At 43.0% G+C, this 144,179-nt stretch overlaps 3 protein-coding genes and 1 pseudogene across 3 annotated transcripts; 3 read left to right on the forward strand and 1 right to left on the reverse strand.

Annotated features, from left to right (window-relative positions):
• The first annotated feature begins 10,546 nt into the window (after window positions 1-10,546).
• LOC147885127 (uncharacterized) lies at window positions 10,547-111,351 on the forward strand. The gene is made up of 8 exons (XM_087397307.1): window positions 10,547-10,697; window positions 12,414-12,601; window positions 28,113-28,397; window positions 85,560-85,768; window positions 88,576-88,624; window positions 88,717-88,806; window positions 89,060-89,122; window positions 108,995-111,351. Exons 2-8 carry the CDS (start codon window positions 12,434-12,436, stop codon window positions 110,696-110,698), a joined length of 2,568 nt encoding a protein of 855 aa, XP_087253433.1. The 5' UTR covers window positions 10,547-10,697; window positions 12,414-12,433; the 3' UTR covers window positions 110,699-111,351.
• Window positions 69,590-71,206, reverse strand: LOC147885128 (uncharacterized). Its single transcript, XM_087397972.1, has 4 exons — window positions 70,932-71,206; window positions 70,644-70,823; window positions 70,232-70,462; window positions 69,590-70,061 (listed from the first exon to the last, which is right to left on the reverse strand). The coding sequence occupies exons 1-4, from the start codon at window positions 71,204-71,206 to the stop codon at window positions 69,590-69,592; spliced, it is 1,158 nt and encodes a 385-aa protein (XP_087254098.1).
• LOC147885129 (uncharacterized) lies at window positions 104,227-105,983 on the forward strand. Its single transcript, XM_087397309.1, has 4 exons — window positions 104,227-104,501; window positions 104,610-104,789; window positions 104,971-105,201; window positions 105,372-105,983. Exons 1-4 carry the CDS (start codon window positions 104,227-104,229, stop codon window positions 105,904-105,906), a joined length of 1,221 nt encoding a protein of 406 aa, XP_087253435.1. The 3' UTR covers window positions 105,907-105,983.
• Window positions 111,352-137,755: 26,404 nt separating the features above from the next.
• Window positions 137,756-139,568, forward strand: LOC147885130 (putative sarcosine oxidase pseudogene; annotated as a pseudogene).
• Window positions 139,569-144,179: the final 4,611 nt, after the last annotated feature.

Consider the following 144,179-nt stretch of genomic DNA (forward strand, 5'->3'; position numbering starts at 1 on the left):
CTTTCCATGTGGCAAAGAAACCAAGTCCCAACTCTTATTCTTCATAAGTGAACTCATCTCTGATTGCATAGCATACTCCCACTTGCATTGATCCTCGTGCATCATAGCCTCTTTGTAGCAAGAAGGCTCCCCGCAATCAGTAAGCATCACATAGTCTACCCCTGGAACAAACTTATCAGGCGGTCTAGACACTCTAGAAGATCTTCTCAAGGGCATTTCAGCTTGCTGTCCCACCTGCATATCAGCCACATTTGGCTCATCATTTCCACCAATAGATGATCCATCATCTACCCTTGATTGTATACCTGTGGGAGTACTTGGTGGTACCATTTCTTGCACATTTGGTGCATGGACAACTTGTTGTCTATCAACATATGCAGGTGGATTCACATCCTGGAAAGTGATTCTCCTCATTTTCACATCCCTCATGGGTGCCTTATGCATCTTCTTCTCATTGAAGACCACATCATGGCTACGTATGATCTTCTTTGCTTCTAGATCCCAAAGACGATAGCCCATCTCTCCACTTTCACCATAACCCAAAAAGATGCATTTCCTAGACTTAGGATCTAGCTTCTTTCGAAGCTCTTTTGGCACATGTGAATATGCCTCACACCCAAAATACGCAAATGAGAGTAAGGGGGCTTCTTGCCACTCCATGCCTCTTTAGGAATACCACCATCCAAACTCTTACTAGGTGATTTATTGATCACATGCACTGCAGTCTTCATTGCCTCAGCCCAAAAACCACCAGAATGACTTGCATTGGAAAGCATGCATTGCAACCTTTCTTGAATGGTACGGTTCATCTTTTCTGCAATTGGATTTTGCTCTGGAGTACGAGGGGATGTGAGCTCCCTCTTAATCCCACGTGTATCACAGAAATGCTGAAAGTCATGAGAGAGATATTCTCCACCATTGTCAGTCCGTAGGCATTTAAGCGTTCTACCTGACTGATTCTCAACCAAGGCCAGCCATTTCTGAAATACCTAGAACACATCACTCTTTCGAGCTATAGCATAAGCCCACACTTTCCTAGTTGCATCATCAATGAATGTCACATAGTATTCAGCCTCGCCTAATGACCGTGTAGGCATGGGACCACATACGTTTGAATGCACCAAATCAAGCATTTCAAACTCTTTCTTTCCCCTTCTTTTATGGGCTGATTTAGTCTGCTTCCCATAGAGACAATGCTCACAAAATTCAAAATCAGAGAAACTCAAATGCGGTACATAACCCAAACGGCATAAGAGTTTCATTCCATTCTGGCTCATGTGCCCCAACCTGCAATGCCAGAAAGAAGTGCTTGGCTGCTCGGTTATTGCAACAACATGATCAAATACCCCTGATACATGTAAGGGATACAAAGTCCCACACTTGGCACCCCTGGCCAAAAGCATAGAGCCCTTCTGAATTTTCCAACTTTGAAAGCCAAAAGTGGTGTGAAAACCAGCATCATCTAGCTGACCCATTGAAATAAGACTCTTGGTCAGCTTAGGCACATGTTTCACATGTTTCAAAACAAATGTAGACCCATTTGCAAAAGAAAACTTTATGTCACCTGCTCCCACTATGTCACATGCATAGTCATTTCCAAGATGCACACAACCTGTCTTTCCACTGTCATAAGTGGAGAACCATTCCCTATGGGGAGTAACATGGAATGAAGCACCAGAATCCAAAATCCAATCCTGGGAATATGCATCATCTGAAGTGGTAAGAAACTCTGCAGATAAACTAGACATGAAGAGAACGTCATTGTCACTATCATGTGTGACTGCATTGATCTCCTCGATCTTCACTTTTCCTTTGTCCTCCCTTGGACTCTCTTCCTTTTGATTTGCACCCCAATTTGCATTCTTTTTCTTATCCTTTTGCTCTCTTTTTAGCTTGTAGCAATCCTTTTTCATATGGCCCTTCTTGCCACAGTGGTAACACTCAATGTTCTGTGCCCTGGATTTGCTACGTGACTTCCCTCTTTCTTGGGACTTCCCCCTGAACTGTGATCTGCCCCTTTGCACATTTAAGGCTGCATCCTGCTTGTTGCCATCCATAGACTTCCGTCTAATCTCTTTGGCCAACAAGCTACCCACAACATCATCAAATTTTAGTACTCCACTAGGTGCAGAGTTATTGACAGCTGTACGGAAGGTATCCCATGAGGATGGCAATGAACATAAGAGAAATATTGCCTTAGTCTCCACATCAAAATTCATCTTCTGAGCCTGAAGCTGGCTGAAAATAATATTGAATTCATTCAAGTGAGAAGCAATGGAGACCCCTTTCTTCATCTGCAGCTCAAACAACCTCTTCATGAGGTAAACTTTATTAGAGGCAGTTTCCTTCTCATAAGTGGCACACAGTTTCTTCCACAAATCTTCCGTAGTTTGCTCATTTACTACTGTGAAATAAATTGACTCTGCAAGATGAAGTCTAATAGTAGACTTTGCTAATGCATCCAACTCATTCCAATCATCCTCAGACATATTTGTAGGCTTAGCTTCAATCCCTGCCAAGGGTTTAATCTACTTTTGAATAAGCACATCCCTTATTTGTTCTTTCCACAAAGAAAAGTTTGTCCCATCAAACTTTTTAATGCTGAAAAACTCCTTTTTAGACATGGAAGAGGATGCCATGATGCAAATGAAACAAAATCCCAAATGCTAATGCCTGCAAGAGAGAATCACACCAAATACCAGGTGCACCCAAATGTGTATGCCACAATAGAGTGAAATATCACCAAAACTCAAAGCTCAAAGCATTAAAAGATGCGTCTAACTCATGTGCATATACTATGCATCCATATGAGCAAATCTGGCCTAAAAGAAAATGCCAATAAGTGCCAAATGACTCAAGCATAAACACCGTCCACTAGCATATGCATCAATAATATCTCATCCAAGAGAGCATAGCACTATCAGTGCATCACCTGCAATGTGTCAAAGCTGTCCCTCAACATAAAATAGCATCCATGTGCAAAGCGTCCATAAAAAATAGCATCCCATAAGGTAATTTGGGCCTATCAGCGCATCCAATAAGGACCACAATGCATCCAAATGGCCTATAAATCATCCACTGCAACCCAATGCATACCACGAATGAGCGCACACTGCTCAAACTGAAACCAGAGTGATCTGCATAAGGTATGCTCAAGAAATCATAGTCCCACGGTAATGACCGCTACTGAAAATAGAACTTGAGATGCCTAAAAACATGAGCACCATTGCATAATCAGACTTAGCAAGAAAATTTGCAAATATCTCTCTTCTGCCGGAACTCCAAAATCCCAACCGATGAGTGAGAAATGGGAGTCAACAGTTATCCACTGCCATGTGGCATAAATCTAAGGTTTCAAAACCTTGGAATGAAAAATGCATAACAGAGAGACGAAATCGAATACACAGAGATCTATAACTCTAAAAATCCTCCACCGAATCGTGCAAGAACTGACAGATAGGGGTTTTTGGGCATCCGGAATGCAATGGGACAGACGGTTTTGGAAACCGTGGTCTCAATCACTGGGTCCAACACACGGACTGAAAAACGTTTTTGGAAACAGAGCTATTTGTAAACTCCACCGGAGTGCGAATGATGAGCAAAATAGAAGTTTTAGGACCTCCTGAGTCCACCGGAACTGACAGATCTGCAAATGGTTGCTCCAAACTTGAGTTCCAACACTCGAGCAAAAAACGCAAAAACTGACACAGTGAGTCAAAAATCCAATGAAATGATCCCAGATTCAAGAATGAAGGTGTTTCCAAGCTCCTGAAGTGAAGTGGACACCAAAAGCAAGCAATAGTTGCCTCTACAAGTCAATACGGAGTCTCTGTCATCAAACGGAACAGGGAAAAGCTCAAAAAACGACTTTTTCTTTGAAAACTCTTAACAGGCTCTCAAAACCACTTTGCAAAGACAAAGTGACTTTTCCAAAGGTTCCTCCAAGGTCTCTGCACCCTCGGATGCAAGTAAAGTCGCCCACAAAGCTTCCCACAGAGCTTCTCCTTCCTCGCATAGAGCTACTGAGCTTCAAGCATTCATGCACGCTCAGCTAGATCACCTAGGCTCTGATACCAGTTGAGAGTGCTCTCAATGGAAGCAAGAACGGAAGAGGGAGAGAGAATCAGAGAGCCACACAAAGTTTTGGTGGGTGCAGAACCACCCTAATCTTCTTTTTCATTCATTTATATATGTGTTTGAGTATTGTATATTACTGGGGTAAAGGCACAGTGACCTTTAACCCCCACAGGAACTGGTGGAGAGAGATAAATATGATGAAAGGATCAAGGAAAAGAAATGGGTTCATTCCATCTTTGTTGATGATGAATGCTCATCAAGTTAAGCAAGACCTTGAGTCATTCATCAATCTATTCCTCAACTTCAACTTAGCCTTTGATCACTATTACCTTAATGTATATTGGGGTTATCAATCAATGTGAATATCTCTTCAAATTCAACTTAGTATTTGATCACTTTGACCTTAAGGTTGATAGATACATTGGGTCATCAGTCCATGTATTGCTTCAACTTTTCACTAGGACTTTGATCATTTTGATCTTAAGGTAGACAAGCTCTATGCTTTGAACCAACCTATGGGATGGATATTGGATATTCTAGTGCTTCAGTGAGAATATGCTACATTGCTATCACTTAATGCATATATACTTTGAATTACATAAAATTATGATTTCTCTTATTGTGCCTCACTTGATCTTCACCGCTTGGACTATTTATTGCCTCACTTAGTGACTTTGCTTAAATAAAGCTTCTCATCTACATCTCTATCGTAGCATCTTGTATACGTGAATCTATTTTGGTGACTTTGTTGCATGTGGTTTCACTTGGGAGATGTGCTCTCTGCCATTGTATTACCACCTATATCATTTTTCATCATGGGTCTCATCTTTATTATTTCTAGCATCTAGCATGGCATGTGTATAGTGCAGCTATAGCATTAACGGAATTCTATTGTGTGCAATACAAAATACAATTGTATTTCAAGAACCATTCAAGTCATAAAAATCAGTTCAATAAATGACCCTCCTAGTTTTCATCCTATTGTCAATCATATTTGTTAGATGCAATATCTCAAAGCTTGAAGGGATCTCTAGCCATGTAACAATAATGGCTATGCAACACTAAGGAGGCTTAGCCATACTTTGTTGACCTACAAGTTCAAAATTTCATCCATGGAAATGATTATGTCCTTGCATATATCTTTCACATGCAATTAGGATCCATTGTGAGAGAGGATAAACTATGGTAGGAGCTTGTAGTAGATGAAGTAGGCTCCATTACAAGAGAGGCTAAACTATGATGAGATAGTGGATTAGATGAAGTAGATGCAAGGTTCAAGTGGAGGAGGATCCATTAAAAGAGAGCTAAATCAATGTGAGAGGTTGGAGCAAATGAATGTAGGGTAAAATATCAAAGTGGATGAGGGAAATAGAAAGTTGGAGTAGAGGAAAGGAGGAGGATACGAGGTTGGAGGTGGAAGATGGAAATTTGTAGTGGAGATGGGAGATGGAAGGGTGGAGTGGAGTAGGGGAGGAGGTTGCAAGGTTTGACGAGGTGGGTGGAAGAATGGACTGGAGAGATTGAAAGGGATTGAGAAAGAAGGAGATTTTGCATCTTTTTGCCAATTGAGTGAGCAGTTGGAGTGGAGAAGATGAAAGATACTTGGAGCATCACAAAGCTTTGGGTTTGCAAAACCTGGGTAACAACAATGCTTCTAGCTACTTGGAGAGCAACATAGGGACTCAAATACATGTTTAGTAACTCAAGATGTTTTTCTTTTTATACAAATTCATTAGAGTTACGCTATAAAGTAACTCATTAAAGTAAGTAACTCAAATACATGTTTAGTAACTCAAGACGTTTTTCTTTTTATAAAAGTCATTAGAGTTACGCTATAAAGTTTTTGGTTAGGTAGGTGCTATTTGCTATAGCCCCAAGTAAAGTTGTGAGGAGTGGAATTTAGAGGTGTTGAGAGTTGTGCTATGATCATAGAATAGAGGCAAGGTACGAGTAAAGATATGAAGTTTATTATTATTTAAAGGAATGAAGTAGGAGCATGGCAAGGAAGCTTCATTCAACATGTGAGCAACCAATGTAAGGATGGTCTTCACTCCTATAAAAGGAATTCCACTTTCATGCAATAATATGTACAAGGTATTAAGTCTACCTATGAGTGCAAGTCTCAATCTTGTAATGTAAGCGAACAACATATTATTTTAGGCACAACATAGGTCCCATGTCCTTATGTTTTGTATGGTATTAGAGCATTGTAGAGAGATTGTCAGTGTGAATCCTTTGTGGGTGAAACTGAGTGTTCTTTTATTAGCGTTATGTAAGAAAGAGAGAGAGAGAGAGAGAGAGAGAGAGAGAGAGGGAGAGAGAGACAGAGAGAGAAATTAGGAAAGAAGGGAACTCATTTTGGGGCCCTCTAAGAAATTCACTATTTACCTATTTTTGTTGTAGTCAAAATATGGGAAATGCCATAAAATACAGATACTTACTGCAAAAATGTCAGTCTAGTACTCAGGCTTCACATTAAATGCATATATAAGATCCTTGATTTTTTGTGCAGAGTTTGATTATTATAACATTGCCAGTGCATCCGGAGCGGTCCAAAACCCCCAAATCGACCTTGGAGACATCGAAAACTGATGCTCGGAGACTCGAAAAAGGGCAAATGCCTAGAATGTGGGATTTGCACTAAAACGCGACTTGGCCAGTTGGCCCAGTGGCATTGTCGCATTTTAGTGCAAATCTCCCATTCCAAGCATTTAGGCCCTTTTTCGAGCCTCCAAGCGTCGTTTTTCGGTGTCTCCAGGGTCGATTTGGTGGTTTCCTTTCATTTAGCCACCTCTATGAAGCATGCAAGTGAAAGAGCTTCAAAATACAAGCATTTAGAGTAGCAAAGACTTGTAACCAAATTCCATACTAGAAATCAATGCTGTAGCCATAGTTGTACTGATGCTATTCAACACTTTAAAACATTAGAAATGCTAAAGTAGCATCTAATGTAGCATCAAACTCCGAACGTGCTGGCCATGTCAAAATCATCAAATTTTGCACAAAAAATCATCTTTTAAAGAAGATCACGTATGTTGGACATAATAAAAGAAAAAGATTTTGAATATGACTTATTTTATATTTTTACATGGTTTTTGGTACGTTGGCCCTCTTCTGATTGGTGGAGAGTGTATTTTTCTAAACCCTTAAATACCCCAAAATGAGCCCCCTTTTTTTCTAATGGAGAGAGAGAGAGATTTCTTTATAGGTGGCCATATTCTTTGGTCTACATGAAATCTATGAAAAGCAAGTCTAGCAAGTATCAAAGATGTAACGAGGATGTAACTAACCCACAAGCAATAATAACTATAGCACTAAGATCAAATAACACAAACAAAAGCATGATCAAAAGCAAGTAAAGCTCAACAGTGAATTGCCACACAACAACAAATTAAAAAAGGCTTCAATAGGCAAGCAACATGGCAATAAAGGAAGAAAAGAAATAGGGCAAGCATCTTGGAATTACATCTATAGCATGCCATTTGTATATAAAAGGGGGGGACATGATCCCTAGACAATGCGTCTTTTGGCATGACGAGAGAGAAATCATCACGTATGAAGCACATTGAGGTGTGGTCAAATGGTCACTTTTTCATGGTTGTCACAGTAAAAAAAATTATAAGTACCGGACTGCGATGGACTATGATGTACACTAGTGACACCTAACAGACCATCGCTACAAGACCAACAGGCTACTCGGCCTATGAGATGGATGACCACACTACAATGCAAATAATTGACCATCAAAGAAAGCAACATAGTAGAAAGATAGGCAAAAGTTCGAGAAGAATTACAACACAAGCAAGCTACAGATGTGAGGGATGCCTCAAGGCAAGCCTCAATGCAAACTCCTATAGTCACACAATTCTCCATAACAACTTATAGCCTTAGAATTCACATGAGAGGATAAGACATGTCGCCTTATGCCACATGGAAGATAGGGTGTCCAACAAGTGACACGTGACAAATCGGTAAGTCCCACATGATAGCAACCATATCACCAACCACCTACATAGGTAAGTCACATCACTGCCACATGATAGCGACCACATCACTAGCCACCTACATAGTAAGCAGCCTTAGACTTCAGCATTGACACATGGCACTGCCACATCCGAGCTACACATTAGCAATACCAATTCCATGTGGCATGCAAACACATCAGCACACAATTCCACGTAAGTGCAATTTTGCATAGCATGTGCACTTGCTTGCCACATCCTTTTGACCCTTCTTCTTGATCAAAGTTTGGCAAGCCATAACTTTTGGTTCAAGAGGAATTTCCATGTAGTCCAAAAAGGAAAAGTAATCAAATTTTTAGCTCTATGTGCATGGATGTAAGATTGTATGCACTAATCCACTACCAATATTAAAGGAATTCAATTCCCAAGACCTTTGTAAAATGATGGTAAACACCTCATCTGTCAACATTTTCACTGGGGAAGGATTCCACTCTTGGACTACACAAATTAAGTACCTCTTAGTGCACAAAAGTCTATGGGAAGGCTGTTAAGGATGAAATACTAATGCACAAGTTAAAACTAGGAAGAGAAAGATGAACAAGCATTACCACCATCACAAGAAACAGGCTAAGGATTCATGGGATGAATTGAAAATTGTGCTTAGAGCTAAAGAAAAGGATCAAGAACAATGGGCTTCAATGACTCCTTGGCACAATTTGTGAGCAAGATAAAAGTATCATGAACCAATTGGAAGGCATAGAGGCGAAGGTAGAAGAATAAGATGCACTTGCAATTCTCATAAAGAGTATGCCTAAATAAAACAATGCATTCACAACAACCTTGAAGAGTATTCTTGATCCAATTTTTGAGGGAGGTGTATCATCTCTACTAAAAAGAAAGAGAGATGAAGTCGACTACAACAACAACAATGAAGAACAAGAACTCTTCAAAAAAGAAACTAAGAACTGTCACTATTGTTGTGGAAGGATGGGTCACTATCAATGTGAATGCACACTAAAGAACAAGCCACCAAAGTATAACCATGGCAAGAAGCTAGAACACAACAAAGAATATTGCATATTCAAGAACCAAAAGGCAAATACGTGGAGACTCCATCAAGAAAGGAGGAGATCATGAACACAAAAATTGTTGTAAGATCCCCAAAGACAAACTTCACTACCTTGGCCCATGGTTGTAAAAGGTCACCTCATGAGTATCCTCTAGTTTTATTATATCAAACTGCACCACTTAAGAAAAGCATTTCAAGCACCTAAGGGAGCTATTGGCATGTTCTACCACCTCAAGTAGCAACAATGTATGTAGCTTGTCTATGTGGAATCCCTGACTCTGAGCGCTGCTTCTCTCATTTTTGCAGAAGTGCTTTGCCAATTACCCAGAATCGTGTGACTGCTCTCTTATTATGGAAATTGTGGAAGGGCCTTAAAAGAATGCTATCAGAGAAAGGTAACTTGAGAGGGGCTTTAAGGGTTGTCATAATCTAAGGGTGAGGTGTGAAGAGAGGGTTATCACATCTCATGTGAAATTTTCACCTTGTTTTTTTAAAGCACTCCCTAGCTAGGCAGCGCTCTACCTTCACTTTTGTAGAACCATGTTCTGCCAACATTTTTTCCCCACACTACCATGCCCATCCAACCTTTTTTTACCACACCGCCGTGCCCATGCCTCGATTAACTAGTTTCTATTCTCATTCCTTCCATCCCTCCTGCTCACCCGCATCCCTCCACCATCCCTCCTGTTGATCTGCACCCCTCCTGTTGCTCCGCACCCGCTCCTACTACCTTCGCCTCTCCTCCTGCTCACTTGCCACCACTCCTGCTCATCCACCTCCCCTCCTACTGGTTCCACCTCTCCACCTGCTCACCCGCTACCACCTTGCTCACCAGCCAACCCTCCCGCTTACTCGCCTCTCCTGTTGTTGCCTCCACTTCCACCCACCTCTACCTCCAACTCACCCGTCTCCTCCCTACTACTCATCCTCTTCTACCTGACTGTTGTTGCAACCTCCCCATTTCTCCTCCTTTCGGTCTTCCACCAATGATGTTTTGGCAAGCCCCTAGGAGGGGCTACAACTACCCCTAGATATATTGCTTCAAATATCTGCCAAAAAGAATACAAAATTCAGTGCCAAAATTTCAAGGAGGGGCTCCGTTGTGAAAGAGCTTCCTTTCCCAGGTTTCATCCAATCAAATTATAGCTGCAAGTTCTACAAAGCTTTTCAACCACCCTTTCGAGCAATAAGTAACCTTATTACTGAGACTGTTGCAAACCCTCTTCCTCAATTATTTACACGTGAACGTGCATCCTTTTGATAGGTGGTCGAATCAACTGGCTGGCGTGACTGCGCTAGAAGAGAACCCAAAACAAACGGTATGGCTTTGCCCCAAAAAGAAAGTTGCAAGGGTGTGAGAAGCATGGTGGTGTAACGATAAAAAGATGAGGTAATAAATAAGAAAGATGTGTTGACAACCTTCATTGATGCTCCTTTTGTTAATCCCAACGTGCTACTTTTTTCTTCTTCCTTTGGTCTTCTTCTTTCCTGTTCTGCTCTTCACTCCTGGCCATCAACCGCCATCTCTGCTCACCCCCATTCTTCGCTCCCAATCCTTATCCCCCTCCCGACCTTTCTTCCTCGTCCTGGTACGCCTCCTCTCTTTTGTTTTGATTTTGATTTTTTTGCTTTTCTCTCCCTTCCCCCAATCATTCTTGCTTCAATTCGGACTCCTCTCGCCGGAAAATAGTCTTCGCGCTCCTGGGTCTAATCTCCCTGCCGCCATCCGTCTAGCTTCCGTTTTGTTGTGACGAATCTTTTTTGAGATGCCAAGCGAGGTTTTTGGGAGATGCCACGGTATGAGTCTCCTGATTGGGTACCAGGTGCGATCATTTCTGTCCAGATGTCCAATTCTAGCTGATAAGCTCGCATTTTAGATGGACTTGCCATTCTCTCCCCCGTCCCCCGTCGTTCCCCTCCCAACCCACGATTGGATTGTAAAATGCTACACTTCGTGTTGGCAAACAATGTCACGTCGAGACTTTTGGTTAGAAGAATTGTGGCTTTTTCAAATATCGCTTCTTGCATGTGAGGAGATTCTTCTTTTCAAAATCGGGTCTTCCTTTCAAAGTAAGGTATCTTACTTAGATGTGTACATAAAACTGGTTGGGCCTCAGCATCATGTCATCGTTTTATTCAAACTTTAACGTTCTTATCACAGTAATCTGGTTTGGTTCACATAGACTGCATCTTATACGTAACTAGTTCAAGAACCAGGAAAACTAAGTTGAAGTTTAATTGGCATCCAGTGTTTAATGAGAGTATGCTTTAGCTACCTTAGCCGTCCTATGTTTCCCAATGATTGTTCCTTAGAGTGGAGCAGGTTTTTCGATGTCATGTATTCCTTTGAGCCTGCATCCAAATTTTGGTGTTCTGGCAAATGATTTCATCTTTGGGTGACTCCTTGGAAATATTGTGGGAAACCCCATCGAGTTGATACAAAGAGATGATCCCCAAGTGCCCCTTGTGGCATTCTTCTCAAGCCCATACAATCTTGCAGCTGTCATACCTTTCAGTCCTCATTTCAAGCCTTACAAGTGGGGTATCGAACCTCATATCCCAACATTTCTGCGCTGGAGTCATTGACATGTGGCACATTCTATGCTATTAGGTGGTCCAGTTCAAATTTCGTCAACTTTGTACTGTGGATGCATCTTAAGTAGCAAAGCATTTAGGCTGTCAGGTGTTGGTGTATGTGCAGTCTTATTGTGTATAGTGTGGACATTAGTAAAACTATGTCAATTGCTGTGTAGTCATATGTGTAATCCTATAGGGTTCAGGAAACATGCTCACCTTGAGTTGGCCTTTCTGCATTATTCTTCTCCTAATCTATCAGATGTAGGTGGCCGGTCTGGCAGTCAGGACTGGTTGACCAGCCCTTGAAGCTCCTACATGTTGCTGAAAGTCTGCAGTTCCCTCCTGACCTTATCTATCATAAATATTTTGTGAGAATAGACCATACACGAGTAGTAGTCAATCTGAAACTGTTATCAGGTTTGGGTATGGCTTTCATATGCTGTGTCCAGTGTTTTCTTATGTCTTTTCACGTTCTTAGTTTGGTTGAAGAATGCCCTGGTTCTTTTTGAAAACCTCTCTTTTCTTATTATAATTTTGAGAAGGAATACGGTCTATTTGAAGCACAATCAAGGGAAGTGTTTGGGTGACCTTGCAGTCAAAACTTGTATTTTATTGATTTATTTATCACTTCTAACTTAGGTAATGTCAGCACTAGTTTAGGCATACCTTCTGTCCGTCCTTTTGGTGCTTGGTGGGGCCTTGGCCGACGGACTGTATTGATTTTGCAGTGGAGCTTTCACTGGTGAAGATGGAGGAGTGCTGTGCTGTTTGTGCTGAACCCCTTGAATGGGTTGGATATGGGATATGTGGGCATCGAGACGTATGTTCTAAGTGTATAGCAAGACTGCGATTCGTCCTTAATGACCAACGATGCTGTATCTGCAAACAAGAGTGCGCTTCTGTGTTTGTGACAAAGGTAATTGCTTGTTATGGGCACATTTTTGTTGAATCTCATTCTGGATGATATTCATTTTTCAGGTCAACACAACAAATGTTTTTCAAAATTGAAATATAGAAAGTAATCTGCTTAATAATGCGATGCTAATTTTCCATGCAGCACTATATTTGGTAGACAGTGTTATGCCACAGGTATGGTGTGTGAACAGCAGCATGTTGCATGAATATTGTCACTGGTAGTGGTGAGTGAACAGTAGGACTTGCCGGGGCACTTTTCCCTCTGTGGGAGGTTCTTTTTCCCCCGTGCGTAGGAACACACACTCTCTCCTTTTGTGTGTGTGTATCCCTTATTTTCTTGTATTGGCATTATGGCCACACTTCCTGCAATACAGTCCTTAGCCTTCTTGTCTGCATCTCGTCTTGCTGCCACACCTCGATCCAACATTTGGTATCAGCAAAACCCGCTAGATGGTCTTTTACCCGTGTGACAGACCCCGTTTTGCTTATGCCGCAATAGTTGCATCTCCACTTCTTGGAGCCACCGCCTCCTTTATAACTATCTAGAAGGGAGACATGGACCCAATAAGCATCTCTCGGCATTGAGGAGGATGGAGAGGTGAGGAGGAGGATGGAGAGGTCACAAGTGAGAAAGGATGGAGAGGTAGAAGGAGGATGGAGAGCTCAGAGGTAAAAGAGGATGGAGAGGTGGAAGGAGTCTGGAGGATCAGAGGTAGAAGTGAAGGAGGATGGAGAGGTTACAGGTAAGAGAGGATGGAGAGAAGAAGGATGGAGGGATGGAGAGCAGGCTGCCAAGCTGCAGCTTGCAGGATGGAGAAGATGGAGAGAAGGATGAAGAGGATGGAGAGAGAAGGCCGTTTCTGCCTACTATGCCTACAGTACATCCCCCTCTTGACTCCAGGGACTAACTAGAAACATGGAGTCACACACCATAAAAGAAATACATTATTTCAGGAGGACAATCCAAGGCAGAGGACTTTATTAACTCAATGAAAATAAAAAACTCAATACATATCATTTTAGGGGGACTACCCAGGGCAGAGGATTTCAAAATAACATCAAGCATGTAGTAATATAAAGTAGATCTCTTATGATAAGAGATGTTCTCCAAGTAGCCACTGCTCATGTGTGCACATCCCTGCGAGACGATGACGATGTCGATGAAGCGCTAGGTAGGAATGCCCCAAAAGATGCGTCGGTAAAGTCCATGGGATAGCTAAATGGAGCACTCACATAGTGACTCTCAAACTGGCTAAGGGAGAGTCACCGATGTCAAAGTAGAGGCCGGAGGTGTCACGAGCACTCGGAGAGTCGGTCAAAAGTGGAGCTTGGGCACCAAGGACAATCGGGGCGGTAATCGGAGAAGTCGGGAAGTGTTTGGAGCTCACATCAAGCTCGGAGCAGCTTCACTTGTTGACGGGATGTGGAGCAAGTGACGGGCAGAGAAGAGGGTGTGTTGCAGGACAGAGAAGAGCTGGAGATGACGAGGTGTGAAAAGAGTATTCCCCGCTGAAACCGGCCTCTAATCACTCAGATGGCAGTGGAACTAAACCTTTAATCACTTCAGCACTTATTTACAGCTCATAAAGCATATATCACAACCATTAACCATTGCATGATCACCATCTGACATTTACCCATTTGTTCACAAACAAAACCACTGAAAAAGGATGGAGGCTAGAATGCCCTTGCTCATTTTTAGAGAACACAGTGACGTCATCGAAGAAAGTGCCCACAAACTTTCTGTGTGCTCTAAAAATTCTGTCCATCATTCTATTGAAAGTGGCAGGTGCATTAGTCAAACCAAAAGGCATCACAAGGAACTCATATATGTCAAATGAATTGCGGAAGGCAGTCTTATAGACATCTTCAGGCCGTATCCTTATCTGATGGTATCCACTTTTAAGGTCAATACGACTGAACATTGAGGAACCTTCCAACCGATCCAATATATCATCAATGCGTGGAATTGGAAAACGGTTCTTAATTGTGACTTTATTCAAAGCCCTATAATCAATACACATTCTCCAACTGCCATCCTTCTTTTGCACAAGCAACACAGGGGAACAGTAAGGAGAATTACTTGACTGTACTAATCCCTTTTCCAAGAGTTCCTTCACTTGTGACATTATCTCTTCCTGTTGTGTCTTACTGACACGATAAGGAGGTATATTAGACGGTGAGCTTGCTGGAATTATATAGGGGGTGTTTTATAGTCTAGTGAGTCCTATGGATGCCACGTGTCATATTGGGAGTTATCCCATATGCATAGGTGTTCATGTGTGTGTGTGTGTGCTCTTATATAAGAGCTGTACTTGTCTAGTGTCAAATCAATCAAGTATCAAGCTACAAGCTCTTTGGTCTACATGTGAGTACTTTCATTTTTGTTCATTGCTCTCGTCATTTCATTTCCATTTCATTATGTCTCCTTTTGAGTATCACTTCCTCTCTCCCTAGCCTATCCTCTCTCTCTCTCCCTCTCTCCACCATGTTCCTTCATTTGGTATCAAAGCCTCCCTTCCTACCTTCCCCTTCTTCTTGCTCTATCTAGAGGATGAGAGAAGCCCGCAAATGGAAGCTCCCCTCTCCTCTAAGGTAGAGCCTCCCTCCCCTTAGCCTCGCCATGGTTCCTCGCCATCAAGTACTCCGGTGTCCTAGTGATTGCTCCTGGTCCTCGTTTGTGAGTTCGGCTCACTCCCGCATCAGTTCGTGGTTCTCCCTCAGCATTGGCGGACATTCCTCATCAGTTGGTTGCCAAAAACTTATTTTGGAGCAGTCCAGCGGCTGTTTTTTGACCTTTTCAAGTCCGATTTTGACGTTTTTTGGACATTTTCGCACTGCCCAAACATAAACGACCCTGTCCCGCACCATTGAGAGAAAAAAAATCAATTTTTTGTCCGTACGGACCTCTGCAGGCGGATGCGCAACAGTGCTAGGAGTCTGTACAACTTGTCAGAAGGCGATTCCGAGCAGTTTTAGGCTACTTTTTGGCATTTTTTGCTCAGATTTGGACTCCCGTGACCTCCACCAGTGATTTGAGCTTCCCGAGCTTACCCACAAGTCATTTCGATTGTACCGACACTCCGGCACATTGACTTGAGGCTTCCGACAGCTTTGATGTACATGATTTTTGCCTCTATGAGTTAAAGAAATCTTCTTGTTTCTCATCTGCACATCAGTTCCCACACTGTAGTTTCAACTTCTTGTATTTCCAATGTAATAAAGCGTCATATCTCAGCGTACTTGATTTTTGTCAAAGAGAATAGCCAATCAGTTCATGAAGGCTCTACTCTTTCTGCTTTAGATAGAGAAAGGGCTGCTTTTATTTCAGATTTTCAGGATTGTTTCTCAGATGCACTTCCTCAAGAATTACCTCCCAAGAGGCCCGAGGATCATCAAAGACACCTAGTACACTCATTTTTGACTCACTTTGGCTTCATATTCCAACAACTTCAGCCCTTACGGTTTGTAGGCCATTGTATGGGCTATCCATAGGTGCCACTCATTCCTTGGTATGTGCCTTGTAGTCCTAGTTAGGGGCAGTTAGGACAATTGATACAGTTAGCACATGTACCAATTACTACAATGAGGACCACCAGAACACCCTATGCTAGGGTTTCATCATATAGGGTGTATGTTGTACTTATTTCTCTATCGCAACAATTTCTTATATCAGCTCATTTTTGTCTTCATTGCTTCATTTCTTGAGCTTCCATTGCTTGCCCTAGTCTACTACACCAAATGGCATGCATGAAATTTGGCCTCCACCCTATGCCTAGGGGTAAGTTTGGTCCATATTGCACCTTTGAGTCAGCAAGTGAATGGGTTTAGAAAGTCACAAAGACAGTCCGCAAATGGAGGAGAGGTGATATGACGAAACCAAGCCAAAGTTGTCTCAATTTGAATTACTGGCTTGTGTTGCTGCTAGTGATGATTGTCCTCTTGCTATTGATATTGCATTGACATGTGCCAATGCTTGGAATGTCTAAAAAAAGGCAAATATTTTTATTAAAAAAACCAAATAACATGCGTGAAATGTAGGCTCCACCCCATGCCTAGGGATGATGAAGATATGGATAATGGGATGGCGATGGCTTGAATTTTGTTTGAAACAAAAAACAAATCATGAAAATTTAGGTGCAAGTTATTGGCTGCTTGTTGTAATATTTTAGTTTTCAGGTTGCTTTTTTGGGCTAATTTAACTTTGTAGTTTTCTTTGACTAATAACCCATTCTTGGTTTGAAGCATAAACCAAATTGTGGTGTGAATCCCTTGCAAGGTTAGCTACAAGCCACAATGTTGTGCGGCGGACTGGTTAAGGGGCAGCGATATTCTCTAGACTAGTGGCAATTGGAAATGGTGAGGGTGGTGGATGTGCTTCCCTTGTCGCTCTTGGCTCCCTTTGTTAAAAACGATGGACTCTTGTCGTCCTTAGCTGCTGCAACATGTGTAACAACATTTACTAGCAATTAATAGATGAATGGGTGAGGAGAAAGAGGTCGCCTTGCCTCATCATGGTTGCTTGCATTGATGGCGGCTGTGGCTCTCAAAGCTAGCCACCAACTGGGATGTAGCCCCCTGAATACTGGACTCAACTTGAGAGTACACTCCCCATGGAGGGAACTAGAGGTTTCTATCACATCTCCAAGAAAACTATTGATGAAGTAAGATGAGGAACGACATGAAGGAAAAAGAAACTCCATGTCCTAGAGAATCTCCTATCTTGTCTTGTCTTGTCACGTGTCACTCATAAGCAGTTGGAGCTGCTTTTGGGCCTGACTGGGATCCCATTAGGACTCGTGGTGTTGTGTCCGAGATATATTGTTGGCTGTCAGATGTGTACCAAGTGTTTGAAAGAACTTGCTCAGTGTTATACCCTTGTGTAGTGATGGGAATGATGTTAGCTTCACAACGATAAGTGTACTATAAAGGAACCATTCATGAGAGTCATGGGCTCAGGTAGCAGATATGAAGGCCCTTTTTACATTGATTGCAATGTGTTGAAGAAAGAATATGCATTGCTCACTTTGGAACAGCTCACTACAAAATCTTTGGGGTAGAAGCATGGCTCACATATGCCCAAAAAGTGTTTACACATTGGAAACGCCTTGGATCGGGTAGATCCACATATCTCCTTTTATGATAGGTGAGTTTATGGAAAGGTAAACGTGAGAAAAAAGGGCACATGCACCCCTTGATCTTGTGCTCTGAGACTTGGTTGGGCCTATGAAGATTGAATCATTTAGTTTGAAGAATATATGTTTAATAGATGATTTTTAAAAAAAATGTTTAATTGTATTTCTTAAGCAAGAAATTAGAGATAAAAAGAAGTGTCAAGGAAATTAGATTATAAGAGGTGATAGATCATAGAGGTGGTGACTATAAAGTGATCAGCTCAAAATATTTTTGCAGCAAGCAAGGCATTTAGTAACTAGTCCCTGCTATGCGTGATGGAGTTTATGGTTTTCAATCTTATGAGTGACTATTGTGAGATTGAAACTGCACTATGTCGTGTTTTTAGAGGATGAGTTTGGGAATGTTCCTGGATTCATCTAGGTATGAAGGCATTTAGTAACCATTCACTATTGAGGACACTAAATGGAATCAATTGGCAGAGAGGAAGAACAAGCATCTTGCTGAGGCATCCAAGTCTACGTTCAAAGACATGGGAATGCCAAATGTATTTGGGGTAGAATCATTGCAACAGCCCAAAGGTGCCGATAAAATTTTGAGAAAATTATATGGATGGTACTTGAAGCCCATTGACGATGTAAAGTCATAGGATGTTCTTGAGGGCAAGAAAAGGACGGTAACTAGCCAAATGCTAGTAGCTAATGAGAATGCAAATACCTCTTGATAAGTAGTGCTGGTGACTAACGGTCAGAGTTCGACTCAGGCATGTGCATTGAAAGAATGCCATAAACATGAAGTGGATGCCATTGTAAAAAATGTCATGTTGGGATTTGTTGACAGTTGACCTGTCATTTTTGAAAGAATGTTGCAAGATGCAAGTGGATACATAGAAAGAAAGTTAAAGAAAATGGTTTTCCTTTACGTATATGTGCTGGTGGAAAGGGTAAGGTGTGGCAACAAAGGAATAGAGGATCTACCAACTTGTTGTACGAGGCAAGATTGGTTGCCCAAAGGGGCTATATTTTATAGACTTTTGCACCAGTACACTAACAACACCATGTATGGCAGCACAATAATTTTTCCTATTAAGCATGGTGACTTATTTCCACAGGGGAATTAATGATGTAGGATGCAATATCTAAGAATCAAGCTAGATTACTACAGCCATTTTGCATTTTGGGGGATTGTTGGGGCTTGTGTAACCATTTCCAGCTCCATAAATACGATTCACATAAAAAATTAAGCAAATGACTTTCAAAGACAATTTCGTATCATGGCTGGGAACTTCAAACAGCAAAAGAAAACTCACAGATAGTGCTGAACTGAAATCGCCGTAGAGAGTGTGAAAGAGGGAGAAAGCGCATCACTAGGGGCTAGAAAGAAGGGGCTGGCCCCCCCGAAGGTCTTTATTGCAATAGAAAAAAACTTTGTACAACTTGCTCATAAAAGAGAATGAGGCTGAGTATAATACACTCTGTGTTCTTGAGGGCACAAGGCCTCTCTCTTTATAGACTAGTCGTGAGGGCACAAGGCCTCTCTCTTTATAGACTAGGCTACAAGCCCGAAAGCATGGGCTTTCCAAAAAGCTGGGGCTTGCTTTTCTTTAAAAAGTTGGCTTTGGGGACTTTATTTCCCCAATTTTGGTGCTGAATTTCGTTTTTGGCTCTAATGGGTCCTTTTTAAAGTTGGGCACCACTTTCTTGGTGCTTTTTGCTCTTGTGGATCTGCTTTTTGGCACTTGCCCCTTAAAATTTGGGCCTTTTTTGCACTCTTTTAGGCCATACACATTTAATAAACAAGTGAGTACAAGTACTCGCGAGCATTGCCTTCAATTGGTTCTGTCAAAGGAAAACAATTATCAAGATGAATGAATGGTTAATTTGCAACACCTGTGATGGAAGCCCGTGTATAGGAAAGTTCGAATGATTTGCAAACTCCGAGAGAGAGAGAGAGAGAGAGAGAGAGAGAGAGAGAGAGTGAAAGAGAAAGAACCAAAGTAGTAGGGGGTCACGTGGTGAAAAGTGGTGTGGGACACTTTTTAAAGAAAAGTGTAACGATCGCGTTGCCTGGAAGGCAGTGCTAACAAAATCCAACACTTTAACCCATTAGAGGTTACGCAAATGCATGCATTTTGATCCTTGGACTATTCCTAGTCCCTTGTGGGCATCCCCACAGGTCTCTTCAGCAATGCAAAGCAAAGAACAAAAAAACTCTTTCTAGTTAACCAAAGTTAACTTTCTTTGACCAAAGTCAATCTACTTAAGATTTCTCTTAATTTCTTTCTATGAACGAAGTCAATCTAATAAAGATTTCTCTTTATTTCTTGGGATAAATATGATTTCATGACATCCCATTAGCTTCTAATTAGTTGTCTTTGGCTGAAAAGATTTTTGGTACAACTGTAAAACTTGAGGATATTCTGATAAGAATTCCTCATCTACCCACTTGGCATCAAGTGCCGAATAGTTTTTGAACTTGACAAGGTACCTGCGGTAATTCTACCTCTTGGTCCTTTCTTTTCTGTATGATACACAATTTGTTCTGGTATAAGACTGGTTGCTACTTCTAAGGGCTTTGTACTACCCTCGGCTTCTTTGGCTGCAACTCCATCTTAAAATTGAAAAGAAATGTTAGAAACACTCACTTGTACCAATACTTAAGCATATTAAGCTCCATGGACTTCTCATTTATGAGTGGTTAGATCTTCAAATAAATGTAAGGCAAACTTTATCAACATAATGAGATACTCGGCCTTAGACATTTGTAAAAACTACTTCTGGGAGCCTTTCTTTGTCTTCGTTCCTTGAGAGACTCTTCAAGTCTTCTCAAAGGGAGTGATTTACAAATGCATACTGATACTTTTCCAAGTAGTATGAACCTCTTCTTGGAATTGTTTTGAAAAGAACTTTCTTTGAAGAATTTCTCAAATTTCCATTCATAAGTCGCCAAACACTTACCATGCCTGTTAGGTGTCGACTTACTGCTCCCGAAACTTGTCCGTCCAAAAGAGTATATTACTAATGGATAACTTTAAAGCTGTGTGACTTTGGCCAGATTAACACATGAGAGACCATAAAGATTTCTGTTTATTCTATAAACAGGTTCCAATAAAGGAAAAATGTAGGATGATAAAATTTTGACTTGGCCAACGATGACCATAATAAAATTCCATCATGTAAAGAGCCGGTTCTTGAGCATATCATGCTCCATGATAAGAAACAATGAAACTGAATATCATAACAGAAATCCTTTGAAATGAGATAATTGGAAACATATTACTGTGTCATAACGGAGTAAAACCATATTCATGACTGTTGATTCGGCTAACTTAGAACATGCTACCCTCAAGTGGGATCTGTCCTTAGATCTCAAGGGTACTTGTTTCCCTTGTATAATAACTCCTCAAGCTATTCTTGAATCATATAAATTGATTGCTTTGGAATTAACTGAGAGACCAAGCTTTGCACTTAATAGATTCATAGATCACATACGGTCCAACTGTGTATTTCTTTTTATACGCGAAAGATATCCATTCTCCTTTGCAATGACAAGATTGTAAGTCCATAGTCTTGACTAAATAGAAGAAACTAGTTTCTTAACAAAAACAATACAACTGGAGTCCTCCGGAGCCGAAATAATATAACTTGGAATAAATAGCTGTGTGAAAATTGATTTTCAACCTTGGGGAACACACCCTTTAATTGAGGTGGCCTTCCCTTGAACTATACTCTGTTCTCAAACAATCAGGAAAACAAGACACTTCTCTCCTCGTATTAGCATACAAGGGTTAGAAAATAAAAGAAGAGAGTAATAAGTATACATATACTTGGCCTTTTGATGTACTTTCCCAAAACTTTGTTGAGGCAGAATTCTCGTCATGGAGATCCCCATGAATCGAGCCATGCTATAACTTTGTGATATGTAAGATAATTCTGACATAAAAGGAATTCATGGCCACTGTCATAAGAAAACTCTATGTCCATACCAGAAATTCGACTTGCTTGCTCTCCAGTTTGCAAAGTTACTGGTGGAGGATTGGGTCCCAACCACCCATTTGGATTTTCTAGAGGAGACCCATACATGCTGGCCACAATTCCATAAGCGATGCCTTGAATTTCAAAATTTTTATAATTAAGAGATTGGAAACAAACACTGATTCTTGTCTACTTCAAATCAAGTGCAAAGAGCTCGCAATTTCCAAATTGCAAGTATGTAGCTGAAATCACAAACTAGGCAGGACTGTTTCGAAACATGAATTGATACAAAAAGCACAAGATCATTGAGAAAAAGTAACCAATTCTGAATCACAATTTGGGACAGCAACAGCAATTGGAACTGAAACCAATACTTTTTAACTGCAAATCGTCCAAGATTTTGTTGTTTTGGACAGCATGCAAAACTGAATCAAATAATCAAGATTTGAGACACTGGACTTGAAATTTGCTGTTTTGAAACAAAAGACAGAGGAGTATTCTCCATGCCAAATTGCGCCAATCTCTAAGATAGCTGGCTGATCAAAATACTTTGTTTTCAGTGCTGAGAACCTGTCATCTACAAATTGCCATTGACTTGTGCTGCTCTTGGATTTGAATCGCTGACTATCTGAAGTTTGTTCGTCTTGCTTTATTTATGGCGAATCTTCTCTCCCACTCTGAATCGTAGCAAATTCTGCAAGCTTTGAGGGCTTGGATCGTAGTCACCAAAGACTGTGCTTGGATACCATTGTACTTAAATTCACAGCTCCATAAGTAAGATTCGCATCAAACATTGAGCGAATAACTTCCAATGACAACTTCGAATCATGGCTGGTTCGAGCAGCAAAAGAAAACTTATACAACTTTGAATCATGGCTGGTTCCAGCAGCAAAAGAAAAATTATAGATAGAAAGAAAAGAAAGAAAGAAAGTTTATTAAAGTCTTCGAAAGACCGATGGGTCTATGAGACTGTGAAAATCCTGATACAACGAGCTGTGGTAGTGGAGCTACTAAACGAGCATCCATACCAATGCAAAATGCAAAATGCAAAAAATGCAAAAATGCAGAACGGTAGTACTAAGTCCTAAGTACAACATAGTCATGTCGATGGTCGACTATATATCAATCTCAGCATCATCATCAATATCATCATCATCCCCAGCAACAGCAAGATATCAGGATGGATGAGGCAGTGGAGGCATGAACTCAGCAATATAGTGCTGTCGGCCACTCAGAGCTGCGGTCGTGGCACGTCTCTTGGTCGTAGCTCTGCGTCTAACCAGGGCTACTGTGACCCCTGTCGGTCGGGCTCCGACTCTAAACAAGGAGGGGATGTCTCCAAGTGTGATCTGTGTGTCGACCCTCTGTCTGAGCTGTTGGGTCACGGGCTCCGGGTCACGGTCATGTCGAGGCCTCGTCTCGTTGGGATCCATGTGATCTAGCTGAAAGAACTTCGTGATAGAGCTCTGAGAGGGATCAACCGAGGAAGAAGTCTGCTCTTGTCTCCGTGCTCGGAGTATCCTGTCGCGGTGTATAAGTGCCTCATGAATGAAACCTGCCAAATATCGCTGGTCTGGGTAGGAGAGGAAACGGGCTAAAATCCCATAACTATCCCTGAAGAGGTAGTGGAAACATCCTCGGATCTCATAGTACACAGGACACCTGAAGATGAAATGCTCCTTTGTCTCAACCTCCTGTATGTCACACAGTGTGCATATGCGCCGCTCCCTGGGTAGTCGCTCTGCTCTGCCGCTCTCGATGCGAAGTTTGTGTGAAGAGACCCGGAACTGCCCAAGAGAGATCCTCAGCGAGTGGGGTAGGTGAATCTGTGTGTATCCTGGTGGGTCAATGAAACCCTCCGGTGTGATATGTAAGAAGTGATCTCTGTAGAAGCTAAGCTTGATTGGGAGTTCACTCGGTTCCAACCAGGTCCAAAAAGTGTGTAGCTGTAGTAGATCCTCACAGATAACCTGGTTGACCTCGTGTGATAAGAGGGGAGAGAGCGGAGCATCCATGCTATACTAGAAGGGAGGTAGTCTATCCATGTGGAGCCCCATTCGCTCAAACCATCTCTCTGTACGTGCATACCAGCATCTCTGATCTCCTGCTGCTGCAAGTGCCATAGAAGAGGATAGAGCTTTCCATGGTAGCCTGCTACGCCTCGAGGTATAATCCCCATATTCCCTAACTCGGTACAGATATGTGATGACTTGAAATGCAACATCTAGCTGTAAAGGAGGTGACCCAAACTCAGCCTGAATGATCCGGTGAGGAACGGATGACTCACCACGAATCATCCGTGATAACATGAGAACCTGTAGCCGCTCCACACGGGCCCACTCTGTATCCGACAAGTCTGGCCCCCAACAAGGGCTGCCGTACATCCCCACTGGGCGAGCCAAGGAGTCAAAAAGCAACCCCTTGGTGCGAGCGGAAGCACTGCCTCTCTAGCCTGGCCAATGAGGCATACCCTCTACTTAAGCGTGCCTGCATTGCGGGTCTCATAGTGAAGCTCGGTGCGGAGAAGATAACCCCAAGATAAGTGTATGATGAAACTATCTCAACAGATGACCCCGCAAATGTGAACTGCTCCTGACGCATGATGGCTCGAGATGTATTGAAGATCATGACCTTGGTTTTACCCAGGTTGACCTTTAAATCATGAGACTCACAAAAGGACTGTAGTGCGTCTAGGTGTCTTTGAAGGCCCTCTGCTGAGGAAGACAAGAGAGCCACGTCATCTGCATAGAGCAAAATCTAGATCAGTGTGCCCGCAAGAGAGCAACCTACACCCCCTTGTGTCTGCATCATCGTCTCAAGCTCGTCAATGTAGAGGCCAAACAAGGTAGGCGACAAAGGACACACTCGTTTGACCTCGATGGTGATAGATAACAAGGAAAATTAGGTCTTGCAATCGACAGTTTTCTTAGCTATAATAGAAATGGGTCGATTGAAAAACGAAGGAGAATTCACAATGCAAGATGTAAAAATTTATCTTTCCACGGCCCCCGTGTTGGCTACGATATGGTTTGGGCTGCTAGCCGGTTTACTAATAGAACTCATGTTTTCATTTGTCCACCCGGATCCTAGCCGAACTCTGTCAGAAACTCTCGTAAAGTGCCATGACAGCCCAAATGATCTCCTGGCCATAATCCAAATCCTGTAGGCGTCGTATGAGGCGGGCTCTCGGGACCGTGTCAAATGCCTTGCAGAAATTCACAAAGCAACAATAAACCCTCTGCTTTCGTGACCTCGCCTCCTCGATGATACATCTGAGCGTGAGAATGTGGTCCATGGTTCCATGATCACGCCGGAATCCGGCCTGTCCTGTTGCTCTGAGTCCTCGACACTCTGCAAGTTTGCTAACCTTGGAGTCAAGTACTGATGCATAAATCTTGGACATGACATGTCCAATCATAATGGTCCTGTAGTTCTCCGGGCTCATGGGATCCCTTGCCTTGTGGATGGGTGAGATAGTGTTAATGGTCCAAGTGTGGAAATCCCAAACGAACCGCTTCATTAAAAAGCTTTGCTAAGATTGGGGCTAGGAGGTTAATCCCATATGCAATGAACTCAGTGCATAGCCCCTCATGATCCTTCACTCGACCATTATGAAGTTTCATTACGGCATCCTTTACCCCTCCTCTAGTGAAAAGGGTGCAGGATGTGGGACGAGGCATGTGTGAGAGGTTAGGGACTGGCTGATTTGGGATGTCATAAAGTGTGCGTGCATAATCAAACGAGATCTGGGTGTCAGTGAGTGGCGGAGGGGACCGTCCTTCTAGAAATCTCCGCCAGAAGTCCTTAGAGTTGTTACTAAACAAAATGAGTGCCCCGAGATGTTCGCTCTAGGTTTTGGACGCGGTTGTAGTCTAGCTTGCGATCGAGGAAGATTTCTTACTTCTTCTAGCTGGCAGCCCACGGAGGCTTGCCCATTGGCCCATGGTTGGAGCAGATGCGAGTGGAGGGGCAGTGCCATTGTTGCTCAGATGGTGTCTTGGAGACTACCCACACTGCCTATGGAGCTGTCGTAGCGCAGCGAGGATCTGGATGAGAGCCCTCAGGATCATGACACGCATGCAGAGCCTTCACAGACTACACCTGGGGGATGGTGGCTTGGTTGACAGAGGGAGGACACGCGTTCTAGATTGATGAGATCTCCCCAGCCTACCGGATATAGGGTCAGAGCATTCAGAGGATTGCACTCCATGAGGCAGCCCCCCTTGATGCCCTAGCTCCTCCTTCCCCTAGGGAAGATAGTGTTTGGGAGGTGGTAGCCAGCATCACGGCTTGGAACATTTGGGTGGCTCGCTATAGTCTCGTGATGGGAGAGCACTCAGTTCCACCCTCGGCTACCTTGGTTGCCATCTGGGAGGATATCATTTACACTCTACGGTTCACTTGGGAGCGTGGGACTCGAGGCTCCAGGGCGACTATTGAGAGGCGTGCTCGTTTCTGGAAGGCTTGGCTTGCAGGTGTTTTCTACATTTTCACCCCGCACCCACTTGGCTGTTAGCCCCAGTTCTCGAGATCCCCTAGGCAGTGAGCTGGGCTTCTCTGGGACAGGCCGGTTTTTTTCAGCCTTTTCTGGTTTTTCATACTTAGCACCTTCGGGGCTATTGTCTTGTATGAAATCTTTCAAGCATTAATAGAATGTTCTTTCTTTGAAAAAAAATAAAAGAGCATGATGTTGAGTAGAATACACTCTGTGTTCGTGAGGGCATGAGGCCTCTCTCTTTATAGACTAGGCTACCAGCCTGAAAGCATGGGCTGTCCAAAAACTTGGGGTGTGCTTTTCTTTAAGAAGTTGGCTTTGGGGGCTTTATTTGCCCAAATTGGGCGCTGAATTTCGTTTTTGACTCTAGTAGACCCTGTTTAAAGTGGGGCGCCACTTCGTTGGTGCTTTGCTCTTGTGGGACATGCTTTTTGGCACTTGCCCTTTAAAATTTGGGCCTTTTTGCACTCTTCTAGGTCCTACACTTTCAATAAACAATATCCAATACTTTAACCCATTAAGGTTCGTGGACTATTTCTAATCCCTTGTGGGCACTGGGTGTCCCCGCGGTTCTCTTAACCAATGCAAAGCAAAGACAAAAAAACCTCTTTCTAGTTAAGCGAAGTCAGTTCTTTTGTTAATAGAACATTGCAAGAATGGCTAGCAAGGGAAAGAGAAAGGTTCGAGAGGTGTCAGTTTATGATGGAGTTAGTTCTGGAAGAGGATGGTTTTTGGATATATACAATAACGAACTCCAAAAACTCCATAAAGTGCATTGTTTTGTGAACATCCAATGAACAACTTTTGAAGATGTTGGACAAGTTAAAGAGATGGAGGATACCGAGAAAGATAACGTTCCTTGTCTTAAAATTCATACATTGGGAGGCAGTGTGTATCAATTGGATCCTGCTTGTTTTGATCATGCAAGGATGAATGCTACTAGGGAGGACACGATGATATCTAGGGGTTGGATTAATGAGCCAAAAAATTATACCAACAACCAGATATTAGAAAGCTTTGATTTGGTAACAAAAGGGCTTGTCTACCTATTGATTGAGTTATGACAAGTGCAACCAATGCGAAGGGTCCTAAATTATTTGTATAGTTCAGATCGAGGACCTCATGAAGGAGTCGAGTGTCCTTCATAGGTTGGTGCAATAATTTTTTGCATAGTACATGTATTTCACAGTCTGTGCGCTTTGTTGAGCTTTTTCCACTTTTAAGATATATGATGTGATATCTCCATTGTTTTCCGAACAATGTCTATGGGTCTTGTGTCATGTTTTCCAATTCTATCCATAGCTAGCAACTTTCTATTTTGATGTGCCTAAGAGAATCTTAGGCACATCAAAATCAATACTGGTATATAAGCTTTGTCTAGGACCTGCCCTTGGTATTTCAAAAGTAGGAGCCCTTTGTATGGCTTGATGTTCCAATGAGGCTATGTCGGGTGACTAGCGTTTGCATGCGACACATTTCCCTGGTGGGTTGGTATGTAGCAACAACTTGCTTTTCTTACTCTATGGTATCTCCTTAGCACATCTTACACCTGTCTTTCTTGCAATGTCTTTCCATCTGGATTTTTCCGCCTCAAGGTCATGTCAGCTAGTCCTTGCCTTGCACTTTAGGTCTCTCTAGAAGCGTTCTCATTGTGTGAGAGAGAGAGAGAGAGAGAGAGAGAGAGAGAGAGAGAGAGGAGGGAAGGGGGGGGGGGGGGGGCACTTGCACCCCAACTTCTATGTTCCCTCTCCTTTCGCTGAAATCAGGAGCCATTTATTTCTTTTTGAAAGCATATGTACTTGTAATCTTGTGTGTAAAATTTTAAAGGCTGGTCAGCTATAGATTTGTTGTGCAACATTTAGATTTTATTCTTGTGTCTGATGGGTTATCTTTTTGTTTGCTAAACACAGGCATTGGGAGATTTCACAAAAATCATTGGTGACTTTGAGTCTTTGGCTGAACGAGGGGATCTATGGTATGAAAGCGACACACAGGCATACTTTGATGATGAGGAACATTACAAAATGATAAAAGCTATGTGCAGGCTGTCTTGTAGCATGTGCGAGCAAGCAGAAGGTCCTGGCAAAGAATATGTCAAGAAGGGATATGTATTCAGAAATCTTGATTTGCTACGCCGGCACCTTTTCCATGCTCACAAGGTTCAGATGTGTGGCCTTTGCCTGGAAGGGCGGAAGGTGAGTTGATACCTTGGCTTGTTGATGTTGATCTTGGTGTAACTTCAAATTGCTTAGTGCTTAATTGTTACATCCATTTGCATGCATGTGATGAGTGGAGTTTACTATATTGAGGACATGCTAATTGGACAACATTGCCTTGGCTTGTTGATGTTGATCTTAATGTAACTTCAAGTTGATCTTGGTGTAACTTCAAATTGCTTAGTGCTTAATTGTTACATCCATTTGCATGCATGTGATGAGTGGAGTTTACTATGTTGAGTTGTCATAGTAGCTAGTCCCTGCTATGCATGATGGAGTTTATGGTTTTCAACCTTGTGAGTGACTATCATGAGATTGAAACTGCACTATGTTGTGTTTTAAGAGGATGAGTTTGGGAATGTTCCTGGATTCATCTAGGTATATGCTTCTGCCGTATTAGCGGACATGCAAATTTCACCTTGTGAAGTTTTCGTCCAAGTTGCGGCCTGCTGGTATTGTGATAATTCTTTCTATCTTACATGGTGCGTTGCCCTATCAGCTAGATTTAGATTTAGATGCTCCTTGGGGAGAGACTAAAATGAAAATGTTTAGACTTCACAAGCAGTTGTAGCTTGAATGAAGAGATTTTGGACTACCTTTTGATTAGCCTTCTCCTTTAGTGCTAGCCTTCATCATGGCTGAGTCTGCCCTTCACCTCCGGAGTGCCGACAGAAACTCAGTACGAAGACTTTGTATAAATGGATGCTCAAGTATGTGTTGGTGTGTGGATTTGTATGTGTGAGAGCATATTTTTATACTATGGTCTACACCCACTGTTGGGCGCTGATGACGTCGGTTGGGATGTCATAGTAGCTAGTCCCTGCTATGCATGATGGAGTTTGTGGTTTTCAACCTTGTCAGTGACTATCATGAGATTGAAACTGCACTATGTTGTGTTTTTAGAGGATGAGTTTGGGAATGTTCCTGGATTCATCTAGGTATATATTTACTATATTGAGAACATGCTAATTGGACAACATTGCTTATCCCTGAGGAAGTCTTTGTGCCACAGTCATGTGTCCATCATTATTTTGTACAATGAGAGGTAAGATGGCTGCAAGTTTTGGGCTTGGAGCTTATGGTATACTAGTACAGCTGTATACGGCAATTTGTGAGAGACCAGATGACAGTGAGTTGACAATCATTATTCAGCAGGCTTAGGATAATACAACTGCTACTGAGGACTCTGACGAGAGATTTCTGAAGTCAATTAGTAAGAGCATATGCAGCCTCTCAGGAGGGTAGTTCATATTCATGTCAGATTTAAGGGCACAATGGGTTTTCATTGGTTTAGACATTGACACAATTCGCAGAAATTATCCTTTGATTGGGGCACTGGCCTTCTATTGCCCTGTTTGCTGTAATTTCTGTCATAGAAACATCTGAATTAGTAAGTTGCTCATATATGAGCTGTGGACTTAATTGCAATATATTTTGGGAAAGCGAGCTACAATTGGTTCATGCTTGAGGCAGCAGAAAATTTTTGTATCATAGAAAAGCAGTGTTTAGACTTGGAAGCTCTCAGAAGTGTGGGAAGTGGGTGAGAGTTTTACTTTTTGATCATATAGAAATTACAAAATCTCTACTGCCATCTTAAATTGTGGTCTGAAGAGAGGATAGTTTTATTCTGATAAGTGATTATTTAGCTTTTGGAAGCTGCACATGTTCGAGTTAGAGCAGCCAATCAAGAGCAATGTATGATCAAGGGGGAAGATAAATTGTGGCCATGCTCTACATCTTGCTGGACTTGAGGCAGTTGTTTGATTGTGACCTGAAAGCTTACTATCTTTTAACCAACCATTCTATTGGTCTATCTCTTGTGGCCTTGCCACGTGTCACACAGACATTCACTCACCATCTCACTCAGAGGGCAGCCAACTAGATGCAAGTATTGCATCTAGTGCATGTGTTTGGTGCATTATGATTGGGTACATTGTGTTAGTGTGCCACATAGGATGGGGTTGACGCTCTGGCTTTTGTGAGAAGCCACCAGGAAGCTTCTCCATCCTCACTCATCAGTTGGTTTGCTATATTTTGGGGCTCATTGTGTGTTTGCAGTACAATTCTGCATTTTCATTTGTATGCTTTTCATTCTAGCCAGTGTTGACATTTCAGTTTGCAGCAATGTATGTATGCGCATCGATTCCTACCTTTGTGTGGAGGGCGTTGCAGTCTAGCAGCCCCCTTTTTCTTGTTTTCTTTCATTGTATCAAAGTCTTACGTCCATGACTGGACTAACTAGGGTATAGGCTTATCAAAGCCTATGCATGACTAGCTTGGGATCGAGGAATAGATCTAAGGTTAGAACATGGTCTAACCTAGGGTTGAGACCAGAGCTAGCAAAGGGGAGGTCTAGATCTTGTGGATAGAGCTAGCCCGCTAAAGGCACTATACTTGGCAAAGGGTGGCTGCAAAGTAAAGTAAAGTTACTTTACACATGCATGCTAAAGTGTTGGCTCACAACTAAAGATAGCCGGGGCCTAGTCTATAAGTATAGGCCAAAGGGCTCATTATCAGGAGTCCGAGGAGTGTGCTCCTTTGGTCGTTGACTTGCTGGCCTGGGAGCAATAGCTAGAGGAAAGGACATGTGGTATGGGATGCATGTCTGGACTTCAAGGCTGGCTCGCTCTCTGCGGTGGTTTAGACCTCTAGCTCCAACGTGGCTATACGTATTGAGCCTACGGTTGGGAGGTGAGCTGCTAGCTCCAACCCTTATAGGCTGTATGCGGGTGCGTCCCTTGGTTTGATAGGACTGTGGCTTGAAGTTGTGCTTTACCAAGGTCTGGGGCTTACTAGACTTGGATAGGGGTTGTTGCATTTGGTATCAGAGCCAGCTTCGAGCTCTGTAGAGTCCTGATGCTATGAGGGTGTAAACTACTCAGTGCTTTCTATCAATTCAGACAACGGATTTTGCAGAGGCATTTGAATGAGATGATTGCGAGTTGCCAAACACATATACTTGAACTTAAGAGTTTGCAATTAAGCTGGAATTAAGACTTTACAGCTTAAACACAAAGTGACATCATTGGAAAATGCAATATGATTGAGGGGCCAAGACGGCCCCCCCCCCCTTATCCAGGCTCACTTTATTCTTGAAAATGGAGATACAAGACCAAGGTGCAATGCACCTTCCAAACTGATGAACTCAGTGAAAACCTAGGACCTAGATACAAGACTCAAGAGCATATGTACAAGGTAGACAACAAAAAGGAGGACTCCAAGCTCAGGTTTCAACTCTTGGCTTGCCCAATCCACAAGGAAGAAGCGTGCAACAATCACCACTTACATCCAACATTAGAGACAAGCACTAGTTTCTAGAAAGATAGTAGAAACAACATGAAATAGTGCTGTAAATGAGATAAACTTGACAATACAGGCTCCCTTCGTGACTTGACCCTTTTGTAGATGAAGTCCTTGATGCCTCTGAAGCTACCTTGGGTGAGGAGAGTGTGGAAAATGGGGCTGGAATGAGAACATCTTAGAAAAACAGCCTGTAGGCTAGAGAGAGAAAGATTTTATGGAGTGATAGCTGTAGAGAGAGAGTGCCAATGCTGATCCCAAGGGAGGAGATGTAAGAGAGGAGCTGCTGCTGTTCCAGAGGTGCACAGAAAGGCAGATTTCTGCGAAGGAAATGGGCTGGAGCAGTAGAGAGAGAAATTCTGCAGTAGAGAGAGAAAGACTGCAGCAGGAGAGAGAAAGGGGCTGTGGCTGCTCCAGGCTAGGTGAAGGGGAGAGGATGCTGCTGCTGTTCCAGAAGAGCTGAGAGGGGGCAGATTTCTGGAGAGGAGGGGCTGGAACTGTAGAGAGAGAATGTGCTGTTGTAGAGAGAGAAAGTGCTGCTGAGGTGACAGAATGGCCTGGGGAGAAGCTGGCTGCACCCAAGGAGCTGGAGAGGTTCTGCTGCATCATCCAAAAGGAGGGAGAAGAAAAGTGACGAAATTTTCATGTGAGGAATGAAGGGGAGAGGCCTTCTTTTATAGGCTCAGCCCCCCCCCTAGGCCTAGAGTGGAAGGTGGACACTTGTCCCAGATTTTTGGTGGGCTGCAGTCCCAAAGAGGACAGCCCACAACCTGCCCCAAATCTACCAGATTTGGGGCCAAACACTTGGCCTGCATGCCCTGCCACTTGCCATGCATGCTGCCACATGTGTGGGACAGGTGGACTGACCTGCCAGCTCAGATTCCATGTGGCAGTCTGGCACGTGTCAGCTGCCATGTCACTCCCAAAAACCCTAAAATTTCAAAGTTGTCAGAATTTAATTCTGATCGCACCCACGGGTTCCTAATAGCTTAGACTATCTATTGACGTACTCTAAGGTCATAATTGAGCCATACTGAGCTCATTTGTTTGTCGTCTTATCTTGTATCTCCATTACTCTTGGCATGCTGCCAGGCCCACACCCAAAGCTCAGGGAACATTCTCTTGAATGGTTCCTAGGTCGGTATGCAATCTGTGCATTTGATTGGTCCCATGTTTGGGTACTCAGGTGGGGTGTGGTTTCTAGCTGTTCCTCTCAAAGAGAGGCCATCACTCTTGTGGGTCACTAATGCCCATAACCCCAAGCAAGGGGGTTCACCCTCAAATGCTAGACCTAGTCCCCATTGTCCGTAACTGAACAGAAGAAAAACATTTCATTTCTTAATAAGCATACTATTGAAAAACAAAAAGAAATAGTACCAAGCAAGTGGATACATGTTGAAGCAGGATGACAGAGGGAAAGCATAAATTCCCTTGGGAGTGCTTATCCTGTAGGCCATTCTATGGGCTATCCATAGATGCCACTCATTACTTGGTATGTGCCTTGTAGGCCTAGTTACAATCAGTTAGGTTAGTTGGTACAATTAGGACATGTACCACTTAGGACACTTAGTCCAGTTAGGCCACTTTGCCCTAGGGTTTTCTTATATTAGATCTCTCTTGTACTCATTATAACAGCTCGTTTTTGTCTTCTCTCCCTCATTTCTTGAGCTTCCATTGCTTGCCCTAGCCTACAGTGGTATCAGAGCAGGTTGGGGATCCCTCCCCTCAGCCATTGACAACTTTCCCAAGCTGTTTGGCAGCCTTTTGAGAGCACTTGTGGCCTCCTCAAGCATTTCCATCGGGAGAACTTTGTTCTTGGCATGGGAAATTGGCATTTTGGAGTGTTCTTTGCCGGTTTCGCCAGCATTTAGTGCATTTCTGACATTGTACGGGCTGTACGGACGATTGTACGCTGCAATTAATGCCTGTCGGAGGCTGTACAGGACCTGCTGTGCAGCATTTAATGCGTGTATGGGGTAGTACGGCCTGTTTTCTGCAGCCATTTTCCACACGTGTGGTTCGTACAACAGTATGGACTGCTGTACGGCCAATTTTGCTGCTGCACGGACTTGTTTGAGGCTCATTTCAGTTCATTCAAGGCTCTTTTCAGCGATTCGAAGCTCTCTGGTACTGTCTTGTGCTGCGTGCCGGTGTTGGAAGACTTTTGGAGCTTGCTGCTGTTATCCGGAGGCCTCTCCTTGAGCCCATTCCTTCTCATTTGGCTTCCCTTTGCCTCGGGCTGCGAGTTTCCCTCCATTGGATCACCCTCCTCTCATTTCGAAGTGCTCCTTCTTGTGGGAGTACTTTCTCTTGCTGTAACTCTCATTTCCAGCCTTCTCTTAGCATCTCTCACTGCCATTTGCTGTCCTTTTCACCTCTCCTATAAGGGTGAATCTCTCTACTCACGTTCGGAGCCTTTTCCTTGAGCCTCTGTTGCATTGGTTCTTTCCAATTTCTGCAAAAAAACCATTTCTTTGCATCATTCGCATTGTGGAAAGGCCTCGTGTTGCCTTTCGGGATTTTTCTTTCGTGTGTAGCAGGTACAATTTGAGACAGCAAAGTCTTTTGTAGTGAAAAGCTTTGAAGCTTGTGAAGAATTTTGCCACTTGATTTTGAGAGGTTTCCCTTCTCTCATTTGCATTGCCACTTAGTGCTTTTGCCTTGAAATTCAGCACACTGACTAGCAGCAAGGATGATTTGTTTGGGATGCTTGTGCTGAGACAAGCTTGATGGCACAAATTACCCCATGTGGGCATACATGATGGGGCATGTTTTGGCTGCCAAGAATTTGTGGAATATTTTTTCAGGCGCTGAGGTCAGGCCTACTCGTAATGCTGCTTGTAGTACTATAGGTACTACCTTGGGTACTATGGGTCTAATGCTACGTTTGGTGTAGCTGCATCTTCCACTACAGGTACTTTGCCTCCTACTTACGAGCGCAGATTCAGTGGGGTGGTCATGATGCAAAGCACATGCCTTGATTGCTCTTTCAGTTAAAAGGGTCATTATCCCTCATATCCGGTCTTGCAAGACAACAAAGCAAGTGTGAGGTTAGCTTGCATCCTTATATTAGGTGCGGAATTGAAGGACTTGAAGCTTGAAGAGGGTGGCATTATGGATGCCTATCTTACCAGCGTGAAGGATTTGAAAGAGCAGTTGGCTAACATTTATGAGGTGGTGCTTGATTCTCAGCCTGTTTCTAATACCCTTGATGGGTTGCCTGACTCCTACCTGGGCTTTGCTATTACATTGAGGTTGGTTGCAGGTGGCTGTGCCAACTATTATTCCTTTGACCAGCTGGTTGCCCTCTTACTACAGGAGGAACAAAGCTGTGCAAACCGAAATGCTTCTATGGTTAGTGATCAAGCCTTTGCTGCCCAGCATAAAAACAAAGGCAAAGGCAAGGTTTCAGCTGGTAATCCCCCTCATTCACATGCTGGTCTGTTTTTTGTAGTCTAGTCACTCTAGACAATGTGCTTTATGTTCCAAGCATCCCAAGAACCTCATCTCTATTTCAGTCATAGCTACTTGTGGCTATCAGGTTCTCTTTGATAGTGTTCGGTGTGCGGTCTATGATGCTACACATGCCTTTACCATGGTGTTGACTGGGACATTGACTAGAGGGCTGTATAGACTTGATGTCTATGACAGATGGTTGGATGATGCTGGACTTGTAGATGCAGATGCCTATGCTGTTGATTGTTCTACTATGGCAGACACCCATTTGTGGCATGAGAGGTTTGGACACCTCAACTTTGGGACTTTGGTGAAGCTACATAAGGATGGTATGGTTATTGATCTTCCCAAAATGCATATGCCTTCAAAGCATGTTTGTGAATCTTGCTTGCTTAGTAAGATGCACCGTTTCGCATTTCCCAAGGATGGGAGAGTTGGTGCCTCACGCAAGCTGTATTTGGTTCATAGTGATGTTTGTGGACCCATGCGGGTTGCAGCTCTTGGAGGATTCTATTATTTTGTCACATTCATTGATGACTTCACCAGGTATACTTGGATTTTTACTTTGAAATCCAAATCTGAAGTTTTTGCATGCTTCAGGCATTTTATTGTCTTGGTTGAGAATGAAAGCGGGCTGGAAATTGCCCACATTAATAAAGACAGGGGGGGTGAATATATGTCAAAGGAATTTGCTGATTTTTTGAGCTCACATGGCATACATCATCAATGCTTTGCGCCTTACGCTCCTCAGTAAAGTCCTGTGGCTGAGAGAAAGAATATTTCAATCATGGAGATGGCCAACTGTATGTTGAAAGGCAAGCACTTGCCTAACAAGTTCTTGTTGGATGCCATTATGTATGCTAATTACATGTTGAACAGATGTCCCACAAAGGCATTGAAGACCATCACACCTTATGAGGCTTGGACATGTCATAATCCCAAGATTTCTCACATGATGACTTTTGGATGCTTGGCATATGCACATGTGCCTTCTCAGACATGAACGGAGTGGATGATAAAGTTGTCAAATGCATTTTTATTGGGTATAGCTTAGAGAGCAAGGGCTATAAGCTCTACCAGCCTCGCAGGGGCAAATGTTTTGTCAGAAGAGATGTTACATTTGATGAATCCTCCTCTATGCCTTTGCGGGACTCTCAAAAACAGCCCATTGTTGTTGCTTTAGGTCTCTTTGACAGCTTGATGCCTTTATTTTCGTCAAACTCCCATGATGATGTCACATCTGAGGTTGCTCCCCCTTCATCTATTGGTAATTTACAGCCACATGTGCAGACTGAAATTAGCCTCATTTACAGCCTGATATGCCTCAGCTTGATAAGGATATTGTGCATAGGGCTCTTGACCAGGAGCGAGCTGAAATACAAGAGCCCAAAAAGGTCCCCCGTTGACTCCTTTGCTATGTCTGATCTTGGTATTTTGAATTACTATCTGGGCATTCAATTTGCTAGCAGGGGGGGGGGGTATTTTGATGTCACAATCCAAGTATATTGGATAGGTTTTGCAGGGTTTTCAATTTGAGGATTGCAAGCCAGTATCCACACCATTAGAGCCTGGCTTTCACTTCTCTTTTGAGGATGGCAGCGGTGCATGTGATGTCACTCTCTATGAGCAGGCAGTTGGTTGTTTGATTTATTTATGCCATACCAGACCTGATCTTCAATATGCTGTCTCACAGTTGAGCAGATATATGCACCATAGTTAGGGGAAAGGGAATCGGGGAAACGGGGAACGGAAACGGAAACGGAAACGGAAACGTTTCGGGATTTCTAGGAGGGCTGAAACGGGAAACGCCACGTCAGCAAGGGAGGTTTAGAAAAGGGAGTTTGGAGATGAGAACACACACATTTAGAATGCTACAGCCTACAGCCTACCTGTAACTTAAAATATAGTGCATAATACTTACCACATGGCACAATGTCACTTAGAAGTTAGAAGTTAGAACTTAGAACTTAGAAGTTAGAACTTAGAACTTAGAACTTAGAAGTTAGAAGTTAGAACAAGTTACAAATTATAACTTAGAACTTGGAGCTTAGAAGTTAACTTAGCAGTGAGCAATACATATTACAAATAGAAATGACAAATCTGAAATCAATGAGAAAAGCTGAAGATTGACAAGTTACAAAATGCCAAAGGCAATATAATATATGATTCATATATTATTATGTCTCATTGTCAAGAGTCAAGACTCAAGAGTCAAAAGTACAAAATTCAGATTCCCAAAAGCCTAGGCTCTAAGCCTTAAGGCCAACCGCTACATCACTGATGATATGATCAAAATCCATAATGTAGATTCTCGAATCTAGATAGCTCAGCTGCTCAGGAGTCCTCCTCCTCCTCCTCCTCCTCCTCCTCCACTGCCATCTCCTCATCGTCGTCGTCGTCGTCGTCGTCGTCGTCGTCTTCCTCATCATCATCATCAGTGAGGGTGTCATCAGGCTTATGAAAACCAATGAACTTGTCATGAGTGTACTCTTGTCTCATCCTGTTAAGCAAACACAAGTTTGCATTAGTGTGCTTTGAGACGGTTCCTCTTCTTTGTATGGATGTGGGCAAAGCTGCTCCACATGCGCTCACAAGAGGAGGAGCTACAACCCTGGCTGAGAATCCGAATGGCAAGCGATTGCAGCTGTGGGGAATCAGCTCCATAATCCTCCCACCATGTAACAGACCCAACTCGAAATCTGAAATTTGAAAGATCATAAAATTCATATATATGGCAAAGTTCATGAAATCTGAAAATTATGAATCATTAAATAGTAAAATTTAAGAATTTAAATGAGTTAGGATTACCTGTCATGCTGGGCATTTGGCCATCCAAATATGCCCTCCTTATTGCAGTAATTGGCGAGCTGGTCCTTCACTGTCCGGTGAGCCTCTGGCATTTGCACCATCTTCTGAAGAGTGAGGTTCCAACCATGGACCACCTCTGCATCACTTTGTTGTGCAGTTGCCTTGTGTTGAAACTCTGGGTCCAACACAAATGCAGCCGCATGAATGGGAGAGTAGTACTGATTCCACCTAGTCACAGCCAAGCTCTTTCAACCTGTGGGGATCTTTCTCTAACACTCTGATATTTTCTATCATACGATCCATCCCCTCATATACCTTGCCAATAAAAGGCATGTCTCCATCAACCTTTTTTAGCAACAAGACAATCGGCTTACACAAGTCATTCAAGTGTGATGCATCAGCCCAAAAGTCATCGCTGCCTATGCACAAATCGTACACCAATATCCCAAGAGCCTGCTTTAAAGTGGGCCATGCATCCCACTGTGGGCTTGCCACAACCTGCTTAAGAGCAGGTCTCATTTCAATGAGTCTGCGAAGCATCACATAATTGTATGCAAACCTTGTCTCTGCATACTTCAAAAGCTCCTTCCTTGCATAGGTGCGATACAAAGAGAGAGAAAAATGATGGCGTGTAATGAACCCAACTATCTCTCTTCCATTTTCAATTACAATTTTTACCCAAGGTAATTTGCCAATGTCTTTCAACAAATTATTCAAACAATGGGCAACACAAGAACTCCATTGAATATGGGGGTACCTTTGTTCCAATAATGCACCTGCAGCCCTATTGGTATTTTCACCATCTGAAACCAACTGCACAACATTAGACGGGCCCACATACTCCACTGCATCTGCCCACATCTGCATCAAAACATTTGCTGTTTTTTGTTGCACTCCGCACTCTATGGATTGTATGTACAAAGAAGATCCTCTGCAATATGCCAAAATACCCTCTAGTGATCGACTACGTACATCACTCCAGCCCTCTGCTACCAAAGTGACCCCATACTTATGCCATTTCTCCTTAACAGGCTGAATGGCCTCATTAACTGCCTTCACCTTATCCTCTAGAAGCTTTTCCCTCAATGCATCAAAAGTGGGAAGGGTGTATGTGGGCCCAAAGGCTGTAATTTCAGTCACCATCTCCTTGAAATAAGCAGACCGTGCCACATTGAAACTAATTCCATTCGAGTAAAGAAACGGGCCACGATTGCATCTACCTGTGCCTTCCTTTGTGGATGCCATGCAGTATAAAGGGTGCTTTGCCTTCGTGTAGGTGGGAGAGGTGAAGGAGATGCAATAGGAGTAGAACCTGTGCACTCCCAGAAGATGAAATTGTAGTAGCAACAGCAGAGGGAAGAGGACTCCTTTTTGCAGTAGCCATATGAGCACCTGAAGTAGCTCCTCCACCAGTGGATGCAATAGTCCTAGCTTTCTTCGCGGAAGGAAATGCCTCGACCTCTCGTGCCAACCTTGCTTTCTCTTCCTCGGATATTTCATTGCATATTGTAATCCCCTCTCCCTTGATGCCAAGAAGATGGGCCTTCACCCTATCAGGAATCCCACCTCTTTTCAATCCACAACGCTTGCACATGAACTTGCGAGTGCCTCCTTTCTTGGAGTCGTAGGCTCCCAGGAGATCGACTTGACTCCACCAAAAATCTGATTGGGTGAATTCTACCTCCGAATGAGACTCAGGGGTAGGGTGTCTTGAAGCCATGGAAGCTTGTTGCTTGAAAGGGGGGCTGAAACTGCAAAGAGAGCCAAGGGTTGAAAGAGAGGGCTGAAACTTGAAAGTGGGGCCTGAAAGAAGGCTGAAAGAGAGGGCTGAAAGAGGGGGCTGAAGGAGGGCTGAAGGAGGGCTGGAGGGGAGTAGATGATGATGGAGGGCTGAAGCAGGCTGCAGGAGAGAAAGAAGAGGAAAGGAGTGAATGGGGCTGAAGGAGGGCTGGAAAACCTTGAGGATGGAGAGAGTATGTATTATGAGGCTGAAGGAGTGGAAGGAGGCCAAAATCGGAAGCAGAAAGGCAAAAAACGGGGCTGGCGGCGCATTTCGCAAGATGTTGGAGACCTGGCAGCCTATCTTGTTTGAAACGTGACGTTTCAGGGCTCTGAAACGCGTTTCAGACTGGCTGAAACGTTTCAGCCACCGTTTCAGGGTCCCGAAACGTTTCAGACTCTGAAACGTGTTTCAGGAAACGGCACATCTCTGAAACGGCGTTTCAGGCCTGGCTGGGCTCTGAAACGCGTTTCAGCGTAACTGTGATATGCACAGCCCCTTTATGCACCATTGGCAGGCTGTGAAGCGTGTGTTCAAGTACCTCAAAGGTACTCAGCATTTGGGCCTTCTTTATGAGGCTGATTCTTTACTTGTTATGCATGGATTCACTGATAGTGATTGGGATGGCTGTTTGGACACCTTGTGTCACATAGTAGCAACTGTTTCATGCTTGGTACTTCATGCCTCTCTTGGTTTAGCAAGAAGCAGACTACAGTTGCTTTTTCTAGCTGTAAAGCTGAGTACAAAGCAGCAGCTTTTATAGCTACAGTGGAGTGTTTGGCTTGGGAAGTTTCTTCCAGATGTTCATGCATGTCAAACTACTCTTATCGTCATCTTCATTGATAGTCATAGTGCTTTGGCTGTTGCACGGAATAGCAGCTTTTATAGCTACAGTGGAGTGTTTGGCTTGGGAAGTTTCTTCCAGATGTTCATGCATGTCAAACTACTCTTATCGTCATCTTCATTGATAGTTAGAGTGCTTTGGATGTTGCACGGAATCGAGTTTTTAATGCTCGCACAAAGCATATTGAGATTTACTATTTCTATGTCAGAGAGAGATTATCAGGATGTGATATTCAGTTGTCTGCTCTTCCTCGACCTAAGTTTGAAGCTTTCTGGCAAATTTTAAACTTAGTACCTTTTGTGACTTGATCTAGGATGAACATGTGCAACCATGACATTAGATATTCAGGTATTCTGAGACGTGTCTAGTCTACTTCAGCCCATACCATGGAGGGGGGTTTTTAGGCCATTCTATGGGCTATCCATGGATGCCACTCATTCCTTAGTATGCGTAGTTAACATTAGTTAGATTAGTTGTACAGTTAGGACATGTACCACTTAGGACACTTATTCCAGTTAGGGCGCTTTGCCCTACGGTTTTGTTATATTGGCTCTCTCTTGTACTTTCACTCATTTGAAGCAATTCATTATAGCAGCTCATTTGTCTTCTCTCCCTCAATTGCTTGCCCTAGCCTACATATCCTTGGTAGAGAAAGGAAAGTAGAATTTTTTGTGGCTGAGATTCGTGTTTGTTGTGTATGCTTTACTGAGATATGGCTGCAAGATAGAATGGGAGCTGTTTGAAATTTCTTTTTTGCTCCCTCAGGCTGTGCATGCAGGTTGTTATGCGTTGCGAGGGTTACAACAGGTTGAGAAACAAGCAGGGAGAGAAATCACAGCAAGAAGAGGGAATTCTTGCTTGAAAACGAATTTCTAAAATGGTGTTTTGCCTGAAAACGAATTCTAGGAAGGCAAGACGAATTGCAAGAAGAAATTGCATGGACAAGGCTCGTTTTTTTTCTGTACAGCAGCCTGGAACAGGTGCACTGCTGTTCCAGGGCTGGCTGGGCTTTACATGACTGGTTGCGACTGATATTGCAGGTCTGGAGCAGCCTGGAACAGACGTAGATCTGTACCATGGCTGCGTGTGGGCTGAAAAAGTTCATGCTCGATTTGTGGCCCAGATGCTTCAAGGCTGCTGTGGTTCTCTCGAGGCTGCATGCGGGTTTACTTTTTGAAAAGTAAAGTTGGAATAGAAAACATGTAGGCTAGTCGTACTGTTTTGAAAAAGTACCGGTGCATGTGTGACATGCACTTACTTTCTAAGCTTGCATGCTGAAAGTAACTTTAGCAGTAGAAACTGCTAGAAGTCTTTACTTTTCAATTTAGTTGTGCGTCATGCAAGCACCGTGTGTGCATGCATCTTCCCACGGTCATAAGTTGGTCTATGCTTGACCAACTTGCTTCATCTTGGTTGCAAGCGATTGCTCTCTCAGCCCACTTTTTTCCTAGCAAATCAGCTACAGCTCTACCTTCTTGCACCTCGCCAATCTCAAGCAAATCATTTACAGCTCTCTTTTCTCCTCCTGTCGTCTGTGGCAAACTTTGCCTAGTGACCCACCATCTCCCGCCTACCTTGGTTGTCATTTGAACCTTGATGGCTGGCCGTGAAGAGAGCAAACAACATGGTTGTCGTTTGAACCTTGATGGCTGGCCCTGAAGAGAGCAAACAACATAAAGAATAGCTATGTAAGGTTTTAGCATTTTGTTGATGTCCTTCAACCTTGAGTCGTCGTCATATAGCAATAGGGTAGTCTCCACTAAGCAATCGTATTGTGGAGCCACATATATCAGAGCTGATTGCATACACGGACTGCTGCAAACCCGGGAGTGTTTGGGACAGCTGAGAATCTATTAAATGTGCACATATTGGCATAGTGTGCATCATCTTGAGGGGACAACGAGTTTTGGATAGCCAGTCCAAACAATGATGTGATTTGAGAATTGCTTGAATAGTTGCTCTCCTAGCTACTACAGGTTTGACTAAGGAAAGTAGGGGAGATGATATTGGGTTCAATATTTCATAAAACGTCCTAGTTCACTACATAACTTTCTTCTGACGAAGAAATTAGTTAACCCAAGTCCAAGATTATTTAATGAGGTCTTATTGTAACAGTACCACCATTTTGTCTTTTTGAGTAGAGTGATAAGTATATAATTATCAACTTGTGCCACTCTAAAAATTATTACTGCTGCCTGTCCTTTATGTTGTATGTTACCATATAATGTTTCTCTTTCTGATGTTTGGAAGTAGTTTATGTTCTATGCCGAAATTAAGGAGTTTTAAACATTGATATTTCATTTTTGGTCAAGTCTTATTTACCCAACTGTTGGTATATCCCTTGGTATTCACATCTTGTCCCATCACCGGTTGGGTGGATTTTCGTGGTATGGGATGCGGAAATTAAGGACAAGTGTGTGAATGATTAGTCATGCTTTGACTAATCGGCCATCATAATGGCCTATCACATCACTTTAGCGAGGGTAACATGAACGGTGCATGGTTGGCTAACCCGCTGTTCATCAAATCCATGGGATATCGTTTAGTTGAGTAGAGGAAGACAAGGGACCTCTACCTGTTGACATGGCTATGTTATTCAAGTTTCACCATTCAACCAGCTAGGCTATCTTGAAGTGCGGACTCACTTGGATGACAGCTGTATTGAACGCTTCTTAAACTCAGCATTTCCAGTGCTTTTGACTAAGCACAGGACGAGAACACTAAGTACTATTTGATTATAAATTCTTGAATCCTTTGCTGATACACAGAAGTCCTGCTATACGAGGATTAAGTAACCCACCTAGTGTGACATTATGGGTATACTTTCCTATTATTGAGGCAGGTTAACAAGTGGATCCCTTAGTTGAGGATCCCTTTAGGAAAGAAAGAGGTAACTCTAGCAAGAGTAAACCTTATGGACATAATCACTCATGTCTGATGGACATGAAACAAGTCTAGTTGTATACTTGACTCAGATTCCACCCATACCTCTCCTGCATAGCCATGATGTTGTGATACTGGTTTGGGATCCTTTATGTTTATCTTTAAGGGAGGGAGAGAAGAGAAAACCTGTATTGATATTCTAGAATCTAGTAATAGATTCAATCCTGAAAAGGATTCTAGTAGACCTTGATTTGAAAATTGGATCCAACAAAGGTCTACACTTGATGATCCAGATAGGTCATCTTGAGGGATGGTTTGTGGGGGTATGGGACACTACAGATAGTATTGTGGATGCGTCAGAATTCCTGTACGGCAGGGAATTCAAAATCTTTACCAATGGGCCCTTAATTTTATATTGGGTGTAAGGCTCAAATGCGGCTGGCACTGGTAAAGCTGGTGAAAGCCAAAAGAAGTTCGAGCTGACTTCAGTTGCTTGATACACCATAGTATCTTGCTTTCTCCTTTGGTGAGTGTGACTGAAGGGAGATACCAAATGGATTGTTATTACCCCGAGGATAGTGGGTAAGGTGACTGGTAAGTTAATAAATGACTTTTTGGTAAGTGAGTCACATTCAACTTTCTGTTATGAAAATTTTATAATGCTGTAGATTGATTCCATCATTTCCCAGGTGCACTCAATTCTTCTAAGGTTCCTGCAGGAATTCAGATGGATTTTAAGGCATTATAGTACAGATACTACTCTACAGATACTATTTTGAATCCAAATCTGAAAGAAGAACTGGTTTATTTGTGCATGATTTCAACAGTACAGATTTAACACCAGATTAAACTTCCATCGGTAACAAATGGGTCTACCGGGTTGAAATGATGAGTGATGGGAGTGTGAAAAAGTATAAAGCCAGGCTCGTTGGAAAGGGTTATGCCCAGAAAGAGCAGTAGCCAAACATGATACTAGATTGATAGTCAGCCCTTGCCACTCATTATGGCTGGCCTCTTTATCAGATGTGCGTTAAAATTGCTTGTCTGAACGGTGATTTGAAAGAGGAAATCTAAGTCCTGTGTGTTTGACATAAAAGGCAAGGAGAAAAAGGTACAAAAAGCTTTGTACTGTTGAAACAAGCCCCTCGTGCTTGGTATTCAAAAATTGATGAACATTGTCATGTAAAACAGTTCATCAAATTATAATATGTATACAAAGCATGATAACCAAGGAAAATATAGTTCTCATTGTCGTATATGTTGATGATGTCACGATCTGTGACGTATTCCTTTCTCTATATCTAGACTTATGGATGGTTTGATGAATGGACACTTGTGGAAGGGTATGCCCTTTCGACGGGACACTTCCTATGAGGCACAACCCTTCACAAGAGACATTCTATTGAAGAGACACTCCTATTGTAATGTACCCTCTCATCAAGGGTCACACCCTTCACAAGGGGTACACACCTCTTCATACACATACACTTTGGAGTACACACCTTTTCATGTGTGACTCTTCACTCTCTATATAAGAGAGGCCCAATTGTATGGATGACACTACAGCTACGTTACAGACACTCAAGTAATACAATTATTCCTTGTTCTCTGCTATTTCAGTCTCCTTTCTGTTCCTTAGCACATTTCTAAATATAGTAAATCTAGGATTTCTTATAGTGGTATCAGAGCAAATTTCGCTCCTGTTTGTAGGAAATGCCCCCCACCTTCTAGCACCTATCTGATACATCTTTTTCCTAGAAGGATCTGTGCACATTGTGCATGGAAGAGATGGAGAGAATGAGCGTAAATTTTTAGCGCCAACCCTGCCTAAAGTCATCAATGGCCTCTCCATCTCCCACACATCACGAGTTGATGTGAATGGACACGACAAAAATCATGTCTTTTCATGTGCTTGGGCTGTCCCAAAACCAAGGGACGCACCTTTTCCACCATCGGACACACCTTTTGATGAAGAGTTTTGACTCCTCACCCAAGGGACACACCCCATCGTGGAAAAAAGGACACACCTCCTCATGTGGGGACACCCCTTTTAAAAACAAGGTCACACCCCTTCATGAAAAGGTACACCTATTCCAAGGGTCACACCCCTTCGAATAGGCACACCTTTTGGCACCAAGCACTTACAAAAAAAGGGTACCTAGAGGGGCTGAAAAAGGAAAAACCCAGACCCATACCTTAGGTCTAACCCTAGACTACCCAAGGGTTAATTAAACCCACACATTAATTTTGGGCAACCACCCAACCTAGGCAGCCACAAACGAAAAAAGGACGATCCATTTGACGCCCGTACGGATTTCTGTCACGCAGGCTCGCCTCCCTTGACCGTACGGATTCTGGTCTCGCAGGATCCGCCGTGTCTCCACGCCATATGCAGGCCCCCCCTCGCCGGTTTGCTGCCCTGGGTTCCTGCCAGTCCCTGCCAGCCTGCCAGCGCTTGATCAGTGCCAGTTTCCATGCCCATGCTGCCACGAATCAGCCCTTGGAAGCCTGCAGCCTGTTTCGCCAGCCCTCTACCGTGATCCAGCCTGCAGCCTTGGAAACCTGCCTTTGCTCAGCAGCGGTTCAGCCCCTCTATCGCGATGCAGACAGCCTGTGAAAAGCGCCCTGTTGCTGCCTTCCAATCCTGACCAGCCAGGCCGAGTTCTGCTCCTCGCACCCCACAGGCACTTGTTCTCTGAAATCAACGCAGGAAATCTGCCTTTTCTGCACCCAGCCTCTGCCAGCGCCGCTATCTGCCTCGAAAGTCTACCCGGCACTTATTTCTGGCTCACACATCCACAAAGCAAACATCACCACCACAGCTGGCGCTATTGCTTACGCAGAGCGCATAACAGATTTCCAAAACACAGGGAAGCAGAGTGCTAATTAAACACAGAACTCTACCATGGCCAAAGGTGCTCGCCCTCAAGATAACCCCAGGTTTAGAAAAAACTCGGGTAATCAAGGTCAGCGACAGTCTCAAGATCCCCACAAGACTCAGAAATCATATGCTGGATTCCAACAGAAGCACCCCTCCAAGGATCGCGCCTCTTCTTCGTCACAAAGTCATCACCGTCATCCCCAACATAAAGGTGCGGCCACGGACAAGAAGAACAACTCCAGCACAAAAGGACTTTGTATCATCTGTACAGGCGACCATAGATGGTTCGATTGTCCCAAGCGATCAAAGCAAAATTCCAATATGGAACCTAGCACTTCCCAAACAAAAGATGCTACCCCAGCACAAGACAAGAAAGGCAAAGTTGTTCGAATGGCAAATACCATCCCCACCTGAGCCTTTCCAGCAACCCCGAACCTTCCCTGGCTGTTCAAGGATCGATTCGTGGAACAATGGTCACTATCCTCATCGACAGTCGCTGCTCTCATAACTTCCTAGCTAGTTCAATGGTCGACAAACTTCGATTGACCACCGGTCCTAGTCTCATGGACTATCAGATTGAACTTGCAAATGGAACTACCTTCTTGTGCAACACCAGGATCAAAAACTTGTCTTTTCGCATCCAACATTATACGGACAAGTTGAACTTCGACATCATGCCTCTTTTTCGGTACGATGTCATACTTGGACAACAGTGGCTCTACGACTATGATCCATCAATCAGTTTTCGTAGCCATACTATCCAGTTTGTCCACCAGGGAAAACTTATTGAGCTAACTGGTTCTAGGGACTCTCCTTCAACCCCAGTTGTCTCTGTCCTACAAGTAAAGAAGTGGGTTCGTAAACGTTAAGTAAAGACTTCACTTCTGTTGGTTACGGCAGTAGAGGAGACACCAACAAAGGATCCTCTTGAATACCTCAACCAACCTTTTTTTCAGCCCTACTTGGATATTTTTCCACAGGAATTGCCAAAGCAGTTACCACCTCGACGACCCGTGGATCACCTAATCGAACTTATTCCCGGCAGTAATCCACCGTCGAAATCTCCTTATCGGGTTTCTTACACTCAAAATGAAGAAATCCAAAGACAGGTGACCGAACTACTCGACAAAGGTCAATTCGGCCCAGTCGCAGTCCTTTTGGATCTCTTGTACTACTTGTGGAAAAAAAGAATAAGTCAATGCACCTCTGCATTGACTATCGAGCCCTCAGCAAGCTTACTATAAAAAACAAGTATCCATTGCCTCGCATCGATGACCTCTTCGATCAACTTCTACGCGCAACACAATTCTCAAAGATTGATCTTCGTTCAGGTTATCATCAAATTCGCATACGAGAAGGCGATGAGTACAAGACAGCTTTTCGAACAAAGTATGGACACTATGAATGTTTGGTCATGCCTTTTGGGTTAAACAATGCCCCGGTCACATTCATGACACTAATGAACGACATCTTCAGGCCTTTCCTCGATAAGTTCGTCCATGGTTGTAAGACACGTTAAGACACGACACATTAGACACGCTTTAGACACGAGTGTCTAAAGTGTCTTAAAGATAAGACACGTAAGACACGCCATTGTGGTTATAATAATAAATATTTAATTAATATATGTATAAGTATACAAATGTACAACTTGCTAGCATAGCTAGCTGCTAGATTCTAGAAGTACAATAAGCTACACTTAAATAATGCAAGAGGAAACAATGCACTTGTACAATGTAGTTAAGAGTCGAGACTCGTCACTCAAGACTTAAAAGTTAAAGTTAAGACTCACGACTGAAGAGCTCGCAAGTTTTGAGTACTAAAAGGTTTAAATTGACAATTGAATCTCGTCACATGTGACATGAATGAAAACTGCATATAATTGAAAGAAAGCTTTCGACTCTCAAGACTCAAATCTCTAAAGATTCATCCTAATCTGAATCTATGAGGTCACTGCCACTACTAGATCCAAAGTCACCATCAATGATAGCATGGCTAAGTCAAACTCAATGTGTGTTGTTACTCCTCACCCACCAAGAAAAAAAAAAAAAAGCACTAGAGTGTCTAAAGGTGTCTTAAGATAAGACACGTGTCTTAAGATAAGACACGTGTCTTAAGTGTCTTATCATAAGACACGAGTGTCTTAACAACCATGAGTTCATCATCGTTTACCTCGATGACATCCTCGTTTTCAGCAGATCCCTACATGAGCACAAACAACATCTTCACCAAGTTTTTGAAGTTCTCCGCGCAAATTCTCTCTACACCAACATTGAGAAGAGTGAGTTCTTCAAGACCCAACTCGAATATTTGGGACATGTTATTTCAGCTCAAGGCATCTCTGTGGATCCTAAGAAGGTTGAGGTAATCCGAAACTGGCCTACTCCTAAGAATGTTCATGATGTTTGCTCTTTTCTCGGATTGGCAAACTTCTACCATACAAAGGTCTATCAGTTTTTTGAAATCGCAGCTCCTATGTCCGAATTATTGAAAAGCACAGCAGTTTTTCAATGGCTTCCCGAAACAGAGTATAGTTTCCAACAACTCAAGCAAGCACTCACTACCACACCAGTCATGGCTATTGCTGATCCAAACCTTCCGTTTGAGGTCATGACCGACGCTTCCGACATCGTTACAGGAACAGTCTTGATGCAAGAAGGCAGAGTTATTGCTTTTGACAGCCATAAACATTCCGACATCCAAACCCGATACCCGGTTTATGATAAGGAGTTTCTTACTGTTGTACATGCTTATCGCTCTTGGAAGCATTATCTCATGGGAGCCGACTCGGTGGTCAAGACAGACCATCACTCTCTAAAGTATATCTTTACTCAGCCAGTCATGAACGCTTGACAAGCACGCTGGGTTGAGTTTCTGGCCAACTTTCACATGACCATTGAGTACATTCCAGGACTACGCAATGTAGTTGCAGATGCTCTCAGCAGGTTAACTCTAGCATCAGCTATGGTAATCTCTACATTATCTGTGGATGTTCCGAATTCATTCAAAGGGAAGTATTTCAATGATAAAGTACAACCGAGCTGTACAACCGAGCTGGAGGGAAATAAACAGCCTATGGCTTCACGTCAACGACGGAATTCAAACTGTCCACAGCTCATACCCTTCTCCAAAGCTCTCTCTCTCTCCCTCTCTCTGAACAAACACTAGGGCCCAGGACAAAATGTCGGGCTGGACCCCCCCGAAGGTCTTTATTACTTTCAGAAAAACTGTTACAAAAGTTCAGCAGGAAGCTGTCTCGTAAGTCTCTCCCCTCATACGTGAAAAGAAATCCTTCTTTACAAGGGCTTCAAACCCCATTCAAATTGGCAACATGCCACTTGTCTACAATCTAGACTAACTCTTATTACAAGCCACTTAGGGCCATTCTGGAGTCTTCAAAGCTCTCGGTCACACGAACCGCTTCCTAGGTGCTTGTCAGGCTCCCATTTCGCTTAGGAAAAATAATCCTTCTAGTACCTGCAACAATTAATTAAAGCGCACCACCATGGTACCCATTAATTGTTAGCGCTTTGCATGCAAATAACACACTGTGGACTAATCCTAGTCACGGTGGGCGTCCCCACTGAACACATGTGCACATCTAAACAAATATATATATAAATAAATATATATATATATTTTCTCTGGTTGACCGAGGTCAACACTCTTGATTATAATTAAAGAGCTTCGACCAAAGGTCAAGGCGCCTTAATTATAGCCAAGTCTCTCCAACCGGAGTTGGCACATCTTGGTTAACCGGGGTTAACCCTCTTGGCGCAGGCCAAGTCTTGTTGACCGAAGTCAACATTCTCTGACCGTAGTCAGGTTTACTTGACTGGAGTCAAGTATCTTTGACCGTAGTCAATCCTTTGACCATTAAAATGACTCTTCGACCGTAATTAACACATATAACATTCTTTAATTAAGATCAAATAAATGGTCAACTGTACTTTGACTTAGGATATTTACATTGTGGTGACATCCCCTCGGCTTCTATTCAGTTGACCTCAACTGAAAAGCTTCCTTGTAAACATCCAAAAGCTGTGGATGATCGGATAACATGTCTTCGTCCATCCACTTGGCATCTAATGCCGTATAATTCTTGAATTTTACAAGATACCTGTAAAATTCCTTACCCTGAGGGCCTTTACGTACAGTATGGTACACAATTTGCTCTGGCTGAAGGACTTCCTCCAGCTCGTCCACTTCTGGTGGATCTTCTGATACTGGTTCTGTAGGCTCTGATCCTTGAAATTTCTTTAGAAGACTCACATGGAATGCATTGTGAATCCTCCAATGCTCTGGTAATGCTAATCTGTATGCAACCTCATTTATTCTTTCTGTAACCCTGAAAGGGCCATAGTATCTGGGAGATAACTTTGCATACACTTTCTGTTTGCCTTTAAACTTGCGGAGCCTAGCTTTTTCAAACTTTAAAAGTACCCAGTCCCCTTCCTTGAGGTCCAACTGTCTCCTATGTTTATCTGCAGCTCTTTTATGTTTCTCTTGAGACCTTTCAATTGCTGTCCGGACTTGACTGTAAGCTGTCTGGAGGTCCCTCACAAACTGATCAGCTGCAAATATTTCATCTTTAGTCCTTAATATAGGTGGCAAAATCACCTTCCCATATATGACTTCAAAAGGGGCTTTCCCTGTAGAGCTATGTACTGTATTATTGTAAGCAAACTCTACTAACGGTAGGTACTTTTCCTAGTCTGAACTCTGGTCACCCACGTAGCATTTCAGCATATCCAAAATGGTAGAATTTGCTACTTCACTTTGACCATCTGTCTGGGGATGGAAAGAAGAAGAAAAATTCAGATTCGTCCCCATGTTATCAAATAAAGCTCTCCAGAATAGACTGGTCATTCTGGGATCTCGATCACTAACAATGGACTTAGGCATACCATGATGTTTAAAGATCTGTGCCATGAACAGCTTAGCCATATGATCTGCCTTTATGGTTTTGCGAACCGGAATGAAATGAGCTTGCTTGCTGAATCTATCAATGATAGTCCAGATCCCATCATTCCCTGACTTTTGATCTCGGCAAATCAAAAATAAAGTCCATTGTAATATTTTCCCATGGTGCCTGAGGCACGGGAAGAGGCATAAGTAGGCCAGGTGCCTTCTGTCTATCATACTTCATTTTCTGACACGTAAGGCATTCAGTAACGAACTGATGTATATCTTTGCGCATTCCTGGCCAAAAGAAATACTTCTCTAGTGCTAGAGTTGTTGCTGTAATTCCTCTGTGTCCAGCATAGGGAGGTGCATGGCATTCCCCCAGAATCTTTTTCCTCATCTCCTGGGTGATGCATAGGCAATCATCTTTCATTAAATACCCATCTTTCAGGGAATAGTGACTGGTAGATTGTCCTTCTTGCATCTGCTGTAAAATTTCACCAAAATCAGAATCATGAGCATATTGTTCCCTCATACCTTCCAGGTCCTGATGATAAGCAATAGTCACATTATTGACCTGGGGTCTTCGGGACAAGGCATCTGCCACTCTGTTCCGAATTCCTGGAGTATGGACAATCTGAAAATGATACATTGACAGCATGTTTGCCCATTTCATATGCTTCTCTGAAAGCTTGGTCTGAGTTAAAAAGTATTTCAGACTTTGGTGATCTGTTTTGACAGTAAAATCTGCACCCAAAAGATAGTGTTTCCATGTATGGATAGCATGAATTACAGCCAATAACTCTTTCTCATAGATTCCTAAATATCTTTCCGCATCCCGAAGTCGTCTGCTTTCATAGGCTACTACATGACCATTCTGATGCAATGCAGCCCCAACACATTCTCCACAAGCATCACAATCCACATCAAAAGACTGATACAGATCCGGAACTACCAGAATAGGCTCTGTAGTCAACTTTTCCTTGAGTGTATTGAATGCTTTCTTCTGTGATAATCCCCATGTGAAAGCTGCATTTTTCTTAGTGAGGTTATGTAATGGAGCTGCGATATCAGCAAAATGTCTGATAAATCTTCTGTAGTAAGAACACAAGTCTAAAAAGCTTCGAACCCAGTAAAATGCCTGTACTTCCGGAAGATGCGATCCATCATTCTATTGAATGTGGCTGGAGCATTTGTCAATCCAAAAGGCATCACTAAGTATTCATACAACCCAAATGTAGTGCGGAATGCTGTCTTATGCACGTCCTGAGGTTGTATCCTCACTTGGTGGTAGCCACTCTTCAAGTCTATCCTGCTGAAAACTGAAGCTCCATTTAACTGATCCAAGACATCATCAATACGCGGAATAGGGAATCTATTCTTGATGGTCATTTTGTTCAGTGCGCGATAATCAACACACATACGGAATGAACCATCTTTCTTCTGTACTAACAGTACAGGGGAACAAAAAGGAGACGAACTGGGCTGAATCAAGCCTTTGGACAGCAAGTCCTGTACTTGAGCCATAATCTCCTCTCTCTGAGTCGCACTGACTCTATAAGGGGGTCTGTTTGGTGGCTCACTACCAGGCATTAACTCTATCTGATGATCTTCTGGTCTCTCTGGGGGTAACTCCCCTGGCAAAACATCAGAAAAGCAATCTTTAAAGTTTACCAAAAACTGAAACTTATCTTTGTCTGCATCATTCATTTCAGCATGCATATCAGTCTCTTTTTCTTTTACAAAAACCATGTACGCAGAAATTGCAGACTTTATTGCTTTACCGCATGAAACATCAGATACAATGGGGATAGTGTCCCCTTTATTCCTGGCAATTACACGCTGATTTTTCCCCCTATGTACAAATTCCAGCACTCTTTCAGGAAGAGTCAACTTCACTGCCTTGCGGTGAAACCAAGGCATCCCCAAAACTACATCATAATGTTTCAGTGGAGAAATGAAGAAGTCTTCCTGATCCACATAACTTTGAACATGTAGACGGAGTTTCCCTATCAAGGGAGTAACTGGCACAGGATTCCCACAAAACATTTGATCGGCATCCAAAGCCCTGCCTAACTCTTCCGTCTTTATTCCCAGCCTCAGGGCTAGATCCTCTGATATGAAATTATCAGTAGCCCCTGGATCAAATAAAATTAGCGCTTGCTGGTCTCTAACTTTGCCCCATGATAGCAGCAATTCTCGTTCTTCTGGGTTCAAAGCATGACCCAGTATATCAGGAATACCCCCCGCCATTGGCTTTTGCGGTCCTCGTGGCTTCTCTGCCTCTTTTCCCTTCGATGATGAAGGCTTTTCTGGGCACTGGGCAGCCACATGCCCCTCTTTACCGCACCTGAAGCATTTCCCATCTCTACGGAATTCCGCTATCTGTTCAGGGGTAAAAATAGATTTGCCTTTATAGGTCTTTGAGAACTGAGTACCCCTCGGCTTCTGAGGCTGAAACCCTTTCTTTTCAGCCTTAGGGGACTCTTTCTTTTCTGATTTTATGAAATCAGATTTCTTTTTATCAGCACGTCCTGCATGCAAGGATGGCACTGTAGATGGATCTTGTAGCGGTACAAGACTCGCTACTGAGGCTGAATGCATAAGATCTTGAATATTCTTTGCCCCCAAAGCATTCACTACTGCCTGAATTCTTGGAGTGAGACCTGCTCTGTACTTCCTCATCTGGGTACCTTTGGAGATCTTTTTGAACGGTGCAACCTGCAAATAAGCATCCCAGAACTTTTGGTTGTACCCATCCACTGTATCTCCTGCATCCATGTGCAAGCTGTCCCAGTCTTGAAGAACATGGTCTCTGAACTGTTTAGGCATGAACTGCTGGTAGAAGGCTTTCTTGAAGCCCTTCCACTTTCTTGGGGCTGACCCATCTGTAGTCAGTGCACTCCACCATGCACTAGCCGTTGCTGTTAAGTGTAAGCTGACCATTCTTAATTTGGAGGATTCTGAAAATTTCTCTGTACCAAATGCAGCATCAAACTGTCTGATAAACTGCAATGCTTTGTCTGTATGACCATACTGTCCATTGTAGGTCATAAACTTGACAGATTTTCCTCCCTCTTTAAATTCCCTGGTCGCTTTGGAAGACTTTCTCTTCCCAGACTTCTCGTGTTTCCTTCTTTTTCTGGATGGTTTATCTGATAAGGAAGAAGAAGACACAGAAGTCGAACTCGAGGTAGACGGTGATGGACTAGGAGATCGGTGACGATGCCTCGATCTCTTTTTACTATGGGACTGTCTCCTATGAGATCTATGAGATCTCTCTCTCTCAGATTGTACACGGGAGTGTGCCTCTGGCATTGGCACGTCATATACTGGATTAGGCATAGCCTCTGCTGGAAACAAATGCTGAGCCCTGGGATCCCTTTTAAAATTTTCCAGCTCTTGTATACGAGTGCGTACCATTTGTTCAAATTCCTGTTGAGTTTGTGGCACATTCCTCTGTCTTGGATGCACATCCCTATCTTGAGAATCCCACTGGATAGGTGATTGATCCATATTCTGAGATCTGCAGATTTTCTCACACAGTGCAAGTAACTAAGGCACACTACCTTTGCTTTTCCAACAGAAAAGGGTACCTCAACAAGAGGTGTTTTGCATTCACAATCTATGCCAGTACTGGCTGTCAGTTCAAGGCATGTACCCACACAGTTGCCAAAGCATCATCAACTATGTTGCCCTTTTCTGGCTGCTGCAGATGGCTTCAAAAGGCATCTGTTTTTCCCTCTTTTTACTGCTCAAAGGCATGCATTCTCCTTTTTCTGCAAATCTCTGTTTTCTCTGCTTTTCTCTGGTTTTCTGCTACTTTTCTGACAGTAAAAACCTGACAGGCAGGTGAAAATTAATAGCCAAAACTGTCTCTGCAACTGTCTTTTTTTTTTTTTTGTTGAAAACAGTAACCAGATGAGTAACTACTGGTTACTCTAACCGACTGTCTGGTTCTGGTCTGGTTAGTCTGCAACTAGACTAACTGGACTGGTTACACCAACCAAACTGTCTGGTTAGGCCAGCTTAACTGAACCAAATTTGAACTAACTGGATACTGGTTCAACTAACCAGAGTTAACTGACTGCGGTTGACTTAACCAGGGTTTCACTAACCACGGGTCTACCAACCAGGGTTTAACTTTACCAGGATTAACTTAACCACTGGTCTGCCAGGCTGGCTGCCACGTGTCAGTGCCATGTCAGCATTTGAGCTGTCTGCCACCTGTACTGCGCCACGTCAGCGCCACGTGTCACTGCCACGTCATCTGGTGCACTGTGTACCTGCTGGCTGCCACGTCAGCATCACGTCAGCGCCACGTGTCAGAACTGCCACGTCAACGCCTGCCCAAACCTTGGTCGTGGGCTGATCGTCGTCGGGCGTCGCGGTTTTTGTGTCTCTGGAGAGGCGATGATCGTCCGTCAGCGAGCGAACCAGCTAACCGATGCGTGAAGATATCGCTGTCCCACCCGAGGCGTCACGCAATTTTTTGGACAAATATCTCTCCAAGGAATGACTGAAGCCCACGCCCCCGACTCCTCGTTTAGCTTACCAACTGAAGGACCGTATGAACCTTCGTACTTTGCCTGGTCACCGTCCTGCGTATAGCCTCCGTCGGTGCATCCAAGGGTAGGTGGTCAGCAATCATTTGAAAACTAAAACTTGAGAGCCAGAATCTCGTTGTCCACTGTTTGGACGGAATTTGCAACAGGCAAAATAGAACATTTAAAGGTCCGATAATCTTCTGATTACCCAACCAAACACCCTTCAGCCTTTCTTGGATCGTCACCACCTGAAAAGATGGCGAATCCCAGGCTCTGATACCAATACAACCGAGCTGGAGGGAAATAAACAGCCTATGGCTTCACGTCAACGACGGAATTCAAACTGTCCACAGCTCATACCCTTCTCCAAAGCTCTCTCTCTCTCCCTCTCTCTGAACAAACACTAGGGCCCAGGACAAAATGTCGGGCTGGACCCCCCCGAAGGTCTTTATTACTTTCAGAAAAACTGTTACAAAAGTTCAGCAGGAAGCTGTCTCGTAAGTCTCTCCCCTCATACGTGAAAAGAAATCCTTCTTTACAAGGGCTTCAAACCCCATTCAAATTGGCAACATGCCACTTGTCTACAATCTAGACTAACTCTTATTACAAGCCACTTAGGGCCATTCTGGAGTCTTCAAAGCTCTCGGTCACACGAACCGCTTCCTAGGTGCTTGTCAGGCTCCCATTTCGCTTAGGAAAAATAATCCTTCTAGTACCTGCAACAATTAATTAAAGCGCACCACCATGGTACCCATTAATTGTTAGCGCTTTGCATGCAAATAACACACTGTGGACTAATCCTAGTCACGGTGGGCGTCCCCACTGAACACATGTGCACATCTAAACAAATATATATATAAATAAATATATATATATATTTTCTCTGGTTGACCGAGGTCAACACTCTTGATTATAATTAAAGAGCTTCGACCAAAGGTCAAGGCGCCTTAATTATAGCCAAGTCTCTCCAACCGGAGTTGGCACATCTTGGTTAACCGGGGTTAACCCTCTTGGCGCAGGCCAAGTCTTGTTGACCGAAGTCAACATTCTCTGACCGTAGTCAGGTTTACTTGACTGGAGTCAAGTATCTTTGACCGTAGTCAATCCTTTGACCATTAAAATGACTCTTCGACCGTAATTAACACATATAACATTCTTTAATTAAGATCAAATAAATGGTCAACTGTACTTTGACTTAGGATATTTACATTGTGGTGACATAAAGACTTCGGCACAGCAGTACAAGTTCTTTCAAAAGATCAACCTTCGACTTCCGAACATAAGATTTTCTCATCCTATTCTTATACGGACGACCTTCTGTATTATCAAGATCGCGTCTGTGTACCACATGACAAGGATGTTCGACGTTTTTTGTTAAAAGAGCATCATGTAGTTGCTTATGCTGCCCATCCAGGCATCAACAAGACTTATAGGTTACTCAGTGTAACATACTACTGGTCTCAGATGAAAAGCGACGTCATCAAAATGGTTACATCTTGCTTATCTTGTCAACAAATGAAAGCAAGCCGACGACTTCCAGCAGGACTTCTTCAGCCTCTTCCAGTTCCAACTGAAAGGTGGGAAAGTATTTCCATGGATTTCATTACAACACTACCACGATCCTCCCGAGGTAACACTCAGGTTATGGTAATTGTTGATCGATTGTCCAAAATGGCACACTTTGTTGCTTGCAAAAGCAGTGCACAGGCTCCGGACATCGCCAAACTCTTCATACAACACATCTTCCGACACCATGGATTGCCCAAGAATATCATATCCGACAGAGATCCTAAGTTTACCAGTCACTTTTGGATTTCATTGTTCGAATCTTTGGGTACAACTCTACTGTTCAGTTCAGCCTACCACCCAGAATCAGATGGCCAGACTGAAAGAGTCAACCAAGTTCTGGAAGAAATGGTTCAACATTATATTTAGTCACGCCTAGCAGCTTGGGAAGAGTATCTACCACTCCTTGAGTTTGCTTATAATAATTCTTTTCATAGTGCCATCAGCATGACTCCATTCCAAGCAGCTTATGGACACACTCCGATTGTACCAACGAATTTTGTACTTCAACATCGAGTGGCCCTAGCTGATCAACTAGTTCAAGAAATGCAAGACATTCTACTCCAAGTCAGGGATCATATGCGAAACGCGCAAGAGCGGTATCAACGGTCTGCCAATAAACATAGACGTCACCTGGAATTTGATACTGGTGACATGGTGCTATTATTTGTAGCCCCACATCGCTATAAGACGGTTAAGTCTGTGTTTCCTAAGTTGCAACCAAGATACTATGGATCTTCCGGGTTGTCAATAAAAATTCACCTTTAAGTTACAAATTGGAATTACCACCATCATGGGGTAAAATCCATCCAACATTTCATATTTCTTGGCTAAAGACGTACATTCCAGGCGATGAAGCAGTTCCTCCTGCAGGTGATTATGTCTTAGAATTCGAAGACGATTATGTTCTCCTTATTTCTGAGCGTATACTGGACCATCGACAGCGAGAGACTCGACATCGACTTATCACGGAATTCCTTGTTCTTTGGCGAGATCTGGACGACTCCGACGCTACTTGGTAATCTGATGAAGACTTACAGCAGTACCCTGAGATTTTACAGGAGTATTTTCAGAATTTACCGTGATATTTTCTACATCAGTTCATTATCTCTACCAGGGTCTTATTTTGAGTGGGAGGGGATGTCACGATCTGTGACGTATTCCTTTCTCTATATCTAGACTTATGGATGGTTTGATGAATGGATACTTTTGGAAGGGTATGCCCTTTCGACGGGACACTTCCTATGAGGCACAACCCTTCACAAGAGACATTCTATTGAAGAGACACTCCTATTGTAATGTACCTTCTCATCAAGGGTCACACCCTTCACAAGGGGTACACACCTCTTCATGCACATACACTTTGGAGTACACACCTTTTCATGTGTGACTCTTCACTCTCTATATAAGAGAGGCCCAATTGTATGGATGACACTACAGCTACGTTACAGACACTTTCTTGTTCTCTGCTATTTCAGTCTCTTTTTTGTTCCTTAGCACATTTCTAAATATAGTAAATCTAGGATTTCTTACATATGACTTTGTCATCATTGGTAATAATGAGGAACCAATGAAAGGGGCCAAATAGGATGTGAACAAAGCCTTGCTATGAAATACTTTGGTTATCTGCATTACTTTTTGGGAATTGAGGTTCAGAGACCAAGATACAACGTTCATATCACAAACCAAGTATGCCTATGAAATCCTCAAGCTGTTTAGAAAGGAGGATTTAAGCTGATCAATGCAAGTCGCGTGCACGCTTTTTCATGAAAACCTGAGTAGTGACTCTTGCAAGGGCATTGATTCTCCTGGCCGCCATCTTCAAGCTACTCTTGCATCTATCTCAAGCGACCATTTTGTTATTGATTTACGACTGCTACATAAATTTTATTTCATTGAGAAATTGTTCGGCACCAGATTTGCTATTTGGAAGACCAAGACGTAGTTACGTGTCATGCGGGAAGGCTTTGTAGGATCGTAGAGAAGAGAGAGAGAGTACAAGTACAAAAGAGTTGAAGTAGAGCAGCTGTCACGTCAAAAAAAATCTTAGATTGTAAAAAACACACAAGTACAAAGTACTTGTACCTAGACCTAGGACTAAGTGTCCTAGGTGTCACATAGGACTAAGTGTCCTATGTGGCCTAAAAGGCACTAACACTATAAGTGCCTACACTTATGTCTACAAGGTACATACCATGGCCTATAGGGCATCACTAGAATCACCAGAAGATGACCTACAAACCCCCCTCCATGGGAGGGGCTGAAGTACTCTAGAATACCTGGTAGTTTCTGGTCATGGTGGCACATGTTCATCCAAAAGGATATAGCCACCTATGAATGTACAAGGAATGTCAGATCATGTAACAAAGGGAACCAAGTGTAAAGCCCGTCGGAAGACTTCGAACTTGGGACAAGGAAGTACCTTTGTAAACATATCTGCGATGTTGTCCTCTGTGGGAAGATAGGACAACTCTATGTCTCGTGCTGACAACCGCTCCTGAACATAATGATAGTGAACTTCAATATGCTTGGTACACGCATGAAACACTGGGTTACGTGCAATGGCCAAAGCACTCTGGCTGTCAGTGTAGACAATAGTGGAGGATGTCTGGCAAATACCAAGATCTGTAAGTAACTGTCGAAGCCAAACACACTCTATTGTAGCAGTGAAAGCTGCCCTGTACTCAGCCTCACAGCTAGACGTGGCAAATGTTGGTTGCTTCTTGTTGAGCCAAGAGATACATGAATTGCCAAGCAAAAAACAATTGCCAGTATGTGACACTCTGGTGTCGGAACATCCTGCCCAGTCACTATCCGTGTAAGCATGCATGGTAAGTGAATCCTGATCACCATAGAAGAGGGCTAAATCCTGAGTGCCTCTGAGATATCTGAAGACTCTCTTCACTGCCTGCCAATGCTGTGAACTGGGCATGTGCATGAATCTGTTGAGCTGAGATACTGCATACTGCAAGTCAGGTCTGGTGTGACATAAATAAATAAGGCATCCAACAGCTTGCTGATAAAGAGTGATATCACATGGTGGGCTCCCATCATGAGCTGAGAATTTGAAGTCAGGGTCCACTGGAGTAGAGATTGGCTTGCAATCCTCAAACTGAAAACGATCAAGGAGCTGTCCAATATACTTGGACTGAGACATCATGATACCCCCCTCAACATGAGCAAACTGAATGCCCAAATAATAATGGAGCCGTCCCATGTCTGACATGTCAAAAATCTGCTGCAAATCAGCCTTGAAAGCTGCAATTTGCTGAGTATCTGGGCCCGTGATGAGCATATCATCCACATATAAAATCAGCACTAAAAAATCAGATCCACTCCCACGGACATAAAGAGTGGGTTCTGTGGGACTATTCTGAAAACCAAGGGATAGTAAGTGTGCATGAATTTTGGCACACCATGCCCTGGGTGCCTGCTTCAAACCATAAAGGGCTTTTCTAAGCCGGCATACCTTATTGTCAGAACTAACAACCTCAAAGCCAGGAGGTTGTGTGACATAGACTTCTTCCTGCAGATCCCCGTTAAGAAAAGCGGTCTTGATGTCAAGTTGGTGCACTTGCCAATGATGATGGGCTGCAATGGCAATGACACATCGAATGGTAGTAATCCTGGATGTGGGAGCAAATGTCTCCTCAAAGTCAATGCCTTGTTGTTGGGCATACCCTTTGCAACAAGACGGGCTTTGTATCGATCTATGCTGCCATCAGATTTCCTTTTTAATTTGTAGACCCACCACGTTCCAATGGCATGCTTGCCAGGTGGGAGATCTACTAATTCCCATGTGTCATTTTTGGCAATAGATTGTAACTCAGCTTTCATTGCATCCATCCACTCTTTGCTGTCAAAAGCATCTTTATGGCACAAAGGCTCTTCATTGCAAGCTGTAGCAAGGAGGGCAAACTCAAGAAAGTGACCATGCTGTCTATTCCCTGATCTTGTCCGGGCAGCAAAAGGCTGATCTTGTTTGCTGTCCCTCAATGTATCAAGAAGCCATCTGGGAACTTGCCTTTGCTGTCTATTTACAGCTCTTTCTTCAATGACTGCATCATGAGTAGTGGGATCATTTTGTGCCGGAAGAGAAACCTGCAAATCAGCACGAGGTTAAGGCTGATTATTGCTTAGTGGAGGGCCTGCAGGAGGCTCATGTTGCTGCTCAAAATCCTCTTCTGATGATGGCAGAGGTAACCAAGATTCAAAGGCATCAAACATTCAACATCTGGCTTTGCTTTGCAGTCCACAAGAGGAGAAGCTGAATGTTCAGCAAAGATCACATCTCTACTGACAATAATCTTCCCAGTATTTGGTTGATATAACCTATACCCTCTGCTCTCCTGGCTATAACCAATGAATATGCATTTGAATGCCTTGTCATCAAGCTTATGTCTCAGCTGAGATGGTACATGAACATATGCAAGAGACCCAAAAACTTTCATGTGTGAAAGTGAAGGCTTCCTGCCTTTCCATGCTTCATAAGGTGTAATAGTCTTCAATGCCCGTGTAGGTGATCTATTCAGCACATAGTTGGCACACATTACTGCATCAAGCCAAAATTTATTGGGCAAAGACTTGGCCTTAAGCATGCATCTGGCCATCTCCATTGTGGACAAGCTTGTTTCCTGATTCATTCTCAACCATATTCAGCCATCTCTGAAAGCATAAGAAAACTTCAGATTTGGCCTTTAAAGGATATACCCAGCAATACCTTGTGAAATCATCAATGAGAGTCATGAAATACTTGTATCCTCGAATGGCATTTGTCCTCATTGGGCCACAGACATCACTATGTACTAGCTACAATTTCCTTTGTGAGAGTTTTGGAAAATTGTTTTGAAAAGGAAATCGATGCATTTTACCCAAAAGACAACCCTCACACACATGTTTGGAAACTGTGTGAGTCTGAGGTACATCATTTGCCATCTGCTGTGAATGTAGCTTTGTAAGAGCTCTATAATTGAGATGGCCCATTCTCTCATGCCAAAGATGAGTTTCAGCAAGTTGTGAATCTGAAATAGCCAATGCTTCAATAGAAAGTGCAGTTGGATGATGATCAAGGTGATAAAGCCCTTTTTGCAAAGTGCCAGTGAGAACTATGGCATTGTCATCACGAAGATCATATACTAGGCATCTGTAGCCATCAAAAATTGCTCTGAAACCTGAAGTAGCAATTGTTGAAATTGAAATCAAGTTGACTTCAATGCCAGGCACAAAAATAACATTTGTCAGAGTGACAGGATGGCTGGAAATGGATGTGAGCTGCACATCTCTAACTCCTTTTACAGCATATGAAGCATTATTAGCACATGTAACAGTCCCCCCTCGAGGTGCATCAGCTAGAGAATGAAACAACTGTCTGCAAGATGTGACATGCTTGGAAGCACCACTATCAAAGTACTAGGACTGAGCATCATTAGCAGTAAAGAGTGCATCAGCTTTGGAGGGATCAACTGAGCAATGGACAGCCCATGCCCAATCATCCTGAAGAGCATGTGCATGTGAAGCATCTGTTGGCTCATGGGATTCAATAGCATGTGAGGCATTAACTATCAATCCTGCTTTCTTTTTCTCCGAAGCAATGCGCTTCCTGCATTCTGAAATGTCATGTCCAGGCTTGCGACAATAGTTGCATCTTTTCTTCTTTGCCTTATCTGCTGTATTTTTAGATGCATGGGAGGAATTGCAGCTGCTATGCGCAGATTTTGGCTTGCCAATGGCTTGGAAGCCTTGCCTCTTCCTGTCTGCTGTGAAGCAAATGCATGATCAGGAATAATGGCTTGTCTGTTAGCTCTACTTTGCTCTTCCTGCAAAAGCAAAGTAACTAGCTGATCAAAAGAATAGTGGTGTGGATTACCCATGGCCACTAATCGAAGGGTTGTAGCAAACCCTTGATATGTATCTGGCAGTCCATTCAATGTGGTACTGACAAGCTGTGAATTTGGCACCACCTCATCAATGTTGGCAAGCTGTTCCATGAGGTCCTTGACCTTTGTCAAGTATGCATCCATTGACTCACCTTCATTCATATTGACTTCCTGTAATTGCCTTCTCAAATATGCAACACGAGCTTCATTGCGAATCTGATAGAGAGAAGCCAATTTATCCCAAGCAGCCTTTGCTGTCCTGCAAGACCGAATGTGTGGAATAATGATTCTCTTGCATGATAAAGCAATGCATGAATGTGCATTTGCATCTCTTGCATCCCATCTTGACTGTTCTTGAGTTGGAAGAGCAGCAGCAGGAGTGCTAGAGGAAGAGGCATCAGGAGGAGTACCCCCTGCAGAAGGACCAGCAGGAGACAACCACTGTAGCATTGGCTGGCCTCAGATCAGCCCCAGAAACAATGTTCCACAAATGCTTTGCAACTAGAATATGTTTCATGAGATAAGACCACATCGGATAGTTGGTGCCATCCAACTTATCATCTTCACGAAGAACTCCAAATAAATCTTGATTGCTCCCAGCCATAGCAAATGTGATACCCTGAAAAAGACCTGAAAACCCAAAAGCCTCAAGGCTATCACTGCAAAAAGCTGGCTGCCCCAAAAATGACAGCAAATATCTGCAAATTTCAGACCCAAATCAAAGGGCAAATGCAGATCTGACCCAAATGTGAATGTGACAGGCAATGTTCACTGCAAAAAACAGCAAATTTGGCAAAAGCCCCAAATTTATTGAGGGCAAATAGGCCAAAAAGAGGGCAAATGCAGAAAAGCCCCAAATTTTGCTGGGATTTTGCAAATGTGACCCAATTTATTGCAATCTGGCTCAATGTCCTGCAAAAGTGACTGAATGTACTGCAATCAAAAAGAAATTGCAGACCAAATCCTGAATCTCTAGTGTTTTTGCAAGAAGTTGCAACTAGAGGAGATGAAAGGTATTGAAAGCCCCAAATTTTGCCAATGTCTTGCAAGAGACTTCACACGTGCAACACCAGTACGGAGATCTCGAGAGAAGTACTAGCTGTACGGACAGCTCAAGTACGGTGTACGGCTGTACGGTCAGCTCAAGTACAGCACAAAACAAAATGGCGACTGATGGCCACGGGTGCTGAAGGAGACCTCGAAAAAACTGCAGCAGCTGGAGATGTGTCGACCAGCAGGGCAGGAGACTCCCAATGAGCAATGGAGGACTCGGGGGCTGAGGAGAGCTGGAAGACAAGAGCAAAACCTGCTCTGATACCATTGTAGGATCGTAGAGAAGAGAGAGAGAGTACAGGTACGAAAGAGTCGAAGTAGAACAGCCGTCACGTCAAAATCTTAGATTGTAAAAAACACACAAGTACAAAGTACTTGTACCTAGACCTAGGACTAAGTGTCCTAGGTGTCACATAGGACTAAGTGTCCTATGTGGCCTAAAAGGCACTAACACTATAAGTGCCTACACTTATGCCTACAAGGCACATACCATGGCCTATAGGGCATAGTAGAACCACCAGAAGATGGCCTATAGGCTTGTGGTGGCAGACGGTCACCACTGAAGAATCAAGGCAAGTATGCAATAACCCAGCCCAACATATGGCTTGGAGAGACAAGAACGAGACTGTGTTGGTGATTATTGGTCTCGGTCTCATCATATGGACCTCACCAAAATTGCCAAAGATGTATGGACTGGCCTTGAAGCACCTTTGGTAGCAATCTAAATAATTCATATTGCAATTGTATAGCATGTCATGCTAAGGATCAAAGAACACTTGGATGTCCTTAGCCTCCTTTTTCAGCAGCTTACCACAGTAAAACGAGATGATGATAAGAGGGATGTACTTCTTAACAGCTTGAACAGTGAAGAAAGATTTAGGAAAAGTGTGGTTAATCTTTTTGGGGCACGCAGGCGGGGGGCGGGGGGGGGGGGGGAATTGGAATGGAAGTTGTGGATCTTGTCCCATGGCCTTTGAGTTGAGTCCCCTGCATACGCCTTTCCGCCATGCTTGCCTTGTTGAGCCTTCGAGCCATGTGTATGTTCCTCTGAATTAAGTATAAGCCTCTAAGCTTATTGGTAGTACACACCATGTTCTCGCTTGTAATTACATTCACTCGATGTCCTTTTCTAAAATATTCTCGGAGGGATTAGACAGTGCCTGAGATAGCGATTCCTGTTTGGATCTTCCAGATAGGTGTGAATTTCGTTTTTTGCACTGCTTGGCTAGAAATTGCTTTGTTTTCGGTAGCAGGTAGGGAAGGAGTGATCTCTATGTGTGGGACGATGCGTCTTGGTTGGTTTGGTGCCAGTTAGGGAGTGAATCGTTAGTTTGTTGGAGAGGAAGGGACTTGGTTGAGGCAGGAGTGGCAATGGATTTCGGGGGTGATGTTTTTTTGGGTTGGGAGTGCATGTGATTGAGTATGCATGTGCTTTCTAAGTTAGGAATGTAGTTTTGCATCTTTGTAGGAAGCGGTACATAAGTGTAAGGGGTCCTCTTAGTTTTCTTTGTTTTAAGAGAGAGAGAGTTTTTATTCCTGTTTTTTGGAAGATTAGTTTCTTGATTTGCTTGTTTATTTTTGCTTAGTCGCCTTCTTCCTTTCTTCTTTATTTTTTGTTTTCTCTCTCTTTTGTTTATTTGATGTATTTTAGTAAGCACTTCTTTAGAACCCAGTATAGCTACTTATGCTTGGGCATTGATGATGACGTAAGTGTTGCTTTGCTTGCTAAGTATGTCTTCAATTTGTTTTTCAAAAAGTTTTTGTTTCCTCTTTTTTCTTCTCTTCTCTTTTTATTTTATGTGTAGATTTTTGGACTTTAGAACAACAAAAAATCTAAATTTATACGATTGGCTATATTCTAGTCTTACAAAGGTATATATTTTATGTGATTTGTGAAGGAGAAGTGACGCAGGGTGGAGCTTTTTGATTGGAAAGCTCAGGGGGACCTTCTATTGTAGGCCCCTACCCTGAGAAAAGGCTAGAAATCCGTCAGGCTGAGTTGTGACGTCAAAAAAGCACCCTTGCTTTTTTGCTGGTAAATTTGGAGGATTTTGCTTTTTTGGAAGTTAGGGCCCCAGTTCAGGATTTAGGGCTTAGCTCCCTATAAAACTGGTGCTCCTGATTGTAAGAGTGGAGCAAGCACAATGTAAGAGAGCAAGCAGGAGCAAAACGTAGAGTGCAATAGATAAGATAAGGAAAACACAAGAGTGGAGGTGGTTTTGTCTAAGTGACAAAACCACACTAACCCACTAACTGTGGTTAGGGAAAAAAACCTCCAGCCAGGGGAAAGTGCCCCTATTGACTTATGGATTACATTGGTCACTGTGAAACCGGCCTCTAATCACTCAGAGGGCAGTGGAACTAAACCTTTAATCACTTTAGCACTTATTTACAGCTCACAAAGCATATATCACAACCATTAACCATTGCATGATCACCATTTGGCATTTACCCATTTGTTCACAAACAAAACCACTGAAAAAGGGATGGAGGCTAGAATGCCCCTGCTCAACAGACATAGACAAGTGCACCCGATTGGCCCCAAACACCGTGGCGTCCCTTTCGGTATTTCTCTATATTTCACAGTGAAATGATTACAAGTAGCATCTGGGAGACCTTCCCTGCAACTGAGCACGCAGCCCCAATTCACTAAGCCTTCGCAAGGCTTTCAAGCATAGAACACCATCACATAAGTGCACTTAACCCATAGGCTCAACCCAAAGGCATTCTCTTTTCCGAGTGCAATTCCATTGGCTGTCGAGATGCAATCACACTGCACCCCAGCTGCACTCTCTTTGAGTGGTTTCCAGATGGCATTCACAAAGCTTTTCAAAGCTCCAAAATAAAATCAGCAAAGTACCCAACCAAAGAATGACTCGTGTAGCACTGCCTGGGCACCTGTGAGCCAAGAAAGAGGCGGCACACGAGGCCAACCAATAGCTTATGGCAAAAAGAAATTGCAGTAGCAAAATCACAACTCACCAAGCCCTGAAAACTCGAACCAAGTCCTCAATCGCCAAGAGGACATAGTAGCCAATGCCCAATTGCATTCTCAGCCAAAGAGGAGTGCAAAGGCATGAAGAAAGAGCATTTACAAGAGCCGACCAGCAAGAATTCCATTGAAAAATGCGAAAAGAAGCACTTCTGTTGCGAAGAAGTGGGAGTTCTTGGGCTCAAAAGAAGCGTGCTTCAGAGAGGAATGCATTGAGAAGGTTTTGGAGAAGTTTCATAGCCGGAAAGTCCTCCAAAACTGAGAAAAACCAGTCAACCAGCGCGTCGGACCACTCGAAATATTCAACAGAAAGCTGTAGCTTTGCAAGAGGAGAGGCCCAGGAGGCGGTAGAAGAAAAAAGGTCCAGAAAAAGCCACTTTTGCAAATTCGACCAGCAAAAGAAGTGCTCAGCTCTGCTCGTTCTTCCAAACACACGGAGGGAAAAGCATATCACTACGAAGGGGAGGCAGAGGAGAAGCCATCGGGCCAAACGGTAGTCGAGGAATCCAAACGGGTGAGGAGTTATGAAGAAAAACGGAATTCAGCTGAAGGACGCTGAAAAACCAGTCCAAAATCTCAACAAAGGGAGAAGATAGAGAGAAAACCACACATGTGAAGTTTAGAAGGCCCAGGAAGGTCCAGGAATGGCAAAGGAGCATGTAGAAGGCACTAGAGCCACCTGGAACTCTAGGGGGGCCACTTAAGGTACATGGCCCTCTAAGGGGCCCATTAAAAATGCCACCATCATCATTTCCCAACAACCACTCTTTTAATTCCTTGGAATGCCTTTGGGCCTAGGGATTAATTACGCTTATGTGCTAGGCACCATGCCGCGTTTAATTACACATTATTAAGCCCACGCTTGGACTTTTAAAACCAAAGTTGTCACGGTCTTGTAGTACATTAAAGTACTTAGAATTTCACGCCCCCGTGACATACCCCTCTCTTGAAACAGCAAACCACAGTTTGCTGCCTCAAAACACAGGAGCGAGCATGAAATATAGCATAAAAGAGTATACAAGAAAGCCACAGCTATAGTATACAGAGACATTGAAAATATGGCTAGGAGAGGCATGCATCCATCCATATATACTGCTCAAAATCTATGTGATCCTTGGCGATCAATAGTCAAGATGCATCAATATCATGAAGTCTCACAGCAGAAATACTGTCAGCTCAGTATCTCGGATGAAACATACAGTGTCATCAAGCGACCTCATGAAATCACAGTGAGCCCGTCTGTACTGAGGGAGTGGAGGTGCTACCCCCCTCTCGAACATCAGGTAATGCTCCAGACGCTCGCTCTGCTGAACTACCTGTAGGAGCCCGGACCGCAGTCGGCTCTAATTGGAAAGCATCAAGGTAAAGCTGCAATATCCCAGGTGAATCTGCCAGTTCACCTTCCTATTCCAGAGCTATGCTTTGCCATGGTCTATCCGGAATTGGCAAAGGGTGTAACAACCCAGGTGCCTTCTGCTTGCCAAACTTTACTTTCTGACAAACCATGCATGTTCTCACATATTCTTCCACATCTTTCCTCAAAGATGGCCAATAAAAGTATTGCTCCACTGTTGTAATTGTCTGGATATGCATCCTCAACTTGCCAATGATAGGAGTGACAGGTGTGTTGAGTTCAGGGTTGGCCATATCACACATGCCGGATGGCCCCATTTCCTCAGGCTCGATGCCAAGCCTTCCTGCCATATCAGGAGTTATGAAATTTGCCTTTGCCCCAGAATCAAAGAAAAACAAACAATTCTGATTTCTGATTTTTCCCCATGCTCTGCACATCTCAGTCTTTTTCATTTTCTCTTCATCATGTGCATGTGGCAAACTCCCAATCACATCTGGAAGAAGTCCTGCAGAAGGTTTAGGCTTTTTGCCCTTCCGATCAGCCTGTTTGTCAGAGGTTGGGCCAGAAAATGTGGTCCAAATTATTACTGACAATGGCTCCAATTGTGCCAAGATGGGAGAATTGGTTGAGAGAGATTATAAAAGCATTGTTTGGACTCCATGTGCTTCTCACTCGATGGACTTGATGATGGAGGACATTGCCAAGTTGGATTGGGTGCAATCTACTCTTAATAAAGCAAGCCAAATCATCAAGTTCATAACAAGAAAGAGCATTGCATTAGCTCTTTTCAGAGCAGTATGCAAGTATGATCTTGTGAAGCCATCTAAGACAAGATTTGGCTATCTCTTTCTTGTTCTTCAAAGGTAAGTCAACATCCTTTTTTAGCTAGCAATTGAGAGTTAATTTCAATTTTCAATTCTTAATACTTATGTATCGGAACTCTCTTCCTCCTCTACCCTTGCTACCATCTCCTCAAAGGAATCACTACTATGACCACTAGTAGCAAGGGTACGACCACGATCTCGTCGGCGTCTATAACAGCGTGGTGAAGATGAAGTGCCAATGCTTGCAATCAAGGGTGGTGCACTAGTAGATGCTTGTGCAATAACCCTTGATTGCGAACGTGTGACACGTCGAAAGCGTGCCTCATCCTCTCGAAGGAAATCATATGCTATATCCTCATCGCTGCGCCTTTGGATGAATGATATATCAATATTCTCCCCTCGAGCCAAGCCTTGCTCAAGCTTTCTTAGAACTTCAGGATCAACCTCTTTCACCTTCCAATGTAACACTTCAGCCCCTTCAGCCCCACTGGTACTTTCTTTGTCTTTGAACCGCTCCAAGAGACGAAGGTTGGCATTTACATAGACCAACCTATCAAGCTGTGATGTGCTCAATCTGTAACATGATACATGATTACATCACATAAAACGTAAATATTTTGAACTAAAACAAGATTGAAAATGCATCTAGAATCTAGATTCTAAGTAGTCATGATTCGTAAAATTGGAGAAGACTCAAGACTCAAGAAATGTATCCGACCATTCATAACTTATAAGTTGGATTACCTATTTCTTTTCTTAGTATGGATGTCCGCACATATGCTCCATATGCGCTCAGCTGATCCACTAGTACAATCCTGTGATAAAACTCGAAGAGCTAATCTTTGCAAAGTGGGAGTAAGTCGCCCATTTATCTCCCACCATGATACAGCAAATTTCCTTTGCTCTAGACTCATAGCCACATCTCGCCTGAATTGGCTACGGTCATGAACATAGAGGACAGACTCTCTTTCAATCCTATAAGTTGAGTCATGGACATTGCTTTGGTGTTAGATAGGAATTAGGATAATGATTCATGAAGTAGACTTTAAAGGCATGCATGCCAGAGTCAAAAGAGGTTGCAAGTAAAAGCTAATTGATCGTACAATATACTAGAGTCTAGAATTAAGAATCAAGATACTTAGAAGTTAGTACTCACATTCCTTGCTCTTCAGAGGGGATAACTGTATCCACATAGGATGTCCATCCATTCATAAGAACAATATCGGACCAATGACTTTCCTGCTTGTACAATGGATGCACCATGTAGGAAACAATATGGATTGGTTTATGAAACCAGTTCCATCTTTTTGTCCATATGGCACGAAGATCATCCGCCCTGTAAATTGCAATATATTAAATTTCAATACTATGTATAAATAAACATTCTCTAAATTCTATGTAGTAGCTCATGAGTCATGATAGAATCACTAAAGAGTTTGCATACCTATGACTTGAGAGAGATCTACAATTGAGCATACTCTCTTTAAGCATTTGCATGTAGTGATAAAGATGACTCATTGTACTTCCCTCATGGTCAAATAATCTTAAAATGAAGTACAAAGGTGCAATGGCAGCCTTTATGGCTGCAGCTTCTTCCCAAAACATACTGTCCAAGATGTATGAAGTGATTGTACATGCCTCTGCTTTGCGGCTTCCTCTCCAAGCTTCCCACTCTTCACTACAAACGAGACGCCTAAGCGCATCTTTCGTTTGTGTCATCCTACAAGTTTAGGACAAGTTAAGAATCAAAATTTGATGTGTCCATAAATCCATTCCCCAGTGATACTCAAGCCAGGGGTGGAGGCATCAACTACACGAAGTAATGTAGTGCCAGCACAAGATGAGACCAAGATATTTATCATGTGGCGCCGCCGCTGGCCACATTGCCAAGTCACAAGAATCAAGATCCATAAGTAAATCATACATTTGTTGTTAATACTAAAATCAGCCACCACAAGTGACAAATCTTACCAAAGAGTCAAGACTCAAGAGTCAAGAGTGAAGGGTTGTACTTATAACTTACAGTGTCACTCCATCCATCTGACACGATGCTACAACCATATCGCTCCCAACAAGCTCTCAAACCCACAAGCTCCTCTTGAATCTGCCTCACTTGGTTTGTCAAGTGTGTAGTTCTCAAGGACTCACAATTTGCTGGTTGTAGACCTGTAGCTCCTACTGCGGCTGCTGCCACAAGTGCACGATGGAACTTTTGGTATGCTGGACATCGAGCTATGTTGAAAGCAAGGTTGCATTGATAGAAGAAACGATGCTCAGCTATTTGAGCCTCTTGCTTCAACTTTGGAGCAAAGCTAGCATCAAGGGTGATTTGGCGCCTTGGCAGGTCTCTTCCCCTCTTTCTTGTTGTTGCAGCCTTGAGATGAATATGGGAGGATGTTGGGATCCTCTCATGACCCACAGCAACACTAACAAAGCTTGATGAATGTGGAGAAGCCACAACATTCGAGGGAGCTTCATCTGCATTGACATTGGGTAAAGACTCACCAATGTTAGAAGACTCCGGGGTGATATGAACTTGGGAAGAAGCCCCAGTATTACTTTGAGAAGACACTTGAACTGAGGTTCTTGTTGAAGTAGAGGCCCCTCTTTTCAGCGCTTCACTTTCCTTGGCTTCTTGCACCTTCCCATCAATTATCTCCGAAGGCAAAGGTAGAAGGAGCAATGACCGGACCTCTTCAAACTTTGATGGCAATCCACCATGGGCCAAAAAAATACCTTCTGGAACATGAGTGCAGCCATGTGTTCCTTGAGCTCTCTCCCAAATGTAATGTGCCTTCACCCGGTTTGATGCTCCTCGAATTGTTTCCCCACAATACTTGCAAACCACACATTTTGTGCCAGAAGTACCATATTTGCTAATGAGAACTGAATCTTGCCAAACATCACGCTGAGTGGGAGACTTGCGAGGAGGCATGATGGAGAAGGCCTTGAAATTTGGGAAGAAACAGAGAATTGGGGCAAATTGGGCTGTTGCTCCTTGATCCAGGTGCTGCTCCTTGAGCAGAACCAAAAAACAGCAGCAACAAAGGGGATGGTGGGCAGGACTGTCGATGGCAGCAGGCTGCAGGCCCTAGGCGTGGACGGTCACCGGTAGGAGTCGAATGATGAATCTCGATTGCAGCTTGTAGATCGTTGATGGCGTCAGAGCGTGGGAGTCGATTGCAGGCCTTGTGATAGTGGTAGCTAGCAGCAGCTAGCTTGAGCCTTGCAAGCAGCCTGCAAGTCAAAGGAGCAGCGGTAGTGCTGGGCTGCAGGTCAACGCCGAATGGAGCAGCGTCACGAGCTACAAGCTCACGTGAGCGCTCACCGTAGGTAGCATAGGGAGCAGAAGCGGGCAGCGGACTAGCAACAAATTCAGGCGGGAGGATCGCAATCGATTCGCGAAAGGCACAAACAAAAAAACGGGCGAAATCGCCATTTTGAGATTTGGGCGAAACACGCGTTTCGTTGGGAGCGTTTCGAATTGTTTCGAAACGTTTCGGCACGAAACGTTTCGTCCTGTTTCGACAGGACGAAACGCGTTTTCATGTGACTATGCATGTACTCAGCTTCACATGAGGAAGTAGCCACAGTAGATTGTTTCTTGCTCAGCCAATAAATGCAAGCTTTGCCCAAAAAGAAACAATTACCACTTGTGGACTGCCTAGTGTCATAGTCTCCAGCTCAATCTGAGTCATTGTAAGCATGCATCTGCAAGTCAAGCCATAAGACTTTGTTTCTTGCAAGTAACGGAAGATGCGCGCATATATCTGCTCACCTGAGATACTGCATACTGAATATCGGGCCGTGTATTGCACAAATAAATTAGGCTCCATGGGAGTGGCTGTAGGCTTACAATCTTGCATGTTGAATCGATCCAAGAGCTTTTGCACATACTTGGATTGAGACATAACAATGCCACGCTTGTCTTGTACGAACTGGATCCCCAAATAGAAATTTAACATGCCCAAATCTGTCATGTCAAATTCAACTTTCAATTCAGCCTTGAAATCTACAATTATTTCCTCATTTGACCCTGTGAGCAGCATGTCATCTACATAAAGAATGATGAACAAAATATCCCCCCCATCCTTTTGCCCGAAAGTTCAAAGCTAGGAGGTTGTTTGACATAAACCTCTTCCTGTAAGTCCCCATTAAGGAAAGCTGTTTTTATGTCCAACTAATGGACTTTCCAAACAAAAGTTGCAGCCATGGCAATAACTGATCTGATAGTTGTCATCCGGGATGTAGAAGCAAAAGTCTCCTCATAATCTATGCCCTTTTTTTGAGCATAGCCTTTGGCAACCAGCCGTGCCTTGTACCTATCAATAGACCCATCTGGCTTCCTTTTCACTTTGAAAACCCATTTGGTACCAATGGCATGTTTTCCTGGTGGTAAATCCACAACATCCCAAGTCTGATTTTTTTCAATGGGCTGCAATTCATTGTGCATGGAATTCATCTAGTGCACATTATCCTTGGCTTCTTCGAAAGTATCAGGTTCTTCTTCATCAAGAAGAGTACCTGCATCAGCTGATTCAACAGAAAGAGCCCCTTCTGCGTGCCTTGCTGCACTATGAGTCCTGCCAGGCAAAGGTGCCTCAAGTCTACTCTCCCTGAGAGTTTGTAGCAACCGGCTCGGAACTGTTTTTGCTGCACGTATCTCTTGAATCTCTTGCTTGACAACATCATCCACTGCCTTGGAGGAACAAAATCAGCATGTGGTTGAATCGGGGCATGCGGAGCAGGAGGAGGCTGCTGTAAATGCGGATTTTCAGCATGCTTCAGCTGGGGAACCAAAAGCAATAGGAAGGAACCCCTCAAAAACATCATCTGAAGAAGCTGGAATAGTGAATTCAGCATGCATATGAGCTGAATTCTCTGAAAACATCACTATGTATGAGCTGTAATTTTCGGACAAGTCGTACTGCACCATCCTTTTTAAAGGGAAATCTATGCATCTTACCGAGGTGCATCCTTCACAAGCATGAGGAGGAGGTGACGCCAAAGGAGGCAATGCATCAACCATAGCATGCTTCTGAAGTGTCATCAAGCTGCCATAGCTCATGTGGATCTGGAATGGTCAACCCCACCATGGGCACAGGCAATATGGTACAGAATATGGGATCCACGATGCCTCCACCATATTTACAGCCCCCAGTTTATGGTAATCTTACCCCCCAAATGTAAGCTGAAAGATTATAAGAAGGGAGGGGCAGCTGTGAAGTTCGAAACCTTCAATGGGATGCAGGACAGATTGAAGACTCTAACATTTGTGCAACAATTGGAGCTGCCTACTCCGGTGGTCATTTCACACAATCTTCCAAAGTTCGAAAGGCAGCCACCTTCTTGAAGGGTAACGCACTCCAATGGTGGACCAATTTGCTTTTGCAAGGTAAAGCCCCTAACACTTGGGTTGAGTTCAAGCAAGTTTTCTCATCTGCTTGGCTCACCACCACTTTTGAAGTGGATATAATGACAACATGGCATAAGCTGGATGCCGCAAACAGTAAGAACCTTCATTCCCTGCATCTATGGCACACTCCAAATGCTACTAGTCGTTCCAGGCATCCGTGTCTGCATACCGGGCTGCATCCCTATGTTTGCATACATCATGCTGGCATTTGCCAGGGCCATTCCTCCCTTCATGTGCTGCTGGAAATTCTGCATCCTTGGCTGAAAAGTACCCATGTATGTACCAGGCATACTGAGCCCTTCTGTGGGCTGTCCCACCATTGCCTGAAAAACAGATCCTCTGCCAAAATATCCTGCATGCTTCATGGGCTGAGGGAGGACTCGCTGTCCTTGATTGATTGAATGCACATTATTGGCATTACCCGCTACAGGGGTGAGTGTGGGTATCTCTGGTGGCTGTCCTCTGAAAGATACATGCCTGTGAGTCTTCTTATGCTTCTTCTGCTTCTTCTCAGCTGTCTTTTTGCTTCCAGGGAGAGCATTACTACCAGGAGAAGCTTGCATAATCTCCATGAAAGTCTGTTGCAGCTATGACAGGGCTCCCACTGCACTTTGGATTCGTAACTGAAAAAGGGCATTGGGATCAAGCTCCTCTGCCTCATCTACCTCATCTTGTGAATCCTTAGTGGCATGCTCAAGAGAAACATGCTGTCCCTCATCATATTGTTCTTCTTCACCCTCACTGGTGTTGTGCTCCTCCTCAAAGGTGTCTGCTTCTTGCTCGGAAATAGTCAATGATCTTTCGCGGTGTGACATGATTGTTGATAATATGGCTGTAACAAAAATGCAATGGGGCTTTCTTCACCCAACACTCCGAGGGATCACCTCTGTAGAAAGATGGTGACGGTGCCGGCAACGGAACCACTGTAACCGGCCTTCAGTTTCCTCAAGGGCAGTAGACTATAACTATGATTGCATATTCATTATTCACAGCCACATTGCACCATTTCCAACTACTTAACTTTAAATAATACCACTTAGAAAACAATTTGAGGAATAACTGGATGGAGGCTAGAGTGCCTCTGCTCAATGAAACCAAGTACAAGACACCACACTGGCCCCAAACACTTGGCGCCCATTCCGGTATTTATTTATTTCTTTAAGAATGAGATTTGTACATACAACAAGGGCTCACCCTTATGCTCTGCCCCACGGGCAATTCCACTGTCCGAGCCAAACCTTGGCTATATTGCATTCCATCCTAGTGTATACACTAGTACCCAAGTGCCAAGGAAAGGCCAAGGCATTCACCATTGTCCATGACCACTGTAAAGGTGTCCAAGCATTCCACAAAGCATCCAACTTACTCAACTAGGACTGGCAATCCCTCAACCCACTGACCAGCCTCTCAAGGTGTGCCAAGAGGGGCTTTCAACAACAAATGGAGTGATAACAAGCTTCCAAAATCCACAAATGCAAACAACGTGAAAGGGATAGTGACGAGATCTCAAACCAGCTTCAAACGACTTCAATCCAAGTCCAGATCAGCTCCAAGGAACTCCAATCCAGTCCAGAAAAAACCTCCACGGGCAACAGATCCAGTGTGGAGGCTAGCAGGAGGAAATGGCAGCTTGGAGAGGGGAAGGAAGAGAGATAACGGCCTGGAATCAGAGAGAGAGAGAGAAAGAGCAGGAGGATCACGGGCAGGAGGAGGAGGAAGAGATCAACACAGCCTGCAAGATCCGCCTAGGGAAGCATGCACCTCGAACAATATGCAGAAAACAGCCGTACAACAGTCCCAAAAGCAGTGCCAAACTACCACGGGAAGCGTGCAATCCTCCGTACAAACAACCTAGGGATGCGTGCCTCTTTCGTACAGCCAGCAATTAATGCAATTCAGCCACCTTGGTTCACGTGCCAATCAAGCGCTCTGTCTGTACATCCCGTCTTGGAAAGTGTGCATGACAATCGTACTATCTCGTATAGCCTTGAAGATGCCTAAAAGTGCGTGCCACTCCAAGCAAAGCAACCATACATCCTCCTCGGGATTAGCACCTGCAGTCCGCACAGTTGTACGGATTGCCTCAAAATGCGTGCAACAGCAAGAAACGTGGGGGGAAGGTGATCTCGAAATGCGTCAAGGAAGCAAGAAGTGAGAAAAACATCACGTACCTTAGCCTTGGATGGAGAGGAAGGGGGTAGGTGTGCATGAGGGACTGCCACGTGGCCCCCTCATTAAAGCTCTAACCCCACAAAACCAATGAAACATTGGTTTGCCCCTCACACTTAAATCCTAACCCTTCTAACAAAAAAAAACATTGGTTTCCTTGGGCCTAACTTTAAGACCCCCCCTAAACCTTGCCTTGCCCCTAGCATGTAGGCCTAGTGTGTACACCTAGAGACTTCTGGGAAGTGTCGCTTCCCCTAGGCTAGTCCCCTAAGCCAAAGTCAGTCATCACGGTTCATAAAATCACGTCCCCGTGACAATCCTCTTCCACAAAGTTGGCTGTAACATCCGCTCCTTCATGTGCACTAGGGACTGATGCATCTGAGACAGCCATACCCGAATCCTTTTTCTTCTCCTTTTCTCTTCTCTTCTTGCATTCATCAATGTAGTGACCCGGCTTCTTGCAGTAGTGACAAATACCCTTCCTCTTTGGCTTCTATGGATCACCTTTAGCCTTGTGAGAGGGCTGTACGGAATCAGCTTTATGCTGATATGTAGGCTGATTTGAATGTTGTTTTTGCTGCTCTTTCCCTTTGGGCTTGAATTTTGAGAGCATGGCATGCTTGCCAGCCTGTGGCCATGTTCTTTCTGGTTTGCTCTTCCTGCAACAAGAGTCCTATCAACTCGTGAAAAGAGAGAGGATTGACACTCCCCCTCAATGACAAATTCAACGAGGTATGAAAATTGAGATACGACTCAGGAAGAGAATTCGAGTGATGGTAATTATCTCTGAATTAGGAATGATCTCATCTATATTCAGCGATTGTTCCCTCAAGTCTTGAAGCTTGGTGAGGTGAGCATTCATGGAATCACCCTCATCCGTTTGTGTGTGAGATAGCTCTCTGTTCAGGAAAGAGACCCGGGCATCATTTCTGGCTGCAAACATACTCTCTAAAATATCCCAAGCTGCCTTCGAGGTCTTGCATGACCGAATGTGAGAAATGATAAACCTTTTGACAGAAAGGGAAATAATCCCAACTTTTCTGTTCTTGTGTGGGAGCCACCAAAGCAGCAGCTGCTGCACCTAACACTTGTCTTGCACCTTGACCTCTACCCTTGCCTCCACCTTGTTGAGGAGGAGTGAAAGGTGGAACCATAGTTTCTAGCCTTGACTCATCTCCTTTGACATAATCCCATAGATGTTTGCCAACTAAGATATTGCGAACCATAAAGCTCCACAAGGAGTAGTTGGTGCCATCCAACTTATCCTCCTGTGTGAGGACACCAAAAACCTCATTGGGGTTGTTCTGAGCCATATTTGCCAGACAACACAAAAAAATGCAGCAAATCTGACAAGTGAAATCCCTTCCTGGTATCAAAGATGCACAACCAAAACTGCAAGAAATCTGCCCAAAATGACAGCTTGCTGTCACAGCCTATCAAAGGCATAAAATGCACCAGAATGCTTTGCAAATGCCCAAAAATTACCCAAATAACACTGCAAAAATTGCCAATGTCTGCAATGTCACTCAAAACGAGTCCAAAACTGCCTATAACAGGCCCAAACTGTTTGTACGTTGCCAAATTGCATCCGAATGTCAAAAGCCCCAATTTCATCAGGGAAATTGCATCCAAAAGAGGGGCAAATTAACTAAAAGCCCCAATTATGCTATAATTTGCAGTGCAAAACCAAAAGCCCCAAATTCTGGGGTGAAATTGAACTAAAATTGGAGCAAATCCACGAAAAGTCCCAAATTTGCTCACAAAGTGGTTGCTAAGCACAAAAAATCTGCCCCGAATCCAATTTGTTAGCTAATGGCTCTGGCCTAGTACAGATGTTGGCACTGTGTACGGCGTTGCGTTGGTACGGAAATCCGTACAATGTACGGACAGTTGGCGTTACACTTGCGGGGTACGGAAATCCGTACTGAGTACGGATTGCTTGCATAGCGTTGTACGGGCGTCTATCGGTAGATATTGTACAGTAATTCTAACACTGATCACACCCTCCAGGCTTGTGGATGCCTAGTGATTGTGCCATAGATTAGCCGCTTTTTTTCTTCCTTGCCTCCTACCATGAGCCACCACTTCAACCAGCTCCAGGCTTGTAGGCGACTCCATCACTCGGATCTGGGCATAGCCCACAGGCTACTGTTCGCCCCTTCTCTGGCTCCTCAAATTGATTCGACAGCTCCACGCCAGCAGTTCGTCAACAAGGGCAGCCTTCAGTCAGTTCTACCTGCTCCCTTGCTGATTGCATGTGCGTTCGGTTGGTGCCCCAGACTCTTCCCTTTCCAATCGTCAGCTCTGATAGGTCTTTGCAGTTGACAGCCTATTTCGTAGGATTTTCCCTTTGTTGTTTTTACGATGGCTGATGCAAGTAATCTCCCTAAGGCGGACCAGAATATAACCAATTCCAACCAGCCTTCCCCCATGTCTAAACGGTAGGTTGAAGGGGACAAGTCTGATGTCTATGAAGATCTGGCTACTAAGGAGGCTTTCAACCAATTCCTCACGGGATTGGTGAAAAGATTGCGCTCCTGAACTTGAACCATGATCAGTGGTTCCAGCAAATCGTTGCTATGCAGACCCAGCTTCAAAATCCGCTAAGGGCAGCAAGGAGTGTTTCCTTTGTTCGCTTCGGCTTCGGAAGGAAGGGCCATGCTTTATTTGTGAGGAGCGGGGGCATACTCGGGCTGATTGCTCGAAGAAGCGTGGAGCCTCACAAGATACTCTACCGAAGCTCAAAGGGCCACCTACGAAGTCAAAGACAGCCGCTCAGACTACTTTGATAGGTTTTTGTGTGAATGTCCTCACACGCCCTCATTCTTGTGATTGTTCTCGTAATAATTCATTGTTTGGCCCCCATGGTCTCTACCGGGCTTATGGAGAGATCAAAGGGACACGGGTTCACATTCTCTTTGACCCAGGTAGTTCTCGCAACTTTGTTAATCACAAACTTGTGCAGAAGCTAAAGCTGAGTACGACACCTAGTGATCACACCTATGAGGTGCAGCTTCCAGCTCGGAAGCAATTTTGGGATTGCAAGGTGGATTGACTTCCTGTTCGGATTGAAGTCTACAATGATATTTTGGAATGCTATGTTATGCACTTGGGTCATGTAGACTTGTTGTTGGGCATTGAATGGTTTAAAACCCATGATGTCCAATTTGATTGGGAAGCACATACCCTTTCTCTTTTGCATTGGGACACCTGTCTTTTGTTATAGTGTGATGATATACATCCCTCCGAGGGACCTCTTGTAAATGCGATTGAAGTTCGGAATTAGTACAAACAACTTCTTATGATGTGTTTCAATGTGTTGTGATTCCATTTTCTTCATTTGTTGTATTTGTGTTTGATACCAATGATTTAAGTGTGGTTGAACATATTGAATTAAAGAAGTTATTAAATGATTTTTAATGATGTATTTGCCGAACAACTGCCGGTAAGCTTGCCTCCAGAACGTGTAGTAGATCATCGCATCGGTTCTCAGTCTATAAGTATACCACCTTATAGGATGAGCTAGCTAGAGGAGGACGAGTTATCTCAACAACTTCAAGTCTACTTGAAGTTGGGGTATATACGCCCGAGCAAATCACCTTGGGGTGCTCCCGTTCTTCTGAGAAAAAAGAAGGATGGTTCATGGAGAATGTGTGTGGAATATAAAAGATTGAATAAAATCACGGGTAAGAATAAGTATCCTCTCCCTCGTGCTGATGACCTAATAGACAGATTGGCTGGAGCGAAGTATTTCACTAAGATTGACTTACAGGCTGGCTACCAATAGATTCGTATTTATGCAAAACTTATGCAAAACATATTGAAAGGACAGTCTTTCAGACCCGTTATGGTCATTACAAAGCTCCTCGTATTACCTTTTGGATTGACCAATGCTCTCGTGACCTTCCAACAGATGATGAATGACTTGTTCCGAGAGTTCTTGGGCTAGTTTGTTGTTGTGTTCTTGGATGATATCTTAGTTTACAGCAAGACTTTAGAGGATCATACTGGTCATCTCAGGATCGTAGGTGTTAGCATTGATGAAGACCGCATTCAAAAGGTTTTGACTTGGCCCATGCCTTAGACAGTGAAACAACTTCGTTCTTTTCTACGATTTACTGTACTTTTGAGAAAATCGGTTCGTGATTATTTCAAAATCACGCTTCCCTTGACCAACGTATTGAAGGGTCGTGGCTGTAGGTCTACACAACCTATTACTTGGAACGAAGATTTGAACAAGGCTTTCGATACTTTGAAAGATTATATCAAGAGTGCGTCTGTTCTAGCGTTGCCCTGATCGTACCCAGCCTTATTATTATTATTAGAGGTCGATGTGAGTGACTATGCTATTGGGGCAACATTATTCCAAGAGGGCCGACCTGTAGCTTTTGAGAGTAAAATGCTCGATGATACTCAATATGCAGTCGTATATGCTCTCAAGGTTTGGAGGCGTTACCTATATGGTTCCAGATTTATCATGTTGACTGATCATCAATCAATCTGATGTGTGTGTGAAGGGGATGATTTGAGGGGCAGGAAGGCCCGGTGGGCAGAGTTAATGCAGGATTTTGATTTTGAGATTCAGTATAGAAAGGGTTCTTTGAATAGTGTTGCCGATGCCCTATGTCGGATTAAGATGGTGAATGATTTGTCCTTTACCGAGATATCCTCTGACCTATTTCAATTCTTGAGAGGGCTTTGCGCATCTGATCGTCATTTGAGTCATTATTGGCAGAAGCTCCAGGATGGGAGCTCTATGATTGACCAAGACTCAGGGATTGTGCTACCTATGGTTCAGGCGGCGGGAGGTCATTGGATGATTCAGAATGGCTTGTTGTTTCGAAATGATTAAATTTGTGTACCAAATGTGTCGGATCTTCGATCTAGGATTCTTCGAGAGCGTCATGATGCACCTAGTGCGGGACATCCTAGGGTACATAAGACTCAAAGACGAGAGACGAGAGAATTTGTTCAAGACTATGTAGTAGGTTGTCATGCTTGCTGTTCCGAAATGATAAAATTTGTGTACCAAATGTGTCGGATCTTCGATCTAGGATTCTTCGGGAGTGTCATGATGCACCTAGTGCGGGACATCCTGGAGTACACAGGACTCTAAGACGAGAGACGAGAGAACTTGCTCAGGACTATGTAGTAGGTTGTCGTACTTGTCAAATGACCAAGGCAGAACGCCTTAGAAGCGCAGGGTTACTACAACCCTTGGATATTCCTAGTAATAAGTGGGAAAGTATTTCCATGGATTTTATTACGGGATTGCCATGAACACGCAAGGGCCATGACTCCATACTGGACTGCTTGACAAAGATGGCACCTACTAGATCCACTCACAGCGACTCCGTTGGCTCACCAATCGTCTGTATGGGTTGCTGGCTGACGTAGTCAGTGAAAGGGACGTTACGAGTGAATTCTAGACACTTGTCTTTGAGACAAGTTGGATACGACTCTTAGTTTGAGTTCCTTTGAACATGCCCACTCTTATGGCTAGACGGAAGTTGTGAACCAACTTCGGGCATATGTTTCCAAGAAGTAGCCATCATGGGAAGACTACTTTACCCATGGTTGAATTTGCTTATAACAGTGTAAAGCATTCTAGTACTGGTTTTAGTCCTTTTATGCTTATGTAGGGATTTCAGCCTAAATCTCTAGTAATGGTCTGATTCAAGGGAATCAAGAATGATGCTGTGAAAACATTCTTGCAAGACATGCAAGGGATGTTGCAGTTTGCCAAGGAGTCTATTAGAAGTGCCTAAGATAGGGATAGATTTTATGCTAAATAGACATCATTCGCCTAGAGAGTTGTGTATTTGAATGATGGTATACTTGCGTTTTCCCAAGGAATCCAAGAGTCTCGGTATTGTATAGGTTAGGAAGTTATTCCCCAGATATTGTGGTCCATTTGAGGTTATCCGAAGAATTGGCCAAGTTGCATATGAACTGGATTTGCCTCTTGGTGTAAGGATTTATCTAGTCTTTCGTGTCAGTAGACTGAAAGAAGTGCTGGGTGCTGAGGATCAGATAGTTACTCCTCATGAACTTATAGAGGTTGAAGATTTAACCTTTATACCGCACGAGCCCGAGAGTATTCTTGGATTTTGGAAACGTTTGGTTAGAAATAGGACGATCACAGAATACAAGATTAAGTGGAAGGATTGTGTCGAGGAGGAATCTACATGGGAGACATTGACTAACCTTCGGAGAGAGTTTTTAGACTTGTGAGTTCTTAGAGGAAGGGGAGTATGTCATGTGCACGGATCGTATTTGATGTGTGCTTAGGTGCACAGAACTAGCTTTGATAGCCTGGGGAGGCTAGTGGCTAGGCAGGTGATTCTCAGATTGTGCAACATAAGAGTTAGAGTTCCAGCTATTTTTAGCGGCACTAGGCTAGAGCCTATATGAGGGGCCCAGGGGTTCAGTTTTCATTCACGCAAGTCAGAGCAGGTCTAGCTCTTCCTTGTTGGTTTGGATCTTGGATTGTGTTATGGACGCGCACCTGCTTTCTAGTGTAGCCTTGATTCCCAGTGTAGTTCTGAGGCCCTATGGGTGCCTTCTAGTGGTATGGGACGCCAGGAGGTTGTGGACTGGTTGGATGTAGATGTTCGTGCCTGCAGTCCAGCCTGTGGCTTGAGGGGATGCTCGGATTCAATGGGTCCTAGACCCTTGAGCATCACGGTTGGGTGGTGAGCATGCCTGCACCTCTCTTTGTGGTTCTATGATCGGTTGTTTGTGCTCGTGTGCAGGTCCGGATTCCCAGGAGCGATCGTGGTCATGTCACAAGGTTAGGATATCCATGACGTTACGTCATGAACATGGGTTTTTTGGGGCCACATGATGTGGCAAGCCCCCACATACATCCATCATGGATGAAGGGGATGGTTGCCACATGCTACCATTCTATTGGTCTATCTGTTTTTGCCACTTGTCACACAGACATTCACTCACGATCTCACTCTAAGACAATCAATCGGATGCAAGTATTGAATCTTGTCCATGTGTTTGGTGCATTCTGATTGGGCACATTGTCTTAGTGTGCGACATAGGATGGGGCTGAAGCTCTGGCTTCTGCGAGAAGCCACCGGAAGCTTCTCCCTCTCACCTCCTTTGTTGGTTTGCTATATTTTGGGGTTCATTACTACCTATATGTGGAGGGCACTGCAGTCTAGTAGGCTTCCCGTTTCCTGTTTTCTTTCAAATACATATTCAAGGTTTTAGAAACCCAGTATAGCTGCTTATGCTTGGGCACTGTTGACGACATAAGTGTTGCTTTGCTTGCTAAGCATGTCTTCCCTTTTGTTTTTCAAAAAAATTTGTTACCTCTTTTTTCTTCTCTTTCGTTTTCTCTTTTATTTTCAGTATAGATTATTGGGGATATATTCTGGTCTTACAAAGGTATATATACATTCAAGGTGATGGCACGATAGTTCAGATTTCACTTGCTACAGTCAGTGTTTTGTAGTTGATTTGAACAATAATTTTCATGACACTTTGAGTACATTTCTTGCACCATGTCTACGACTAGCAACCTCAATCTGGAGGCATGTGCTAAGCTACACAACTTCAATGATAGCACATGGAAATACCGAATGGAGACCATTTTATACTTCAGGACATATAGGAGTATGTCGATGGATCTACACCTAGACCATTGGACGATCCAGGTCAAGCGTTGCAATACACATCATCAAAGTGTGCAATCCTCCTTCGGGAGGCATCGATGAGGACTCTTCCTTTCAAAGCTGTTGCATGTGACCTCTGGTACACGTCGAAAGTACCCTGCAATTCCTTAATTGTCCACTGAAATTATCCACAAGCAAGAAAATGCCATAAATGGTTGCATCCACTCAAAGAAGAGCAGGCCTTTCTCGTCATTGCAATTGTATACTATATCAAAAAGATATGCCATTGGCGAGTCTGGGAGCAAGCTCTTCTTAAGGAAATTCCTAAAGCAGTTTCCAAGACTTGTTGGCAATAAAGCATAGTAAGCAAAGTACTGCAATTTTGAACTTCTGCATAATCTTTGGAAAAATCCCGAGGAGAAAATAACATCTTATAGGAACGGAAAAAATCCCATGCTGATATATATGAAAATAGGATACCTAAACAAGGGATAGATTGATCTTTTAAAGGTATCTTACATTCATAAATAAGAGTTGGATACCATGAGCTTGAGACAGAAGCAGCGTGAACACTCGCGGGCAATCAAAAGAGGAGGGATTTGTAAGATACCCCGGATCATAGAGAGACTTAAAGCGTATTTTTTAGATGTCAAAACATAGGAACACTTCATCAAGAGACGGAATGTCACTTGTGCCACCAATCCCTCATCTCTTTAATCATTTGAGGCCTTTCTTTTAACCACTTTATTAAAAACAATAGTCATGGCTCTATAAGGTAGTTTGTGGTGGGCTACATTTTGATTTTAATAATGAAATGTTGGATATAGGTGACTTATATTTTGATGATAAAATGCAGGTCTTTATTTCTGAGCAAAGACTTTACAACAGGATGCAATTAGAGCGACATGCATCGAAAGGAGACTCAGAGGTTGATGGCAATGATGAAGAAAGAGGAGGATTTACTGGGCATCCTCTTTGTGACTTTTGCCAAAAAAGGTTTTATGGTGACAATGAGCTTTATCAACATATGACAAGGGACCATTACACTTGTCATATCTGCCAGCGGTAATATTTAAAGCTTAAATTTGAGGCATCTAGAATTTTCATTGTTTTGGATTTTTAAGCTTCCAAGTTGTGTCATAGTTTTTTTTTTAAATTTAAAGGGGGGGGGGGTTGGCTTTACTTTGACACTTGCTATTGATATTAGTTACCATTGTTTGCAGTTTTAGAGTGCAATTAGAAGCTGTCGCATAGAGTGTGGAACAGTAAGATGTTAATCCCCTGCTTTTCCAGGCTGCGAATATATATGTTATTGGAGGCTCAAACTGCCATTTAATGCTTTGGAATATGTTTCTTTGCAAGGGCCCTTTATATGGGGCTTCATATACTTGTGTATGGGGGTTCCATATGCTTTGAATGCAAATGCTCTTTGTAAGAGCCTAAGAGCTGTACATATTGAGCTCCAAATGAGCACCAGAAGTATTCCTCAAGATGGGTGGAAGGAGTTGTCCATGTGTGTAGGTGCCTCATTGCAAACTCTATGAGTATGATATTGTTTGGATTGCATGGCTTACTTCGAAAGAGACATGAGGGCATGACAACTTGGAAGGAGGTGTGCGCGTGTAGGTATTGCATTGCAAACTTTACGAGTATCATATTGTGTGTGGTGCATGGATTATTTTGAAAGAGGTGTGAGAGAATCAGGATCTGTAGCATAGCATCTCAAATTCATTCCACTCCTCTTGTAAGTCCACTACCTAGAATTGCATGCATCGGTCAAAACTACTGAGTGATAATGAGAGATTTCGTCTACATCAACCTTGCCAGGGAAGCATGTTCTGTGGTCAGCTTGGCTTGAGGACTTGGTTTCATAGTGAAATTGGGCCTTGAAAATATGCAATCTAAGTAGTCGTGTTATCATACAATATCCACTTGCTCTCTTGCTAGGTGAGCAACTCATGAGGGATTTTCAACTCTTGTTAGTATTGGACATTATGGCGTTGTTTTTACCAAGGTTGACTTTCACGTCTAGGTTACGCATATAGTGCCACCAAATGCTTCTACAAGCTCAATGCCTAGGTCTTGGTGTTGTGAGATGAGAGGAGCACACAACATTGATTTAAAGGCCTTCTAGAAGTCCACAAAGTAGGAATGAAGTATTTGACTTTGGCATCTTGCCTCATTGATACTAGTGCCTTATTGTTAAGAGCCCAAGTGTGAATATAGGATCCAAAGTGGTGTGATCTCGCCTAAAACTTGCATGACATCTGGCTCTCATATGGACCACTTTGTACACTGACTGATGTGCGTCCTCATGTTGATCCATATGCTTGTTCATCAAGTGGCTCACCATGTTTGCCCGATAGTTTTTTGCATCCATAAAATATCATATGCTTTGTGAATTGGGATGATGGTATTGGTGTTTCCAAGGCTTTTACACAAGGATCAATAGATAGGGTCAGGGCTGCATGTTTTGATCTGGTTTGTAGACACTTGTTTTCCTCGTCTTTGCTATTCTGTAATTATCTAATGTTGTCTTTAAGATAAGAGTATGGTAGATAGTATGGAGTAGGGTGAAGGATGTGGGTGAGGCTGGTTGTATCATATACAATATCAACGTAGGATTTCTAGATGCTCAAATCTTGGGCATGTTCCTGGATAAATCGTGGCAATGAAGTGTGTGAGACCAAATCAGATGACATAAAAAACCCTAAGGAAAACTTGGGCTGCCTATAGCACCCCTGAGGATCTAATAATGGAAACTGAAATGGTATGTGTATGTTTATGTACATGTACATGTATATATATCTTTATTTATGTGCATGTTTAAATATTTTAGTATATATTTGTGTGCGCACGTGTATCCAATGCCAAATATTCATGCATGCACGAATATCCATCCACACACTTTTTTTGGGATTTGTCACTATATCACAAAGAGCAGTCTATAAAAAAGGGGGAGCCAGTTACAAGCATCAGAAGATCCCATTATATGACAAGAAGGCTGGACACACATGCACACACACTTTTTTTTAAATAGTGAAATCTTATATTTCTCCGTGGGAAACCTCAAAATTAGGTGAAAACCCACCAATAAGTACAAAGATAAACACACGCACGCACGCATGCGTGCGCGCACACACCTTTTTTTTTTTGGGTGAACGCGCGCACACACACACACATTAATGCATGCACGAATGCGCACACACCTTGAGACTCCTGACTTTTTACATTTTCTACAGCAACGTCTCGGGGCTCAGTTTCCTACTAGCTTTGGCAATCATTTTTGACTATTTGGGATCCACTCATAGAGGTGGGGTTAGATCTGGGTTTGTTATTGGGGACTTGACTCTGTGGAAAGATAGAAATCAAGTTTCGGCCAGCCATATATCTTATTTTAAAGGTGATGCACTTGGAATTGCGAGAATCGCAATATTGTGTATATATTGGAAACCAATAAAGAATTATCTGGATGCTATTTGGACAAATAAATCATTGTGAGAGCCCTTGAACTTGGCTTTGCTTGAACTCCTTGAGGTTTTCAAGCCACAATCATAGGCAGAGGAAGAAAGTAGTCCACAGGTGAAGTCAACTTCCAATCAAACATGAAATCTTATTTCAAACTTCAAAGGTGATGTGATCAGAGTTATTTCATTGTAAGGCCAGCAGCACCCTTAGTTTCAAATAGCATGTGTGCATAGCTCATCCCTGGGTCTCTTCCTCCCTAGTTGTTCCACACCTTGTTTGTAATTTAGATCTGTGAATATCTTTTGAAGGTTTTTGTTTATGCTATTTGTGATAAGAGTAGGAATACTGTGCAATTCTTTGCAAAATGAAAGAGATCCTTATGAGCCTTTGCATCTTCAATTCAGATTGCGCCCAGGGCGGTATGATTACTACCGCAACTATGATGATTTAGAGGTAGAGTGAGATTTGGACTGTGTGTGATGTTCTTAATGTGTTGCTCCTTCGCGTAAATTATATAGTTGCTTAATCCTGTTATATGGTTACAGGCACACTTTCGATATGAACACTCTCTTTGTGAACATCCTGACTGTCTGGCCAAAAAGTTTGTGGTTTTCGTTTCTGATGCTGAACTGAAGGTAATGTACCTTGTGAAAATCAAATGGAAATTACTTGAGTACTTACGAGTGCATCATGCAAACTGTTTAACAATTTTAGAACTTGTGTAGTTCCCTGTTGGTTCAGTAACTTCAATTTTTGCTGGTTGAGTTTATAATTGCAGGAGGAAATACTATGTTATGCTTTCAGTATTTAATTCCTTTTATCATTCTGTGGGGTTCCTTTTTCCCTTTGGGGGGTGGTTGGGTGTGTTTTTGTTTCATACTCATGCAGAGGCACAATGCGCTGACCCACGGTGGCAACATGTCGAGGGCTCAACGAAATGCAGCCTTGCAAGTACGTTATCAACAGAAAGTGAACATCAATTTATGAATTTACCTGCTTTTTGGGTTGGATTGTGTCAGTGTGCTTACTTGCCCTGTATATAAATGGACTTCAAGATTAGCATAACGAGGATGAGTATATTTGGGTTTGTTTTAATGATGAGTATCTTTACTCAATAGATTACCATAATTCTCAAAGTTCAGCTCAATTATCTAAAGAAGTCTCTGTGTGTGTGTGTGTGTGTGTGTCTCTCTCTCTCTCTCTCTCTCCTCTCTCTCTCTCTCATGGGAATAGTATATAGAAACATTGAGTGGATAACCTTATGTCATCCCTTATGGGGTGGAATGGTTAGCGAGTTCAATGGACAGAAACTGTGCGTCAATTCCTCATGTCGAATGGATCTTCTAAGGGTGCTTAGCTTGTGTAGGATTTGAGGAATCGTCATCATCATCTTCATCTGTGTGTGTGTGTGTGTGTGTGTGTGTGTGTGGTAGGTTGGATCACAAGCTTTGGAGGTGGTGGTTATTCTGTGTTGGCTTCTGGACTAATTTCCAGCAACATTGAGGGGAAGAAGGGATGCCTCCTCTACTGCACGAATTTCAGGCTGTAGATTGACAGCAGTGAGGCCTGGAGCGCACTGCATGGAGGGTGGGTTTTACACTTGTAGCGATCTGCTTTATGGTGATGATGAGGCCTTGGTTTCATTCATTCCAAAACGCCTGCAGTCTCTCTTGAATGTACTCCAGGACGTCAAACTTCTGATAATCATAGTGAAAAAAATGGTCATGGTTTTTGTTAGAAATGAATCAAACAGAGGGTATCCTAGCAGCGGAAGACTGATGGAATTCACGTAGAACCCAATTTGTGAAAACCGACTGGTGGGGGCACTTCTTCTGACTCCTGAGGGATGGCTGGCCCTGTTAGATATCAATGCTCCACTCTCGTGTAACTACGCGGGAACCAGCTAACTCTACTTGTAAGCCCCCCATATGAGGAGAAGGCATTTTGAGTAGCTCGGTTATCCGGTAGGTCCTGGTTTGGACATTAGATGGGGGTCTGATGGCTGGACGGCTTCAGATAGAGTTGGCACACCGCCAACTAGGCTACATGCAAGTGCAGGAAGGCATCCCTTGACTGATCGCACTGAGGGTAGACGGAGCATTTCCTGGGGCAGCCCACTCTTGGGGTGCGGGGCCCATTTGGAGCCTAAGATGACCCGGGATGGCTCTGGGCCGAACGTTGACCATAGGTTAGTTGCTCCATTTTGCGCACCGGTTCTATCATATGGTCGGTGGCCTATTTCGGGACTGACCCCCAGTCGACCGTTTTGGGCGGACTGGGTTGGCCACCCAATTGAGCCTAACCGACTACGACTGGTGGCTATATAAGAGCAAGCCCGTGAAGCCCATTTCATCATTGGCTACAGCAACCCTGATTCCTTAGCATCCAGCCTCCGTCTTCTATTGTTTTTAGCATGTCATCGAAGCTTCTTTCACAGGAGCGTACGGTTGGGAGGCAGCGCCATCCATTGTATCAGATCTACAGTAATCAAATTTTTGATTCTCCATACTATCTTGTTTTCTCTTGCGTACGAGATCCTGTTATCTGTTGAGCACAGACGTCGTATTATTTTCTTACATGGTATCAGAGTCTGGACTCTAGCAAGAAGATTTGGTAGTGTGTTTCTGTTTGCGAGCAGATTGTGAGAGATGGCCCAGTCCGCAAGACTGCGAATCCCACTGTTCGGCGAAAGCGGAAAGTTGGACGGCTCTAACTATCCACTCTGGAAGTTTAAGATGAAGACCATCATAAGCGCATACGAGTTTTGGGACATTGCTATTGGGATGGACGTGAGGCCGGTTGCGAGACCGGATCCAGCCAATGTAAGACAACAGATAGTACCAACTGTGGATGAGATTCTCGCGTGGACAAGAAGAAATGTAGATGCGCTGTGTTCTATTGTCTGCAGTGTTAGTGATTCCGTCATGGCGTTAATTCAACATGTCACCACAGCGGAGGAGGCATGGACGGTCTTGAAACATCAGTACGAGACCACGAATCAGACGCGGATTCAAAATTTAGAGACTTAACTCGCGAACGAGAAGTTGTCTGAGTCTGAAGCGACAGAGAAGTTCATCACCAGGGTAAAGAATCTGCGTGATCAGATGACTGCGATTGGCATCACCATCACGAGCGAGAATCTAGCACGAAGGTGCATACGGATTCTCTCACCAAAGCACGACGGTCTTGTTACGGCGCTGAATACGCAGAACAGAAATTTAGAGACCACGAATCAGACGCGGATTCAAAATTTAGAGACTTAACTCGCGAACGAGAAGTTGTCTGAGTCTGAAGCGACAGAGAAGTTCATCACCAGGGTGAAGAATCTGCGTGATCAGATGACTGCGATTGGCATCACCATCACGAGTGAGAATCTAGCACGAAGGTGCATACGGATTCTCTCACCAAAGTACGACGGTCTTGTTACGGCGCTGAATACGCAGAACAGAAATCCGTCCCTCAACTTTGAGGATTTCAGCGCGATGCTTCTGGAGGAGGAGATGCGTCAAAAGACGAGGACTGGAGAAGATTCGGCTTTCTGGACCGGATCAAAGAAAGGTAAAGGGTAAGGACTCTGGTAATCCATCTTCTTCTGATGATAAAAAGAGAAAGAAGATCAAGTGCTTCTATTGCAACAAGGCAGGGCACAAGCAGAATGAGTGTCGAAAGAAGATTGCAGATGAGAAGAACGGAGTAAAGAAAGAGTTCAGCAACAGCGCGCAGGCAGTACCAGTAGAGCTGTCGTCGCAATTGAGGAGATTTGCACGGAGGCAGTTCATGTACCTGCGGATGAACCTTGGATCATTGACAGTGGTGCATCGCGCCACATGACCAGTCGGAAGGATTGGTATAGCTCTCTACAATCGGTAGGGAATGACATCTTGGTAGCAGTCGACAATGATGCAAAATGTCCAGCAAAAGGAAAAGGTACGATTGCTCTCAAGTCAGATGGAGTTGTAAAACAGTTGTCCGATGTGCTTTATGTGCCAGATATCAAGAGGAACTTGTTGTCCGTTTCTGCGATCACGGATCGGGACCTCAAAGTTCAATTCGATAAGAATGGTGCACAGATCCTGGATCTTCAAGAAAAGGTCGTTGGTAAAGGTACACGGCGCAATAACATTTACGAACTCTCAGCTTTCAGTGCTCGAGCGGATGTGAAGAACACTAAGCTGTGGCATGAGAGGTTTGGTCATCTAAACCTTAGTTCTTTGAAGGAGATGCATAAAACTAGAATGATTGCAGACCTACAAGAAATTTTAGATCTACCCGATGTATGTGAAGCTTGCATGATGGGCAAGGAGCATCGGCAGCCCTTTCCTAAAGAGGCGAGCAGGACAAAGGCTCCTCTAGAGCTCGTTCACACGGACCTCTGTGGAAAGATGGAGACGGAAGCTTTGGGTGGTTCCTACTACTTCATGACGTTAATCGATGACTACAGTAGAAGGATATGGATATACTTCCTGAAGACGAAAGACGAGGCTTTCAGTAGGTTCAAGGAATGGCATGTAATGGTCGAGAAAGAATTGGGAAGGAAGGTGAAGAAGTTGAGATCAGACAGAGGTAGAGAGTTCACATCGACTGAAATCGAAAGTTACTGCAAAAGTCACGGAATCAAGAGGCAGAAACCCCCGCCACATACATCACAGCAAAATGGAGTAGCAGAACGCAAGATGCGCGTCATCTGCGAAATGAGCCGGAGTATGATGAAAGGGAAAGATTTGTCAAAGACTTTTTGGGCTGAAGCATGTAACACTGCAGTTTACATCCTCAATTGTAGCTACACGAAGGCTGTGAACGGGATGACTCCATTGCAAGCCTTTTCTGGTAAGAAACCTTCAGCTGTATATTTCAGAGTTTTTGGATCTGACTGTTTTGTGCATGTCCCTGATGCTACCAGGACCAAATGGGAACCGAAGAGCCGGAAGTATATTTCCTTGGGCTACAGTGAAGAGACGAAGGGTTACCGTCTCTATAACCCTGTTATCAAGAAGGTAATTGTAAGTCGCGATGTGGTCTTCTCAGAATAGCCGCATCAATTGGAGGAGGATGCTTCCTTCCCAGACAACCAGGACTAGGATATCCATCTAGTACCGCCACCAACAGCAGACTGAACTCCCCCAATGGTGCTGGGGAGGATTCAAGATAAAGAAGATGAAGCAGAGCCTGCAGAACCACAAGGGCAACGGCCATTCCCGAAGTGGGTAAAGCAGCTTTTGGACGGCAGAGAACCTCCAGCCATTGAGGAGGAACCATCCGAACACCACCGGTCCAAGAGATTAGAGGAGCAAAGAAGGACGCAGGAACACTTGGTCAACTATGCTTTGATGACAGAAGTGATCCGTGCTGATGAACCCAAGTGTCTTGAAGAGGCACAAGGCGATGATAATGAAGAACAACACTTGGGACCTTGTGGATCGACCACCAAAACGCAAGGTTATCGGAATCAAGTGGGTGTACAAGACCAAGTACAAGTCCGACGGCACGTTGGATAAGTACAAGGCTCGGCTCGTGGCAAAAGGATTTACATAGGTACATGGTTTTGATTATCAAGATACTTTTGTTCCCACAGCTCGACTAACCACAATTCGCAGTGTTTTGACTTTAGCTGCCCAGGGAAGTTGGCCCGTGTTTCAGATGGATGTGAAATCTGCCTTTTTGAATGGAGATCTCAAGGAGGAGGTATACGTGAAACAACCACCAGGTTTTGAGATCCCCGGTTCAGAAGGTAAAGTCTGCAAATTGAAGAAGGCACTTTACGGGCTGAAACAGGTTTCACGAGCGTGGTACCAGCGAATTGATGCCTACTTTCTACAAAACGGGTTCAGGAGCCCATCTGATGCAAATTTGTATATCTTCAGAGAAGGAGGCAGGTGTATGATCGTGGTCCTTTATGTGGACGACCTTGTCATAACAGGAAACCATGAAGAGAAGATCTCGCAGACGAAGCATTTGCTAGGAAGAGAGTTTGAAATGACAGACCTCGGACTGATACATTTTTGTTTGGGGATTGAAGTTTGGATGGAGTCGAAATAGATCTTCATTTCACAGCTGAAGTATGCTGGAGAGATACTGAAGGCATTTGGCATGGCTGAGTGCAAGACAGTTGGTACCCCTATGGAGATTGACGCGAAGCTCTCAAACGAGGATTCATCACCACTGGTGAACGAAGCGAAGTACAGAAGGCTTGTGAGCAGCTTGATTTACCTGTGTAACACACGGTCGGACATCAGTTTTGCGACTGGTGTACTAAGTAGGTTTTTCAATAAGCCCCGGGAGAACCATTGGAGGGCAGGGATGCGGGTGCTGAAATACATCAAAGGCACACTTGATTATGGCATCACCTATACCAAGGACAACATCTTGACCAGATTCTGTGACTCGGATTGGATAGGAGACGTGGACAGCAGGAGATCAGTGACAGGGTACTGTTTCTCACTTGGATCTGGAGTTGTGTCATGAGTCAGCAAGAAGCAACCCACAGTTGCTCTTTCTTCTACCGAGGCCGAGTACAAATCTGGATGCTTTGCTTCTTGCGAGACAGTGTGGTTGAGGAGGATTTTGAGAGACATGGGTGCAGTGCAGAACAAGCCTTTGCAGTTATCATGTGACAATCAGAGTTGCACCAGTGCAGAACAAGCCTTTGCAGTTATCATGTGACAATCAGAGTTGCACGGTGATTGCAAAGAACCCGGTGTTCCACGCTCGCACAAAACACATTGAGATTCAATATCATTTTGTACGCGAGCTCATCATGGATGGAGAGGTCGACTTGGTGTACTGTCCGACTACAGAGAATGCTGCGGACATCTTCACGAAGGCTCTTGGAAGAGACTTGCTGGAGAGGCATCTTCATCGACTTGGCATTGGGCCGAAAAAGTAAGTTCACTTGCAGGTGGACATTGAGAGGGGGTGTTAGATATCAATGCTCCACTCTCGTGTAACTACGTGGGAACCAGCTAACTCTACTTGTAAGCCCTCCATATGAGGAGAAGGCATTTGAGTAGCTCGGCTATCCAGTAGGTCGTGGTTTGGACACCAGATGGGGGCCATGTGTGGGCTGATGGCTGGACGACTTCAGATAGAGTTGGCACACCGCCAACTAGGCTACATGCAAGTGCGGGAAGGCATCCCTTGACTGACCGCACTGAGGGTAGACGGAGCATTTCTCGAGGCAGCCCACTCTCGGGTTGCGGGGCCCGTTTGGAGTCTCAGATGTTCCCGGATGGCTCTGGGTTGAACGGTGACCCTAGGTCAGTTGCTCTATTTTGCGCACCGGTTCTATCGTATGGTCGGTGGCCTGTTTCAGGACCGATCCCCAGTCGACCATTTTGGGCGGACTGGGTCGGCCACCCAATTGAGCCTAACCGACTACGACTGGTGGCTATATAAGAGCAAGCCCGTGAAGCCCATTTCATCCACTGGCTATAGCAACCCTGATTCCTTAGCATCCAGCCTCCGTCTTCTACTGTTTCCAGCATGCCATCGAAGCTTCTTTCACAGGAGCGCATGATTGGGAGGCAGCGCCATCTATTGTATCAGTTCTACAGTAATCAAATTTTTGATTCTCCATACTATCTTGTTTTCTCTCTTGCGTACGAGATCCTGTTATCTGTTGAGCACAGACGACGTATTATTTTCTTACAGGCCCTGCCTGGCCACATGGCAGGCTGCCAATGGCCCAGGCAGTCCTGCCTGTAAGCTGACCTGATCTAGGCCTTCTTTCAGGCCTAGAACCGGCTCCAAATAGTCGCACTCCTTGCCCTGGTGTTCCGCATTCAATCTGTCTCTGTTCCAGCCCTGGAACCTCTCCAACAGCTCGTGACAGCTCGCCCTTGTTGGAGTGATGTATCTGTACCAGACCAGAGGAGTGTACCTGGGAGCAACAGTTCCAGGTTTCTAGTGATCGTGCTGAGGTGGTTCGCGCCAAGAGGGTGGCTTATTCAATAGTACCTATGGCGGTCTTCCGTGATAGAGTATCACCCGATGTTGTTCTAGCGGCCCCAACTCCGTGGCGTCTCTGTTCCATCCAGTAGTTGAGAGGGGGTGTTGGAGGTCAACATCTCCTGATGTCACCTAGAGAGAGAGAGGGCCTTGCTTGTGGGTGTGCCTGCCCAATCTGAGGCTAGGGTAGATGAATGAGGGCTTCGTTGTGGGTGTGCCCGCCCCCCGTGAGGACAGAGTAGGGTAGAGGGCAGACTGTGTGGCAGCTGGCAGCCTCCTGTAGGGCTACAGGCTGTGGCGGCCTGGTCGGGGTGGTTAGGCAGGAGTAGAGGGCCCCTTGGGCTGCCTTTGAGCTTTTTATAGGGCTGTGTGGAGGGCAGGCCAGTCGGTCCTTGAGGCGCCCTGCAGTCGGGCTTTTGGAGGAGCAGTAGGGCCGGTACCAGCCCCTTCTATAGGGCTGTGGGAAGCTCTAGAGGTGGGTTGGCCCACATAGCCTGGTCGGCCCCTAGAGAGCTGTGGGGTCAGCCCATTTCAGTGGCTGGTCGGTTTCCTAGCAGGCTGGCCAACTAGGGGGGACTGGGGCTCTCATTGTGGAGCCTTGTGGAGCAGTCTTGTGAGCTCCTTGGCAGTCCATTTCAGTAGAGGTTTTCGCCAGCAGGCTGTGGGGTTTTGGCCCGAGATCATTTGCAGTTCTCTCTGTTTTCCCCTCTCCCTCTCAATGTGGTGTGTGTGTGAGGCGTGCTCTCTCTCTCTCTCTCTTTCTCTCTCTCTCTCTCTCTGTTAGTTTCCATTGCACTTCTCACAGCTTCTATAGCAAGCCCTGCCTTACGAGGGGCTGTCCAGGAGGACCAGCCGGAAGGTGTGCGCACGGGGCACGCTTATGAGGCCAATTTAAGCTCTAGGAGAGCACGCATGCCAAGCTGATTTGGAAATTCCAAGGAGGTAGGAGGACAGCCTTTTGTGTGTTCAGGTATCCATATTTAGTCAGCAGTCTATTGATAGAGTGTGGCACACTGAAGATAGCTTTTGTATTGTGTCCACATTGAACATAAATATATATTGTTGGTTCTACATCTCTTTTATGAGCATGGTCTATTTACTTTCTGCACATCTATGCATAGTACACATTAAGGAAAGAAGTTTGAGATTGAAATATACCACTGTGTGAGTTCTGGGGCTCTCTAACTCTACTCTGAGGTTAGCTTATGCGGTGCATACCCTTTGTTGTGTTCTCTGATGTGTGTGTGTGTAAGAGAGAGAGAGAGAGAGAGAGAGAGAGAGAGAAATTAATGTCTACGGAAGGCCAAATTTGTCCTGTGAGACAAGTCTATGTAATGAGTCCATTTCTTAAGTTATCATGGAAAACAAAAACTGAAATGAAAGCTAATCGTAGCCATATGCATCTCACTATAGAGTCCTTGTCTACTATAGATCTACAAACATGATGAGTGGTATACTACTAATTCCACCTAGTGGAGATAGTGGGGTGTATTACATCATACATGGTGCACAGGGCCGAGGACTCTCACATCTACTTCACCCCTTGTGTAGTCTCTAGACCCTGTCTTCCATAGCTTGGTGGTGTTGTGCTTGGATATGGGCTTGTTGGGGGGAGGGGTGTGTGAGAGAGAGAGAGAGAGAGAGAGAGAGAGAGAGAGAGAGTTGAATATGGGGAGCTAAGGAACAAAATACAGATCCTCCAAATGGGTGGATTGTAGCATAGCTACCATATATGGATTTATAGTGCACCCTTTCTCTCTCCTGACCAAGAGAGAGAAGCTAGACAGTTGTCTAAGATTCCTCTAGAATCTGAATATTATAGTCTTCACAAGTAGTTGTAGTTTGTATGAAGATAATATATACTTCTTTTTTACTGTCCTTCTCCTTTAGTGCTAGCCTTTGTCACGACCGAGTCTACCCTTCACTCGCGGAATATTGACATAAATTTAGACTTTGTGTAAATTCAACCTTGTGAATCATGAGATTGAAACTGCTTTATTTGTTGTGTTTTCAGAGGATGACTTTGGGCATGTTCTTGCGTTCATCTAGATATATGCTCCCATTGTATTAGTGGACTTTCAAATTTCATCTTGTAAAGTTTTCGTCCCTGCTATTGAGGCTGGTTGATATTGTGATAAATTCTTTCTATCTTAAGAGGTGCAAGCTGTCTTTTCTAATCATCTTCTGCTTAGAAATGCTTATTTGGGAGAAACTAAAATGAAGCAGCTGCAGCTTAAATGAAGACAATGTGGACTACTTTTTGATTAGCCTTCTTCTTTAGTGCTACCCTTTATCACGTTTAAGTTTTCCCTTCACCTTTGGAGTGTTGATAGAAACTCGGTACGGAGACTTTTATATAAATGGGTGGCGTGGGCGTGTGGTATTATGTGTGAGAAAACTTGTTTATACTATGGTCTATACCCATTGTTGAGCGTTAATGAGGTGGCAGGGGTGTCTTAGTAGCCAGTTGCACCGTGCTGATTGCGATAAATTATTTCTATCTTAACTGTTGTCCTATTGGCTATCTTTTCTAAGCATGTTTTGCTTAATGCTCGTTCTATAGTCTTCATGAGCAATCGTAGCTTGAATGTGGACTACTGCTTTTTGATTATCCTTCTCCTTTAGTAGCATTTGTCACAGTTGAGATCTGCCCTTCATGTTTGGAGTATTGATAGAACCACAATACGAAGACTTTTGTATAAATGGATGCTCAAGTGTGTGTGGGTGTGTGGATTTGTATGTGTGAGAGTGTTTGTTTATATTATGGTCTACACCTACCGTTGAGCACTGATGATGTCAGTGGGGACGTGATAGTAGCTAATCCTTGCTATCTATTAACCCAAAACTTCTCCATACAACTAAGCACTAATAGGAAACTGTTAGATGAGATCAATCACACTATTTGTTTAGTTGTCTTCCTAGAGTAAATCGTGAGTTGCAGTGATGACTTGCTGATGAACCTAGGTGAGATTTCGGTATCTAGATTTTGGAGGCAAATCGTTATAGGAAATGATCATTTTGGCTACTAGATGATGGATAAATTGCAACAATTGGAAATGGCCGCCAGGTGGTTTGAGCCAAGCATTGGTTCGGGATGCAAGAGGCTTCTAGGTGATGGGTTTTTGAATCACAAGTGTAGACAAGAGTAGACAATGGCAAGAACAACTGAAGCTAGTTGAGCGTTGTATAAAGTATCAACTGTGGCTACCCTTGCAAAAGGGGCCATCACCATAGCAAAATTTGTATATTCATGGTGAAAACCATGGAAGCTAAAGAAGACCCATCATTGGGTTTGATGGAGATAACTAGCCGGTGTGTGAAGTCATGAAACAAGAACTCACATAGAAAGTCACAGATGTGATTAATTAGTACGTGCACAGTTAATAAAAACATAAGAAAAATTCAAATGAATATCTATGCCTTTTCACACACAAGCTTCTTTAGAGGAGCAAGGGCTTCTCTCCGCCAAACAAATTGGAATAGATTACCAATGGGCTGTTGACCATAAAAAGAGGACTTTCATCGCCAAGAACTAAAGAAATTTGGGTGAAGTTCTTAGTGCAAAAGTCATTTTGAACTATCATAGACTTAAAGACAGTTGGTCTGAGCACGTTTGCAAATAGTCTCTCCCTGATTCCTAGACCTTGTTTTGCCTTTGGTGTGGGAAATGCACAAATACCATGCTGAAGCTTCGCAACTAGTGGGCGAAAGACCATGAAGGGGTTAAATTGAAATAGGTTGTAGGGAATTCTTGGCTCTTTTTTATGCCCATGCCCAATTGTTTAATGAAGTGATTTACTCTATTTTCCTTGACCTTGGTTTGAGAATTCCATTATGCCCACCCTCAAGTTGGAGCACCCTATGGATCCAAGTGGCTATCACACGATTGTGGTCAGCCATATCGCCTATGAGGTTGTAACGTCATATAGAGTCAGTGAGACAAAGACCCTGCTGGCAAGTGGGTTTGCACTACAACTACTCTACACAGACCACATTTGTAGTCTCAGAGAGAGATTGTTGTGGGCAAACCAAGACTTCAGAGCGCGTATTAGTGCTTGTGAATGGTGCGAGAAACGATAATTTATTGTCCGATGTGAACAAGAAATCTTGAGCATCCCCTACTGTTCCAAAGAATCTTGAATGAAGCTCTTAGAAAAGAAATCACTATGTCTCATCCGAGATTTTACTCTATGGAAGAACTATACCAACACCTATATGATGTTCCCAATGGATCTCAGCTAGACATCTTAGATATATCCGGTCTCACCTCTACTCTTTTACCAGCTTTCAGCTAAAGGAAGCAAAAATAGGAAGCTTCAAAACGGCAAAGGCAAGGATCATGAGGGCCTCCAAGCAGAATTCTTGACTCACGGTTGGGAAATGATGTCACCGATCTTGGCCAAGCTTTAAATGAAGCCAAATATTTGTAAGGGATTCCTCGTCGCAGCCTACGAAGCAAGAGACCCTATGAACACTAGCAAATATCAGATTATCATGGTACGTCATTTGATGGCCAAGGTCTGTGGATCAACGCTTGAGATACACATCCGTGAGGAGCCTGAATAGGTAGAGATGCATGCAGAGGGTCACCCAAGGCTCATATGGGACTACTTCACTCTAGGTCATATCTTTACCCTTAGAGCTATCATCGAGGAGGCCAAACACTGAAAGATAGAGTCCTATTGCTACTTTGTCAACCCCATAAGGCATTCAACTCAGTACCACAAGCACGCCTCATATCATAGCTTCAGGTTTTGGACATTTGATGATCTCACTTGGGCAGTCATGGCATTGTATGAGATATAATGTTCTGGGGTAGAGGAAGATAGAGAGTGTAACAAAACAAAACAGTTGTGGTGAGTACAAGAAAGTTGAAGAGCTATGCGAATGCCAAAAGGTTATGAGGTACAACAGCAAATGAGGGTATATACCTTGAACATAAAGACCTAAACCTAACAGGAAAAAACCCTCCTAATTTGAGGTAAAAGTGCCTCAAGGGAAGTTCACACCAGACTCCTGTAGTGGCAGTAGGAACATGTAACAGGAAAGTAGATCAATTACCACTAGGAATCAACCCTAAAGCTTCACGAAAAGCTTCTCTGGATGATACCTTGGTGAAAGGATGTGCAACATTGTCATGCGTAGGACAATGGATCAAGCTGATCTCTTCTGCATGTGATCTCTCTGACATAGTGATAGGGTATGTCAATGGGTTTTGTGTGAGCATGAAACATGGGATTCTGTGTTACTGTAATATACTGTGATTCGAAGTGAGAATAGGAGTGGGTGACTCCAAATTTCCAGGGATCCCCAAACAATCTTGTGAGTCATACACACACAACTGTTGTTGTGAAGGCTGCTCTATGCTCAGTTTCACTTGGCTTGCAAGATAGAACTCATGGCGGTTGGAAAGCACTATTGAAAGGGAACTGCTTGGCAGATTCATGGACAACCTTCACAGCTTTGGACCTTTGTTTTGGAGGAGGGTACGGGGGAGAACCATATAAGCCTCACCTCGTCCAATCTCCACTTCCAAATATATGCTAGCTCTCTTATTCGTCTCTCAACCGTGTACCCTCACTGCCTCCCTGCTCTTCTAGCTCACTCTCACTCTCCCCCCCTCTCTTTTGATCTTCCTTCTCTCTTCTCCCTGCCATCTTCTTATTGGATCTAAATATGTCCCTGCCCCTCTTTTGCAAGGAAGTTCATATGCACGTAAGAACGTGTGATGTTAAACCTGGAAAGTTTTTGTGTAAATATTTCTCGAACTCATAATTAAAGCGATTAGTTTTTCTGTGAAGACATGCTACTTCCAGTCTGTAAACTTTGGAGAAACTTGTCAGGAGGTGCTCCAATTGGAGTAGAGGTAAAGTCATAGTCACATGAAAACGCGTTTCGTCCTGTCGAAACAGGACGAAACGTTTCGTGCCGAAACGTTTCGAAACAATTCGAAACGCTCCCAACGAAACGCGTGTTTCGCCCAAATCTCAAAATGGCGATTTCGCCCGTTTTTTTGTTTGTGCCTTTCGCGAATCGATTGCGATCCTCCCGCCTGAATTTGTTGCTAGTCCGCTGCCCGCTTCTGCTCCCTATGCTACCTACGGTGAGCGCTCACGTGAGCTTGTAGCTCGTGACGCTGCTCCATTCGGCGTTGACCTGCAGCCCAGCACTACCGCTGCTCCTTTGACTTGCAGGCTGCTTGCAAGGCTCAAGCTAGCTGCTGCTAGCTACCACTATCACAAGGCCTGCAATCGACTCCCACGCTCTGACGCCATCAACGATCTACAAGCTGCAATCGAGATTCATCATTCGACTCCTACCGGTGACCGTCCACGCCTAGGGCCTGCAGCCTGCTGCCATCGACAGTCCTGCCCACCATCCCCTTTGTTGCTGCTGTTTTTTGGTTCTGCTCAAGGAGCAGCACCTGGATCAAGGAGCAACAGCCCAATTTGCCCCAATTCTCTGTTTCTTCCCAAATTTCAAGGCCTTCTCCATCATGCCTCCTCGCAAGTCTCCCACTCAGCGTGATGTTTGGCAAGATTCAGTTCTCATTAGCAAATATGGTACTTCTGGCACAAAATGTGTGGTTTGCAAGTATTGTGGGGAAACAATTCGAGGAGCATCAAACCGGGTGAAGGCACATTACATTTGGGAGAGAGCTCAAGGAACACATGGCTGCACTCATGTTCCAGAAGGTATTTTTTTGGCCCATGGTGGATTGCCATCAAAGTTTGAAGAGGTCCGGTCATTGCTCCTTCTACCTTTGCCTTCGGAGATAATTGATGGGAAGGTGCAAGAAGCCAAGGAAAGTGAAGCGCTGAAAAGAGGGGCCTCTACTTCAACAAGAACCTCAGTTCAAGTGTCTTCTCAAAGTAATACTGGGGCTTCTTCCCAAGTTCATATCACCCCGGAGTCTTCTAACATTGGTGAGTCTTTACCCAATGTCAATGCAGATGAAGCTCCCTCGAATGTTGTGGCTTCTCCACATTCATCAAGCTTTGTTAGTGTTGCTGTGGGTCATGAGAGGATCCCAACATCCTCCCATATTCATCTCAAGGCTGCAACAACAAGAAAGAGGGGAAGAGACCTGCCAAGGCGCCAAATCACCCTTGATGCTAGCTTTGCTCCAAAGTTGAAGCAAGAGGCTCAAATAGCTGAGCATCGTTTCTTCTATCAATGCAACCTTGCTTTCAACATAGCTCGATGTCCAGCATACCAAAAGTTCCATCGTGCACTTGTGGCAGCAGCCACAGCAGGAGCTACAGGTCTACAACCAGCAAATTGTGAGTCCTTGAGAACTACACACTTGACAAACCAAGTGAGGCAGATTCAAGAGGAGCTTGTGGGTTTGAGAGCTTGTTGGGAGCGATATGGTTGTAGCATCGTGTCAGATGGATGGAGTGACACTGTAAGTTAGAAGTACAACCCTTCACTCTTGACTCTTGAGTCTTGACTCTTTGGTAAGATTTGTCACTTGTGGTGGCTGATTTTAGTATTAACAACAAATGTATGATTTACTTATGGATCTTGATTCTTGTGACTTGGCAATGTGGCCAGCAGCGGCGCCACATGATAAATATCTTGGTCTCATCTTGTGCTGGCACTACATTACTTCGTGTAGTTGATGCCTCCACCCCTGGCTTGAGTATCACTGGGGAATGGATTTATGGACACATTAAAAATGCCATTGAGGAGGTTGGGCCAGAAAATGTGGTCCAAATTATTACTGACAATGGCTCCAATTGTGCCAAGATGGGAGAATTGGTTGAGAGAGATTATAAAAGCATTGTTTGGACTCCATGTGCTTCTCACTCGATGGACTTGATGATGGAGGACATTGCCAAGTTGGATTGGGTGCAATCTACTCTTAATAAAGCAAGCCAAATCATCAAGTTCATAACAAGAAAGAGCATTGCATTAGCTCTTTTCAGAGCAGTATGCAAGTATGATCTTGTGAAGCCATCTAAGACAAGATTTGGCTATCTCTTTCTTGTTCTTCAAAGGTAAGTCAACATCCTTTTTTAGCTAGCAATTGAGAGTTAATTTCAATTTTCAATTCTTAATACTTATGTATTCAAATTTTGATTCTTAACTTGTCCTAAACTTGTAGGATGACACAAACGAAAGATGCGCTTAGGCGTCTCGTTTGTAGTGAAGAGTGGGAAGCTTGGAGAGGAAGCCGCAAAGCAGAGGCATGTACAATCACTTCATACATCTTGGACAGTATGTTTTGGGAAGAAGCTGCAGCCATAAAGGCTGCCATTGCACCTTTGTACTTCATTTTAAGATTATTTGACCATGAGGGAAGTACAATGAGTCATCTTTATCACTACATGCAAATGCTTAAAGAGAGTATGCTCAATTGTAGATCTCTCTCAAGTCATAGGTATGCAAACTCTTTAGTGATTCTATCATGACTCATGAGCTACTACATAGAATTTAGAGAATGTTTATTTATACATAGTATTGAAATTTAATATATTGCAATTTACAGGGCGGATGATCTTCGTGCCATATGGACAAAAAGATGGAACTGGTTTCATAAACCAATCCATATTGTTTCCTACATGGTGCATCCATTGTACAAGCAGGAAAGTCATTGGTCCGATATTGTTCTTATGAATGGATGGACATCCTATGTGGATACAGTTATCCCCTCTGAAGAGCAAGGAATGTGAGTACTAACTTCTAAGTATCTTGATTCTTAATTCTAGACTCTAGTATATTGTACGATCAATTAGCTTTTACTTGCAACCTCTTTTGACTCTGGCATGCATGCCTTTAAAGTCTACTTCATGAATCATTATCCTAATTCCTATCTAACACTAAAGCAATGTCCATGACTCAACTTATAGGATTGAAAGAGAGTCTGTCCTCTATGTTCATGACCGTAGCCAATTCAGGCGAGATGTGGCTATGAGTCTAGAGCAAAGGAAATTTGCTGTATCATGGTGGGAGATAAATGGGCGACTTACTCCCACTTTGCAAAGATTAGCTCTTCGAGTTTTATCACAGGATTGTACTAGTGGATCAGCTGAGCGCATATGGAGCATATGTGCGGACATCCATACTAAGAAAAGAAATAGGTAATCCAACTTATAAGTTATGAATGGTTGGATGCATTTCTTGAGTCTTGAGTCTTCTCCAATTTTACGAATCATGACTACTTAGAATCTAGATTCTAGATGCATTTTCAATCTTGTTTTAGTTCAAAATATTTACGTTTTATGTGATGTAATCATGTATCATGTTACAGATTGAGCACATCACAGCTTGATAGGTTGGTCTATGTAAATGCCAACCTTCGTCTCTTGGAGCGGTTCAAAGACAAAGAAAGTACCAGTGGGGCTGAAGGGGCTGAAGTGTTACATTGGAAGGTGAAAGAGGTTGATCCTGAAGTTCTAAGAAAGCTTGAGCAAGGCTTGGCTCGAGGGGAGAATATTGATATATCATTCATCCAAAGGCGCAGCGATGAGGATATAGCATATGATTTCCTTCGAGAGGATGAGGCACGCTTTCGACGTGTCACACGTTCGCAATCAAGGGTTATTGCACAAGCATCTACTAGTGCACCACCCTTGATTGCAAGCATTGGCACTTCATCTTCACCACGCTGTTATAGACGCCGACGAGATCGTGGTCGTACCCTTGCTACTAGTGGTCATAGTAGTGATTCCTTTGAGGAGATGGTAGCAAGGGTAGAGGAGGAAGAGAGTTCCGATGGCACAGAATCCACAGATGAAGATGCAGATAGTGATAGTGAACTTGGTAGAGAGAGTAGTGAGCACTGAGTAGTTTCAAATTATGATTTGTTATCACTCATGCTACTCATTTTTGGAACTTTGAAGTTTGAGCTTACAACTCGTCACTTTGGGAACTTATTATTTCATATGTCTATTTTGGGAACTTATATTTACTTGACATTTTGGAAAGTAATGACTCATATATCTAGATTCAAATTTCAATGAATCAATGATGTTCATATCTCTAGAGTCTAGATGCTAGAATCCAATGTCCAATGTCAATATGCTTTTAAGTTTTGACTCCATAAATATTAATTGGTCTAAATTTGAAACTTGAGAAAGGAGACTTGAATTCTGATTCCTGAATGTGTTTGTGTTTTGGATTACCTAGAGGCTAGACACTGGGTGTCTTGACTAAGGACTTGTCACTTGACACTTGTATTTCTCTTTGTTCACTCTAAACTTGAATATAACATGTCTTATCTGCCCCTATCCTTGTATATATCAAGTATCATTTCGAAACCTATCCGTTTCGTCCGATGATTCGAAACGAAACGAAACAAAACCTGTCGAAACCTCGAAACAACGAAACGGACGAAACGTTTCTTGTGACTATGGGTAAAGTTGAGAGATGTTTAAGGCTGAATACTCTCACAATGTTTGGGAACTAATGAGAAGATAAGCATTGTTTTGCTTGTTGATTAGTTTTTCCTCTCTAGATTTGACTTAGATTTTGATGTCCGATCAGAGATAATTGGTGACTTTCTACATGAGGCCTGGTGACACAAAGATCGATTGCTCAGAGTGTAGAGACGAGCAGAAAGTCCAGCCAGAGGACGATCATAGACTTATTCCACTCAGAAGACACTGACTAAGGTCGTTGGGGAGATGGTGCAGCTAGATCCAAAGAGAACGACACAACAGACCCATCAGCATTTTGTCCCACACGAGGACTGCAGTATCCCCTCCTTACTCTCTACATTTAGATGGGATTGACGTGGCGCTTGCTAAGTAGTGAGCTTTCTCTCAAAGACCATAGAGGAGGAGGGAGGGGAACGGGCAAGCTACCCATGCTAATCACCAGTAGCATCCTATCAATGTCTGCATTCCTTCACGATGCTAGCCTTCACTAGAGCCATTGTCTATGGAGATTTATTCCTCTATACTCTACAAACTGGTGGCCCTGGTCCCCAAACAACATAAAGAGGATCCAACACTTAGATGATTAGACGACTGTCTGGTTCCTCAGTAGTGACCTTCCATAGCTCTCTTGTAGATTGATAGGATATGCCTATGTAGACCCTCGGTAGAGACATCACGATGTATCTTTCTACTTGTTCTTTTTTTGGTTTTCCGATATCAGTCTGAGTGTGGATGCCCCTTTAGTGGCTCCACCCTCTAGTTTTATTGAATGTAGTTTTCTTCAGTCTCATAGAGCCTTTGGTCTTCCAAAGACTACAATAAGCTCTCTCTCTCTCTCTCTCTCTCTCTCTCTCTCTCTCTCTCTGTGCCTAGCTCTTCCTCCGTCCCTCTCACACTAGCAGTTCGCTCCAGCCAGCAGCTCCGCCAGCAAGGGCAGCACCTCCAACAACTTAGGTCGCTGCCAACAGCAGCAGCAGATTGTGTCTCGTCGCGCCAACAGCTCCAGCTTCTCCAAGGTTTGGTCGCCTAGGTTGAGGGGGCGCGCTGTTAGCTTCAGGTCACACAGGTTAGGTCAGGGGACACAACTGCAGCACATCCAGCCCCAGGCTGAGCTGAGCCCCTGGCTCAGTCTGGGGTGTAGAGACAGCAAAAGGGCCCCCAATTTATTCACAGGCGGTCATGGAGCTCCCAAAGGTGAAGACTTTTGCCACAACCCCTATCAGTAATCTGATATTGCAGCAACACCCAGCCCTTATACATTGCATTACAAGCGAAGGATTGGCTCAGACCCACAGGAACAAATATATATTTTTGCAGCAGGAAATAAGGGAGCCCAGACTCATGGTTGCAGCCCTCCGGAAAAAAGTAAAGGAGATGGAGAACAATTGCAAGGAAGAAATCATACAAGAAGTACTACAGACACACAGTGAAGTAGCACTTGAACCACAGTTGGTGACCAAAGTCCAAGACATGGTTAATAATCAGGTCAAGTTGATAAAAGAGGAAATCTCAGTAACAAGGGACAATAAAATCAACAAAAGTGAAGTATATGGAGAAGTACAAGAGCAGGAAAAAAGGGCTGCTAATGCCCGGTGTCTACGCAATGGAGGACTATGTGAAGATTGGAGTGAAGGGAGCCTGGCAGGAAAATTTGATAATATTATAGCAGCAACCCCTCAGATTGAGTGGAACTTAACGGACATATCCATTGGTTCTCATATTGGGACACAAGCTAAAGTGGTTCTCAATGATAGGAGGGCAAGAAGCAATATTCTCAAGCAAACCAATAAGCCGAGAGGTACCAAAGATATGGATCTCGCAGGAACTCAGCCCGACTCAGCTCAGGATGAAAGCCATAGAATTGAACGAAGTGAAGGATGCTTGCAAAGAAGGAAAATGGGCAAGTCTTAATCCAAACCCAAGGACTCTCAGTCTTAAACTGATGTAATACAAGAGGATTACCTTACGCAGTATATGTAGCTAATTGATAATAACTTTGGGAGTGGTATATGCACTTCCAAGAGAGCCTCAGTCTATAGCTGATGTTGGTGTTTATCCTTTTTGTGTGTGCTTTGACTCATAGTCCCGTGAGGGCTTTTGGAGACGTTAATCTCTCTCTCTCTCTCTCGCTCTCTCTCGCCTTAAGTTTTACTGCTTGTGTCCTTGTGTTTGTGTTGGAGTTTCCTTTTGTTGTGATAAATAGCTGAGAACATAATTTTTTCTCTTCATCCCTCTCCACCTTCATCTCTATCTTCCCTTCCCCTTTTGCTCCCACTCTAACTCGCCCCTTTCCCTCCCTTCCTTCTCACCTCACTCACTCATGCTGTTTTTTTGTTTTGTCAAGAAAGTCACAAAATTGCAGGATGGATATATTTCATTTTTTAGAACGTATATCCATAATTATGTGTTTGTAAAATTTGATATATGATAGTTTTACAAAGCATATGTACATGTATTAATTTTAGTGGTGCACATGTATTTTGTGAGGGAGCAGATTCCAGTGAGCTTTCAGTATCGTCGCCCTGGTCAAGATCGTGGAGGGGATGGGCCTTTCCGTCGACGTGGAGGCTATTCCAATAGAGAGTCACAAGCTGCTGCACCATCCACCACTGCGTCACCCGCTGTTGAGCATGCAGCGGATGAGGCTTTAGCAGTTGTGAGTGATACAAATGGTTTTTCTCATCTTCACAATTTTGAAAGTGATGGACCTGACTTATTTGCCTCAGGAGATACTGGGATCGAATCTCTCATGAGTTCTTTTGGAAATGAACCATCACGATATAGAGCAGCTGTCAGTGGTACTGGTCCCTCGACTTTGGAAGAGTCTGCATTTCCACCTCTGCCAGGATCTAAAAATGCACGGCGCAAAGCAAAGCAACGCAGTAAAGCGCCTGCTGTCTCTATGGCCACATTTCTAGGGGGGGGTGAGGGAAGCAGGCCTTCAAGTACAGCAGAGCAGAGCAGACCCAGGAATTTTGAAGGGGATCCATTGAGAAGTGTTACTACCGAGTCACCACCAACAAATCAATGGTCTCAACTTATCCCGAGACAAAAACTTGGAGAGGATGTAGGAAGTTCCAGACAGTCCTTTAGTGCAGTCAATGGACCAGCTGCTGGTGAAAGTGAAAATTTGAGAATGCTGGGTGCTGAATCCTCTACAGGTGGATTAAGAAATGGTATTGGTGTTCAGCTCAGTGTTGATGAGCTTCGTATTGCCAACAAGGTTCTTATTGAATGTATACGTTCAGATTTGAAAGGTGATGAGAGAAGTTTTAACGCCTTGAAAGATATCTCAGCAGAATTTAGAAAAGGGGAAATAAATGCCAAGGTGTACTTTGAGCACATCCTAAGTTTTGGTTTACCACACCTTGTGCCTGAATTAGCTAGGCTGTGTCCAGACCCTGAAAAGAAGAGGGAGTTATTGGATGCCTATGAGAAGGGTATGAATGGGAAAGGACCCAATGCTTTGAAAGGGCCCCGGTCCTTATCAGTTGAGAGGGACAATAGTGTGAACATTGCAGGAAGTGGGAAAGACACAGCTAAGGCAGGCTCGCGTGAAGAGGCTTTAATGAAATCTACTGTGGATGGTACTGCTAGCCTTGGACTGACTGATAGAGGAGGTACTAGCGATGATACTGATGTAGAGGTACTTTCAAAAGATGGATACAGAGATTTGAAAGAAAAGAAGAAAGTGGTAGATGCAAGCTATTCTGATATTGCGGCAAGCTCATCATCAGGGAGAAGAAACAGTGGCCCCAGCAAACCGGCTAAGGTGCTTGTTAAGGCAAAAGAAAAGTCGGATATTTCGTCATCATTGTATGTTGAAGGAACTTGGACTTGCAATGTGTGCACTTTAGAGAATGCAAGAGGGAGCAGTCACTGTGCTGCTTGTGGAGTTGCATGCTCTGATGTGAAGGTTGGAGCACAGGCTGATGTTCAAGGCAATGAAAAAAGGAAAAAGAAAACATCGAAGTTTCAAAGAGCTCGCCTGGGCGATGGCTCAGCAGCATCTCTGTTGGAGTCTAGGCAGAACGTTTTGGGTTCGGATGTGGAAGAAAATGGTGCCAATTTGTCCAATCAGTCACCAGCAGGTGGTAGATTGATTGGTCGTGGAGCTTGGAAAAATGGGGGTGGCCAGCGGCTTGTTTCGATGGCAAAAAGAGATTCTGTTGTTGAATCTGCTTGGAATGACAAATAAGTGGCATTCCTTCATTCCACGAAGATGGGCAAAAATCTGAAGGAGGTAACCAGCATGGCAGTACGGGTGTGATTTGGAAATGCCTGTGTGGACATTTACAGTTACTATTTCTGACTAAATATTGTATCGACTGTGGGGGTTGTCTTATTCCAGTATATATATTGTGTACTGGATCTGTCTGATGGTTTCAACCATTTGGGGGTGAATGACTTCCCTATCTACACATGAGCAGGACAGAGCATTGCTTGTATCAAGGAGGTAGCGGGTTATGATGTCTGAAAGTTGATGCAGGAGGCGATGACTAATCAGACAGCACTTTGGTCCACACGACAGATCTACATTTCATACTATGCTTCTCTGGACCTATTCAAACACATTACTAATTATTCATGCAGTTTTGAATAAAAGAGAAACCTTTGGTGCTGTGTTTTTTGGAAGTACTGCAGTTTTCCCATGCTCTAGCTTAGGGTTTGACAGAGTGTATGTGATCCTCTATATAATTGAGGTCTTAAGTATGAGAGAGGTTGCGTCAGTTAGCTTTAACCTGGTGAATGACGGGTGTGCTGCTAAGAACTAGGGAACTTCTCATTTTCTGAGGTGACAAAATGACTATACAAAAGCACTACGAATGCGATGCACCGTAATAAATCTTGTAGTCCAATCAATTTGTATTGTGCACCGTAATTTGGAGCTTGTAAAAAACGTTCACAGGGTCAGATTTGATGCAAGGCCTTTGTATGATGCATTGTTTGATGTCTAGACAATTTTTGTCATTTAGGTGTTGATGCATGAGGGCTTTCTGATTTTAATCAATATGCTTGTTTTAAGGCTATTTGGAATGATCATGGAGTAAAGAAATGACATAGCCCTGTTAACATTATCTTGTAGACAATCTTTCAGACAGGCATCTTGTTCAAACATGGAGTTACTACGCAATGTGTGAACATGGTATGGGTGATGACATTTTGGTTGCGGCGGATGATAATTTATATTGGAAGGACTAGTACGTTTGTAACTCTCTTAGTAGATATGAAAATACTCTTTCCTCACGGACTGCGTTAAAGGAGAATACGCGAATTGCAGCTGAAGTTTCTTTTATGTAAGGATAGCCATTGTCATGGCTGAGTTTATCCTTTGTCCCTTTGGAGAGTTGAAATAGGAAGCCGCGAGCCCGTGTTTGTGGATATTTGGATAATGTATCTTTATACATTTGACTTGTGCACGCCTCCTTGTCAGTTCAGAACATGGAAATAGCATATGATCTTTATTTTGCTTGTGTGAAGACTTCCTAAAATGGATGTCAGCTTGCATCAAGAGTGTGATTAATTGGGTTCATTTACTAGTTATTCTTGTTAACGCTGTTTGCATTGGTAGACAATCACCTAATTTTGTACAATCACCATAGAGCTGTAGTTTTACCCCAAAGTCCGCTAGTAACTAACTATTCATTCTTTCTATTGCTATACATTAGATATCGTCTGAAGAAAACAGCCTTCATTTCCTTTGTGGGAACAGAATACATGTCATTTTATATGAAGGGTCTAAATTTGAAGTGTATTTGTAAAACCTTGTCGTTAATCTGCAGGTTGTTTGTAATAATGAAAATGAATATTGCAGGTACACGTTAGTGAATCTCTCTCTCTCTCTCAATCTCTCTCACAAACACTCATGCGCACGCATGCGCACTTTTTGTGTGTTAAAAGAACCTTTCATTAAGAAGAATGTACATTCCTCACACACACACATGCGTGGGTGTGCACGTGGGCAGAGCTCCATTGGCTGTAATAAAAGCAGTTGCATTGTTGATGTGCTAACACAATCCATATGCTGACCTTGGTCCTCGAGCTCGACCTTCTAGTTATGCTCTTTGTATTGGGCTCCTTGTGACAATAGGCCCATTGTCATTGTGGGTTCCCAATATTTACTTCTTCATAAGCTGCTTACCATTTGAAGTTGCTAGGGCTTTATTTATTGGTATTTTACATTTGATAATGTTTTCTTTGCTATAAAAGCAGCACTATTTTGACACGATGTTGTCACAGTGAGCAATCAAACATGCAATGATAAAGAGCTAGCATACAACTATTATTAGCTGTAAGTTGGTGATACTCTTACCATTTTTGTCACTAAAATAAGAATAGTGAACTAACTTGCCACCATCCCAAGGTACATGAGTGTTAGAAGACTACATGCGGTGTGAGATAGGAAGGTTTAACATGTGCAATCTCTACTATTACCTTGTGTTTTATTTTCATCAAATACTTCTACAAATTTCATGATTGTAAGAAAGGGTTGGTAAAAGTCATTGTATGTATAAAATGTGCTATGAAGCTTTCCATACCAAACCTTCAAACAAAACCAAAAACAAAAAGAATCGAATGAGACTCTAGATACAATGTTCCTAAGTACCAAAAAGAGTGTCTTGCAAAATACGTCATATCAAGGACACTTGGCAAGGGTGAAATAGGTCCCTCGTTTGGAAGAAATCATAAATTCGTTAAGGAGTGGAAGGGAGAAATATGTAAAGATGAAAACCAAGATAAGTGCGATTATAACACGAACATTCCCCCCCTTTCCAGGGTCCCTCTACCTTCTACACATGTCCCTCTCTCTTTGGCTAATGGCTCTTTCCCTTCTTCCTCATCCTTGTCGTATTCCTATTCTTGGTTTGATCATTCCTATCCTTCTCGCTTTATTCCTCCTTTCTTAACCTTATTCATCTCTCTCCCTTGTCTACTCCTTCACCCTCCCTTCTTTCCCTCCCTCCTCATTCTTACCACCTCTTCATTGGCCATTACATGGTTCAATACACTATTTCATTGGCCTCTAAATTGCTTATCAATGAATATGATCTTTTTGTTTGTTTTCAATGTTATTTCACGGTGTCTTGATGTTTGTTCTATAGATTTGTTAGCTTTGTTTGTTAATTGATAATGCCTTGCACATGTAGAGACCCATGGGTACACATTACTTAGCTAATGTAGTCAAGGCATTATTTAATACAACGTTCTTTAAAATTCGGCTCTGCTATGTGGATTCATATGTTGCCAAACAATTTTCGTTATTCAATGTGATTAATCCTTAGATTTTTCTCTCTTAAATACGCCCCTCAAACGAGTTTTATTCTTTAATTAGTGCAAGTGGGGGGTGGAGTGGTATAGGGGTAGTGGCAATTAACCTAAGCTTAGTGACTTAATGAGGGAGAGTGTAGCAGGGACAAGAAGGTGGACACATGGGCATCTGTGGTGCCCCCTCTGGCAATTATACCTCCCTCTGTGTCTACTCATCTCTACTGGGCCTCGCCGCCCTCCCCCTCGGGCAAATCTCTCTCTCTCTCTCTCTCTCTCTCTCGTTGATTCCCTCTTGCTGCCGCTCACGCCTACCATTTCTTCGTGCATAGTAGGCTCACCATCTCTCCCACTGCCGCTCACGCTCACCATCTCTCATTGTGTATCCTTTAGCGATGGAGGGAAAATATTGATAAGGGGGGCATGGAAGACTTGGAAGGAATGAGCGGGGCAGGAGAGGAACCGTAGAGAGGTGGGATGCAAGGCGAGGATGCTGGTGAGGAGAAGAATGTCGGAGGGGGGGGGGGGGGGGAGAAAGAGAGCATGTTGTCTAGCTCAAGGCGAGGAGAAAGGCGTGCTAGAGGAGAGAGAGCGACGCAGGGAGATGCTAATTTAGATTAGGTTAATACTATCAATTAGTTTAGGGACCATTAGCTTAGGTAATTAACCGATTCACTTAGTTTAATAAGTTAATTAATCAAGACGTTTGAGAGGTGTGGGACAGAGTGGGAGGCAGAGCTACATGAGATTTTTGTAGGTAAAATTAGAGAAATGTCAAGGAATGAGCGGGGCAGGAGAGGAACCGTAGAGAGGTGGGATGCAAGGCGAGGATGCTGGTGAGGAGAAGAATGTCGGAGGGGGGGGGGGGGGGGGGGAGAAAGAGAGCATGTTGTCTAGCTCAAGGCGAGGAGGAAGGCGTGCTAGAGGAGAGAGAGCGACGCAGGGAGATGCTAATTTAGATTAGGTTAATACTGTCAATTAGTTTAGGGACCATTAGCTTAGGTAATTAACCGATTCACTTAGTTTAACAAATTAATTAATCAAGACGTTTGAGAGGTGTGGGACAGAGTGGGAGGCAGAGCTACATGAGATTTTTGTAGGTAAAATTAGAGAAATGTTGCCATGGGTTTGAAGGGAATCAAAAGTGTGTAGTGAGAGCTGTGTATTAGTGAAGTAGGAGGAGCCAAATAGTAATAGTAATAGGAGCCAATTAGTGTGCTAATATGCCATATAAAAAAGAGTTTCTTGCAAAATATGTCATATCAAGGACACTTGGCAAGGGTGAAATAGGTCCCCTCGTTTGGAAGAAATCATAAATTCGTTAATTAGTGGAAGGAAGAAATATGCAAAGATGAAAAGCAAGATAAGTGCGATTATAACACGAACATTCCGCCCCTTTGCAAGGTCCCTCTAGCTACATTCCTATCCTTCTCGCCTTATTCCTCCTTTCTTAACCTTATTCATCTCTCTCGCTTGTGTACTCCTTCACTCTCCCTTCTTTCTTAACCTTATTCATCTCTCTTCCTTATTCCTCCTTTCTTAACCTTATTCATCTCTCTCCCTTGTCTCCTCCTTCACCCTCCCTTCTTTTCCTCCCTCCTCTGATGTTTGCTCTATAGGTTTGTTAGCTTTGTGTGTTAATTGATAATTCCTTGCACATGTAGAGACCCATGGGTACACATTACTTAGCTAATGTTTTCAAGGCATTATTTAATACAATGTTCTTTAAAATCCGGCTCTTCTATGTGGATTCATATGTTTCCAAACAATTTTCATTATTCAATGTGATTCATCCTTGGATTTTTGTCTCTTAATAGTGACCAATTGCACTCAATTCCAACTTCCTAATGTTGAGCTACAAAATTAAAATTCAATGTTGTAAGATTTGTAGTGGCATGGCATGTTATGTGGCTCATGATTTGTTTGTCCATATTTGTGTTCTATCTTTGCATTCTTAACCCAAATTGAATATAGAAAACTTTTGTTGTGTAGACTCTTATGAGATTTATAATCACAACTGTGATAGACTTTATGTCTAATTGGATCTTTAGTGGCAATGTTTATATGGTGTGAACAGTGGCAAGATGATGGGGATGGGTCTCCCCTCAAAGGGCATGTAGAGCTTAATATGTTGAAGAGATTATTAGTCTTCAAAAGAAAGAGAGAATGGGGGTGGCCTAACTAGGTTATGCTATATAGGTGATGGCAAAGGTACGTCCAAGCCCCTTGCATGCAAACCACTGTCAAACATATGATAGCACTGTGACATATAATCCATGCAGGTGTTGAAAATGGATCATGTGTCCACCTTCGCGAACATAGAGGTTACATGGAGATAAGATCCCAATGGCACTAGTTGGCAGCTATATTTGCTACTTCTAAGAAGTTTGTTGAACCCTCAACTATCATTTAATGAAGATTCCAACCATGCTTTCACATTTGGTAGACAACTCTCTTTAGGAGTTGAATGCAAACATTCTTGTATTCTTACTGCATTGATGCCACTACGTCATGCATATATTTTTGAGAGTTTACATTTATGTCAATAAATTCTAATATGGTTGAGGTTTCCATAGGCTAACCCAAGTTCACATCTAGGATTATTGCCTTTCCTTCTCGACAAACTTATATATTTTTCTCCCTAATTTACACTAATTGAGCATATTTTAGCCATGGTTTTTGAAATTACCAACATAAGCTTCCAGTGCTCTAGGGATGTCAATGGTGAAATATGTCATCTTTGAGGTCAATCCGCTAATCTTAGTGTAGTAGCCTTGAGAATACCTACTGGGGCTACTAGGTCATTTTTGCCATTTGGAGAGTTACGTCTATGTGCTCCATTATCAACTTCCCACCATTGCTAAAGAGGATCAAGGGTCAAGTTTTTCCAAAATATCGGCTTGACCCACCTGTGTCAACATAATTGGGAAACATGATTGGGAATACTTGTGGTAGATTAGTTGTGTTCACAAGCTACTACTACAGCTTTAACATATGATATCAACAATATCGAGTCTTTCTTTGATTTTAGGTTATCATATCATTTATAGACTACTCAGCTAACACTATTTTTAGATCAATTTGTCACTTTGATTGTTTTTAGATCAATTTTTTCTTGCTTCATACTTCTTTTCATATTTTGCCTCTATTTTATGCTCATGGCACAACTCCTCTCAACACATGTGCTTGGCGTATGATGTATAGGCCTGCTCCATACTTCTTTTCATACCTTGCCTCTATTTTGTGCTCATGGCACAACTTCTCTCAACACATGCCCTTGATGCCATGGTGTATAGGATACTGCAAGGGGGTAGGATGTGAGTTACAAAAGAAAAAAACATCACATCCCTTTACTGCATACGTTGCTACTTAAGGTGGTAGAACATACGTTGTCTTTTGGTTCTTGAATATGCAATCTTCTTCCTTGTGTTCCAGCTTCTTGCCATGGTTATACTTCGGTGGCTTGTTCTTTAGTGTGCATTTACATTGATAGTGACCCATCCTTCCACAACAATAGTAACACTTCTTAGTTTCTTTTTTGAAGAGTTCTTGTTCTTCATTCTTGTTGTTGTAGTCGACTTTATATCTTTTTCTTTTTAGTAGAGATGATACACCTCCCTCAAAAATTGGATCAAGAATACTCTTCAAGGTTGTTGTGAATGCATTGTTTTATTTAGGCATACTCTTTAGGAGAATCGCAAGTGCATCCTATTCTCCTACCTTTGCCTCTATGCCTTCCAATTGGTTCATGACACTTTTATCTTGTTCACAAATTGTGCTAAGGAGTTATTGAAGCCCATTGTTCTTGATCCTTTTCTTTAGCTCTAAGCACAATTTTCAATTCATCCCATGCATCTTTAGCCTGTTTCTTGTGATGGTGATAATGCTTGTTCATATTTCTCTTCCTAGTTTTCACTTGTGCATTAGTATTTCATCCTTAACAGCCTTCCCATAGCCTTTTGTGCACTAAGAGGTACTTAATTTGTGTAGCCTAGGAGTGAAATCCTTCCCCAGTGAATTTTTTTAACAGACCAGGTGTTTACCAACATTTTGCAAAGGTCTTAGGAATTGAATTCCTTTAATATTGGTGGTAGATTTGGGGGTTTTGGCCCGCCCCGGACGCACTGGAGATGTTAGAATCATCAAATTTTGCACAAAAATCAATGATCTTATATATGCATTTAATGTGAAGCCTGAGTACTAGACTGCCATTTTTGCAGTAAGTATCCGTATTTTATGGCATTTCCCATATTTTGCGTGCAACAAAAATAGGTAAATAGCAAATTTCTTAGAAGGCCACAAAATGAATTCCCTTCTTTCCTAATAACACTAATAAGCGAACACTCAGTTTCACTCACAAAGGATTCACACCGACAATCTCTCTAGAAACACTCATGACATGCTCTAATACCATACAAAACATAAGGACATGGGACCTATATTGTGCCTAAAATAATATGAGGTGGATGAAGCCCAAGTGCACATATGATGAATATCTAGAGTAAATAAACATAGACTCAGGTGCACTTAGATTACAAGATTGAGACCTGCACTCATAGGTAGACTTAATAGCCTGCACATATTATTGCATGAGAGTGGCATTCCTTTTATAGAAGTGAACATTGGTTGCTCACATGTTGAATGAAGCTTCCTTGCCATGGGGCAGCATGCTCCTACTTCATACCGTTAAAATAATAATAATAATAATAAACTTCATATCTTTACTCATACCTTGCCTCTATTCTATGATCATAGCACCACAACTCTCACCACCTCTAAATTCCACTCCTCACAATTATAACTTGGGGCTATATCAAATAACTATAGAAGCACCTACCTAACCAAGAAATTTCCACCTTCCACCTTCAACCTCATAGCCTCCTCCTCTCCACTCCAACTTTCTATTTCCCTCCTCCACTTTGATATTTTACCCTACATTTATTTGCTCCAACCTCTCACATTAATTTAGCTCTCTTTTAATGGATCCTCCTCCACTTGAACTTTCCATCTACTTCATCTGCTCCACTATCTCATCATAGTTTAGCCTCTCTTGTAATGGAGCCTACTTCATCTACTACAAGCTCCTACCATAGTTTAGCCTCTCTCATAATGGATACTAATTGCATGTAAAAGATATGTGCAAGGACATAATCATTTCCATGGATGAAATTTTGAACTTGTAGGTCAACAAAGTATGGCTAAGCCTCCTTAGTGTTGCATAGCCATTATTGTTACATGGCTAGAGATCCCTTCAAGCTTGGAGATATTGCATCTAACAAAAATGATCAATAGGATAGAAACTAAGAAGGTCCTTTATTCAACTGCTTTTTATGACTTGAATCGTTCTTGGAATACAATTTTATTTTGTGTTGCGCACAATAGTATTCCGTTAATGCTATAGTTGCACTATACGCATGCCATGCTAGATGCTAAACCACAGGCAACAAAGTCACCAAAATAGATTCATGTATACAAGATGCTATGATAGAGATCTCTGATTTATAGATGTCAAGCCTTATTTATTTGTCTAAAAGGTGTTATGATAGACAATTCCAAAATAGACTCATATATGCAAGGTGCTATGATATACATGTCTAATTTGTAGATGAGAAGCTTTATTTAAGCAAAGTCACTAAGTGAGGCAATAAATTGTCCAACCGGTGCAAACTGAGTGAGGCACAATAAGAGGAATCATAATTTTATGTAATTCAAAGTATATATGCATTAAGTGATAGCAATGTAGCATATTCTAACTGAAGCACTAGAATATCCAATATCCATCCCATAAGTTGGTTCAAAGCATAGAGCTTGTCTACCTTAAGATCAAAATGATCAAAGTCCAAGTGGAAAGTTGAAGAAATACATGGACTCATGACCCAACGTATCTATCAACCTTAAGGTCAAAGTGATCAAATACTAAGTTGAATTTGAAGATATATTCACATTGATTGATAACCCCAATATACATTAAGGTAATAGTGATCAAAGGCTAAGTTGAAGTTGAGGAATAGATTGATTAATGACTCAAGGTCTTGCTTAACTTGATGAGCATTCATCATCAACAAAGATGGAATGAACCCATTTCTTTTCCTTGATCCTTTCATCATATTTATCTCTCTCCACCAGTTCCCTCTACATTGCTGGCTGCTACATTGCTGGTACATCACCAAACACAACATATACCACAAGCTTATATGAATCAATAAAGCTAATTATATGGCTATTAAACTTTCATATACAAGAATGTGTTTTTCATAGTATGGAAGTATGGCTTGTCCTGATGCTCTATAATCAAAATTTTTATGCCTCACTTAGTTTCCACAATAAATAATCACATTACACCATTTACATGATGATCACACAACATCTCACAATCCTCGTAACAATTTGCAAGTAATCTTAGCAATATACTATGCGTATTGACCACAATGTGTCATGGATATACTACGAGAGGAAGATGCAAAATCCTAAATTCATCAAAAACCACATCACAAAATCCACAATTAGAGCAATGCACTAAAATAATCTTGCAACATATCATTCAAAACACATTTCATAGTGCAAGCCATCTTCTCAAGTCAACATCATACTTTTTTCACAATGCAATCGTTGTCTATAAGTCATATCCAAGCATATAATTGAGAAAATCATGCCATATTCCTCTCCTACAAAGAAAATTATATCACAAATATTCTTAACCTCACGTTGTACTAAACACTGCTCATATTAAGAAGATCAATATTTCATGTATGTCCCAATTAACAAGATTAAAAACATCAATAACCATGAGCCCTAAATAGATACAATCACATATCATTTGAACAATCATCAAAATAAGTCAAGCTAAAAGTGTCTCATTATGAATTGTATGGGTTCCCAAGAGGTGCAACAACATACTCATCACCATCCACATCCTCATCACAAAGATTCAAATCGAGCTCTCTTTGCACCAATGGTCTGCACGAGAGGCTCCACAACACTATTGACAATCAAACTATCAATATCAAAATATAATAATGCACACCATTTGCCAAGAATTCTCTCATCAAGTCATAACCCCACAACCCATCTCCATGACCAAGCCACCTGGTGGCACAAGAGACCCAAAGTACAATTAATAAAACTACTCATATCTCTCAACTGCCCCTCAAAGATGATGAGTGGGAGTTTCTCCCATTTTCTTTCCTTCTGCGAGTTAATGAGTCCAATGGTCACTCATTCATTTAATTTTATTGTCTTAGGTAGAGGTTTACTCTCCACATAGAATATCGGAGGTCCATACCTGCCTCACAAATATAAGCCAAAAGAACCACATCTACAAGAACAAGGCAAATATATGAAAACCATTTAATCAATCATAGAATAAGAATGAATGAAAGGTTTTTGGAGCAATCTATGTAAATATAATGCACCACCATACCCCTTCCATCTTGTTTTAGGTGACCATATAAAAGTTTATGAAGCACAAAGATGCAACATGCCACCTCCAAGACCTTGGACATGAATGCATCACTCCATCCAAGTAAAGCATGGCCCTTCATAAAAGATTTAAACAATAGTTTTATAAATAAAGAGAATTCATGCTAAAAGTTGTGCTAAAATAATATTATAGATGAAGAGAATTCATGCTCAAGGTAAAAACTACAAAAGTATTTGAGCATGCAAATGAGAAAATAAGGGCATCATACAATGTAGCCATAGCCATGGCTATACCATACCTCAATTTATCCTTTGTGAGTTTTTTCCACGAAGGGATCCTAAAACCCCCTCCATCTCAAAACCAGTATGAAGGTCAAGTAGTATAAAGTCAGCTATCCATTTCACCTTCTTGCCCTTGTCTTTGTTAGCCACCTTCAAGAAAATCTCATGAAACTAATTGCATGCATTATTTGTATTTCCTCCAATGAAGTTCAAACCCATGGCAATAGAATCTCTAACCGCACAACTACAAAGCAAAGTATCTCCATGGTGGTGAATGGTGTCATCAATAGGCAATGGAGGATGAAATACAGTAGTGAAGTGTTATTTAACAAAGATCTCTATTCTTGTGTTTTCAATATAACAATGCAACTTTACAATATTACTAACATAAGTTTTTTGGGTAGTCATAAAACCACAAATATACCAATGAAGATGTAATGTTGTTACCATATCCTTGCTTGGCCCTATCCTTGTCATTGTCTTGGAAGGCCAGTTAACTCCTCTTTACGTTTTCCAACATGTGGTGAACTCAAATTGACAATTGAATAGTAAAAACCCAATCAATCTAAGAACCAAAATCAAGTCTTTTGCAAAAAACCAAATGAATCATGACATCCAAATTTCAGGGGTGATGCAGGGCATGGAGAGAATCTGGGGACATGGGGGAGAAATATGGAAGAGTGTTAGTTGTGGGAGGGGAATTAGAGGGGAGGGAGGGAAGAATTGGGAAAATTGTTTGAGCATCTTGGTAATCCTTGAGGGTAGGATTAGCAAGGGAAGGGAAGAAGCTAATGTTGGGTTAGTTTAAAGTGGTGAGAGGCATGAACAAAGAGACAATGAAGGGAGTAGATGTTAAGTTCGAGATCAGGTAAGGTTAAGAGGGTGGTAGCAACAAGGGTAAGTGAGGTTATGAGATTGGCATAGAGAGTGGTTAGATATGGGAGGTTAGATGTGAGATAGGCCATGTCATCCTCCGACAATTCTTTTTGTTGGTGCGATGGGATCATCAACAGCAGTTGAGGGTTGGATGTTGGTTATGTCATGCCTTGTAGATAATTGTGATGGCTTTTGCAGCAATGGCAATAAATAAGGAATAAACCTGAAGGGAGGACTGCCCACCATGAGGCATACATATGTGATGAAACTATCCATCTTGAGTGCTATAAACCCGGCATGTGTAGACAGGTAGAAGATTTTTTTTCATCTTCGGACAAGTCTTGGCAAATTTTGCACAAAGTTTTTGCCCCTATAGAACATTCCCATATGATGATGAGCGGATATGATCCTAAGTTAGAGTTGCTTCCATTGGATAAGCACTCATGCTTTTAGGTGATCTTCTACTTGTAAAGTGGCCACAAGCTCTTGGTACACCAACATTGTGCATTGTAGTGGGACTTCCTTGGTGGTGTCTTCATTTGTCTCATTGTTTTGTACTAGCAATTGGAGTTCAAGATTTGAAATTACTATCTTTTGGGATTGCATCTCATCCATTTTTTCCTTATGCTTATGGTAGATGGATGTATATGCCTCCTTAAGCTTTTTCATTTGCAATGTGACCTATGATTGTTGAGGAATGACTTCAATGGTATTGGACCATTGCTCTAAGAGTTGTGCTTGAGAAGTGCTAGCATCTCTAGCGGTGGCAAGTTGGTCATGCTTCTCCTTGGCCAAGCTAGTGAATAGTTCTGACATTTGAAGTATTTGGTTGGCTTGATGATGGAGAATGACAGATGGTAATGAGGATTGATGATACTGTTGATATAATTGGTGCCCATGTAGCCATCCTAATGATTCTGTAGTACTTGTTGTGGGTTGTTCCAATGGTAAGTTAGCCACTTGGGTATAGTAGTCATATTGTTGATTTGGCACTAGATCTCCTTGTGGCTCATTGACTGGCATGATGTGTTGGTGCTGATGTAGCCTCAAGCTCTAGCTATTGCTATTGATGGATATATATTGGTTGCAATCGTGCGTCAAGCTATAGCATCTCATGGGGCAATTTCTCATTTGCTACCTCCACAATAGGCATTCTTCCAAGGTATCTGCATTTGCCAATGTGATAGTAGGAGAAGGTGGTGACAGCTCTGATGCTGGTTATAAGGGGATGTCCAGATCCTTAAAAGCTTTTGGCGACTGGGGCAGAGTCATTTCTTTCTCTTTTATCTTCTTACTAGATGATTAAAGCTAATAAGTGTAGAATCTTGCATTTTTGGCGAGATGAACCATCCAATTTCTTTGTGAAGAAGATGACTAAGTGCTGGATGCTTTAGCTACCTACTCAGCAAAACAAATGTGCAGAGTGGGAGGGATCAATTCTTTTTTATTTTTCAAGAAAATTACTTCATTAAGTATGAATGAAAACCGCAAATGCAAGCTCAAATGCGGGAGTACATCATGCAATGCATGAGGAAAAAACAACTCAAAGTGAGCTAATAAAGAACCAAGGCAGAGGCTGAAAATGCGATCTCAACCATGAAGGAAAATTAGAGAAGAAAGGAGATCCCCTCCAAACTATAAAAAAAGTAACTCTCCTGGTAGTGGCTGCTCTGGAGGATCCCTGCATGCTCACCCAAGTGGCCATCAGAGTGTGTACTGTGTCAGTCCATATACTAGCCATAGTCTGGGAAGGGTGAACCTGGATACCCTCCATCGCCTTTGTATGCCTGGCTCTCCAAATATGCCAAGCTGCAATGCTAGAAAAAATCTCTCAAGACATGTCTATTGAGGCATGAGCAACTCTGAAAGGAGTGAGGGGAACATCCTGGAGGGAATAAGACTCCATTGAGTGTCATCGTACAATGAAAGCTGGATCTAGATCATGTCCCTTGAGAAACACTTGTGGGCCAGTAAGAGATAACCAAGCCATTGAACCCGAGGTCATATAGAAAGGTGCTATATGAAAGATGCTGAAAATCCTAGCAACACCTTTCCAGATCCATCCTCGCCTGTTTGCACTCCCAAAGGAAATGCTATACTAACTCAACTGCCATGTGACAATAAGGACAAGTGTGGGGGTTAAAGGTCACTGTGCCTTAACCCCAGTTATGTACAATACTCAAACACATATATAAATGAATGAAAAAGAAGATTAGGGTGGTTTTGCACCCACCAAAACTTGTGTGGCTCTCTGTCTCTCTCTCTCGCTCTCTCTCCCTCTTCTGTTCTTGCTTCCGTTGAGAGCACTCTCAACTGGTATCAGAGCTCGGGTGATCTAGCTGAGCGTGCGTGAATGCTTGGAAGCTCAGCAGCTCTGTGGGAGGAAGGAGAAGCTCTGTGGGAAGCTTTGTGGATGACTTTACTTGTATCTGAGTGTGCAGAGACCTTGGAGAAACCTTTGGAAAAGTCACTTTGGTTTTGCGAAGTGGTTTTGAGAGCCTGTTAAGAGCTTTCAAAGAAAAAGTCGTTTTTTGAGCTTTTCCCTGTTCCGTTCGATGACAGAGACTCCGTATTGACTTGTAGAGGCAACTATTGCTTGCTTTTGGTATCCACATTACTTCAGGAGCTTGAAAACACCTTCATTCTTGAATCCGAGATCATTTCATTGGATTTCTGGCTCTCTGTGTCAGTTTCTGCGTTTTTTGCTCGGGTGTTGGAACTCAAGTTTGGAGTAACCATTTGCAGATCTGTCAGTTCCGGTGGACTCAGGAGGTCCTAAAACTTCTATGTTGCTCATCATTCGTACTCCGGTGGAGTTTACAAATAGCTCTGTTTCAAAAAACGTTTTTCATCCGTGTGTTGGACCCAGTGATTGAGACCACGGTTTCCAAAACCGTCTGTCCCATTGCGTTTCGGACGCGCCCAAAAACCCCTCCCTATCAGTTCTTGCGTGATTCGGTGGAGGATTTTCAGAGTTATAAATCTCTGTGTATTCGATTTCGTCTCTCTGTTATGCATTTTTCATAATAAGGTTTTGAAACTTTAGATTTATGCCACATGGCAGTGGATAAGCATTGACTCCCATTTCTCACTCATCGGTTGGGATTTTGGAGTTCTGGCAGAAGAGAGATATTTGCAGATTTTCTTGCTGAGTCCGATTATGCAATGGCGCCCATGTTTTCAAGCATCTCATGTTCTATTTTCAGTAGCGCTCATTACCGTGGGACTATGATTTCTTGAGCATACCTTATGCAGATCACTCTGGTTGCAGTTTGAGCAGTGTACGCTCATTCGTGGTATGCATTGGGTTGCAATGGATGATTTATAGGCCATTTGGATGCATTGCGGTCCTTGTTGGATGCGCTGATAGGCCCAAATTGCCTTGTGGGATGCTATTTTTTATGGACGCTTTGCACATGGATGCCATTTTATGCTGAGGGATAGCTTTGACACATTGCAAGTGATGCACTGATAGTGCTATGCTCTCTTGGATGAGATATTATTAATGCATATGCCAGTGGACGGTGTTTATGCTTGAGTCATTTGGCACTTATTGGCATTTCCTTTTGGGCCAGATTTGCTCATATGGATGCATAGTATATGCACATGAGTCAGATGCATCTTTTGATGCTTTGAGCTTTGAGTTTTGGTGATATTTCACTCTATTGTGGCATACACATTTGGGTGCACTTGGTATTTGGTGTGATTCTCTCTTGCAGGCACTAGCATTTGGGATTTTGTTTCATTGGCATCATGGCATCCTCTTCCATGTCTGAAAAGGAGTTTTTCAGCATTAAAAAGTTTGATGGGACAAACTTTTCTTTGTGGAAAGAACAAATAAGGGATGTGCTTATTCAAAAGAAGCAGATTAAACCCTTGGCAGGTATTGAAGCTAAGCCTGCAGATATGTCTGAGGATGATTGGAATGAGTTGGATGCATTAGCAAAGTCTACTATTAGACTTCATCTTGCAGAGTCAGTTTATTTCATAGTAGTAAATGAGCAGACTACGGAAGATTTGTGGAAGAAACTGTGTGCCACTTATGAGAAGGAAACTGCCTCTAATAAAGTTTACCTCATGAAGAGGTTGTTTGAGCTGCAGATGAAGGAAGGGGTCTCCATTGCTTCTCACTTGAATGAATTCAATATTATTTTCAGCCAGCTTCAGGCTCAGAAGATGAATTTTGATGCAGAGACTAAGGCAATATTTCTCTTATGTTCATTGCCATCCTCATGGGATACCTTCCGTACAGCTGTCAATAACTCTGCACCTGGTGGAGTACTGAAATTTGATGATGTTGTGGGTAGCTTGTTGGCCGAGGAGATTAGACGGAAGTCTATGGATGGCAACAAGCAGGATGCAGCCCTAAATGTGCAAAGGGGCAGATCACAGTTCAAGGGGAAGTCCCAAGAAAGAGGGAAGTCACGTAGCAAATCCCTAGGGCATGGAACATTGAGTGTTACCATTGTGGCAAGAAGGGCCATGTGAAAAAGGATTGCCACAAGCTGAAAAGAGAGCAAAAGGATAAGAAAAAGAATGCGAATTGGGGTGCAAATCAAAAGGAAGAGAGTCCAAGGGAGGACAAAGGAAAAGTGAAGATCGAGGAGATCAATGCAGTCACACATGATAGTGACAATGACGTTCTCTTCATGTCTAGTTTATCTGCAGAGTTGCTTACCACTTCAGATGATGCATATTCCCAGGATTGGATTTTGGATTCTAGTGCTTCATTCCATGTTACTCCCCATAGGGAATGGTTCTCCACTTATGATAGTGGAAAGACAGGTTGTGTGCATCTTGGAAATGACTATGCATGTGACATAGTGGGAGCAGGTGACATAAAGTTTTCTTTTGCAAATGGGTCTGCATTTGTTTTGAAACATGTGAGACATGTGCCTAAGCTGACCAAGAGTCTTATTTCAGTGGGTCAGCTAGATGATGCTGGTTTTCACACCACTTTTGGCTTTCAAAGTTGGAAAATTCAAAAGGGCTCTATGCTTTTGGCCAGGGGTGCCAAGTGTGGGACTTTGTATCCCTTACATGTATCAGGGGTATTTGATCATGTTGTTGCAATAACTGAGCAGCCAAGCACTTCTTTGTGGCATTGCAGGTTGGGGCACATGAGCCAGAATGGAATGAAACTCTTATGCCGTTTGGGTTATGTACCGCATTTGAGTTTCTCTGATTTTGAATTTTGTGAGCACTGTCTCTATGGGAACTCTATGGGAAGCAGACTAAATCAGCCCATAAAAGAAGGGGAAAGAAAGAGTTTGAAATGCTTGATTTGGTGCATTCAGACGTATGTGGTCCCATGCCTACACGGTCATTAGGCGGGGCTGAATACTATGTGATATTCATTGATGATGCAACTAGGAAAGTGTGGGCTTATGCTATAGCTCGGAAGAGTGATGTGTTCCAAGTATTTCAGAAATGGCTGGCCTTGGTTGAGAATCAGTCAGGTAGAATGCTTAAATGCCTACGGACTGATAATGGTGGAGAGTATCTCTCTCATGACTTTCAGCATTTCTGTGATACACGTGGGATTAAGAGGGAGCTCACATCCCCTCGTACTCTAGAGCAAAATCCAGTTGCAGAAAAGATGAACCGTACCATTCAAGAAAGGTTGCAATGCATGCTTTCCAATGCAAGTCTTTCTGGTGGTTTTTGGGCTGAGGCAATGAAGACTATAGTGCATGTGATCAATAGATCACCTAGTAAGAGTTTGGATGGTGGTATTCCTGAAGAGGCATGGAGTGGCAAGAAGCCCTCTTACTCTCATTTGCGTATATTTGGGTGTGAGGCATATGCACATGTGCCAAAAGAGCTTCGAAAGAAGCTAGATCCTAAGTCTAGGAAATGCATCTTTCTAGGTTATGGTGAAAGTGGAGAGATGGGCTATCATCTCTGGGATCCAGAAGCAAAGAAGATCATACGCAGCCATGATGTGTCTTCAATGAGAAGAAGATGCATAAGGCACCCATGAGGGATGTGGAAATGAGGAGAATCACTTTCCAAGATGTGAATCCACCTGCATATGTTGATAGGCAGCAAGCTGTCCATGCACCAAATGTGCAAGAAATGGTACCACCAAGTACTCCCACAGGTATACAATCAAGGGTAGATGATGGATCATCTATTAGTGGAAATGATGAGCCAAATATGGCTGATATGCAAATGGGACAGCAAGCTGAAATGCCCTTGAGAAGATCATCTAGAGTGTCTAGACCACCTGATAGGTTTGTTCCTGGGGTAGACTATGTGATGCTTACTGATTGCGGGGAGCCTTCTTGCTATAGAGAGGCTATGATGCGTGAGGATCAACGCAAGTGGGAGTATGCTATGTAATCAGAGATGAGTTCACTTATGAAGAATAAGACTTGGGACTTGGTTTGTTTGCCACATGGAAAGAAAGCATTGCCATGTAAATGGGTCTACAAAATGAAGGTCACAGGTGATGATGTGCCTAGGTACAAGGCTCGTTTGGTTGCTAAAGGGTTCAAGCAAGAGAAGGGTGTGGACTTTGATGAGATATTCTCTCCGGTTGTGAAGATGACCACACTTAGATGCATGCTTGGACTAGTGGCAGTAGAGGATATGGAGCTTATGCAAATGGATGTCAAGACAGCTTTCTTGCATGGGGATTTGCATGAGGAAATTTACATGGTGCAGCCGGAAGGCTTTGAAGAAAAGGGCAAAGAGCATTTAGTTTGCAAGCTGAAAAAGAGTCTCTATGGTCTTAAGCAAGCACCTAGAGAATGGTATCAGAAGTTTGATGCTTTCATTCGGTCCCAGGGTTTTAAAAGAAGTGAAATTGATCACTGCCTCTACACTAAAAGGGCTAAGGATAATAGCCTGATAATCTTGTTACTATATGTGGATGATATGCTATTGGCTAGCAAGAATACTTATGAGCTAGATGCATTGAAGGCCAAGTTGCATGAGGCCTTTGATATGAAGGATTTGGGATTTGCAGGTCATATTCTTGGTATGCGCATCACGCGTGATCGGAGTAGGAAACTCCTTTGGCTTTCACAAAAAGAGTATGTTACAAAAGTATTGCAGCGTTTCAATATGGAGGGGGGGAAGGCAGTGAGTACTCCATTGCCTCCATATGTGAAACTGAGTCATACAGATAGTCCCAAATCAGATGAGGAGAGGGCCATGATGGCCAAGGTTCCTTATGCATCAGCGGTTGGGAGTCTTATGTATGCTATGATAGCTACTAGACCAGACATTGCATTTGTAGTGGGAGTTGTTAGCTGGTATATGGCTAATCCAGGAAAGAGGCATTGGGAGGCAGTTAAGTGCATCATGAGGTACATGAAGGGTACCAAGGAGATGTGCATCTACTTTGGTAAAGGAGACATGCGTGTACTTGGGTACACAGATTCAGACTATGCAGGGCATGTGGATAGTAGGAGATCCACCACTTCTGGTTATGTGTTCACCTTTGCAGGTGGTGCAGTGTCGTGGATGTCTCGCACACAGAAGTGCGTTGCTTTGTCTACCACAGAGGCTGAGTATGTTGCAGCCACAGAGGGTTGCAAGGAGGCTATATGGCTTGATCGGCTAGTGGGAGATTTGGGGATTCATATAGGTGTACCGACATTGCATAGTGATTCCATGAGTGCTATTCAGCTAGCACGGAATCCGGTCTTTCATGCAAAGACCAAACACATTGAGGTCAGGTACCATTTCATCAGGGAGGTACTTGAGGACAAGCGCATAGAGCTTGTCAAGGTTCATACAGATGATAACCCTGCAGATATGCTGACGAAGAGTCTACCTAGTCAGCGGTTTGAGTATTGTCGTGTATTGATGGGCATTGGATAGTATGCTCATTAGTTGTTCTCCCTTAAAGGCACATTGTCCTTTAAGTGGGAGGTTGTGGGGGTTAAAGGTCACTGTGCCTTAACCCCAGTTATGTACAATACTCAAACGCATATATAAATGAATGAAAAAGAAGATTAGGGTGGTTCTGCACCCACCAAAACTTGTGTGGCTCTCTGTCTCTCTCTCTCACTCTCTCTCCCTCTTCCGTTCTTGCTTCCGTTGAGAGCACTCTCAACAAGTAGGGTCAGCCCTGCCGAGCCTGGATCTCCATAGGTTCACTGCAATCCCTCCATGAATAGAAAGCCAAAAGAAAAGAGTGATCTTTCTATTCACAAGGGATTTCTAGAGCCTGTGCCAAAAGTTCTTCCGCACAGCTACGGAAATCTAAAAACTTTCCCAATGTGGCACTCTGGAGGGCCTCCAACCTCTACTACTGAGCTAAAACCTCTAGGCATTTCTAATTGTGTAGCAAAAGAAGGGAAAGCTCTTCTCTTGGTGCCCCTCATCAATCCATTCCCACGCCCCTGGGTCCCACTACAAGAACCTAATAGGGGAACCACCATACAGCTAGAGTCTCCAAGACCCTAGCGCAAGGAGAATAGGATCAGGGTCAAGATACCACTGTGAATCCCTACCCCACTCCATGAATCTTGCAATCCTGACAGGCTGAAATGCAACCTCCAAAAGAATATCATTAGAAGATCTGATAAGTTTGCCTCCCATCGGAACATCAAAGACAAGGGTATCCTCATGTGCATCCTACAATGCAATGGTTTGTAACGAAATACCCATCCTTAAGAATGCTCCCCACTAAGTGGACTCTGTAAGTGGCATGTCATCTGTGTCAATCCACTCTAGCAAAATGGCTGCCTGTATCTGCTGTATCCTGAGTGCACTCCCTCTGAGGTGGCCAACTGCTAAAAGTCTTTGATCCTTTGGAAGTCTCACAAAGGCTTGCCAAGCGCCTACAGTAGAGGCAGGTCCCCTTTCCCATCTAGATCACTACATATAATGTGACACTCTAAGTGGCCTGCCATGATGATCCAAAATCGAGTCATTGGAGGGATTGATTCTCGCCGCACTTATCCCCCAAGATTGTGGATAGGAATGTTGTTTCTTCCTTGAGTCGAGGGTTAGTGATGGTGCGAAGTAATATCCCATCCGTATGGAACTTGGAGTCCTTTGGTGAAGAGAGGATGCAAAATCCAATCTTGGGAATATGCATCATTTGAAGTGGTAAGCAACTCTGCAGATAAACTAGACATGCTTTGAGCAGCATGTTGAAGGCTTCATCAGGGAGGTCAACCAGAGCATTGGAGGTGATGGACAGGGAGGGTCCGTGCTATGCGGTGGTGGTGTTGGAGGCATTGGACGAGTACTCGGGCAGTGTTGTCTGAGGGAGAGTAGGTTGGGCAGCTTGTTGGGTGGGTTGGGCAGGATCTTGTGGGGGCAATAATGGAATATCTGCAAGGGGGCGGTGGTGTGAAAGAAGGTGATTGCATTTTGTTCTTCGTCCTCGATTACTCAAGGTATGCTACGTGAATTGTTTCAAAATTGCTCACCAAGGACTCAAGTGAGTCTTGGAGAGCTTGTAACACCCGATTAAAGAGTATTATTATTCCGAGGGGTTGGTAGGTGGTGGACTAGTAGGCCGCAAGGTGTCCTTGAGCTTGGACTCTTGAGGCTCGACTATAGGCTTGCATCCAAGTTATGTCTGCATGCAGACTTTCGGGAGTGCAGACCCATGGTGTGAGTTCCTTGGGCTTTGCGAGTTGCATCACTTCATCGTCCACATGATAATTAAGGGACTCAGTGATGATGACATGGCATGAGCCTTGAAACTTGAGAAGAATGGGATGGGCAGATAGGGTTTGGAGATCGGAGGGGCAGAGAAGAGATAGGGAGGTGGGCTAAAGGTCAAGACAAAAATAAGACATGGCTAAGATGGGGTGGCAGTGGTTGGGATTACGACAGAGAATAATTTGAAGGTCGTTAGGTGGTAGTGGAGTAGTGAGGTTTAGGTGGAAGGTAAGGTTTTGTGTGCAGAGTGCATCGAAGTGCATTTGCAAGGTTTGCACGATGGTGCATGGTGCAAGTGTATATGTGGCTAACCTTGCAGACACCTCCCTGTACATCCTAAACTCCTACTGCTCATGGTCTTCCAACCCTGACTCTTCAGAGTGGCCAGTGGCGCAGTGTCTTTGGATTTCTTCTTGGAGGGAGACCATGAGGCTCCTCTCTTGTGCCAAGAGATCCTATAGGGAGCGGATCTGTTGGTCGTGGCTCTCTTATGTGTGGGCATACCGCTGCTCTGCTTGTGCTTACTATTCCAGTGTCGTGTGCAAGGCTGATTCCGCCTTTTCCACCTGTTCCATAAGTGTTTGGACCAGGTATTCACTGGTGGCGAGGTCATCTTTGACTTTTGTCAAAGTTAGCTTGAGCTCTTCCACCTTAGCCCAATATTCATTGGCTCGATTTAGTGCGGCATGGTCTGTTGCCTAAGCTACAACCATTGTCGCCTGGCTTTCATGTGCCGAGAGCTGGGCTTGAATGAGGTTGGAGGAGAGTTGCAAGGCTTGCTCTTGCCTCCTCTGTAAGATCGTTCGGGCAACTTGCAGCAGTTGTGCCATAGCTTCAAAGAGATTCATCTCTGTGACGTCGGTGTGTGACAACTATACTGCCATCATGTGGCTATAGCCTCCCGTTACCCTGTACTAGGGTGCACTACAAAATTGTATGGCCTTTGCTAGGCCTGCCCATGTCATGGAAGAGGTGCCGGTGGTGAAGGATGCTGTCTCCAGGATGACATGCAAAGTCAAGTGGAACATTCACACCACAAACCTTGCATATAACATCTTTGCAAAGTATAATGTGAAAAATAATCTAACTATTACATAGAGAACGAATAGCTTGAATCTTCAATTGTGGATGTAGCATGTTTGTGCAAAGCGAATAAGAAGATATGCAAAACTGCTATAAAATAAAATAGTCAAACTCTTTCAATCGAATGCAGAACCTGAATTCGATCATACTACCAAGATATAGGTTATAGCAACTTTAGCAACTTTAGAATTGAAGATATAGGTTATAGCAACTTTAGTATATCCAAATGTACAACTCAAAGATATTACAAAGGCAATAAAAATTGTCATCAGGTGGTATCAAGGAAATAATATGTGGTCTATCTTCACAAGAATGCCTTCATCTCCTCTGTGTATCACATTGCCATATCCTTGTTTACATTGTGAGAAATTTCATCATGACCTCTCCCAAAGTAGCTCTCTCTTTTTTATCAATCTTGCATAGCATATTTCAAAAATCGAGCAAGAGTTTCTCCCTTCAATGAGTTGTCATTGAAAGCTCCTGCAACATCTATGAGGAAGTTTGCCATTTCTTTAAATAGCCAACCCACAGCAAAGAAATCTGACTCCGATTTCCATGCACCCTTGGTCCTTGGATGTGCAAGTGGATTGGCATATAACTTTGGTGTAAGCCAAGGAAATCTAGTTGGAGATCCGACTCATACTAGTTTTCAATACAATGTAGCCCAATCAATGATTCCTACACTGAACTATCGTCCCCCATGAAATCCAATATGGAGTTGGTTGGCTTCAGATTTGTGTGAGCATATCTTTGTTCATGGACCATTTCAAAGCACTTGCAATAGCAGTAGACAAAGCCTGGTGACAAAATGACCTTGCTCGCACCTTGGAGATTGGGAATTCCAATCAAAGTAAGGTTCTTCTCTTGGATATATAGTTTTAACCCATTTCACATTAAAGGTGTTGGAAATACGTGAACATGACGTGCACACACTCTCCATTAAAACATGGAGTGACAACCCAAATCTCTTAGGTGTGTGAGTATCCATTACTCGACAAATAGCTTTGCGGACCATTTTCATTGTTAGCTCATTCTTTAATGATGCACGAGCGGGAGCATCATCTCTATCATTTCTCTTGCCAGTGTACCATGATGTTGGTCTAATACCTGGGACACCCATAACCTATACCCATATGGATGGGTGTATAATGACATAAAGCACGTGACAATCATTATGTAAGCACTAAATCTAGTGTACATTTTAAAATAAGGAAACATAGTAACTATACACATAGCCTAATGTTAATTAAGCCACTCACAATAATATGTAACAAAATTGACTATTATAATTTTCATAGAACTTCCACACCATCGAATAACAAACCACTAGATACATTTTGGTTTCTAAAACAATGGAGTTCTAATGTCAATTAAGCCGCTCACAGAAGTATTCAACACAATTGACTATCATATTGCAAATTATTTTTCATAAAACTTCCATGCCATTGAATAACAAACTACTAAATATGTTTTGGTTTCTAAAAAAAGGAGTGCTAATGTCATTTAAGCCACTCAAAAATATATGTAACACGATTGACTATCATAATGCAAAGTGTTTTTACCACCATTATAAAAATCTTTGTAAATTTTTTATCTAGTATCAGTGTGATAGAGGCTAGAACAAAAAACATGTGAGAGCATCACATAAGCAAGATGATCTAGATCATCTTTTCCAATCACACACCTGGTTGGGATAGGTTAATATTGGGTGAATTGATTGGCAAAAGCAAGCCATCATCCAAATAAAACTCAACTCTACTTGCACCTATATTGAAGCGGGGTGATAAAGCGAGCCATCACCTAGCTTCAATCTTATTTATCACAAGGAAAAGATATTAGTCAAGGTGAGGTGATTCCAGCTAGCAAATGCAAGCCATCATCTATCCTCGACCAACAAACACAAGCATAGCTCTCTCTCTCTCTCTCTCTCTCTCTCATATCCTCCATGTCAGCTAGGGTGAGGCGATTCTAGCCATCCAACTAGGCCAGCTCGAAGACAGCCCACTTTGAGAACCTGCGCCAAGGAGGGATAAAGAAATGGCTGAGGCCGATGCATTAAGTTGATTCCAGCCATCCAAAGTAGGCCATCATGCATCTTGACTACCACACTCAAAAGACTCATCAAACTAAAGGCAATTGTAATGATAGTAGTGTAGTATTTTGGCAGCACATGAGGAAAAATGCTGAAAGGGGCTCTTTTATAGACTTGCGCAAAAATACCACGTGGTATATCAAGTTACTACAACATAATTGGAGTGCCCCTACTAGAACACATGTGCAAATTTGTTGCCATGTGTCCAAATTCGCCACCATATGGTGCAAAAATTTTACCACATGGTATATGGATTTGTAGCATGGTGTTTTGGATTTTATCGTTCGGTGTTTGATTTTACCGCATTGTGTTTTTACAAATACTACGCAGTATGTTTGTGTACTACCCAGTATTTGGCCAGTCAACTAGTTGCCTCAAACTGGTTGAAAAAAATGTGTCTTTTGCATTTAAAATGTTCAGACATGTTTTTTAATCAAAAATTACATATTATACTCAAAACTTGTATACTTTTTAAATCCCTGGTGGTCACTTAAAAGTATTTGAGGTGGAACAATCCTTTGCCTACTTTTCACATACACCAAAACCCAATCTCTAAAGTTGAGACACCCTCTGGAGTTTTCTCTATTTTAAATGCCCATGTGGAGAAGTGGAAGGTAGGCACAATAATTGGTCCTTTCCATCTCACCAATACACCACCCATTGACCTTGAACCACTAGTACCACCTATGTGAAATGTGTATATACCTTACCAGCTTATTCTACTTTCCCATAATATTAAAATACTAAACACATGAAGTACTTCCATAATTCACACATGGGATAATTGTATGGAAGGATTTGCACATGGAAAATTGACTTGTTCAAGAGTACAACTAGAGTAGCACATGGAATCTCAAATGGGATTGAAATTGAATATTGTAGTGTAGCGAAAATGGGATTTCTTGAAGCCCACATGATGGCGAAAGTGACATTAAGACATACCTTCATCTTTATTAATAGCCAAAATGTATCTTCACTATTCAAACTAAAGAAGACCATCCAAATGAAATGAAGAGAGGATAAGCATATATGAGTACTACAATGATGTTCATGTGGAAGTAGTAGATATAGAGGATAGAATAACTGACTTTAGCATGGCCAATGAAAAAAATAAAATCATTCATCATGAAGATAAGTCTTCCAAAGGAGAAAGACACACAAAGATATCATTCAAGAAGTTAAATATGAATTATTTGAAGCTAGCTTGTATATATAACAAGGTGAATAACATTTCGCCATTTGATAAAGTCTAGCTATAAAATGAGAGAAAGCAAGGGCAAGAAGAGGGCAAGAATAAGATCATCTTGTATGTTGGGTGTGTACAGTGATCTACCATACTATGGAAGCCATGGTGAGGGAAATGGTAGAAAGATATAAATATATTGAAAGCATTGAAAAAGGAAATGCATTCATTCCATCTTTGTTGATGATGGATGCTCAAAGAGTTTTACATGAATTAAGTTTGTTATTGGGATTATCAATTAGTGTATTACTTCAACTTCAACTTAGAATTTGATCACTTTGACCTTAAGATTGATGGATGTAAACCAACCTTTAGAATGGATACTCTCCTGCTTTAATGATTATGCTTCATGGCTATTGCTAATGGATGCATGTATTGATTTATAAAAAATTGTAAGATAAATTTTCATTGTCCTTACTCAGTTTTCATTACTCATTTCTTGTGCCTCGCTCGGTTTTCACTAGTTAGACTAATTGACTACCTCGCATCCTACATGGTTTGTGTGAATTGGGTATCTTCTTTATGAGCAAATAGGCCACACACTAGTAATATAAAATAAGGAGGCATTTGAGATAGTAAGCTTTGCCCATGTTCACAAGGGCATTTAAAAATGGGAAGTTCCAAAAGGGTATGTTAGCTCTAGATATTGGGGTTTGATTTTGTCAAAGCTTGAAGCTAAGGGTTGTTCCACGTAATTTAGGATGCATGTCTTATTTGCTCATAAGAAAGATGCCCCAACTCACACTATGCATGTGGGAGGTACACGACAGCCAATGTTACTTCATGATGCGGATGTTGATCTTCAAATCATGATTAAGTATACCGATTCGTGGTGGCTTGAAAATGTTGGAGGTGGGACAATCCGTTGCCTCCTTTTTCTACATACATCAAAACCTATTCTCTAAAGCGAAGATACCCTTTGGACCTTTCTCTATTTCTTAAATGCCCATGGGCCATGGGGAGAAGTGGAAGGTTGGCACAATTATCTATACTTTACATGTTATCAATACACTACCCTTGGCACGTGGGTTACTCACCATGACCCTTTGAACCTTTCTCTATTTTTTAAATGCCCATGGGGAGAAGTGGAAGGTTGGCACAATAAACTATACTTTACATCTTATCAGTACACTACTACCCTTGGCAAGTGGGTATTACTCACCTACACCACCTCATGCTACTTTTCCATAATAAAATACTAAACACCACGGAGGACTTCCATGATACACACATGGACCAATTACATGGGAGGTTTGGCACACGGAAAATTGAGTTGTTCAGGAAGAGGACTCTTAGAGGAGCACATGGAATCCTTTTAAAAGGGGCGTTTTTGAAGGCCATCTGTGAAGGAAATCTTGCGGATTCCAGGAGTGTAGTCCGTGCAATCGTGCTCAACCTGTGCTTGATTCGAAGAGGACCCATGTTGGCAGTAGCCCGCAATTGAGCCTTCTGCGAGAGAGCTCTTGGGAGAGGGGAGCTGCCATATGCGGTTGATTTCTCAGGATTAAGATAGATAGTAACGAGAGTGCATCTGGTGGGGACAGCAGTAAGGAGCAGCTGCACCACGCAGTGAACCTAAAAATTTCTATTCCTGCAAGAGAGTTGCTGAGAGACAGAAGCCAGCTTACACGGAAAGCCAGCAAATTTAAGTGAAAATGGTAATATCTGGAGCGTATGATGTACTGGTGGTGGGAGCTGGAATAATGGGCAGCTGCGCTGCCTATCACGTTGCTAAACGGGGTTTCTCTGTCCTCCTCATCGAGCAATTCGACTTTCTACACAGGAGGGGCTCATCACACGGCGAGACCCGAACTATCCGGCTAGCTTACCCTGAAGATTACTACACACATATGATGAAAGAAGCCTTACAGTTGTGGGAGGAAGCTCAGCAGGAAGTCGGCTACATGGTTCATACAAAGAGTGCCCAGCTAGAACTGGGTCCTCCAGAAAACACCGGTCTCCAAGCTGTGATCTCTTCATGCATGAAACATGGAATCGATGTGGAGGTCCTCACATCCGCTCAAGCTTCTGCCCGGTTTCCCGTCTTTAAGCTACCAGAGCACTGGATAGCCGTGGTCACGTCGCAAGGCGGGGTCATACACGCTTCCAAGGCAGTCGCTATGTTCCAGCACCTTGCAGCAAAGCATGGGGCAGAACTACGAGACCGCACCAAGGTAAGCAAAGTAGCTCCTGGGTGGAAAATGCCAGATGGTAAAGATGGGGTTCTGGTGACGACAAGCCAAGGATCCGTTCTTGGAAGAAAATGTGTCCTTGCTGCTGGTGCTTGGACTGCCAAATTAGTCAAAGACATTTCCGGATTAGAACTACCAATTCAACCTCTTCACATTACCCCAGCTTATTGGCAGATTGAAGAGACAGCGCTGGATGCTTTCACTGTGGCAAGTGGTTTTCCAAGTTTTTCTAGTCACGGTGAACCTCACGTATATGGCAATGCTTCCATAGAACTGCCTGGTTTGATCAAGGTATGTTTGCATTCAGGGAACAATTGTGATCCTGACAATAGAGCTCTGGTTCCAGACGTGAAACTAATGAAACAAGTCGTTGGCCCTTGGTTGGCAGCACACTTCAAAGGTAAAGTCAGGTCAGATTCTCCTGTCGTAGCTGAAGCATGCATGTATTCAATGACACCCGACCGGAATTTCATACTGGACTTTCTTCCGAACAAGGATCAACCTCCCCATTCCGTAAACGAGGGATGTGGAATTACATCTGTTGTCGTTGGTGCAGGATTCTCTGGCCATGGATTCAAGTTTGGTCCTCTTGTGGGACGGATATTGGCCGACCTTTGCCTGAAAGAATCTTGTGATGGTGTTCTGTTAGAGCACTTTTCGATATCTCGATTTTCTCAAAGTTCCAGAGGTCATGCAAAGAGTTTGGGAGAACATTGAAGCCCATGGTGGATCTTCTGTTGCTGCCATTCTGTTCATCTGGAAATAATCGATGTAAATGGTGCTCACTCGTCTTCCTTTTCAAGAAAAACGCATAAAAATTTGCTCACTAGAGAAATCTGAAGAAGTTACTATGATGGGATATTTATGTCGTGCGGTTTTGAATAGGAGGTTCGAGGCAGAGAATACTCATCTTCAAAAAATCTTGTAGCGTAGATTTATATTCTATCTCATTGATAACAAGTTCTTAGAGGCACACATAATAATATCAAATACACCATTTTGTTGGTCACCATCATGGGAGTTGTTTCGGAGGCCTTTGATTGCACAACAACATTGTTTTCCATGTATATCATTGAATTTTGGCATTCATACGGTGTGACTCTCTTACTTGTGGCACTTCATTCATCTTTGATGACTCTACTTCATGCATTTTGTTGATGGAAACATTAGCCATGCCATGGAGGATTGACGGTTGCGACAAATTCTTATCATCATTGGCATGCATACCTTCTCTTCTACCATCCTTGTTTGAGACTTTGGTGTGTAGCTCTCAAGTGACATTCTCTTGTGACATAACGACAAAAATTCCATAGCTGTATTTACTACCTTATATTCTTCTTCAGTAGAGGAAAGAGAAACCATAGATTGCTTCTTATTGATCCATGAAAAGACAATGAGAAACAATATCAAAAATTGGATTCTCTATCATCAATGTCCCGTGACCAATCTAAGTTTATAAAAACCATGAAGGTCTATGTCAGTCGTCACGATATCAAGAATAATGAAATCCAAAGGTGAGAGTCCCATGCACATATCTGAGAACCCTTTTGGCTACATTCTAATGAGTAACTATGGGATAATACATGAATTATGAAAGTAGCCCAATAGCATAGGCAATGTTTGCCCTTGTAGTGCACAAATAAACACGACTCTTGACCAAGTGCTTATATAATGCACCATTGTTATGAGTCAATAACATGCCACGCCGGATCGTGAAGTAATCCTCGAGAGGGGCTAATTTCTCACTCCACTAGCCATAGATTGTGAAGGTGCATCATCTCTCACTCGTCCTCAAATGTCACAATCTAAGCCTCTAGATTCTCTCTTGGTGTTTCTCCACAAGAAGGGGAAAGTGGGAATGGGAAGAGATGAGACCCAGATGAGAGGGTAGACATGAGCATGGTGAAAAGGGAAGGAAGGAAGCAAGATTCACAATCCAATACACAAGGGAGGAGGAAAGTGGAGAGCTTGTATTCCTTGTAACTATGAACGAATACCAAAAGTCAATAAAGAGGAGGAAGCAAGAATTCACAATCCAATACACAAGTGGGGAGGAGAGTGGAGAGCTTGTATTCCTTGCAACTAAGAATGAATACCAAAAGCCAATAGTTTGGCCTTTTAACCCTAAAAACCCTTTCTATACCTAACTTTGCCAAAGTGGCCCAAAGTTGTTAAGAATTGGATTTTGATCAGCTCTTATCATTTCCAAGCCCTCGATGTTCAGCTTGTATGAGCTTTTAGCATGAGGTCATAAGATCTTAGCAAAAGGTGGGAGGAAGATTGGGGTGGTGCATGGAGAATATCATCGATATACATGGAGCTTAGAACACTACGGACCCCTTGTAGTGGTGAAAAACCATACAAGTCTTCTCTACTTCCTCATATTTCAATTAAGTGGATTCCACTTATATACAAAAGAATGAGGAATTTTTTAAAATTGGTGGGACCCAGTATTAACCAATGTTGTAACATGATCCCCTTCTTGAATCAAATCAATCCCTAGGAACTTGGCCTATTGGAGGACAGTTCTTTATTAGGTGTTGGTGGTTATATTGTGTCAATCTAATGGCATCATTTTGATTTACTTAAAAATGGGATGCAATTTTCAAGAATTGACATGTAGATTACAGACCCTAAAGCATAGCCATATCCTTTTCTTTAAGCTGGGGCCAATGTTGGGGTCAAAAATGAGCTCAGAGTGTATGTTGAGTTCCAACTCATGGAATCTTGAGGAGGAGAAGGAGTAAAAAAAAGTGGCACAACTACAGGATCATGCATCTTATGTTTTTTTCTAACCTTGACCATGTGGCGAAGGAATCCCAAGGTTGTCTGGTATGATCCTTGGAGTCAAAGTATATGGAAAATTATATTTCACTCTGGGGTTCTCTTTTTGTACCTCTATGAACTCTACCCACCCTTAGAGGTGAGGTATTGGTACGGTCGAAATTGTCCTTTGAGAGACATGGTGGCGTATTCTACTCAAAAAAAAAAAGACAAGGTTGTGTATTATTCCCAAATTTTCTTTTTCTTTTAAGAATGGAATCTGCCAAGGGGGTCAAACTCCATGTCCTCTTGTGTGATAACTTCAAGCTTGGGATTTAGCAGTGCATGTTGTTGGAAGACAAGCTCCGGTATGCTATCCCACAGATATGTTACGGATAGCTAGATATGTCTATCGGCACTATGATTGGTGTGTTAGTAGCTAGTAGTAGTTAGACCATGGTTCATACCCATGGTTAGTTTTTATCAGTCCAGTTAGGTCTTATCTTGTGGTTTTAGTTCTTTTTAGAGTGTTCACTTGGTGGATGTACTATCTTTTTCCTTCTAGTATGGAATAGAGTATGTGTTGAAGGCTGCTTGCCCTCCTGGTGTTCTTCCTCATACCTGGGTGTTCCCACTTCCGCTACGCTATCTTCTTTAACATGGTATCAAAGCACTTCAATGCTTATGGGTGAGCTACTGTGGTAGAGTGGTGTGTTGAGGCAAAACCCTAGTCGTTTTTTAGGATAAGAGAGACATGCTAAGCCTGTGTTGAAGAATTCCTTGGTTGTCCTCCCTTCTACAGGCAGTTTTAAGTCACGACATCAAAATTTTGCAAACGAATACTCTATATTACTCAATTTTGCCACTCTGAGTAATTTCAGGTCTGTTGGATCTAGGTCTATTGTTTTTTGGCCGAATTCAATTGTTTACATCTCCAAATCACCGTTTTAAAATTCCTGTGAAGAAATCTAGCAAATTGAAGCTGTGGAAGTTGCATCTGCTCAACTCTGTTGAAGACTATCTATCAAAGCTTGGAGGCTAAGGGAAGAAGACCTCTTGAAGGTTCTCAAGATATTGGTTGCCACTTATAGTTGAAAAAAAAATACAGGTGCCTTGTTTCTCTACACTATACTTATTTTTCTTATTCATTTTACTACAAGGATTGGCATAGCCCACCACTATAGGGGTGGTAGACTTGTGCCTGGGGATAGGTTTTCTTACAGGAACATACAATTACAAAGACAGTGGTTGACAGTGGTTGATGCCTTACTATGCATGAGGTTATGCTTATCTGTTGTCATATTGCCGGGTGATCCTATGCTAGTGACATACTACTGGTGGATGCATCTTGGGGCCTGATATGGTCCATGGTTGATGCATCATTTTGTAGTGATATTGGAATATTTGAAATGGATCAAATGCCCTTGATCTTGCTATGATACAGTGGTTGGTTTGAGGATGTTGATGCCTAGCAAGTAGTTATACTTTTTATGCCTGATTTCGACTACATATTGATTGTTGTTTGCTCATGCTATGAGCTGCTAGTGATTGACTGTTGGAATATTGTGAGGCATTATTGGACACCTTGATTACCATTATTGGTTGGTGTGTTGCTTTGCCTTGCCACTGAAAGGAGCAAAGTTCCATTTTGATTCCAATTGATCAGTTGTGTAGTGGTAACTGTAAGTTCTTAGACTGTAGTCAAAAGTGTGCAGGTGGCTGTCTTCAGCAGCAGATATCAAAAAATCCTTAAGGAATTTGGATCTGCACTGAACTGGAAGTTTGTAGAGCCATGCACTGGCTACATTTTTTCTTTTGACAGTATTTGCATCCAAGCTAAGGTGTGAAAGATATTGGTCGTCCAAAACAGTAAAAAGTTGTAGGAATTTGGTTTTTTGTAATTATGGCAAATGCAACTGGGTCTAATAATATCATCCAGATTGTTGGTGAGAGCTTAAAATGATGATTGGGTGACATAATTTTGGAAGAGTTCTTGGGCAGTAACTTTGCATAGTTGGTGATGTGAAAACAAGTCTTCGAGTTGAACAATCTCAAGGGCACTCTACCTCATGGCCCTTTCCAACTAGATTTCACACTTTATAAATTTTGTTAAGAAAAAAAGACCATGAACGAACTCATTAACAGTATGCCACTCGATGGCTCTACATAATTGAGCTTCAAAATCTTAAGTTTACCCAATGGGTAGACACCCATGGTACGGGTGTTGTTCAGGACTTGGAAATTTGGCACAAATGCATTGGTCATATTAATATTCAGAGGTAGTATGCCTTGAATATGTTGGAGAGGTTTGGCATGAAGGAATGCAAACCTATGGATACACCTTTGGAGCAAAACTTGAAGATTACAGGTGATTTTGGAGCTGAGATCGAGGACATTACCATGTACAGGCAGATGGTTGGTAGCTTGATATATTTGATAACATGAGTAGTGTCCAGTTGGCAATGTCCAGTTGGCAAGTAATCCCGTATATCATGCTAGAACAAAGCATATTGAGGTACAGTACCATTTCATCAGAGAGATGGTGTTGATGAGCCAAGTTGACCTCATTCATGTTCGGACTGAAGATCAGGTTGCAGATATCTTTACCAAGTCCTTGGGTAAAGATAAGTTCACATGCTTTCGAGAGCTTCTTGGCATCTTACTCCCCCTACTTGAGCTTGAGGGGGAGTGTTGGAAGATAAGCTCGGGTATGCTATCCCATAGATATGTTACAGATAGTTGGATATGTCTATCGGCACTATGATTGATGTGTTAGTAGCTAGTAGTTGTCAGACCATGGTTCATACCCATGGTTAGTTCTTATCAATCC

Source organism: Dipteris shenzhenensis, chromosome 26 (genome assembly GCF_047967505.1).
Source record: "Dipteris shenzhenensis isolate YYH24624 ecotype China chromosome 26, Dip_SZ_1.0, whole genome shotgun sequence".
NCBI classification, from domain to species: domain Eukaryota; kingdom Viridiplantae; phylum Streptophyta; class Polypodiopsida; order Gleicheniales; family Dipteridaceae; genus Dipteris; species Dipteris shenzhenensis.

Bases quoted from the DNA above. Each gene is read 5' to 3' on its own strand.
- LOC147885127 (XM_087397307.1), top strand. From the start codon at position 12,434: ATGGAGGAGTGCTGTGCTGTTTGTGCTGAACCCCTTGAATGGGTTGGA. The intron at 85,769-88,575 runs GTAATATTTAAA...TCTTCAATTCAG, and splicing joins ACTTGTCATATCTGCCAGCG to ATTGCGCCCAGGGCGGTATG. The intron at 88,625-88,716 runs GTAGAGTGAGAT...ATATGGTTACAG, and splicing joins GCAACTATGATGATTTAGAG to GCACACTTTCGATATGAACA.
- LOC147885128 (XM_087397972.1), bottom strand. From the start codon at position 71,206: ATGACACAAACGAAAGATGCGCTTAGGCGTCTCGTTTGTAGTGAAGAG. The intron at 70,824-70,931 runs GTATGCAAACTC...TGCAATTTACAG, and splicing joins AGATCTCTCTCAAGTCATAG to GGCGGATGATCTTCGTGCCA. The intron at 70,062-70,231 runs GTAATCCAACTT...ATCATGTTACAG, and splicing joins CATACTAAGAAAAGAAATAG to ATTGAGCACATCACAGCTTG.
- LOC147885129 (XM_087397309.1), top strand. From the start codon at position 104,227: ATGACACAAACGAAAGATGCGCTTAGGCGTCTCGTTTGTAGTGAAGAG. The intron at 104,502-104,609 runs GTATGCAAACTC...TGCAATTTACAG, and splicing joins AGATCTCTCTCAAGTCATAG to GGCGGATGATCTTCGTGCCA. The intron at 105,202-105,371 runs GTAATCCAACTT...ATCATGTTACAG, and splicing joins CATACTAAGAAAAGAAATAG to ATTGAGCACATCACAGCTTG.